At 37.7% G+C, this 129,904-nt stretch overlaps 2 protein-coding genes across 7 annotated transcripts; one reads left to right on the top strand and one right to left on the bottom strand.

Moving 5' to 3' along the window:
* Positions 1-1,397: 1,397 nt before the first annotated feature.
* LOC117665166 (solute carrier family 9 member C1-like) lies at positions 1,398-101,516 on the bottom strand. Of its 3 annotated transcripts, none has more exons than XM_034416750.3 (27): positions 100,989-101,516; positions 95,733-95,833; positions 91,847-91,972; positions 83,768-83,933; positions 81,384-81,500; positions 79,466-79,627; positions 79,270-79,369; positions 73,788-73,931; positions 72,397-72,574; positions 68,721-68,802; positions 65,200-65,366; positions 63,908-64,048; positions 61,382-61,479; positions 58,727-58,846; positions 57,353-57,419; positions 50,301-50,489; positions 46,815-46,964; positions 45,950-46,001; positions 42,547-42,695; positions 38,998-39,120; positions 33,781-33,879; positions 31,666-31,872; positions 27,037-27,174; positions 17,649-17,834; positions 17,197-17,314; positions 15,221-15,282; positions 1,398-1,734 (listed from the first exon to the last, which is right to left on the bottom strand). In XM_034416750.3, exons 1-27 carry the CDS (start codon positions 101,170-101,172, stop codon positions 1,699-1,701), a joined length of 3,462 nt encoding a protein of 1,153 aa, XP_034272641.1. In that variant the 5' UTR covers positions 101,173-101,516; the 3' UTR covers positions 1,398-1,698. The 3 variants fall into 3 exon arrangements, with proteins under 3 accessions (XP_034272641.1, XP_034272639.1, XP_034272642.1); XM_034416748.3 differs by having other exon boundaries at positions 57,224-57,419; XM_034416751.3 differs by lacking the exons at positions 1,398-1,734; positions 15,221-15,282; positions 17,197-17,314; positions 17,649-17,834 and adding an exon at positions 19,789-19,891 and having other exon boundaries at positions 57,224-57,419.
* Positions 101,517-110,425: 8,909 nt separating this feature from the next.
* GAL (galanin and GMAP prepropeptide) lies at positions 110,426-121,220 on the top strand. 4 transcript variants are annotated; one of them, XM_034416745.3, is made up of 7 exons: positions 110,426-112,573; positions 113,287-113,367; positions 114,093-114,147; positions 117,248-117,313; positions 118,022-118,102; positions 119,185-119,262; positions 120,837-121,220. In XM_034416745.3, exons 2-7 carry the CDS (start codon positions 113,287-113,289, stop codon positions 120,896-120,898), a joined length of 423 nt encoding a protein of 140 aa, XP_034272636.1. In that variant the 5' UTR covers positions 110,426-112,573; the 3' UTR covers positions 120,899-121,220. The 4 variants fall into 4 exon arrangements, with proteins under 4 accessions (XP_034272636.1, XP_034272635.1, XP_034272638.1 ...); XM_034416744.3 differs by lacking the exon at positions 110,426-112,573 and adding an exon at positions 112,644-112,732; XM_034416743.3 differs by lacking the exon at positions 110,426-112,573 and adding an exon at positions 112,676-113,017.
* The last annotated feature ends 8,684 nt before the right edge of the window (positions 121,221-129,904 follow it).

Genomic DNA, 129,904 nt, shown 5'->3' on the forward strand with positions numbered 1-129,904 from the left:
TTCTTCCATAATTACATGATTCTATTTAAAATTACAAGAATCCTAACCTCTTTTCAGAATGATCTGTGCTTGCAATTTGTAAAGGTAGAAATAGAAAGAAACACTGTTTCAGAACTGACTTTGCTACATTTGATGGCATGGTGAAGCTACATTGTTTTACAATCCCATGGATTTTTATGCTCATCTGCCATGCTTTTTTAGAAGCTTTTGGGGCTCAGGTATCTCAAGTTCACAAAAACCACTGACTACTACCGTATTGTTTGGACTATAAGACGCACTTTTTTGTCTCCCAAAAGGGGGTGAAAATGTCTGTGTGTCTTATAGACTGAATATTGCCGAAGCCCCGCCCACCTGCCGGCCCTTTTTTGGCCTCTGCACACCCATTTTTGGGCCTTTTCCAGGCCCATTTCCAGGGCTTTTTTCAGCCCATTTTTGAGGCTTTTTGGCCCATTTTTGAGTTTTTTTCAGCCCGTTTGTGAGGCTTTTTTTGGCCCATTTTTGAGGCTTTTTTTTTTGCCCCGTTTTCAAGACTTTTTGGCTCATTTTTGTTTTGTTTTTTCAGCCCGTTTGTGAGACTTTTTTCAGCCCATTCTTTGGCCCGTTTTTGAGGCTTTTTTCAGCCCATTTTTGAGGCTTTTTTCAGCCATTTTTTTTCTGGAAAAAATGGGCTGAAAAAAGCTGAAAAAATGGGCTGAAAAAAGCCTCAAAAATAGGCCGAAAAAGCCTAGAAAATGGGCCAAAAAAAGCCGTGAAAATGGGTCAAAAAAAGGCTGGAAAAGGCCTGAAAATGGGGCATGGGGAGGCCAAAAGCATTTTTTGTTGATTTCCTCTTCTAAATTTAGGTGCGTCTTATAGTCCAAAAAATATGGTACTTTAATCTTCACTATGTGTATTTGTCATGAAAGAAACAAAGCTTTACAGTTGGTTGTTGTGATGATGAAAGGTTCAAGCAATTGGATCTCTGTATGTTTTACCAAGAAAGATATCTTACTATGGATTTAAAGTATGTTTCCAATTTAACCAGATGAATTCTTGATCACCATTTTCATCTTGTCTTTTTTCATCCTCAAAACATGTATCATTCTGTCAGACAAAACCTTATGCTATATTAAATGTTGAAAGGTTATTTGCTGCAAACTTTTTTTTGCTATTTAAAATAGCCAGAATAAATTTCAATATGCAAAAACAATACAAATGGAAATTATTTTACCAATAAATGAGAATATTAGTAGCTTGGGGTTGAAATAAGGGATCCTTGATGCTCTCTGAGTTTGGTTGTTTTATTGCAGACATTTCATTTTGTTGCAGACTTTTCATTACTAGGTAACATCATCAGTGCTAGTAAAGAAATTGTTTAATATTGATAAAAATATTTCAAAAATCACAGAAGCATAAAATCAGTTCAAAAATTTATTACAGAAATTGTAACAACAGAATTGTTACATTGTAACAGAAATAACATCAAATATTTCAAAAGTCCTAAAACAATTTCAGTGGTCCTTTGGTGTTATTTTATTAGCCGCTTCATCTATATAACATTTTGTAAAAGATTAAAATGTGGAAACTTTTCATAGAAAGCAAATAAAAAAACGATTTCACCGAGGATTTGACAGCACTTCTTAGTATTTGGTTTCTATGTAAGATCTTGCATCCTTGCTCTTTGAGGCTGGAACATATTTGCTGTTCATTAAGTCTTTTTTAAGCTGGCGGTTGGGAGTGTCTAGAAGTGCTTTGCTGTATAAGGAAAAAAAATAACATCTTGATTGCATTTTTATGCCATAAAATGTAATTTTAACATCTGATACCTGCACAATTAGCACAGAAGCACTCCAAGGCTGTGTGCTCTCTCCACTTCTCTTCTCTCTATATACCAATGACTGCATCTCAAAAGAATTCTCTGTTAAAGTATGATACAATAATGATTGGTCTCATTCGAGACAACCATGAATCTGCATACCGACGGGACGTTGAACAACTAGCCTTGTGGTGCAACCAGAACAATCTTGAACTAAATAAACTCAAAATTGTAGAAATGGTGGTAGATTTTAGAATAAACCCTCCTATGTTACCACCTCTTACAACTCTAGACAACACAGTATCAACAGTAGAGTCCTTCAAGTTTCTAGGTTCTATCATATCTCAAGACTTAAAATGGATACCTAACATCAAAAACATCATCAAAAAAGCTCAACAAAGAATGTTCTTTCTGCGCCAACTCAGAAAGCTCAAACTGCCCAAAGAGCTGCTGATTCAGTTCTACAGAGGAATTATTGAGTCTGTCATCTGCACCTCTATAACTGGTTTGGTTCTGCAACCCAACAAGACAGACACAGACTTCAGAGGATAAGTAGAACTGCAGAAAAAATAATTGCTACCAACCTGCCTTCCACTGAAGACCTGTATATTGCACGAGTCAAAAAGAGGGCTGTGAAAATATCTACAGACCCCTCACATCCTGGACATAAACTGTTTCAACTTCTACCCTCAAAACGAAGCTATAGGGTTCTGCACAAGACACAAGGACAGTTTTTTCCCAAATGCCATCACTCTGCTAAACAACTAATTCCTACAAGACTGTCGAATTAACTACTAAGACTGTATTACTATTCTTCTCATCCTTACTAGTATCTATCTCTTCCCACTTATGGCTATATCCATGTTGCTTGTATCTTTACAACTTATATTGTTTTTATTGGTTTCTAGTTTGATTTGATTGCTTATTAGTATCTATGACTATCACTAAGTGTTATATCTTATGATTCTTGATGAATTTATTTTATTTTTTCTTTATGTACACTAAGAGTATACTGTATGCACAAAAGACAAATTCCTTGTGTGTCCAATCACACTTGGCCAATAAAGAATTCAATTCAATTCTATTCTATTCTATTCTATTATTTCATTAAAATATAATTATATATTTATTTTGAAATTAACCATTTAGTGGTAAAGTAAAAGTCACAAGACTTAAATAAATCTATAAGTTGCTTTCCTAAGAAGCATAAGGATAAAACAGAAAATATTGCATTTTGTAATATAACACTGAAAATCGTAATAATTGGACAGTGAACAAATGAAGAGAAATGATATATTTCTCCTTGTTCTGTGCAAGTGATGAAGAGTGGCCACTACTGGAATATAAATAGTACTGAAAGTCTAGAAGCAATGTAGAGGGAAAGAAATGGGCCAAAAACAGAGTAGAAAAGCAGAATTTCACTATCTGAAAATGCTAAAATAGTTTTAAAAAAAGATTTGGTGACAGAAACTTTGGAAGTTTACAAATGAGAAGAATTGTCTATCAAAGACAATGGACAGATCAAAAAACAGATTTGATAGTGAAATTTTTAGAGGGGATTAACAGGAAGAAGAAGAAAGATGTAAAGGAAGAGTTCAGAGAAGATTGTGCCAAATTTAACATTGAAGGAAGCATGAAGTGACATTAAGATTATTAGAGCTGGTGTGGTGTGGAGAAATGTATTAGAGTTTACATTATAGTAGCTTATATTATAGTAGATGAGAAAACAAATACTGTAAAACATGAACTGTAAAACAGGACATTAGCAAGCCCTGTTTTTTCTTCAGAGGTATATCTAAAAGAATGTTAACAGTTATCAACAGGGTCAGTCAGCTGAGTTTAGACTGAGAGGAAATCTAGTTTATTGGAAGAATGCACAAAATGTGTGAAAATGAAAAGTATTGATCAAAGGTAGTAATTGCAGAGTACAAAGAAGGCACCCATTAACAGGCATTACATCTGTTTTGTATGTCGCAGCACATGCCCTTCGGAGCGCTGTAGTATCCGAGATCGGACATTGTTTTACCTGAACATCCCTTTTCTGGGCGCTGCAACTACAATCCATGGATGGGTTGTTCTTCCTCATGTCTTGAAATAACTGAGTGTGATTTTTTTTCTTTCTTCGCCCTTTGACCACACCCCCTTATCTCCTGATATGTCAGTCTTTTGACACGAAGGCATGGCCAACCAAGGTCTATAAAGAAACTGGACACAAAAAAATACAGACAGCAAGGCCACCCCAGAGACCCGGAGCAGGAAACCGAGGGTATGGATTGTAGTCGCAGCGCCCAGAAAAGGGACGTTCAGGTAAGACAACGTCCATTTTCCAGTGCGCTGCTCCTATAATCCATGGATGGGATATACCCAAGCTTAAGACCCCTCCCCAGGCCCAGGGCCGAATGGACACTCTCTAATACCCTCCGGCCAAACAACACCTCGGCAGAGGCATGGCTGTCGATCTTATAATGACGTATAAAAGGCGAAATGGAGGACCAAGTGGCCGCCCGACAAATGTCAGAGACGGAAGCCTGGGTAGCCTAGGCCGCCATAGTAGCTGCGCTATGGGTGGAATGGGGCAAAATCCTGCCAGGGAGAGGCCTGGCCCTGAGTTCATACGCCATCAAGATACAAGCTTTTAGCCACCTGCCCACCATGGAAGTGGAGACTTTTTGTCCCATAGAGGATGTGTGAAAGGAGACCAGGAGAGCCTCAGTCCAGCAAAAGGAGGCCGTCCGCCGAATGTACCGACAGAGAGCCCGCTTCACATCTAAGGTGTGCCAGCATTCCTCCAGCTAATGTCTTGGAGCTGGACAGAAGTCAGGTAAGATGAGCTCCTGGGCCCGGTGAAACCAGGAGTTCACCTTGGGCAGGAATGAGGGATCCAATCTTAGGACCACTCTGTTGGAATGAAATATACAGAGGTCCTTCCTGATGGACAAGGCCGACAGTTCCGAAACCCTCCTGGCGGATGTGATTGCCAGGAGGAAGGCGACCTTGAAGGACAGAAACTTGAGGCCAATGGATCCCAATGGCTCAAACGGTGCAGATATGAGGGTTTGTAGAACCAGAGGAAGGTCCCAGGAAGAGTAGCGATGCACTACTGGCGGACGTAAATTTGTGGCCCCATGTAAGAAGCCCTGAATCCGAGGATGATGAGTCAGCGATTGGTAAGGAGCACAAGTGAGAACCGTGGATAAGGCCGCCACTTGTCGCCGTAAGGTAATTGGAGCCAGACCTTTATCCAAACCCACCCGCAGAAAGTCGAGAATGTCCGGAATGGATGCTGATGTTGGATCGACATGTTGCTTCAAACACCAGGAACAGAACGCCTTCCAGGAAGCCTCGTAAATATGGGCCGTTGACGGCCGTCTGGATGCTTGGATGGTCTGGATTACTCGTTCCAAAAGACGGTCCTTCCTCAGCAGGACCCTCTCAAGTGCCAGACAGTCAACTGGAACCACTGAGGCTCTGGGACTATGACCCCCTGGCAGAGAGAGATCCATTGCTGAGGGATTACCCATGCCTGCACGATGGAGAGAGCCACCAGGTCGGCAAACCATGGCCAGCGTGGCCAATGGGGAGCTACCCAGCAAAAGTTCCGCTTGCTTGTTGAGCATCTTTCGAATAACCTTCAGGATGAGGGAGGTGGGGGGAATGCGTAAAGCAGGCCGGGAGGCCAGCAGCACCGAAGAGCGTTGCAATCTTCCGCAGCGGGGCTCGGGAAGCGAGAAAAGAACCTTGGGAGCTGAGCGTTTTGTGGACTGGCGAACAAGTCTATCACTGGGGGACCGAACCTTTGCGATAGTTCCAGAAAAAGGCATGGGTGAAGTTGCCATTCCACCGGATCAATCCATTCCCTGCTCAGCCAGTCCGCCCGGACGTTGGAGGTGCCGGATATGTGGTCCGCATTGATTGATAGCGTGTGACGCTCCACCCAACTCATCAACTTCTCCACCTCGAGCATCAAGGGCCTGGATCGGGTGCCCCCTTCCTGGTTGACATGTGCTTTTGTGGACATGTTGTCCGTGAGAATTAGCACATGTTGCCCCTCCAGCATGGGCCAAAAATGATGAAGAGCCAGATGAACACCTCGCAACTCCAGCCAGTTTATGCTTGTCGCCCATTCTGCTGGGGACCATTGTCCCTGCGCCACCTGGTTGAGAAGATGCGCGCCCCAGCCGTAAAGGCTGGTCAGGGGATAAGAATACCTGCCCCTTTATCGAGTCGATCATCGCCCTGAGGTAAGGGAGGCGGGTGGTGGATATCAGCTGACTCTTGTCCATATTGATGGAAAAGCCGTGCTATCGAAATGCACTGATCACTAAGTCCATGTCGTGGACTGCCTGGGCCGGGGAGGATGACAGAATGAGGATGTTGTCCAAGTAACAGAGAATGCATACCGGGATTATCCTGAGCGTCGCTGCCACCGCCACCACCAACTTGGTAAAGGTCCGGAGGGCCTATGAGAGACCAAAGGACATGGCACAGTACTGAAAGTGACTGCCATCATACTCGAACCGCAGATATTTCTGATAAGGAGGATGAATTGGCACGTGCAAGTACGCCTCCCTGAGATCTACGGATTGTAAGAGGTCTCCCTCCCTTACGCCTCCGAGGATCGATCGGAGGGAGTGCATCTTGAACCTGCGGTAATGGACCAACGAGTTCAGCTGCTTGAGGTTTAGGATCCCTCTCCAGCCCCCCTGAACTCTTGGGCACCAGAAACAATATTGAGTAAAAGCTGGTCCTCTCCTGATCGCCGGGCACCAGTTCGATGGCTTTGATATCCAATAGGTGGCGAACTTCCTCATCCATCAGATGTTTCTTCACAGGAAGGGCAGGAACCGGGCAGCGAATAAAGTGATTGGGAGGGCTGGAGTGGAATTTGATGGTGACCCTGTGGGTCATGTTGCGGCATACCCATGTGTCTGATGTCGACAGTTCCCACTGACCGTAAAAGAGTTGGAGACGACCGCCAATGGGACCCGACAACTGGGAGTCACTTGCTCCTCCTGAAAGGTTTGTATTCAGATCCTCAAAACAGTCGTTTAGCCGAGAATTGAGATCTGCCGCGATCACGAAAGGACTGCCTGTCAGAGGGTCAGTCGCCGCCGTGAGAGAATGAGCGTTGAGAATAGGACCCCGGGCCTGGAGAAAGACCGAAAGGGCTGCCATTGTGAATATTAATTAATTGGCTTGGGACCTGGTTACTTACGGGACCGCCTACTACCATCAACAGCCTCCCACTGACCAGTACGCTCCCACAGAGAGGGGCTCCTCCAGGTGCCGTCGGCCAAACAATGTCGGCTGTCGGCCCCTAGGGGGAGAGCCTTCTCTGTGGGGGCACCGACGATCTGGAATGAGCTCCCCCCAGAGATACGGAGGATTCCGGATCTGCGCAACTTCCACCGCGAGTTGAAGACGCTTTTATTTCATCAAGCTGGCTTCGCCTAAATCTTCTCCCTTTTAAGTGTAAATTCTAAATTTTTAATGGATTTTAAAATATGGGTATTTTAAATTGGGTATTAATTCAGCCAAATTTATTTAATTCATTTTATTCGATTTTAAATTTTGTATATCTATGTGTTTTATTTCATGGCTGTGCACCGCCCTGAGTCCTTCGGGAGTAGGGCGGTATAGAAATTCAATAAATAAATAAATAAATAAATAAAATTAATTAATTTTATTTTATTAATTTTATTTCTATACCGCCCTTCTCCCGAAGGACTCAGGGTGGTGTACAGCCTAATTAAAAACACAAAGACAGACAAAATTTAAAAATAATTAAAATTATTAAAAATTATTAAATAATAGGCCCAATTTATAAAACCCAAAATTTAAAATGCCATTTAAATATGGCATATTTAAATTAAATATTTAAATATGGCGTGTACCTACACTCCGGTCTGCGATACGATGGGAGGACTTTGTGTTTGTCCTTATCCTTCACAAGGACAGGATCAAGGATGGCTCCAAACAAGTTGGGGCCTTATAAGGTGCCGACGCCAGCTTCCACTTGGCTTTCATGTCCGCTTTCCAATTGCGAAGCCAAAATAGCCTCCGCGAGGTGACTGTAGAAGCTAGGGCATAAGAGGCAAATTTGGCAGCATTCAAAAATGCATCTGCCGAATATTCGGTAGCAGCTACCAATTTGTTAATGTCCTGGTGTAATCTAGTCTCCTCCGGGGGAAACCTCTCTTGTAATTGGCGTAACCAAATTAGTGATGCCCTGTTGAAAAAGGAAGTATACATGGCGGCCTTAATCGCCCACGCCGCCGCTTGGTGCGTCTTTCTGAAGGTGAACTCAGCCTTCCTATCCTCAGATTTAAGGCCATCTATGGAGTTAGTAGAAATGACAGAGGAGGAAGAAAGACTCGCAACAGGAACATCGACAGAAGGTAATGTCAATAGCTCATCGAACTCAGGAGCTGAGCAATAGAGTTTCCTGTCTTGACTGTTTGGAGCTGTCAGGGAACTCGGCTGGCCCACGGCATTTGAACCACCTCAGAAAACAGCTGTGGATAATTTGAACAGCGAAGGCTGAAACAGGCCAGTAAACGCTGGAGAATCCGGCACCAGACTCTCATCATCCGAGAACTCAATGTCCTCAGGATAGGCATCTCCATGTGCTGAGTCCACTGAAGAAGCAGTATCTCGCTGAGAAGGAGAGCGAGGTCTGCTGGGCAACTGCCCCTGAATCAGGGGCTGTATAGGTAAGGCTTGCAATGGCATCTGAGTAGCCTGCTGAATACCAGCTGCTAGGATCTTAGACAAAGCATTGGAGAGCATATTTTGAAGATCCAACTGGCTCCCTGGTAAGTGTCCTTCCTCTCTGCAGAGCCCCGCAGCTGTCGGAATAAAGGTGGCTTCCGGCTGCTGCCTTTGAGGTACAGGAGGCATAACCAATCCCACAGCAGAAACATCTGGCATAGAAAGGGAAACCCCTTTTGAGAGCCCTAACGACTGAGGCGGATAATCACTACCCCCAGCTGAAGAAGAAGAAGGCACGCCACTTTGCAGATGAAGAGGCACTGCAGCCATACCCAACAGGTTGGGGGGATCCGGTTGTGAAGACTGCCTCCCCCCGGGACACAAATGTAGATTGTGCCTGTTTGGCCTTGTTAAATTGGTGTTCCAATGCCTTGGTGCGCCTCAGAGCATCTTTGTCCTGACCCGAAATGTCCTTTGACAGAGCCTGGCGAGGCTTGCGCCTAGTTGAGGCCCCAGATCTTTTGGTGGAAGCCAAGGCTTAGGCGCCCTTGGCGGGCTGGTCTCGTGTTCCAAGTCCGAGGATAAGGAGTCGGCCATTGGTGAGGACATTAGAGGTATAAAGTTTAAGCAAAATCTCAAGAAACGTGCAGGGCGTAGAAGTGGGACTAAGGACCCCCAAAATTACTACCACTTCTAGATCAATCCCCCTTTTGGCCACAGGCCAGGCCTAAAAGGAACTGACCAACCTGGCCATGTAGCATGAGAGCAGCCGCTCTCCCAGTGTGTAAGTTCACTCCACAAGAATGGCCACCAAGGCGCTGGCTCAAATACAAACCGTAACGTGCCGCTTCGCAAAGGTGTAGCAGGCAGGGAACTCCCCGACGTTCAGTGAAAACACCACCATGGCCCTGCTGCTGTCAAAATGGCATCCGCCAGCTCCCTCGGCACCAACAAAATGGTGGCCATGATGCCAAAATCAAAATGGCGGCCACTCTGATGAAAAACAAAATGGCGGCCGCTTCAGTGATGGTGGGTTCGGCAGGAAGTCTCAATGACCCAGCAGCGGCTTCGGTACAGATGAAATGTGGCGCAAGGCAGAAAAACCTTGTCAGCGCCACAAAGCGAATCCAGACTTCAGAGTTTGCCACAGAAACCGTGCAGTGACTCTGGAGCTGCCAACTAACTGAGAGCTCAATTGGTGGTGGCGTTGTGCCAGCAGACCAGGAAACCAGCACACACACCAGCGGCTAAATTGCTACTTATTTATTATTTATTTGTTTAAATTTCTATACCGCCCTTCTCCAATGTAGGACTCAGGGCGGTGAACAGCCAAAGTAAAAACAAGACATACATACAAAACATACAAAATCTAAAATCTGTTTAAGATAATTAAATAATTTTGGCCGTAATTAAAACATTCCAATTTAAAATCCGTTTAAAATTTGACTCAAGCCAGCCCAGCTAGTTGAAATAAATGGGTTTTTAGGGCCCGACGAAAAATCCGGAGGTCTGTTATTGTACGTAGCTCTGGGGGGAGGTTGTTCCAGAGGGTGGGCGCCGCCACAGAGAAGGCTCTCCCCCTGGGGGTCGCCAGCCGACATTGTCTGGCGGACGGCACCCTGAGGAGGCCCACTCTGTGGGAGCGTACTGGCCGGTGGGAGGCTATTGGTGGCAGAAGGCGGTCTCGTAAGTACCCCGGCCCTAAGCCATGGAGCGCTTTAAAGGTGGTCACCAACACCTTGAAGCGCACCCGGAAGACCACCGGGAGCCAGTGCAGCTCGCGCAGGAGAGGTGTCACGTGGGAGCGCCTCGTCGCCCCCAAAATCCCCCGCGCGGCCGTGTTCTGGACCAGCTGGAGCCTCCGGGTGCACCCCAGGGGGAGCCCCATGTAGAGAGTGTTGCAGTAGTCCAGGCGGGAAGTGACGAGTGCCTGAGTGACTGTGCGTAGGGAGTCCCGATCTAGAAAGGGGCGCAACTGGCGTATCAGGCGGACCTGATAAAAAGCCCCCCTGGCCACGGCCGCCAAATGATCTTCTAACGACAGCCGTGCGTCCAGGAGGACGCCCAAGTTACGAGCCCTCTCCGTGGGGGCGAGTGACTCGCCCCCAATAGCCAGCGATGGCGTCAGCTGGCTATATCGGGACGCCGGAAGCCACAGCCACTCGGTCTTGGAGGGGTTGAGTTGGAGCCTGTTTCTCCCCATCCAGGCCCGCACGGCCTCCAGGCACTGGGACATCACTTTAAGGGCATCATTGGGGTGGCCTGGGGTGGAGATGTACAGCTGGGTGTCATCAGCGTTCTGATGGAACTCCACCCCGAAGCCACGGATGATCTCACCCAGCGGCTTTACATAAATGTTGAACAGAAGGGGCGAGAGGACCGACCCTTGTGGCACCCCACAAGCAAGGTGCCTCGGGGTCGACCGCTGCCCCCCTGTCAACACAGATTGCGACCGGTCAGAGAGGTAGGAGGAGAACCACCGCAAAACGGTGCCTCCCACCTCCAACCCCGCCAACCGGTGCAACATGATACCATGGTCGATGGTATCAAAAGCCGCTGAGAGGTCTAACAGGACCAGGATAGAGGAGCAACCCCTATCCCGGGCCCTCCAGAGATCATCCACCAATGCGACCAATGCCGTTTCCGTGCTGTGCCCAGGCCGGTAGCCGGACTGGAGCGGGTCTAGATAGACAGCTTCATCCAGGTACCGGGGAAGCTGTTGCGCCACCACACTCTCAACAACCTTCGCAATGAAGCGAAGGTTGGAGACTGGACGATAGTTAGCCAAAACAGCCAGATCCAGAGAAGGCTTCTTGAGGAGGGGCCTCACCACCGCTTCTTTCAAAGCGGCCGGCAGGACTCCCTCACTCAAAGAAGCGTTAACAATCTTCTGGAGCCAGCCTCGTGTCACCTCCCGGGAAGCCAGTACCAACCAGGAGGGACACGGGTCCAATAAACATGTGGTCGCGTTCAGCCGTCCCAGGACCCTGTCCATGTCCTCGGGAGCCACAGGATCGAACTCCCCCCAGATAACACTCTCAAGACCTGCCTCAGTCATCCCATCTGGACATACCCAGTCAGAGGCCAGCCCTTCCCGAATCTGAGCGATTTTGTCATACAGATACTGCACAAAATCCTCAGCTCGACCCTGCAAGGGGTCATCCCGCACTTCCAGATGGAGGAGGGAGCGGGTCACCCTAAACAGGGCGGCCGGGCGATTATCTGATGACGCGATAAGAGCGGCAAAATAATTAGTTTTCGCCGCTTTTATCGCCACTAGGTAGGTCTTAATATGAGACCTCACCAGTGTTCGGTCAGGTTCGGAGCGGCTGGTCCTCCAACTACTCTCCAGGCGTCTTTTCCGGCGCTTCATCTCCCTAAGCTCCTCAGAAAACCAAGGAGCTAGGTGAGTTCGGTGCCGGGTCAGAGGCCGCAAAGGCACGACTCGGTCCAAGGCCCCGGCAGCCGCACTATCCCAGGCGGCCACCAGGTCTTCGGCCGAGTCATGAGCCAGAATCTCAGGAAATGGCCCAAGCTCCATCTGGAACCTATCAGGGTCCATCAGGCGCCTGGGGCGGAACCACCTGGTCGGTCCCGCCTCCCTGCGGCAGGGTGCAGCGGTTAGAAAGTCCAGTCGAAGGAGCGAGTGGTCAGACCATGACAAGGGTTCGATGGCTATATCCCCTATATCAAGGCCACTCAACCACTGACCAGAGACAAAAACTAAGTCCAGAGTGTGTCCTCCTGTGTGAGTGGGGTCATGAATTAACTGAGTAAGGTCCATGGCCGTCATGGAAGCCATGAACTCTCGAGCCACCTCAGACGTTTCACCGATAGATGGCAGGTTGAAATCCCCCATGATGGCAAGTCTGGGGGTGCCCACCGCCACCTCGGCTATAACGTTAAGGAGCTCGGGCAGGGCCGTTGCCACGTGGCAGGGAGCCAGGTACGTGACCAACAGGCCCATCTGTACTCCACGACCCCACTTCACAAAGAGGGACTCACATCCGGCTATCTGTGGAACAGTGGTCTCCCTTGGATCCAGACCTTCCTTTATAATAACCGCCACCCCCCCCGCCCCTGCCCTGAGCCCTCGGCTGATGAAATGCACGGAAGCCTGGTGGGCATATATCCACGAGGGGGACTCCCCCCTCCTGGCCCAACCAGGTCTCCGTAATGCCCGCCAGGTCCGCCTCCCCCTCCTGAATAAGATCGTGGATGAGGGGGGCTTTATTAACAACGGACCTGGCGTTGCACAACATCAGCCGGAGGCTCTGGCCCTGAGAATCTGAACAACCTGGGGAACAAGAAAAGCATTGGGGACCGGAATGCGCAATCGCTCTAAGATAGCGAGTGCGCATTCCCCGCACATGATATGGTCCCCAGCTTCCGCCATATCTGCCCCTCCCACTCACTGTGCTGATGGAACAGCCCTCTTCAAATCGAACTCCAACCCCCTCCCCGACCTCCGGTTCTACGTCCCTAATGTCGCAGCCCTTCGCTAAGGCTGGTCTTGAACCCGGTGGATTTCCCCCAGAACCCACCCTAATCCCCCCCGAACCCCTTAAAATTTTTGTTAAAAACTCACTAAAAAACCCACTTAAAAAACCCCTCAAACTCTTCTTAGCCGCATGCCATCTCTCGGGGCTCCAACGTCCGTCATCAAGATAGGCCCTCGATAACGAAGAGGGCCAGACCTGCGAGAGGGGGGAGTCTCGCAGGGCACGAAGGTCATTCACCGAGTACATCAAAGATCAAAGGGAGGTGATAGTCCATGGCCAATAACCAGGGGCCAATTTGATGTTATCACAGTCAGAAGGAGTGCAATGCAAGGCTTCAATAGAGTTCCAATGGAGCATGTGAGACCTCAGTGCCCTCTCACGGCAATGGCGGGAGTAAAATGCTGTTTCGGTCCGGCAGAGGGTGACCCAGCCCTCCTCTCACGGGGGCTGGTCAACCACGATCGTCCAAAAAGCCGGAGTTGAGACAGCAGCTATAGACCCACTCCACCAAGACTTGAATCCCCAGATGTAAACCTCCATTCAACGGAGGGGAATAATGGGGTCAGGTCAGTCCACATAGTCCAGACAGGCTCAGACAGCGGAGATCATAACCGTCATTACCTCCGGGGAGGTCAAGATGGCATCTAGACCCGGAGATGATTGTTCAGCAGGCATACACGGCATGGCATCACCACATTCAGGGGGATGGGGGTGAAAAAGGAGAGCAGAGGCAACAAATGCCATAGGGGGGAAAACCCCTCAGTCATAGTCCAGCTCTCCTACTCACGGAGCCGCCTCGGGGGGACAGAATCCGGACTCCTGCTTCACAGAAATTTCGGGGAGGCGCGGGACAGCCCGGAGCCCCAGGATCGTCGCACACACCTCAGCAGCTAGCAAGGACCCTCACAGCTCTCTCCGAAAAGGAAATAATCAAAATAAAGTAAAATTCTAAGCGAAAGACTAGAAATACAGCTTCAAGCCACAGAGCGAAAAAAGACAGCAGTCTTGTCAGCAACTGAGTGAAAAAGACTGACGTGTCAGGGGATAAGGAGGCGTGGTCAAAGGGCGAAGAAAGAAAAAAATCACACTCAGTTCTGTCAAGACATGAGGAAGAACAACCCATCCATGGATTGTATAAGCAGCGCACTGGAAAACAGGTTGGCCCTGACCCTGCTGCACTTTCAGAAAGCTCTTAAAACCTGCTATTTTCCTGGGCAGGGGAATCAGCCCAAGATGTGTCAGTTGATTGGCTATTGTTGGTTGTCTTTTGATGCTAATGTGTTGTTGTTTTTTTGTTTTGTTTTAGTTAATAGAATAATTTGTAATGAAGTTTTAAATTGTGTTACCACCCAGAGTCCCTCTTGCAAGATGGGTGAACAGCTAAATAGAAGTAAATGACTAAATGATTATGGAGAGGGAATTAAAGAGACAAAGAAAATTCTTTATAAAGAATAGATCAAACGTGTCCAAGGAAGCAAGAAGAATTTGTCCAGTACTGGAGGCCTCATTCTGTCTTAAAGAGCTGCACTCTTTGTCATGTGCACAGTTAACATATTTATAAAACAAGGTATTTTTGGAGTGTTTTCTGCACTGAACCAGAATATATTTGAAACAGACTGAACTACAGCAAAGTGAAATAATATTCTCAGTTGTTTGTTTTTACAGTATTCATTTTAACTAGAGCTATAAAAAAAGAACTTGCAGCTGGGAATCTAGTTTTTATTTACCTTCCCTAAATGATAGCCTAGTGACAAAGAGTTATTTACCATGTTTGCAACTGATGTGTAATTTATTGGCTACATAGTTCTGAAAAGTTAAGAATATTTAATTTTAAACCCTACCAGAGTTTTGTTTAGATCACCTGAAAATTTAATTCTCCAAAATAGTTATATATGTTTGAAGTTGAACTATAAAAGTTTCCAAGAACTTTTCTTCAGGCAAGATAATTAAAAAGGTGGAAGGAAGCAGTGGGAGGAACTGTGATGAAATATTAATTCTTTTAGAGAATAGGTAGTCCTAGAAAGGCTCTTATGGTTGGATTAGGAGATCTCCCAAATCATACTGGGAAGATGAAACAAGCAACTTTTCTTTTAATTTTGTAGCTAGTATAAATACTCTTCAGTCTTCACCTATCACCCAAAGCAGGCTGACATGATGACCTAGGAATCCTTATACATACATATTTCTGAATAAATGCAATAAGCATACTTACTGTATTGTCTATTAATGCGCTTTGGCTGCTATGTTCTGAAGCAAAAATGTGTTCCAAGGTTCCTATATATTGAAGAGAAGACAAAAACATTTCAAAGCCAACTGAATTTATTTTAAAATTTCCAACAGATAGCAGATTTATAAAATATTAAAACACAAAATTTCTCAATATTCATTCTCTTTAGTTATCTCTCTACATTTCCAAAATAATTTTAAAAAACTAAACAGAGATTTATATATGCTGTCCCTTTAACTCTTACTTTTGTGTTTATAAGCTACAAAAATACATATTGTTGTACTGATTGTTTTGTTTTTGGATACCTTAATATTGCATTGTTTAAATTTGTCTCAGAAAGCCAATTCGGTGTAGTGATTAAGACACAAGCTAGAAACTGGGAGTATGATTCTACTCCCACTTTAGACATGAAGCTAATTGGGTGACCTTGGACCAGTCAATCTCTCTCAGCCCTAGGAAGAATGCAAGGACAAACTACTTCCAAAAACTTGCCAAGAAGGTTTCATGGACTTGTTCAGGAAGTTGCTAGGAGTCCAGATTGGCTCAAAGGTACTACCAAAAAAAGAAAAAAAAAAGCTAACCTATGTCACAGATTCTTTCATGTGTTTGGAAGCCAAAAGTACAATTAAAATAACTATAAATTAAACTAACTTTAAGCATAAACTAGTTTTTGATATATTAGTAATTAGTTTAATAATTTCTTTGAATTGAAGGTGAAATTATTTCACCTATTTTTGAAATATTTTTCAAATAATTACCGTACTTCCCATCAACCACAGCTGAAAATGTGTGCCTTAGAAATAATTAATAAAGGTTGAAAGGCATAGGACCTAGTTATCTTCGAGACTGCCTGCTGCTACCGATGACCTCCCACCGACCTGTGCGCTCCCACAGAGAGGGCCTCCTCGGGGTGCCATCAGCCAAACAATGTAGGCTGGTGACCCCCAGGGGGAGGGCCTTCTCTGTGGGGGCACCTACCCTCTGGAATCAGCTGCCCCCAGAGATAAGGAGAATCCAAGATCTCGGTGCCTTCCGCCGTGCCCTTAAAACTTTCTTTTTTCAGCAAGCCGGGCTGGCTTAACATATTTTTTAACATATTTTTAATTTTTTAATTGGTTTGTTATCTTAAATTGGGGCCAAATTAATATATATCCTTTTAATTGTTTTTAATGTTTTTATCTGGCTGTACACTGCCCTGAGTCCTTCAGGAGAAGGTGCGGTATATAAATTTGAAATAAAATAAAATAAAATAAAATAAAGCATATTCTTTATTAAAATAATAACTTTTTTACTAAGAATCTTAGTTAAGGCTATAATTAAATGTACATTTGCTTGGGAATAAAGTCTAATAAACACAATAACTCTAACACAGGCCTTAATACTTATAATCTAAGCACATACTATGTCGATAAAATAATTTTGCCATAATTTTGCTATGAATAAATTTATAATTTCACTCTCAGAAGTCAAATAGCGGTAAATATAATACCTTGCTTAATTCTTTCTCAGGGGAAAAAAAATCAAAAACACTGAATCACTTTTTAAATTATGTGAGATGATAAGACTTTTCAGTTCTTCAATAATAAAAGTAACCTCAGTGAGTTTGATTTTTAATAAATCATAATAGAGATTATAGACAAGCTGTACTTGAATTACAAATATATAATTGATTTATTATGTGCCATCGAGTCAGTGTCAACTGTTAGTGACCGCATAGATAAGATTTTTGTCTGTCCCAACGTGATTCTTTCAGGTCTTCCAGTGGTGCACCCATCACTTCAATAATTGAGTCCATGAACTTTGCTAATAGTTGTCTTTTTATTTAAATCTTTCCTCCTACAGTATGAAAGGACCCAGCTCTCCTGAGAGGTTTATAATGCTGGGAAAGGTAGAAAGTAAGAGAAAAAAACTATAATTTCAATTAAATTCTCTGATACCAAGGATTTCAAGTTCCTCCTCACCAAATTTCTTTCTTGAGTGATATTGGCATATACTATTCGCTGTTCCTGTGCTCTTCCGCTCTCCTTTTTCTTCAGTTCGTATAATTAATAATTTTGTTGCAGCTGCAGTACCTTGTATCTGGAAGAATATCTTAATAAGTTATTGTGGAAATCACAAGAATTCATTCCTATAGAATCAATGCAGTGAGCCCTTCTTATAATGATTATTGGGCTGATTTGACTCTTTGGATGACCGTACAGTTTGCAAATAAATATTTAATCCTAACCAGCAAACTGTCATATTGATTTACTTCACTGGTCAGGTGCTGAAATTTAAAAATGAAAACAAAATATAAAAAGTATTCCATCCATTCTTTAATTTTATTTTCTCATGCTTTCAGATGTTTGCACCCCAATTCAGCTGATTGTTATAAATTACATAATTATTGGCTAACTATAAAACTATTTCTTACCTGATGGCAGGTTTTAGGTAACATGTATGGTGCCCAATAAGGCTCCCCAGACTGACAATCCTGCACAGTTCCATGTACAAGAATTACCTCATCCATAGCTTCATCATAAATATCACATTTAGTGTGATTTGGTACATCCACGACATACGTATTAGAAAACTGCATACACATTCTGTATGTCCAATTCTGTACACCAAGGACATATAAATTAGATGTACATTTATAAAAATTCTAGCTTGGCTATAATTCAAGATTTTTATGCAGGACAAAGTAGAATTTCCCTTGAATCAAGCTTAACTCTTTTTTTTTTTTTGACAATTTTATTTTTTAAACAAGTATAAAAAACAAATTAAAAAAACCTTCAATGTATGTTGACACAGTGTGTCGGTTGGTTACAAGTCTTTTGTGCATCTTCACTCTATTCTTATATATCCATATATTATTATCCTCATTAATCATATATTTAACTATGGCTGTTTCTTCCCTCATTTCATACAAAATAGTCTAAGATTTGAGTTAATTTTATTATGCCATTTATTCTCCTAAATCATTCCAATAACAGTACATCTTTATATTGTGTTTTATATAATTCTACATTTCTTGCACTAGAAAAATCTCAATATTTCATTTCCATGACTTTTATCTAACCATTGGTAAAATAAATCCCATATTTTATAATATTGTTTATCTTCTTATTCTCTAATTTCAAATGTCAATTTACTCATTTCTGCACATTCCATTATTTTCTTAATAACTTCGTCTTGCGATGGTGTTTTCTCGTTTTTCCAATTTTTAGCAAACACAATTCTAGCCGCTGTTAATACATTCACAATCAAATATCTCAATTCTCTATTATATATTTCAGGTACAATCCCCAATAAAAAAATCTCTGGTTTAAAGTCAATGTGTTTTTGTGTCATTTTTTCCACCCATGTCTGGATTTTAGTCGAATATCTTTTAGCTTCTGCACACGTCCACCACATACGGTAATATGAGCCCAGTATCTGATGACGTTTCCAACATTTTTCCGATTTATTCTTGAACATTCTAGCAATTCTTGTCAGGGGTAAGTGCCACCTGTAAAACATCTTATACAAATTTTCTTTATATGCAGTTGACATTGTCATTTTATAATTTTGCAACCACAATTTTTGCCATTTCTCTAAGTCAATTCCATGTCCAAAATTTTTCCCCCAAGCAATCATTGTTTCTTTAAGTTGTTCATCTTCCAATTTAACCTCTAATAGGTAGCCATACAATTTTTTAATTATGTTTTCATCAGTACCTGTTAAGATTTTATATAAACTAGTCAAATTATTATAAAAACTTTCTGTCTTATAGTCTTTATCATGTCTAGACTGTATTTGCGAATAAGAAAACCAATTCATCTTTATACCTTGTACTTCTAATTCTTGAAAAGATTTAAGTTCACTCTTTTCATTCAGTAATTCACTATATCTAACAATTTGTTCCTTTCTAAAAGTTATTGAATGTGAGAATGCTTCAACAGTTGATAACCAGACCGGAATTTTTAAATAATGTTGTTTTTTTTACCTTCTCCCAGTTTAATAGCAAAGCCTCTCGTATGAAATGTCTTCTAAAATACCCCTGTGTTTTTGTTTCCTTGTACCATAAAAAGGCATGCCAACCCAGTAACAAATCATGCCCTCCTAAAGTCAATAATCTGGCATTTCTTAACATTATCCATTCCTTAACCCACATCAAACTTGTTGCTTGATAATATAGTTCCCAATTAGGCAAGCCAAAACCTCCTTGTATTCTGGCATCTTGCAACAACTTTAGTTTTATCCTTGCTTTCTTACCCTGCCAAATATATTTCAGCACTATTTTATTCAAATCTTCAAAATAATCTTTCCCCAATCTGATTGGGATTGTCTGGAACAAGTATAGGATTCTAGGCAGAATATTCATCTTAATCGTTGATATTCTCCCTATCAATGATAGTTGTAGATTTTCCCACTTTGCCAAGTCAGTCTCTATCTGTTGCTTAAGTTTATTATAGTTATTCTCTTTGAGTGCACTGCATCTTGCTGTCAGATGTATCCCCAAGTACTTAACTTTATTTGCGACCTGCATCTTCGATGTTTCCGCCAATTCTTCTTTTTGTTTTATTAACATATTTTTTGTCAAGATCTTCGTTTTATCTTTATTTATTTTCAGACCAGCAACTTTTCCATATTCTCCTATTTTGTCTATCAGTTTAGTTGTTGATTCTAATGGATCTTCAAGAATAAAAACCAGGTCATCAGCAAATGCTTGCAATTCCTTTTGAATCTTCATTCCCTTTATATCTTTATCTTCTCTAATATTTCTATTTAGCACTTCTAATGTTAATACGAACAATAAAGGTGACAGAGGACAACCTTGTCTCGTACCTTTTTTTATTTCAAGAGACTGTGTGAATTCTCCATTTATTATTACTTTTGCTCTTTGCTTGTAGTATATGGCGTCTATGGCTTGAATAAATTTTCTACCAAAACCCATCTGTTCTAGCTGTAATAACATAAATCGCCAGTTCACATTATTTATTTTATTTTGCTTTAATTTATATGCCGCCCTTTTCCGGAGACTCAGGGTGGCTTACAACGCGTTAAGCAATAGCCTTCATACTTTTGTATATTTATACAAAGTCAGCTTATTGCCCCCACAATCTGGGTCCTCATTTCACCTACCTTTGAAAGGATGGAAGGCTGAGTCAACCTTGAGCCTGGTGAGATTTGAACTTGCAGTAATTGCAAGCAGCAGATTTTAATAACAGTGCTTTAGTCCACTGTACTACAGGCCGGTTATCAAAGGCTTTCTGAGCATCTAAAAATATCAAAGCCATTGCTTTTCAGGATGTGCCTCATAATATTCCAATGTATCCAGAATTATTCTCATATTGTCTTTAATCTGTCTTTTTGGCAGAAACCCATTTTGATCGGAGTATATGAAATTATTTAAATATCTTTTGAGTCTTTCTGCCAATATTGAAGCGAAGAGTTTATAGTCTGAATTTAGCAGGGAAATAGGCCTATAATTCTTAATTTGTTGTGGGTCAGTATCCTCCTTTGGAGCAAGTGTAATGTATGCTTCTAACCATGATTTGGGTAATTTCTTCTTAGACATATCTTCATTCATAACTTCTAACAATGGGAGATTCAGCGATTCCTGTAGTGTCTTATAATATTCTGCTGGTAACCCGTTCGGGCCCGGTGCCTTCCCATTCTTTTGTTTTTTAAGTGCTTCAGTCAATTCCATCATTGTTATATTTCCTTCTAACATCGCTTCAGTGTCTTTAGAAATCTGGGGTAGTTGCGCCTTTTCCAAATATTGTTTAACACTTTCCTCCTCTATGTTCTCTTGCTCATACACTTTTCTATAATAGTCTTGTATAATTTTTTTCTTCTCTTTATTTCTATATCTAATCTGTCCTTGGTCATCCATTAGTTGTATTATTTTTCTTGATTCTCTTTCTTTTTTCAGTTTATATGCTAACCATCTATCTGGTTTATTTGCATCTTCAAAACAGTTCTAATTTTTTGTGCTAAATGGTGGGGATCATTGAAGGATCCATTGGCAGGGAAGCCCCAAACGGATCCTTCCACCCCCACCCCCTTCCACCCAGCAGTGGCGGTTCTTGAGCTGCCAGAAGGAATGGCCCGGGGATTCAATCTCTTTCCCTGGACAGCCTGCTCCGGTGCAGACAGGGAAGCCCCAGACAACGGATCGTTCCCACCCCCACCCCCTTCCACCCGGCGGCGGCAGTTCTTGCGCTGCCAGAAGGAATGGCCCGGGGATTCAATCTCTTTCCCTGGACAGCCTGCTCCGGTGCAGACAGGGAAGCCCCAGACAACGGATCGTTCCCACCCCCACCCCCTTCGACCTGGCAGTGGCAGTTCTTGCGCTGCCAGAAGCAATGGCCCGGGGATTCAATCTCTTTCCCTGGACAGCCTGCTCCGGTGCAGACAGGGAAGCCCCAGACAACGGATCCTTTCCCCCCACCCCCTTCCACCCGGCGGCGGCTGTTCTTGCGCTGCCAGAAGCAATGGCCAGGGGATTCAATCTCTTTCCCTGGACAGCCTGCTCCGGTGCAGACAGGGAAGCCCCAGACAACGGATCCTTTCCCCCCACCCCCTTCGACCCGGCAGTGGCAGTTCTTGCGCTGCCAGAAGTAATGGCCCGGGGATTCAATCTCTTTCCCTGGACAGCCTGCTCGGGTGGGAAAACAAGGAAGCCCCGGACAGCGGATCCTTTCCCTCCACCCCCTTCCACCTGGCGGCGGCAGTTCTTGCGCTGCCAGAAGCAATGGCCCGGGGATTCAATCTCTTTCCCTTGACAGCCTGCTCCGGTGCAGACAGGGGAGCCTCGGACAGCGGATCCTATCCCCCCACCCCCTTCCACCCGGCGGCGGCAGTTCTTGCGCTGCCAGAAGCAATGGCCAGGGGATTCAATCTCTTTCCCTGGACAGCCTGCTACAGTGCCGACAGGGAAGCCCCAGACAACGGATCGTTCCCACCCCCACCCCCTTTGACCTGGCAGCGGCAGTTCTTGCGCTGCCAGAAGCAATGGCCCGGGGATTCAATCTCTTTCCCTGGACAGCCTGCTCGGGTGGGAAAACAAGGAAGCCCCGGACAGCGGATCCTCCCCACCCCCACCTCCTTCCACCCGGCCAGCTGATTGTCATGCACGCATGCGCACCAGTAACCCGCAGACTAGCTGGCTGGTGTGCATGCGTGCCCTAGAAACCCAGAAGAGGAATGCGTGATGCGACGCATGCCAGGCAATATGACTCTGCGTGCCACTTCCGGCACGCATGCCATAGGTTCGCCAACACGGGTCTATAATCAGGCCTCTAGCATAGGCTTTCATTGTATCCCAAAGGTTTTGCATTGATGTGTCTTCTTTTCTATTTTCTTTAAAGAAGAAGGCCAAGTCTTTCTCCATTTTCTGTGCAAAATCCTTTTCTTTTAATATTGTATTATTTAAAGTCCATCTGGATCTTCTCCTTTGTCCTTTCCATTTCATTGTCATTGGATTATGGTCTGTCCAGGTATTTGCTTCTATGTCAATTTCTTCTATATTAAAAGTCAATTCCCTTGTCATCCATATCATATCTATTCTGGACTATGATAAATGTCTATTTGAATAAAAAGTGTATTGTCTATTTTTTACATTTCTTTCTCTCCATATATCCTTTAGGTTTATTTCCTCTATCATTTTAAAAAAAGATTTCGGAAGTGTCTTTCTACTTTGCTTTATCGTCTTCTGTGTGTTGTAATCTAATTTCTCATTTACTATACCATTGAAGTCTCCCATCAAGCAAATATTATCATAGTCTAATTCAATTATTTTCATGTGTAATTTTCTATAGAAATCTTCTTGCTTATCATTAGGTGCATATATTGCTATTAAAAGTACTTTCATATTATTGTCTATTATTTCCACCATCAAAATTCTTCCATCTTCATCTGTATAAATTTGCTCCGCTGGGATTGTATCTCTAATGTATAAAACAACTCCTCTTTTCTTACATTGTGACAATGAGGTGAATATTTTCCCTAATTTTGGCTGCACCAATATTTGTTCATGTTGCTTTTTAATATGCACTTTTTGTAAACAAATTATATCAAACTTTAATTTCTCTAGTTTATGAAATATCTTTCTTCTTTTAGTAGCTAAATTGAGTCCATTTATGTTTATTGTAATCATTTTTTTCTCTTCCATGTTTATATTTTATAAGAAGGGTTTATTGCTCTAGTAGATCTCGGTTCACGTTGCTCTTTGTATTCCACCTTGCCACCCACTGCACCTTCTTCTTTTTCAATCGTTGCTAGGCATTCCTCTTGTAATTCAGTCAGTGATTTTTCTCTTCTTATCTCCCCTTCTTTTTCTCTAAAGTATTCTACATAAAAGGCTTTTGCTTTATCAATTGAATCTATTCTGTATTTTTGTTGTTGCCAAGTAAACACCAGGCCTTCTGGTATCAACCATCTGTAGTTCACACTTTTCTGAAGTAATATTTTGGTCAAAAAATGATATTCTCTTCTCATCTCCCTCACTCTTCTCGGTATTTGCTTCAGAACCACAATCTCCTTATCCTTATATTTCAATGTTTTCTCCCTAATAATCTGCAGTATTTGCGTTTTAATTGATTTCTTAGTGAATCTTATATGGACTTCTCTTGGTAGCTTATTCTTCATTGCATATCTTGTATAGACTCAAAATATCTCGTCTATACCATCCATCATTTTTTCTTTGGAAATTTCTAATGCTTCTGCTAAGTTTTCTATCATTATTTCTGCCAAGTTTTCACCCTTTTCTTCTTCTATATTTTGAAATCTGAGATAAAATTCTGATTTGTCCATCTCCCATCCTCTTTCACTCTTATCTTGTTCAACTTCGTCCAATCTAGTGTCAATATCTCTGATTTTTTTTATCCCTTTGTTCTTCCTTTTCTTCGATTTTTTGAAGTCTTTCTTCATATTTCTTCATCATTTGATGTATATTCTTCACTTTTTCATGTTTTTTTCCGTTCTTTGTTCAATTTTTTCCGATCTTTGTTCAATTTTTTCTGCTCTCTGCTCAATATTCTCTATTCTTGATTGTATGTTTTGAATTGCTTGCCAAATCATCTGCAACGTCGCTTCCTTTTCCTTCTCTTGTTCCTTCTCCTTTTCCTGTTGCAACGTCATCTGTATTGATCATTGTCCTCCAGATGGTGAAGAGGAAGGAGTTGATGTAGAAGAATCAATAGCTGTGCCTTTTTGCTCATTTCTGTGAAGTGGTTATGAAAAGTTCAACAAATAAAAAATCTTCAGGTTCTTCTATACCTTAATCCATTTATATATAGGACAAATATTATCCCAAGTGGCAATAAGAAAAGGAAAACCCAGATAAAACCACAAGCAATAGAGGAAAGAAAAAAAATCTTCAGGCACTTGTATGCCTTAATCCAATTAAACAGAGGGATATTAAATACCTTAACAATCTCTCCTCAAGGAAGGAGAAAAAGGAAAGGGGGAAAGAAAAGAAAAAGAAAAAAGTTCCAAAAAAGAAAAGGAGAAAAAATAAACACACAAAAAAAAATGTATGTATGTGTGAAAAGTTAAAAGTCTTCCAAAAAATCACAGTCCAGTTAAAAATAATTAGTGGAGAAGTAACATCAAAGAGAGGGAAAAAAAGAAAAATTATTTTTTCTGTCTGAAAGAAAAATCCACAACAGTATAATGCCCAACAATTCTTTTGTTACATCTCACATAATATTTACAGCTCTTTTTCCAAAGTCACTGTAATCTTCTTTTTTTCACAATCTCAGACTCTTGCCGTTAGAAGTTCCCCAGAAGAGCACCTGAATAAATAATCCTTCAAACAATATCTGATGCTCTTCCCACTATCTTTTCTATGAATAGGTTCAGAATCCTTGAAATGTAGCACAGTTGTTACTTTCCAGAAAGGAAAAAAAAAAAGAAAGATACAACACTAGATGGCAGTGTTACTTATTTTCTCCACTCCACTCTCCCTTCCCTCTGCATCCGATACCCAATAAAATTAAAATGGAGAGAAAAAAAATAAAAGAATAAGACCAAAAATAACTTGTGCTAAAAAGGCACCAACATTTAGTAATTAAATACATAAAACAGAAATCTCCAATCCAAACCAGTCCAGTCCAGATTAAATAATAAAATTGTCCATGAGCATCCACCAGTAAAAGTAAATTAAAAAAATAGGGAAAACTATCTTAAGCTCAAGCTTAATTCCTCCATTTAATTTCTTATGTTTTCAATTTTAATTATCTTTCACCACAGGGCGTTCTTTCAAATAGTCTGATTTAAAAGGTCTCTCACCAAGCTGACACACTTTCTCTCATTCTCTTCCGTTCCGGAGCTGTCCCAATTTCAGGAGCTTAATGGTTGCCTCTTCACCGCCAGTAAAAAGGACTTCTCCTGGATCAACCAGGGACTTTGAGGTGTCCCTGGGATCGACAGGACGTGCCCTCCACGATCACCGTCTCTACGGGACGGTGAGGTCCAAAAAGGACCGCCCAGCGGTGGAGATGTCGACGGTGATCTTGGAGCATCAAGATCGTCTGTCATACCATCGCGACGTCAGCCCCGCCTCTTAACTCTTATCAAGCTTAACTCTTGATAAATACATATCCATGTCCAAAATGTTTATTGTACTCTAGCGTATTTTGAAAGGTTGTATTGATTTGTTCTGCTCATTATTGTACACTTTGGATGAACCATCAAAATATCAGTAAATATTGTTGTGTATTTAGGTACTAGATTTATAGGCTGCCTATCTCATATACATTTACTTAAATTATTTCCTAGACTTGTACCCTAAATCATACCTTGACTATAAGCAGAATTTTCCTGTTAAGAGCCCTTGGATATTCTAGTACTCAAACTTTAGATATTTAACAAAAATATCTAAAAGTTTTGCACAATAATGTTAATCAACAAATGTAACACATATGCAAAGGCATATTTATTTAGTATATATTAGCTGAAACCACAATTAAAAATTATATCAATTCCATTCTGTACTCAGACATATATTTGTTCAGTAGGATTAAGACCTAAATATACAATATATACAAACCTAAATATTGTTATGACATCATTTAAATTCATACCTCATTTAAACAATAAGTTATTTTTTATAGTTCTTCAGCATTCTATAAATATGTCAATTTCCTAACCATATATGATTCAGACTTTTGTTTCAATCTTCCAAGTTCCTTTTCTTACATTTAGCATCCTGATTATAACAATAAGAAATTGTTTTTCCCCCTTTTCTTTTCTAAAAGGAAAATGCTGCTTATATCTCACTTTTATCAATCTAGGAATATGTTTTTTCCTGCTTTCTAATCTTCCACTAGAACAAGAAAGATTGCTTTAATATGGATTATTTCAATACAATGCTCCCTATAACTCAAGTATTGAGATATCTCTCACCATCACTCAACAGCATTTTTTTTTCTACGAAGGAACTATCACTGGCCAATCACAGCGTCTCTGTAATACTTAGCTTTTATTAAAACAGTAGATATCCAGAAGTATGCCAGCCATTCCCAAATTGTATCTAATTCAAAACTGTCGTTTATTGGCCTTTCTCCCCATCTTCTCAAAGCAGATAATCCATATACTTAAATAACAGAGATATAAAAATCTGCATGCAATACCATCTAGGAACCAGTGAATCCAGATATTTACATGTCACTATAAAAATATTGAGAAGGTTTGCTTGTTACACTTCTGAAAATTATTAAAATTTTCAGCTTCTTCACTGATAAGTCTATTTCAGTTGCAGCACTGTTTAAGCAACAGCATCAGCAAAACAACTTATACTAGAACCATAAAAAAGCTGCAGACATACTTACCAGATTTGGAAGACTTTCTTTAAAGGTTTTGAGAGCAACATCAAGAGCAATTTTTAACCATATTTTATATTCCAGGGAAGGTGGGTCCAAAAATGTATCAAAAGCTTCAAACAAATCATCAATAGAGATGAAACATGTCTGAGGGAGAAAAAAGAATAAAGTAAGGCCATGAGACAATTACAACTATCATTGTACATTGGGCAACTGTATTGACTTCAATTTCAACTTCTTCTTTGGCTGAACCTCACAAAATCTTGCCCTTTTCATACCCCCTGTGTGAAAAATGGAGCAAACATTGTGTGCCATCCTGTCATGAGATCTACTACACAATACATTGTACATTACAATAGCACATTGTAAGCCGCCCTGAGTCTCCGGAGAAGGGTGGCATATAAATCAAATTAAAAAAAAAAATACAAGCTGTATTTGTAATTGAGATAAACATGAGGTTCTCCACAAATGTGCATGCATGCACACAAACACACACAGACACATCGAGTATCTCAGAACAGAGTAGGAAGAAATTGAAATGGAATAAGGAGCTGGCAGGGGAAGCGCTGTTCTTGGACTAAGAAAAAATGAGAAGATGGCTAGCAAGGAAAGTTGGATTTATGTAGTTTCAGACTGCTGAAAATATGCAAGTTCCTGGATAATGGAAGATAATCAGAGGACATAAAGATCACCATGCAGGAAGAAAGACAGCATAACATTGGATGTCTACATGGCATAGATATCAGAGAGGAAGAAGAGGAGCCAAAAAGCAAAGTTCTGCCACTATGAGAGTTGCTTGCTGAATTTTAATTAAATTCTGGATTAATTCTCTAGGGAATTTGCATAACTGCTCACTTAACAAAAGCTTACTCAGGATGGCATTACTTTTTAGATCAAAAGTTGTGCAGAGCAAATAACAATATAAACAATTTGTCATATTCCACTTTATTTTGAAGTTAAAAATGGAGGAAGGGAAGGTGGAAAAGGATTTGCTTCTCTCAGCTTCAGGTTGGTTAGTCTCTATCTTTTTCAAAAGTTATACAAACATGTTTCTTCCCTTCCCCAAATAGTCTCTCTTCTTTTGTAAAACATGAAGTCAAAATGAATTGACAACCAAGTGGTTTGAATTAAATAGTCCTTCCAAGTAATCAAAGATTTTGTCTCTCACTGTCAGCAATCAAAATATACTCAGCTTCAATTTTTTCCTCCACTCTACAAGATTAGAGAATGGTGGGCGGGAGAGAAGGGGGCAAAAATGTCAAAGACAGAATTTAAAATGTTCATACAAACCCATCATCATCTGTTAGGGCACATATATAAATGTTTACAGATAAAGAACAAACAAAATAATGAGTGGTAAAATGGATGTAAATGTTTTAAAGAAATGTTTTAAAGAAACACATACAATAGAATAATGGGAAGAAATTATGGACTAAATCTATAAAATGAACACCAAGTTATAACTTAAAAGAAAGCTAGTACAGCTGGCATACAATTCCATTAATAATACCTAAGATAAACAAATCATACAGTAATAAATATTGGAAATGTCATAAAACATAAAGAATGTTTTATCACATGAGGCGGACATGTAAAAAAAGATTTAAGCCTCACATTGTAGAGTAAGATGGGCACAATATAATTTTAATAAAAATATAATATAAATAATGCAAAAATTTGAAATGGAACCACAACTTTTCTAACTATGTGTAATCTCAGAAAAAGTCAGCAAGAAGCATCATAATTTAATGGGATAAATGACATAATGAGCTGTGAGAATAAATTTTAGCCAAAACTGAAAGATACAATTTCAACAATATCTGATTGGGAACTTAAATTTGTAGAATATGCAGCAATGGCAAATCTAACTATTCATAACAGATGTTTAACCAAATTTAAGTAAGAAGGTGCCCCATACATAGAATACATTGTGCAGTATCACAAATATAATCACTTTCAGTCTAGTTTCTAAGAATAAAAAATTCTATTCTATTCTATTCTATTCTATTCTATTCTATTCTATTCTATTCTATTCTATTCTATTCTATTCTATTCTATTCTATGTGGGCCTAAACATCTATAAATATTGTATATTAGAAAATGTATAAAAAGAGGAAATTAGAAACCCAGTAGTTTGTATTCCTTTGGGGGAGGATTTTAATTGTTAAGTTTGCTTTGCTTATCTACTTTTTCCTTTTATTAACATGTAAAAAAATATGGTGGAGATCTTAGACCATAATTTTATTGTACAAAAATACTTTGATGCAATCTGAAGCAATTTTTTTGCCTAATGTTATTTTATTTATTTATTAAATTCATTTGCAATCCATCTTATCAGAGACCACTCTGGGCAGTTCAGAAATGTAAAATAACATTATATTCAATTCTGGATGAAAAATTGCTGGGCAATTAGGTGGTTGGTACACTACCAGCAGCTTTAGCTTCTTCCATACACAGGAACTCACATCCACTCATGTTCAGGGCACTGGTCCTTGCTACTGTGATCATTTCTCAAACTATAATGGTGCCCCTCTTCAATTTTTATGGCTATAGCAGTTGAAACTCAGCTGGAATTTTCCCAACAGGATTATATCCCTGTTGTTGTCCATCCAGGTCCCAGGGATACATGGAAGATCTGCATATCTTTCAAGAAAATATCATAAAGGGATGCAGACCTGGCTTTTAGCAACAGCAACTGGAGATCAAGGTGCTTGACAATTCAGCCGTTGGCTTAGGACAGGGACAAATGGCTTAGAAGAAGGGAGATGCAGCAGTATATGTCTCCTTTCTCCTGCAGTGGGCTTCCCAAACTACTCCATAAAACAAAGGAATTAACTTTCATCATACATTCTTTACAAGAAACAAAATACGTCTAGGGAAGGAACCACTCAATGGCAATGTCTCAGTTCTAGATGGAAAAAACAATTCCCTAGAAATATATGTTTCTTCTCTGGTCATTGCCAATGCTGATATAATTTGTGATTAGCAAAGACAGCAATCCCCAAATAGACAATATCTGAAAGTAATTATACATAGACTCTATATTATATACTTTTGACCAAAAATTTATATACTCCTTTTGTCTGGGATGGTCATTGACTTCCATTGAGCAAACGACTTTGGGAGGGACATACATGAAATGCTAAGGGACAAACACCAATGTAACCTCCCTGATCTTTTGGATCAATATCAGCAAACAACAGGGTGACAGATGTTGCAGCCAGTTTGCCCTTTCATCCATAGCTAAGTAGGAAGCATGGAAAATGGAGAATCAGTTGTTTTTCTAATCTAGTTATGACTGCCACTACAAAGGCCTCAGGTAATTTCCTCAGCCATAAATTCTGTAACAACATTTTTGTATTTTTAAGAACAGTTTATCTGGCAAATATTAAGTGAATTAATTTTGTGCAATGGACACAATAATTGGCTGCTTTCTATACTGTCCCACACTGATATAATTTTATCTTTTCAACTTTAGGGCATTGGAGAAAATAGAAATATTTATTTATTTATTTATTTATTTATTTATTTATTGTGATTTATATGCCGCCTTTCTCCCTAGGGACTCAAGGCGGCTTACAAAAAGACAACTTCAATACAAATCACAATACAATACCAAATTAAAATCAGTAACCCAATTAAAAACGATTTAAAATTATATCAGTGTACCCCCAAACGGATCAGTTTAATTGGCGGAAGAGCCACGTCTTCAGCTCGCGACGGAAGGAAAGAAGGTCGGGGGCTGTCCTGAGCTCAGTGGGCAATCCATTCCAGAGGGTCGGGGCTCCCACAGAGAACGCCCTCCCCCTGGGGGTCGTCAGCCGACATTGTTTGGCCGACGGCACCCTGAGGAGGCCGACTCTGTGAGAGCGCACAGGACGATGGGAGAACGGCTGGAGATGGTCCTGCAAGTACCCCGGGCCTAAGCCATGAAGGGCTTTATAGGTGAGCACCAGCACCTTGAAACGTATCCGGAGTGCCACCGGTAGCCAGTGCAGCTCACGCAGGAGAGGTGTTACACGGGAGTATCTAGACGCCCCCGTAACTACCCGCGCGGCTGCATTTTGGACTAACTGAAGCCTCCGGACACATCCCAAGGGCAGCCCCATGTAGAGGGTGTTACAGTAGTCCAACCTAGAGGTAACAAGGGCGTGAGTGACTGTGGCGAGGGCATCCCGGTCTAGGAACGGGCGCAACTGGCGCACAAGACGGACCTGTGCGAAGGCCCCCCTGGTTACGGCCGTCAGATGATCATCTAAAGACAGCCGAGAATCCAGGAGGACACCCAAGTTGCGGACCCTGTCGGAGGGAGCAAGGGTTTCACCTCCGATCATTAAGGATGGAACCTCCAGATCCCGGGATGCCGGCATCCACAGCCACTCAGTCTTTTTAATTTTAATACAAAGCAATTGGTTAATAATACAAAGCAATTGGTTAATTCAATATGCTTTGTTTAAAATTTGTTAAGATTTAAGTGATTTAATGTTAAGTATTTTAAATTCAGTTTTAAAACCTAAAATATGAACTACCATTATGAAACTTTTACATATTTTATATAATTACATATAATTTCTTATTAGTCAAAAACTTCAATTCTAATACTATGTAAAATCACTTTATAAAGTAGAATTCTCCAACCTGCACAGCAGTTTCACAAAAAATTCCATATTCCATTTCTTGCTTGGTTAAGCAATTGAGCTCTCCTATTACAGCTCCAGTCACAAAGTAATCTGTGTAGTGAGAGGTTACAGGTTTATGAATTCTTCTGTGAATACTTTTGTCACACTCTTTTTGATTATCTTTAGCTTCTGTAGAAACTCCATAAGAAGGGGCTTTACCAGAAACCTAGGTATAAAGAAACAGTAATAATTAAATTTAGGAAGATAATGAAATAATAATTTGCATGTACAAGTATAGGTTTTCACAGCTGGCATCGATGAAGTGATCAGCTTTTTAGGCTGGGTGTCGATGGTCTAGTTTTCTTTTGTTTTGCTGTTCCACCAGCCGCTGTGACTGACATCTTCAAAAGCAGAGTGGGCTGCTTTGTGGTGTATCTTTCATCAGTTAAAGAGAACTGAGCTAGGCTGACTGGGCTCTTATAAATGAACTTGGCAAGCTAATTTCTCATTGGTCCTTGTATAGGTGGACTTCTGATTAGATTATTTTGGACAATTCCAAGAGTTATGGTTCCTGATTGGACTGTTTTTGAGCCAGGATGCTGCTAGGTATTCTTTCTGGTAAGAGTCCCGCATAAAGAACCAATCAGCAGTCTGGCTCAAAGACAGGTTAATCAGGAACTGGTACTCTGGATTTCTTCAAATCAGACAAAGAACTAATGAACAACCAGCTTTCTTGTCTATCCATGATCAGAGATCAGCTTGCCAGGATGCCATCACTGCTTCAATAATTTGCATCTGTTTCATTTCACTATTAACCTTTCAAATATATATCTGAGAGATACACTGCAGTAAATGGAGAAAGACAATTATAAAGCAGACACTTTTAAAATTGCATACTTTTTCCCCAAAGCATGTACCAATGTACCTATGAGACCAAGGTAAAGGTAAAGGAGTCCCTGCGGATTTTCCTCCGCTAGTTGTTGCTGACTATATGTGATAGAAGTGCTTCCACAATTTGCCATATTATGATAGAACCTGCATATGCAGTACACCAGCCACTGAAAATATTTCTCATATTTTGTTCAACTGTCAATTATATGCTCCCATTAGGCTTAAATACTTATCATCCCTATGGGAAAGAACAGCCCACTGGGATCTAAACCACATATTGTCATATTTCTTCCTGGGCTCAAATGTACATATCGTACACGAAACTGCTAAATTTATAACTAAGGCAGTAGTCCTAAGAACCAGATACATTGAGCAAATTGGCGTACTCTGTAAGGGAGATCCATTTATCTGATTACTGATGCCTTATACTAACACATATGTATTTTATTACTCTATTTCCTCCTATCTGTCTTATTCCAGAATTAGACTATGTTCTGTATTTTATTTTTATTTTTTAATTGATTTTATTGATAAGGTTGCAAGATTTATCAAGTTATAAGCTACTACTACTATGTACCAAATATTAAGAATTAATATTTTGTTCTCTTGTTCTATTGTGACAACAAAGATACCAATTAAATCTTACATTTGAGGTCATGGAATTAATTCTGATAGATGTAGATATAGATCACTACTTTTATCAAAAAATAATTTTATAGATACAGTAATCAAGGTGACAAAAAGGGCGTTCTTCCATATAATAGCAAACAAATAATTATCATAATCAACAGTCCAATAAAAATAAAATAAGTCTTACTGTTAAGGAAAGAAAAACACCAAATCCTCAGTTGAATAGCATCAACCAAATCCTCATTTTATTAGAATAAATTAAAAGAACAAAATGAGCATACAATTTTTTAAATTCATCAGACAATTAACAGTAGACAGGGACATCCAGTGAAGGGAGAGAGAGTATGTCAATAAAATTAAGAAGGTGGTTACAATGCATGATCAAAACCCAGCCCCTTTTTCAAATGCAATACATATACCATTAATTATATCAAACAATAATAAAGAACAAAGAAATCTAAAACTTTGTCCCATACATTCAGTTTTCAAGTTAGGTTACAGACTAGTAGCAATTGAAAGTTACAAATTGTATACAATATTACTAACATTCTAAGTAATTAATTTCCTCATTCCCAGTTATATTCCTGGGTATTTGTTGATACCTATATCTTACCTTAACCATCCCTGATACAATTAAATGGATTCCTTGTGGCATATCGCCTTCTTCACATATGTAATCTCCATAATCATAATAAAGAATGCTTGCTTTTTTCTGAAAATAAAAATAAATAATATTGTAGAATATAGACTAAATACATTTCTAAGTGTACTGCCAGACATCCAGTAAGAAAAGTATTTTTTAGTGCTTTGAATATTTTAAGAGAGTAGCAACTGACAAATACATACAAAAGAATTTTAAAACTAGAAGCTAAAAATCAATGATAAATAAAATTTGTGTTAGTAAAATATATTAAGATATTAAAATTATGTAACTATTTAAATTTCCCATCCAGAAGATATCCACAATAAATTTGAGTACAAAATACTGGGGATTTTTGTTGGGGAAAAGATGAACTCCAAACTTTGCTCCCAGACATTGAATGATGGAATAACAGATGAATGTAAGAGTGGTCTGGGATTTGAAGGTGAAACCACTTGACCAGCTTGCACAACAATGGGGAAAAAACTCAACATATAACAGGTATCAAGTTTTTAAGATGACTGTTAAATGGGTAATGACTTCTTTCAAACTGAGACCATAGCCTCAGTTGTTAAAGGTGATCTACAAAGCATCTCCTTGGCATGGTCCTGTTGATATTTAACTTTTTAGAGTGTTTGCAATTACTGGTTGGCTGGAAGAACAGAAAACTGAGGCAAAACAAAACAAACAAACAAAAGCAAGCAAATGAAAATTGATGATGCCAAGGCATGCACCAAAATTACTATAACCAAATTCTCAAGGGGCAAAAAATCACTCTATTAGTCCTATTGAGAACTAATAGAGTAACACAGTACTGTTAGAAGGCTACGGTCCAGACCTTATAAAAAAATAAAATCTTGTATGTCAAAAATGTCTTACAGGCTGTCATAACAGAGATGCAAAAAGCTATTTCTTGATGGAACTGGAATATATATCTGATCTTGGTGGTGTAAAAACTCAAATGTATGAGTCATAAAACCAATCCCTACATTAGAAAATGATGAGTTCCCTGCAATGGGTTTGACATATAGATCTGAATGCTGTAAACCAGGGGTGTCAAACTTGGATGCATCACACAGTGGCCACACCCATGCCTGGTTTAGTGAAGGAGAAAAAGTCACAATATGTTAGGTGACAATGCTGTGACGACGCAAGTTTGACACCCCTGCTGTAGACCACAAATCCTATCTGTCACTAAAACTGCAACATTTCCCAAATGATGTGTGAAATGCCAAAGGGTGTCTTCCAGTCCTTTGTATTTTCATGCATTCAGGAAAGATCATCTGCCTATTTGTTAAAAGAAGGAATATAAGTGGTGATAAAGATGAATACAGGAAATACAAAGTTAGTGTCTTGTTTCCTGATTAATTTCCATGCAGTCTGTGAATGACTTAGATACACACCTGAATCAGGAAACAACCTCTTTGAACAATGATGGCAGGACTTGAAGGCTTATTTAATTGCCAGCTTCCCCCCTTGCCCCCATTTGTTTAATTCAAATGTGCTATATTTTCTGAAGTGGTATTTAAGTCATTAGTATGTGGGGGGTTTTCAAGGTGACAAAAAGGGCATTCTTCCATATAACAGCAAATATATATATCACAAATACTTTTCCAGAATTTTCATAATAGCATTGGCTGGAAGATAAGGGCCTGTTTTAGGATGTGAAAACCCTGCAGAGTCTCTATTCTTTTGGATTTAAGACTGGAGCGAATTGGAAATTCCTTCTTCCTGGAAAAAAGGAGGATGAAGCTCCTGTAATAATTAGCAATTTTAAAAGCAATTTGTATTCTTCATGCAATACCTACTGTCTCTCTGAAGAGGCAACTGGATGGTAACAAGTACTGTGAATTGACTGGACTGGGTTTTTTCCCTAATTTGGCAAGGCTCATCCTGAAGCTGAGATAATTAGCAAGTGTTTATATTTACATTCATTGGAGAAGGGATTATAGATATTCCTTGTTTAGTGATCACAACTGGGGCCAGCAACATGCTCCTAGTGGTGCAGTAGTTAAAGTGCAATATTGCAAGCAAACATCGCCTACAGCCTGGAATTTGATCCTGATAGGACTCAAAGTTGACTCAGCCTTCCATCCTTTCAAGATCTGTAAAATGAGGACCCAGATTATTGGGGGTGATATGCAAATAATGCTTCAGCATTATAAACTGTCCAGAAAATGCTGTAAAGTGTTATGGGGCAGTATATAAGTCTTAATGCTATTGGTCATTAAGCAAAGCAATCACTATGCAAACCCATGACTAGGCTTGCAATCTTAATTCAGCTTTCTTTTGCTTTACAGATCTGTGAAGTTGCAAATGCAAGGACTGGTTGCAAAGTTACTTCTTCATCACTATCATAACTGTAAACACTCACTAAACAAGATAGTCACTAAACAAAGTCTATCTGTTTAAGAGCAAGCAGGCACACAATGGGGAATGCACTGGCACCATATATGCTGCAAGTTGTTAGCAAAAAGGGGAGACAAAAAAGTCTTTACTGTGAAACTGACTAGTCTTATCAATTTGAGATTGCAGCTACACCCCAGCCAGAAGGTTCTAATTCACTAATTAAGGTCATAGAGCTGAGCTTGTTAATTTGCAATTAGCATTTTTCAGGGGTGTGCAAGGCTGGAGAGAAAAGCAGCTCAGGAAAAGTTAGTTTGTTTAGACCAGTGGTTCTCAACCTTCCTAATGCTGCGACCCTTTAATACAGTTCCTCATGTTGTGGTGACCCCCAACAATAAAATTATTCCTAACACCATTGAAAATATGTGTTTTCCAACGGTGTTAGGTGACCCCTGTGAAAGGGTCATTCGACCCCCAAAGGGGTCCCGACCCACAGGTTGAGAACCACTGGTTTAGACAATCTTGCCACTGTGGGAGGGTGAAGAGAGAAAAATAGGCCAGGCATAGGACAACAGGTACTGACTATAATGGCGAACACATGACTTGAGAGAGAGGCACTGCAAGTTATAAATGCAGGTTTTGGTTGCAAAATTATTTTTCATCATTATCATAACTTCAAATGGTCACTGTCCAAGACAGCCTCTAAATGATGACTACCTATACTAGTTTGCTTGATCAGAAGGAAATTATTTTAGTTGCATGTGACTAATTCAGAGCTAGGAAGATAGCATAGTATTATTTCTCACCATGAATTTTTCTGGAACACCAATCGGAATTTTGCAGTAAAATGAGCAGCTTGTTATTGACTAAGCCTGTAAGACAATGACCAGAGTTTTGAGCTGAGTCAAATATAAGGGAAGTATCTGTTTTGGTTGTTGTAATTCCTCATTATACTGCCAGAATTGATTGGGAGTGGTTTGCCATTTAAGCTTCTTTGGCTACTGTTGCAGTAATGAACTCTAGCAAATTTAGATGGCAGATCTACCACGGAGGGAAAGCCAAGAGAAGCAGTGTGTCTGAGATAAACAGCTGCTTAGATAATGTAGTCTGAAGTTCAAAGCATTGATTTTAGTCTAATCCAAAGGAATAGTGAAGAAGAGATGGTCATAAGTCATCCTGTCAGCCCTCATACTTGGTTTGTGACATGGGACCCTCAGAAAAGAATGAGTTGAAACCAAAAACAAAGGCAGACAGTCTGCAGATTATAGCTCTTCTCCAGCTGTCCTCCAGTTCTGCCTCCAAAAGACTACATCTTTGCCCAAGCAACCTCAGTTGCCTCTTTCTGTTCCTTGAAGGTTTAGATTCCAGCAGTTCATCAACTTTGTGTTCTTTTAAAGTATACTGTTTATCTCCAGCTTTACTCCCACAGTTGGCTTAGTCACCACTGACTCTTGCAAGTCTAAAGAGATATCAAATTCTCCTTATCCAAGGATTCATAGAGGCACACATAATATTCCTCTTATGAAAGAAACCTGAATTCATCATTTCCAGCAATATTGTTTTAGATCTTCTCCTAAACTTGCTATTATCAACTCATCGTGAGTAGATAGATATGACAAGACCCAAAAAGTGAATGGGATCAGTTGTGGAAATGCCCATTACTCATTAATACCAATATATATTACATTCCTGAAATCTATTTGCATATCAAATAGAAAGCTCCTTATGCATTCTGGCATTACTTCACCAATGAAGAAACTATGTAACAAAATTAAGGATTTATAATTGTATGATCTGAGAGTCAAAAGTCTATTTAAATAATATATTCAGTGTTTAGAGAATGACACACATAGGATCTTCAATTTGTAATTTGGGATTTCTACGGCTTTACCTCCTGAGTTTCAGCCAGCATAGCTAATGTTAAGTGATGTGGGAATTGTATCTGAAGAATATCAAGTTGTCTATATGATTTATTGTATATATGTGGGGCTAAAAAAGTTTCTTCTTTTTTCAGACACTTGAAAGAGTGATTTCCTTTATTTATATACCAGCTCATTCCACATCAAGTTATGAAAGTGCAAAAAACCCCAAAATAATTGTAACAGTAATAAAAAAGAATACAATTAAAACCACCAACTCATCTCTTTAATTACTGTCATTAAAATGATTGTAACACGCATTCTGATGACACAGTTAAGTAAAAGCGTTTTTGAGCAGCTCAGTTTTTAAGACATTTTCAAAGATCAAGAACAATGCAATCATCCAAATATCTGATAGAAAGCTATTTCATAGGGTTGGTGTCAATGTTAAAAATAGGATGATGTTGGTTTCCCCTAGATCACAGGTGTCAAACTTGCAGCATCACGTTGCCATCACATGATGTATTGTGCCGGGTTTTCTCCTTTGCGAAACTGGGGTGGGTGTGGCCTGCACATGATGCATCCAGCCTGTGGGCCATCAGTTTGACATCCCTATGGGTAGGTAGGAGTTAATTGATATAGATGGCCCTTAAGGGTCAAGTTTCATAAGGTTTTAAAGATCAGATAAGTACTGGAGTTTTGTGCTCTGGAGAAAGTAGCTTTCACAAGCAGGCTGCTGGATTTTGGACTAACCACACCTTCCAAGTCATTTTCAAAAACAGCCTCATATAGGTGCATTGTAGTAATTTAAGAAGGAAGTAACAAACACACAAACCTCAAGTGAACAAGGGAGAATCTGACTAATAGTCATTTCTTTCATTCTGACATCCTCTACTGCTTGGAGGTGAAGATTAGATCTAATGTGTGACCACTGATATGCATTGGGCCAGATATTACCTGTGTGAAGCATCCAAAGCATCATTACCTGAATGTATTCTATCTGTTTTTTATTACCCTGAAGCCACACAATATTGCATAGAAGGTCATGTGCAGTAGGCGGGGCAATTGTAGGAGCAATTCCAAGCTGTTGTTTTCTTAAAAGAATCGCCTAAAAAAGAAGACTATTGTTATAATATATATTACCTCTTAGTTCTTTAAATTCATATTATTAGCAACCACTATGAAATTATTTCTACATTCTTAGGTCTAAGACATTTTGAATGATATAATTCTAAGGAGGTAAAATGGCTCTAAATCACATAGTATACTTTTCTGATTAATGCAGAGATCTTTTTTACAATGTGCTAATCATATTATAATTTCAAAAATTCCCCACCCCAAAAAATCCTGAGCTGCTGTTTTTTATATAGAATGTATTTTATACTACTCTCCAAGAACACTAGTGAGAACTAAGGTGAGACACATTTACCTTTAACTGTCATTGTCTGAGAGTATATATTTATGATGATCAAGTATATTTGTTGATTGTGAATTTTTCCAAAACTGCAAAGTTTTGAGTAGAAATATACCCCCATAGATAACCTTGGGTTTAGTTCCTCCTATGCCCTCAATTTCAACAACTGATACAGTAAAGGAATTAGAAATGGATTATATGGAGGAAGCCATAACTGAAGCCTGTTCTTTTGATTGGAAAAGGCTTATCTGCTAATTGACAGCAGAAGCAAACTGTAAGTACAATCCACCCAGAAAAATTAAGCTAACTAGAAAGTGTCGCTCTAGATCAGTACAATCTAAGACAGTAGGCCAAAATCCATTATGCACCAAAGACTGCCAGTTCATAGATAGGTTTAACAAAAACAGATTCATCTACAAGTAGGTTCAATTAACTATTATAAAGCAAAAGAAGCTTGATATTAGGGCAGAACTATCAATAATGTATGCCCATCAAGAAAACTTACAGTACTTGAGGAATTGTATCACCTCAATGGGACTAGCTCACCCCATCCATGTCGGCAGAATAGGCATGCTGCAGGTCCTGTCGGTCAAGAAATTCTGGCTATTGGGGTTCAGGAGAAGAGCCTCTTCTGCCATGGCTCCTGCCCTTTGGAACATCTTATTTGCCACCCTCCCTGCCCTCCCAAGGTGAGATCTGCTCCCACATATCAGTCTAGCCAAATCAAAGAGCATCCCTAAATTGCAGACCTGCTGTTTTGGGGTATATGTGACACCCCCCTCCAAATGAAGTTACTGGACAAACAACCACCCAGTTGTGCTAGAGTTCAATCTCAATTTGTTTTATCCAGTTCAATCTAGAGCAGAGGTATCAAACTCAAGGCCGCGGACTAGATCCAGCCCGCAGAGTGCTTAGATCTGGCCCACAGGGCTGCCCTGGGAACAGTGAAGGACTGGCCCGTGGTGCCTCTGCCTCTGAAAACGGAGCTCGGGAGGGCCACACTTGGGCCACCACAGGTATCCCTGATACAAGTGACATTGAGCTGGCCGTACCCACCCTGGGCATGCCCATCCCAGCCCCCGCAAGGTCAAACACAACCCTGATGCAGCCCTCAATGAAATTGAGTTTTGACACTCCTGATCTAGAGTCTTAAAATCATCAGACATCTATTGTTTGGCTCCAAGTAAAATGTATAATTGGGCAACTTCAGTATGATGACATATCACCTAAACCAATGAAATTTTTCTACCAGTTTTATGTAGATGTTAAATAGTATTTAAAAATGTGGACTACAAAGCAGACAAGGCATTCCAAATAGAGATACAAATGACTGGAAAATGGATTAAAAGATAGAGAAGAGCCAAAAGAACAACCCTGATAACACCTTTATTGGATACAAAAAAGAAATTGGCTAAACACTGAAAATCAAGACAATGACCTGACAATGGTTTTCCATTGGACTCACAAAAGAGGTCTATTAAATCTTCAAAAAAGCCTTTGTGATAGGAAAAAGATAACATCTAATGAATTAAAGATTAAGAGTGTTAGAAATAAAAGGAATATAAAAATGATTTGTTTGATCAAGGTGAAAATAAGACATATTTTATAAACTGTTTCAACTCCTACCCTCAAAACGACGCTATAGAGCACTGTACACCAGAACAACTAGACACAAGAATAGTTTTTCCCGAACGCCATCACTCTGCTAAACAAATAATTTCAATACTGTCAAACTATTTACTAAGTCTGCACTTCTATTGATCTTCTCATCATTCCCACCACCCATCTTCTTCCACTTATGACTGTATGACTGTAACTTTGTTGCTTGTATCCTTATGATTTATATTGATATTGTTTCCTGATTGCTTATATATACCCTATGACTATCATTAAGTGTTGTACCTTATGATTCTTGATGAACGTATCTTTTCTTTTATGTACACTGAGAGCATATGCACCAAAACAAATTCCTTGTGTGTCCAATCACACTTGCCCAATAAAAAAAATCTATTCTATTCTATTCTAAAGCTTTAGTAGTTCTGTACAAACTTTTTGCTGACATCAAGATTGAAAAGTTGATGATTTATAGTTTGCATGCAGAAAGAATGGGTTAAGAAGAAATTTCCTTGTAACTTTTTAGGGGATTATGAGTTATTAGATATGTTTTTACTTGTTCTAATAAAGATTGTTAGTCACTTCTTTACATATTTCTTTTTTTTAATCCAGTTCTTTGCTTTTCTCTATTTTCCATTATTATTATTATTTTCTTTTTTTTGGCACTTTTATTCTTTCTTTCTCTTTCTTTTTTTCTGAGTTTCATTTGCTTTTCATTTGTTTTTATTATGTTACTTTATATATTTAATAAAAAATAAAATTGGGAAAAAAGAAACACATAGTAGAGAAACAAAATGTGTACTCAGTCCAATTCACCATACTGTGTACCTAGAAATCTTAATGATCCCAATATAATGCTTAAGATTTCTAGAGTTTATCTCATTGAAGTGTTTCCAGATCCGTTATCTAAGCTATTTACAATCCATCATGGCTGGAACAACTGGGAAGTTTAATTAACTCTCAGTTTCTTCTTCATACAACAAAATTTGATGATGGGGTATCATTATATCATAGTGTTCATTATGTGATAAATCTCTTCAGAGTGCACAATTAAAATCTTTTATGAAAGTAATATTAAAATAGGAAGCAGAAGCAGTGGTTACAGGCTATAATTAGGCACACATCAAAGAAAGGTGGAGAAATATCTTCAAGGAATTTTTAGGTCACAAAGAAGCTCAGAACTGAGCTCAGGTTCCAGATAACAGTAGGAGCAATTTATATTTGCCTGCAAAATTTTGGCAGAAATCTGTGTGAAAAGTAAATATGCAACCATTTAATGTTCTCAAAATTCTTTCAATGAAAATTTATCCATATGACGTTAATGAAAATATTGTTTACTTTTATCTCCAATGTTCTATTTTTAACATTGGAAATCCCAATATCCAAAATTTGTATATATAATTTAATTTGAATTTGAATTTGAATATTTGAATATATAATATAATTTGAATTTTTCTATATTAACAGAAATATCTTATGTTTCATATATAATTTTGCTTGAATTACCTTATGTAATTCATTTCCTTCATTTTTATCCACAATTCCTCCTGATATCATAAATTTAAGAGTTTCAAAAGCTGTATTTAGCACGGTTTGAACTGCTTGTCTAGTTTTCACAGCAATGACAATATCTGGATAGTCACGCTGCATTAATCCTAAAGTAAACAAAAATATTTTTTCATACAAGAAATGATAAATGCTATTCAAAGTGAAAGGAAACTGCTTAGGAGTAAATCCCCCCTCCCCAAGACTAGCAGCAACTGCAGCTATGGAGATATGCACAAATGGATCTGAGAAATCATGCCTATAAAGAATCTCAGTTCTAGAACATTCTGAACAAGGTTCTGAATAAGTGCAGAATACCATTCACATGATGTGCAGGATTACAAATATGTTAATACAGCAAAACTCATTAAATTACACTGAAGGACAGAGAACAAAAATATAAAGTATTATTTTTCGGAAACTTTCAGAAAATTCAGAAAATTCTTTGCAGGAGATCCTCATTGGATTAAAAAATAAAAACCAACTAAAAGGACTAGCACATATGCGCTAGTCATTCCCGACTCTAGGGGACAGTGCTCATCTCCATGGTCATGTGGCCAGCACGACTAAACGCCAAAGGCACATGGAATGCTGTTACCTTCCCACCAAAGGTGGTCCCTACTTTTCTACTTGCATTTTTTACATGCTTTCGAACTGCTAGGTTGGCAGAAACTGGGACAAGTAATGGGAGCTCACCCCGTTACGCGGCACTAGAGATTTGAATTAGAAGTAATCAAATAATTTACTCGGATCACTATCAATTTCTCCTGTATGAAACAAAAGTCTTAGGAAGAATAATGTTCTCCTTTAGAGAAAAAGCAAACATGCAATAAAAAAATGCACTTTTTTCCTGGGTTGAACATTTCATTATCATTAGGTATGTCTGTACAGTAAAATCCAAGGATACTTATAAAGAATCCAGACACTACAGCTGCCAAAAGTGGTATCCACAGATAAAAATACATCTATTTTATATTGCTTTGCAAATATATACAGGAAAGTTGAAGTGCTTCTTTATATAGGTAGTCCTCGACTTACAACAGTTCATTTAGTGATCGTTCGAAGTTACAATGGCACTGAAAAAAGTGACTTATGAATGTTTTCACATTTATGACTATTGCAACATCCCCATGGTCATGTGATCAAAATTCAGATGCTTGGCAGCTGGTTTGTATTTAAGATGGTTTCAGTGTCCTGGGATCATGTGATTCGCTTTTGCAAACTTCTGACCAGCAAAGTCAATGGAGAAGATTCACTTAACATTTGTGTTACTTGTACTAACTTAACAACTATCGTGATTCTCTTAATAACTATGGCAAGAAAAGTCATAAAGTGGGGCAAAACTCACATAACAAATGTTTCACTTAGCAACCAAAATTTGGGGCTCGATTGTAGGAATAAGTTGAGGAGTACCTGTATAAATCTTATCCATTCATGCACTGTCTCTACCCATAGTTGAAGAAAAAAAGTGTCTCTGCATAGAGAAAGCAAAAAACAATTTTACAGCTGAAAACTGGTAGAAAATGAGATTTAAGGGCAGTGATTGCCCACTCTAAACATCAGCATAATTTAGCCCCTCGGTGTTTTTTAAAATAAAACTTTGTATTGTTTTTTAAAAAATAGAAAAACAAAAAAATGTGCATTATCAAAAAAAATCACAAATATGTAAAAAATAGGTGAAAAATACAAAAAAATTAAAACGCAAGATAGAAAGTATGTGTCCTTATATATTTATACAAAGCTTTTTTAACCTACACTATTTTGTTATATTTTGTTTCTTATTTAGTTCCTCCCCTTTTTAATATTGCTGATGTGATTACATAATTAGAGCAATCTTATCATGGCTTTAATAGTTAAGTATTTGCTATCCAAAACAATATTTCAGTTATGTAGAATGTTAATAAGAATTAACTGTAAATATTAATCAGGGATATTTAATTGAATGTATTTCTGGTTCTTCTACAATGTATCAGCTGAGGGAACTCTCTGAGATAGATATTTATGCATCCCAAAATAAATGGTGATTTATGTATTCATCCAGTGTGCCAATAAAGACTATGGAATTTAAGACATTGATAACTGCTTCAGTCATGCAGATAAACTTTCTTTCCATTCCTTTTTCTTCTTTCATTTAGGAACTACTTAAAAAAATGCAAATGAACATTGCATTAATAATGGCAACCCAGGTAGTCCTGGTTGCTATTATAATTCCAAGACACAGAGGTCAGTAAGCAGAAAGTATCAAGGAAAGAAACATGTGGTTCTGCAGGGAGATGAGGGAGCTCCTGGTATGCTCAAAGCAGGTCACAAACAAGTTGGAGGAGGAGGTGCTGCAGGTACATGCATGCAAGCATAGGGAGGTCCCAAGAAAGAAGGACACAGGGCATAGGGAGGTGGGGAGGACAATACAGAGTGACTTGCCACCTTCCCTGCTGGCTTCCCTACTGACTGCTTGTGGGAAGTCAGCAGGGTAGGTCAGAAATGGCATCACATGACTGTGAGACACTGCAACCATTTAAGTATGAACTTGTTCCCAAGCACCCAAATTGAGTTCACATGATTCCAGGAGTGTGGCAACAGCCAGAACTTCAAGGACTGTTTGTAATTACCCCTCATTCAGTACTGTTACAACTAAACAATCCCTGAACAGGAAAGCTAAGTTACTTGCTTTCACTTAGCTGTGACTTGCACAGATAACAACTTGAAGCACTGCAATCAAAATAAGCAATGTTTTCTATACAGGTAGTCCTCAACTTACAACTATTCATTTAATGACTATTCTTAGTTACAATGGCAATGAAAAATGTGACTTAAGACAAGTTGTGTTTTGCACACAACTGTTGCAGCATCCCCATGGTTATGTAATCAAAATTTGGACTCTTGACAACTGGCTCATATTTATGACAGTTGCAGTGTCCTCGGTCCAAAAGGTGATCATCTTTTGCAACCTTCTGACAAGCAGTCAAGGGGGAAGCCAGATTCACTTAACAACTGTATTCTAACTTAACTGCTTAACTTTGGCAAGAAAAGTCATAAAATGGGGCAAAACTTACTTAACAACTGTCTTGCTTAACAAGGGAAATTTTGGGCTCAACAGTATTTGTAAATTGAGGACTACCTGTAGTTAATGTGCAGTTTCATCTGGGGCTGAGCAAGATATAAAGTTATTGAAGCCAGAGTAAATGCACAGGAAATCATGGAGCTTACTACTGTCTTTCTGATTGTCCTTGCTTTGTGTAGCTCGTTCATGTGCATAGAAAATGCTATTTCAGCTTTGTAAGAATTAACAGTATGGAAATTAAAGTTTCATTAATAATAATGAAAACAATATTAAGTCATAATGATAATCTCTTTACATTCATACCTAACTCTTTCATGGCTTCTTGTTTGTTCGTTTCCAAAATTTTGCTAATTGCCTGTTAAAAAGAAATATGTATTTTATATTAATGAAATTATACATGGCCAATCAAGATCATTTTCAATCGTAGCACTCTTCCCAAAAGGCTACAGAGCACAATGACTCAGCTCGGTTTCTCCCTCCCCCTTCTGTCTTTTTTACTCCCCATGATGTTTTTCATGTATGGTATTTTTTACATTGTTAGTGACTAAAATTATTTTTAAGATAAAGAATGCAATAGAGTATTTAAACAAATTGTCTACAATGATCTATATCTATTATTATTGCAAATTAACTTTAAAACAGACTTCTCCTAGAACACACACAATTTCTGCTAGAATAACACATACACGCACATACAACACAAACACTTGTGTGAATCACAATCAAGACTATGAGGGGAAATAGTGAAGAAATTCATGTATTAGTGCTTAGTTTCCACAATGGGTATGCCCGGTACTTATCATTTTAAAGAAATGAATATACTTATTCATTTCTTTAAAATGAATTAATTGGAAATAATTGGAAGATAAGCATTTTCTTGCCCTAAACAGGAACTTCAGACAGTACCTCTCTGATGGAAAACAGAATCAGTCTGTAGAGTTTATCAATAACATAAATGAAACCAAACTGCTTTTTAAAGGTTCAGTCCATGTTCTTGGTCATTTTAACTTTTGGCTTGTGTATTCATATATATTATGTTACAACAATGCATTATATAACAATGTTTTTGTGATCTGAACATATTTTCAAAATAATCCTTTATAGAACGTAAATAAAGAATGATATGACAAATACTTCTTCTCTTTAAATATATGGCTATTTTACTCACAACATAAACTTTCTCGTGGCCAGCAATCTGTCCAATTAAACATTTTACATCTTCTTCACCTTGAACATATCCTTTGGCAATATCGTACCGAAAAGTGAGCTGTTTATTTATTTGTTTATTCAACAAGAAAATTATTTTGGGTATCATTATCTGAAATAGATAACATACTAAAAATTGGTATTTTTTTTCTATACCCTTTTGTGTATCATCCTTTCCATCAAAGCTACTTCTTTGTCCATCTGCATACCTTATCTCACTCCACCATAAAAACTATATTTCTATTAATTTTCCATTTCACCTTCCCAACTTCCAACGTTACTTTATCTGCTTTCTTCACAGTAATACTAATTTACTCAGCTTGGCTGTTCTTTCCTGATTTCCCTATTGCTTTCTTCAGATTTTTCTAACTCCCCATAGTAGTGATGTTTGCTGCATCTCTTCATTTTTTTCAAAACTACCTTTCTTATTTCTATGCCTTTCTACTATTATATTTTTCAGTTGAGAAAAAAAAGGAAACAGAATACACAAATAAAAGATAATGCTATCTGAACATCATCAGTTAAATTTAATGAATGAGGCAAGGGAACTGTGCAATAAATGCCTTTTCTGGAAACACTGTTGGTATCAAATTACCGTATTTTTCGGAGTTTAAGATGCTTTGGAGTATAAGGCACACATTACTTTTTGGGGAGGAAAACAAGAAAGAAAAAATTCTGCCTCTGCCTACCACCACCCATCAGTATGCTAGTGTCTAGTGTCCTTGCAGCAAACAGCAAACAGCCTGGTCAGCTTCAGCACGTTATCGCAGCTGATTCAGCATGAGCAGCTGAATCAACTGTTCCAGGCTGCGGGGATCGCCACAGCCCATTGCCGCCTCCACACATCGCATTTTTGGCCTCTGCGCATCAGATTTTTGCTCTCCACATGTTGCATTTTCGCCCTCCATGCATCGCATTTTTGGCTTCCGCACACCCATTTTTGGCCTCTGCACATTGCATTTTCAGCCTGTTCCAGGCAGCGGAGATGCCGCCACTCTCGCCACCTCGAACGGGCCAAAAACACAACATTCAGGGGCCAAAAATGGGGTGTGCAGAGGCCGAAAACACGACACGCGGAGGCGGCGATGTGCTGTGGTGATCCCCACAGCCTGGAACGGGTCTAAAATGGAGAGTGCAGAGGCCAAAAGCAGCCGAAGGGTGGGGGCTGGCAGGTGGGCAGGTCTTCAGCAACATTAGCTGTATAAGATGCACAGACATTTTCACCCACTTTTTTGGGGGGGAAGTGTGATTTATACTCCAAAAAATACAGTACATTGGGCATTTTAAGTCATAATTATCACTTTGACTTATGCCTTGAATAACCATAAGTGAAGTTGATGAAATAAATGAAGCTGCATTTGGCTTGCACCCACTCAATATAATTTTTTATAAGGAATGCTGTTGAGTCTCATATGACTCATATGACTTTGATTTTGCATTTTCTTTTAACACCTGCTTGTTTTTAAGTCTGGGAGCTTGAGAATGTTTTGAAAGGGCTACAGAGTGATTGTAAGGAAGGGCATTGGTAAATAAAGTTATGGAGCAAATTGGTTTGTAGACTTCTGATGAATGACTATGAAGGAAAATATGTGTGCACACTTACATGAAGATGGAAAGAGCAGATTAGAAATTATTTAGATGAGAACTGAGAGTGAAATTGGGAATATTCAAAAGAGAGCCTCTGATAAATTTGCAGTATAGAATGGGTTTGCCAAAAATGAGTAGGTGCCCCTAAAAAAAAGATTTAAATACAAAGAAATGATTTAATGTAACAGAAACTGGATCCATTCTGCTTTGGGTTACTCAACCTGATAAGAATTATGCTATGAGAAATGTAATTCCATGGAATTCCTTGTAATCCAATGTATTTAATTAAAAGAAAAGCTTATAGAAAAATCTTGTCCTTTTTCAGTTTAGAAAAAAAAAAACCCAGCCTATGATTTTTCTTTTTCTAGATAATTCTCTTCAACTATTCTCTTTCACTATTTGGAACTATCATTAAGTACAATAAAATAAATAAATAAGTATTGGAGAGCAGACAGCTTTATGCAGCAGAACAAATGCATGGAGATATTCTAAAATAAGGATTAAACGTTTGTAAGATAGCATTCTTGAGACAGGTACTTGGATAAAAAAAAATATGAAATACACTTCTTCAGGAAATAACATGGACATAATTAAGTCTACTCATACCAAAAGCATACAGTATGCTTTTTTCCACTATGGACAAATAGGCATTCAGGTAAATATTGAAACACATAGATCAGTTTCAGATGACAAATAGAATTGAAGTAAGATAGAAAGGAATGAAGAAAACTCTAAAAATACTAATCTAACCAACAGGTCTTTGTATGTAGAGAAATGCAAACTAAAGTTTTTAGACAAGGGGATGAGAAAAATATGCAGAATCTCTGTAATTACCTCTACATTTATTGTTCCTATTAGTCAGTAAATTTATAGGAGGAGAAAAATAGTGCCGTTTTCCCCAAAATAAGACATCCCCTGATATTAAGCCCAATTGGGCTTTTGAGCGCATGGCAATAAGACCAAGTGCTTATTTCAGGGTTCAAAAAAATATAAGACAGGGTCTTATTTTCGGGGAAACACAGTACAGGCAATATTGAATTCTAATATTGTCTGCCCATAAGAAGAAAAACATTCAGCACATAAGTGCAAGAGAAAACAAACAAACAAAAAAATCCAGATGTGGGAAATATTCTCTTAAGGAGATTCCTAAAGTAAAAATGTAATATATGAATGTGGCTTTCAAAATATGATTGCACTTGATTTAAATCTATTTTTTTTCTCTTTTTTCCCTTACTAAGAGATGCAGACACATCTCATGAAATATCCATTTTTGCTTCTTTGCTTTCTAATGTATTAAACATTAGAAATCAAATATTAGTAGGAAAGTATAAAATGTCACTAACCAAACTAGCTGGCTATCACAAAATGAGTGATGACAATATTCTAATACTGTATAATATGCCTCCCAAAACCTAACACCCAACTGATAAACCAAAGCAGAAAACAAATGTCTTTATATCATTTCAGATTCAAACTCTCACAAATACTCAAGACATATGAACAGATGACACTATCCTTTTGTGGGCATTGTTTTCATGAAGCTTATAATAAAAGAAAGACAGAGACTGTTGAGAAGCATATTCAGTGCATCTTCATGTTCTGTGAATAAAATCTGGTAGTACATCGAGCCTTTCCAACCTATGGACTCCATAAGTGTTTGGTCTGTGCTCCGAAATTAGCAGAGAACACTTTAAAAGAATTTAATTGAACAGTCAAACAATCAAATGCTTACAGTCAATAAGCATAAATAAACAATAGACTAAATGGATTTAATATTTTAATATTTGTAATATTTATTTTTTAAAAAAATCTGAAACAAACGAAAACCTCAATTTTTCAACAATAACATCATTATGTTTACCTTTAAGAGACGCAGAACTCTTACAACACGAAGAAACCGTAATATCCTGATAGTATAAATAATAGCATATGTTGGGCTAATTGCTTTAATGACATTGATAATTACAACATCTATAATTCCAATGATTATGATTACTACATCAAACTGGTTCCAATGATGATGGAAATAGTTCCTCCCCACTGCAGACAACTGTTAAAAACAATACAATGATACTAAATAGATGGACATTAAATGTAAATATCATGAGACTCATTTTAAGTTATATATTTGTACTTGAAGTTACTGTACAATAAAAATTATCACATACCAGTAAATGCTATAACAGTAGGATTCCAAATGACAGAGCATTTGCAGTTTTCCATTTTGAAGAGTGGGCTCCTGCATCACTACATAACCCACACATTATCATTTATTAAATTTATGTGCTGCCTGACTTCCAGCAATTTTGGGAAGTTTACAAATGATTTAAAGCATGAGAACAGGGTAGGACTATCTTGGAGAAATCTTGTTCCAGAAACACATGTCCTTACTGGGTCCATGTCCACACAGAATGTGATGTTCAGTGAGATAACTCCAGGGTTTGTCCCAGGCACAATACTCTTCAACATTTTTATAAATCACTTACATAACATACAGAAGACACTCTCATAAAATATGCAGATGATACAACTTAAAGGGGATTGTTAACACTCCAGAAGACAGGCTCAAAATTCAAAAAGAATCTGATATACTTGAAGATTGACCCCTATTCCACAAAATGTTCAGAGGTGAAAAATGAGAGATTTTTTTTTTTAAAATTTGATTTATATGCCGCCCTGCTCTGGAGACTGAGGGCGGCTTACAATGCGTTAAGCAATAGCCTTCATACTTTTGTATATTTATATAAAGTCAGCTTATTGCCCCCACAAACTGGGTCCTCAATTTACCTATCTTAGAAAGGATGGAAGGCTGAGTCAACCTTGAGCCTGGTGAGATTCGAACTTACAGTAATTGCAGACAGCTGGTGTTAATCACAATGCTGAGCCACCAGGCCCTGTACAGTGCCCTTTTGCACTTAGATAGGAAAAAACAGCACACAACTACAAGATAACTATCTTAGCAGTATTACTTGTGAAACAATCTGGATATCTTAGTACATCACAGATTAAAAATGAGCCAGCAATGTACTGCAGCTGCCTAAAGAGCCAATGCATTTTTGGCTGCATCAATAGAGATGTAGTATCAAAATCACAGAAAGTGACACTACCAGTCTGTGCTGCATTGGACAGATTACATCTAGAATACTGTGGTCAGTTCTGGTCACAATTCAGAAAGGTCACTGAGGAACTGAAAAGAATACAGATAAGAGCGGCAAAGATGGGAAGGGCCTTGGAGGCTAAATCCTACAAAGAGCAATGAAAGGAAATTGCCATGTTTAGTCTAAAGAAAAGGCTAAGAGGAAACATTAACAGCAGCCCTCAAATACATGAATGGATATCTCAGGGATTCATTCTCCACAGCACTTGAATATAAGACAAGATCATTTGGGTGAAAATTTTATTGTGAAAAATTCAAATCTGAAATAAGAATAAATATCCTGTGAAAGCTATTAAGCAGTGGAGCATCCTACTCCTCAGGTGCTCCATCGCTAGAAGTTTTAAAGGAAAGATTGTACAGCCATTTCTTTGGGGTAGATGAGGTATCCTGCACCATGCAGAGGATTGGCATAGAAGAGCCCTCAAGTTCCTCTCAACCCTATGATTTTATGATTTTGTTACAGCAGACCTGATGTAAAATAGTATTTCCAATTCACATCTCAGACATTCAGAAGGGCATTGTGATCAACACATACTGAAAAATGTAAGAAAATAAAAAGTTATATTCCCCTTTCTCTTTTGGTAAAAGTCATGTCCCGGTGAAATGTATGTCTCAAAAAAGATAAAAATAAAGATTTCCCCTATCCATATCTGACTCTAGGGGGCAGTGCTTATCTCCGTTTCTTAACTGAGGGAGCCAGCATTGTCCGAAAAAGTTTCTGCGGTTATGTGGCCAGCATGACATCATACCGCAGAACAGAGCATGTGGTGAAACACATGCTGTTATCTTCCCACTGATATGGTATTTATTTATCTACTTGCATTTACATGCTTTAGAATTGCCATGAGCTGGGGCAAGAATAGCTCGCCCAATTGCATGACGCTTGCGTCTTGAACCTAGGCTGTCAGCTTTCCAGCTGACAAGCTCAGCTTCTTAACAGCTGAGCCATCATGACCCCTTATGTCTCAAAACAATGTCTAAAATTACAGTAAAATTGATTCAGAAAATAAATACCATTTGCAAATTTCTGTCCCTATCAACACTGATTAGGATCGGCCTTGGAGGAAGGAGGTGAACCAGCACAAAATTATGCCACTCACCCTCAACTCCCTAAGGATACCATGGTTGAGGGTATTGAAAGCCACTGAAAGATCAAGAAGAACAAGTATGGGTGCACCATCTTAATCCTCCTGTCAAAGATCATCCATAAATTGCAACCAATGCTATTTCTGTCCCATATCTAGGCCTCCTGAAAAGGGCAGATAATCCATTCCATCCAGGATCCTCTGAAATTGCATCACTATCAGCTTCTCAACCACCTTCCCTAAAAAGGGAAAACGAGAGACTAGACAAAAATTTGCCCAAACAGTATTTGGATCTTGAGGAGGTGGCATACTAGCGCTCTTTAAAACGTGCCAAAACATCCCCATTGTAGCCAGAATGTATTATCTTTCAATCTGCATTCCTGGTAGATTATCAGCAGGCTCTGAATATTCTATATGACAAGGTTAAAAATTGTTCTCTGTAACTGCACCTTCTCTGACCAAACTAAATAAATACAGTAATCTGCCTCTTTTCTAGGAAGTTTGGCCTAGGAAGCAAAGGGAATAGTATCCTAATGGCCTTTTCCATGGAACTCTGGTTGACAGAAACTGAACCTCTATTTTAGGAGGCTATTTTTTCAGGACAGGTGTCAGCAACGTGCGGCTCCAGAGCCACATGCAGCTCTTTTGTCCCCCTGCTGTGGCTCCCTGCCGGCCGGCTGGCTGTGCTCCTCACCCTCCCCTCCCAGTCACTTCTTGCATGGCCTGAGAAGGTAAGGGTGACAGCGGGGATGGAGACTCGCTCCATATTCCAGAGCAGGAGGAAAGCACCCCTGTACTTGCCTCTCATCTCGCAGGCACTTTCTCCAGCGCTCCTTGGTGCTGCACACACCTCGGTCGCTTGGGGAAATGCATGAGTTTCTCTCTGCCATGAGACACTGGCCCAGCTAATGCTCCGTGTTGTAATGGGCTCCAGGAGGAGGAGGGGACGCCATCTCCCCCATTGTGAAACGTGCTAAATTTAAGTGTGTTGCGCAAGGAGCTGCGAGCAGGCCATAGAGGTGGCAAGAGCAAGTTGCAAGTCTAGAACACTGGTCCAGCCCAGCTGCAGCTGATGCTGCTTCTCTCATCACCTCCATGACCTGCTCACTGTTCTTGCACCGCTTTGCGCAGCACACTTAAATTTAGCACGCTTCACAATGGGGGAGACGGCGTGCTCTCCTCCTCTTGGTGCCCATTACCACATAGAGCCTCGGCCGTAGCCAGGCTGGGCCAGTGTCTCGGGGCAGAGAGAAAGTCGAGTGTCTCCCTGAGCAACCAAGGTGCGCATAGCACCAAGAAGTGCCCACGAAATGAGAGGCAAGTACAGGGGTGCCTTCCTCCTGGAATATGGAGCGAGTCTCCATCCCCGCCGTCACTCTTACCTTCTCAGGCCATGTGAGGAGTGATGGGGAAGGTAAGGGCGGGGCCAGCCAGCTGACAGGAAGCCACAGCAGGGGACAAAAGCGCTTCATTTATCTGGGAATCTGAAATGACTCTTGATTTAAATCATATGGTAAAAAACACCCAAAGAAGAAGAAAGAACATCAGCAAAAATAAAAAACACCCAACCCTTGCCTGTTTTTGGAAATGGTTCAAGAGAGAACACACACACACACACACACACACACACACGAGAGAGAGGGGGGGAGAGAGGGAGGGAAAGAGAGGGGGGAAGAGAGAGAGGGAGGGAAAGAGAGATAGAAGAAAAAGGGAAAAAGAGAGAAATGAGAAAATGATGGAGGGAGAGAATGAGAAAGAGGAAAAAGAGAAACAAATGAGAGAGAGAAGGGAGAGAGACACAGAAATGAGAGAGCTGGAGGGAGAGAATGAGAGGGAAAAGAGGGAAATGAGAGAGAGAAGGGGAGAGAAAGACAGAAATGAAAGAAGAGGGAGGGAGCGAGAGGAAGAGGGAAAAGAGAAAAACAAGAGAGAGGAAGGGAGGGAGGGAGAGAGGGACCCAGTTCCCACAGAAAACACCCGAAGCTACAAAACTTGGGTAAGTGTGGCTGGGGATGGTGGTTATGTGACTGGGTGGGAGTGCCGTTGAGTTGGCCACGCCCACCCAGGTTTTGTGGCTGCCAGTGTTTTCTGTGGGAAATGGATCCAAATGGCTCTTTGACTGTTTAAGGTTGTAGACCAGGGATGAAATGCTCCCTGTTCAGAGAACCGGTAGCAAAAATCCCTGCGCGCCCCACCCCCTCACCATGCCCAGCTGAGCCGCACTATCGTCAGAGGCTTTTTTTTTTTTTTTACTTTTAAAAGCATTTTTTCTACAACTTCTTCTGCCGAAAAAATGCTTTTAAAAGTAAAAAATAGCCTCTGATGATCATGCGGCTCAGCTGGGATCTCAGAGGCTTTTCAAAGCATTTTTTTCTGCAACCTCTTCCGGGGAAGAGGTGGTTAAAAAAATGCTTTGAAAAGGCTCTGATGATCAGGCAACACAGCTGGGATTGTCAGAGCCTTTTCAAAGCATTTTTTTGCATTTGCAGAAAAAATGCTTTGAAAAGTTAAAAAAAAAAGTTGGCCATGCCCACCCAGTCACATTACCCCCCCCCACCAAGCCACGCCCACAGAACCAGTAGTAACAAATTTTACATTTCATCCCTGTTGCAGACCCCTGTTCTAGGAGATAAAGATTTTTTTCTAGCTTTTCAACTTAAAAACCAAACACCCTAATTTGTGATTAGAACAAGTGATTAGAAATTAGACATGAATTGACCAATGTCCTCTTCTGCTCAGCTTTGTGCCAGCTTAGTTCTAAGAAAGTTTCTGAGCCTTCCTTATGGTACTCTTGCTACCTATTTTAGAATGAAAGTAGGCCTATCCTCAATCTCTGTTAGAATTCACCTTGCACTGTTGAGGAACAAAAAATTAGAAAGCTTTCAAAAATCTCATCATTAAACTCTGTTAATTGTACAGAAAGTCTTTGAGTTTGAATTGTGATGGAACCTGCCCATCAGAGCCATAACTCAGGAAATTGTAAATTGGGTCACTCATATCACCGACCTGATTTTACAACTTTTTTTCAGCAGTCGTTAAGTGAATCACCATGGTCATTAAGCTAACATGATGGTAGTTAAGCAAACCAATGGTTCACTATGAATGAGATAGCTGTTGTAATCCCAAGATCATTGTGGGAAAAGGCAGAAATCCCAGGGAAAGAGTATGCAGATACCATGACTGGGAGGCAGGGAAGGTCTAAGAGTTCAGGTCACATGCAGCCAAGGGAGGCTGGGGGAGAAACTGAGCGGGGTTGGCCCATGCCACACTTGAACTACAGGTGGCTAGGGAAAGCCTGGGAGGGTCAGTGACAGCCTGCATGGGGGGTGGGGGAGCAGAGCAACTTGCAACCTTCCCTACTAGCTTCTTCATTGAGTTTGCTTGTGGGAAGCCGACAGAAAAGGTCACAAATGAACATCATCACATGTTCTCAATCATGACAACTCAAATCATGAGGTGGACACTCTGATAATGTTCACATGACCATATGGGGCCAGAATTTTACCAACTAAGCATATAGCCATTTTTCCAGTAATTTGAACAATTACCGGGCAAATGGACATAAGCCAAGGTCTCCCTTTACATCTGTTTACTTAGACCATGGCTTCCACTTATCTTTAAGGGAAATTTTTTACATGTCCAATTGAGAGAATCTGTGCTCCTGTAGTGCCAACCAAGTAGATGAGATTAATAATTACGTCCTCTACTGCCCTATCTAAGATAAAATCAAAAGGAAAATGCTGATGACAAACAAATCTATGGTGCAGGATACTAAACAACCAAATTACCTTCTCACAGGCACAATTCCAATTATTAACAATTAGGTCAACTACCTTTGCCATGCCTTCTTTTAAATTTAGAAATGAAACTTTAAACCCCCAATTGTAGTATTGGTTGATTCTTAATTCTCTTGTATGCTTTCTTTACTGTTGTTTACAATTTTATTGTTAATCTATTTTATTCTTCTTTTCTGATATATCATGTTGTTATGGCCTGTGGTCACAATAATAAATTATTGAACTATGTGAGTATTGGAGATGTACTGGTGACATGTGAACCTCAAGTCATAAAAAAGAAAATTATATTATTATAAATCTCAATAGAAATAGTTTAGCTTTCCATTATAGCTGATTTCATGATCTGGCCTTTCAATCTCTCTTAGCTGGTTAATGGTTCTTTCATATTTCCATCTTACCATTTTATTTTCCTTGTTCTTGAAACATATAGAAAAATATGGCTATATTATCACCTTGGTAAGATCACACATGATGCTTGAATTAAAGTTCAGCAAAAGGCAAAATATTAAGTTCAGCAAAGCAATTACTACAAAAACATGAAGAAGTGATAGCACTATATTTTATATTTATAAAAAACTCTAAGGCTTCAATTCATATTTTTGAATAACATATATTTACAACATTTCTAACTTGCTTTTCTATCACAAATAATCCAAAAATGCATATTCTGGTTATTGAGCATATAGTAGGCATGTTTATTTACATTATTAATAAGAAATATCTCATTAATTTATGTAGTTTGTACCTTCAATATAGCTTCCAGTATGTACAAAGTCAGAAAATAATAGTTGCACAATTTTAGTTGTGGAAAATATGGTGTATTGGTAGGAAGTATAAAGTAAAGAACAATTGGAAAACAGTTCAAAAGGGTTACCGTGCAACATATATATTCAAATTCCTCCATTATCACTAATTGGTAGCATATTCTCATAAACCTGTTTCTGTAAAGGGAAAAAAGGTCAACATGCAATTAATAACAGTCATTTAAACATCTATTACTTTTCATTTCTTAATATCATATATGGACAGCGATCAGCACTGTCCAGGAACCTTGCTCTCAAAGAGTAATTCAACAAGAATCCAATTCTGTGATTTTTATGGACAGTTAAAGATGCCAAATAGATACGTGAACTCAAATTACCATAACAAAAAAAGAATGGAATGTGCTTTGTCCACAAAAAGATAGAACTTCTGTCAAAGGAATTAAATCAACACGAGGTAAACTGTCCAAAATATTTTTGAAGGATGTTGAGGGATTATAAATATATGGAGGTATAAAGTGGCGATTCTAAGGAATATATGTTCTTTTCTGAAAGACACAGATCTTTCTCAGAAATAGATATTTCTAAAATGAAAGATTTATATAATCTGAACAGAAATCAAACATAGTATTTCAACAAACAAAGTGGAGTTATTATGATAACCTTTTTCAGATTATAGGTAGTCCTCAATTTACGACATATTTTTTATAAAAGACTGGAAAACTTTTATGAAAACTTTTTGCTGATAACATAAAAAAAAGTAAAAATGGTGATTTCTGAATTTGATTGTTGCAAAAGCACTGAATAAGGGGCTGAAGGGATTTTTATAATATTAAAGAGGAAGGATAATGACTTCATAACTGCTGTAAAGGTTGGAAGTTGTGTCTTTGATTATTATTTTTTTCATTAACTGTACTTTTCTCTGAGCTTTTTCTTTCTTTCTCTTAATATATCTCTGCATTTGTCTTTAAATTAAAAAAAAGATATTTAGCAGCCAAATTCTCTTGAGACTAAATAATCTTTTCTCCCAGTCTGCAAGTAAACTAAATGTTTCAATGGATCCATCCAAATGATAATTCATAAACAAACTTAGAACTGTCAACAGATCATGATTGTCACAATTTTCTGAACAACTTAACATTGAGAATTTTCCACATTCTTTCTCATAAATCTGCCTTAGAAACTGATTACTAGTCTCTACTAGCCTTTTTGATATCAAGTTTCCAATTTGGAACATAATTTGTTGCAGTTCCTTTTTTCTGCATTCAACAACATTGATTGCTATTTCAGGACTAGAACTTACTGAATTGGAATGAAAGCTAATTTCCAATAAATCTGGGTACTTGGGCTGAGTAATTCTTAATTACTAGTTATTCAGTATTCCAATTATTAAGGCTAGAATATAACAGTACATATATCACCTTCATTATATAAAATGTTAATATTTCCCATTATACATATTTTAAGATCTATTAATGTATACCAACCTTGATGGCTTAAAACTTTCCTCTTTCACAGAGTGAACCCATTCAGTTAGCCAGTTCTTAACTGTGACCAATATACCTTTGCTTTCCCAATAAGTTTTTACTTCATGAATGTTCATAAACCTGGAATAATTAAAAGCATATACTTTAAAACAGAAGGTAAAAAGTGAATACAAGATAATTCTCAATACTTTTGCCACAAATACAGATAATCCTCTAATTATGACCACTCATTTAACAACTATTCAAAGTTAACAACATTGTTGAAAAAAGTGATTTATGTGTGGTCTACACACTTACGACTGTTGTAACATCCCCAGTCACATGATCAAAATTCAGGTATTTGGCAACCAGTATGCATTTATGATCTTTGCAGGATCTTCCCAGAGGGCTTCCAAGAAAAGTCAATGGGTGAATCCAGATTGTTTAACAACTATAGTGACTAACTGAACAATTGTGGCAAAAATGGTTGTAAAATTGAATGACTGCATCGCTTAGCAACAAAAGTTCTGCTTCCAATTGTGATAGTAAACTGAGAACTACCTATATGTTGCTTTAGATTATTTTTCTCAATAAATAAATAAATGAACAAGTACAATATTTTTGACTTGTATAGTTGTTTTTTCTTAAATCTAGTTATAGGATCTGTGGAGAATAGATTACATTTCAGGTAATTTTTATGCAGAAGTACTGAATATGCAAAGAGTTAACAAAATTTTAACACCATTGTAGATGCACATAACAATGCAAAGGAAAAAAAGGAAAAAGGGAAAATAAAAAAAATAAGGAAAAAGGTAAAGAATAATCAGTAAAAAATACTTATTGGGGAAAATCACATAAGTTTAAATTCCTTCCTATTGTATGTGACTGATGTAACATAAATATATTCTATTTCTCAACACTGTTTCTAGTTATTGTCTTTGAATCAATTATTTCCCCCTTGAAAACTATATTGTTAGGTTTCTGAGTTTGCCTTATTATGTGAATAACTGTATATCAGAAACCATTCTCACTTAATATACCGGTATACTGTTAATTTTACTAGTGTTGCATATTCCATGAGTGTAGTTCCCCAATCTGATATTGTTGGCAATGTAGATAATATATTCATCCATCATCCAAGCGAGCCTGATTTTAAAAAATGTAAGTTTTAAATATTTCCACTTTCAAAATGTTTTTTGTAAACTTCTCTCCATAATCTGAGTTAATACTTTTGAAATTGCAAATTGAATTTGCTGCTGCATGTCAAATAGAATCCCAAATATTTGTTGGCTGGCAACCCAAATCTTCCTGCACAAAGCTTTCTTCTTCTTGAATTAACCCTATTATTTGCTTTTTGTATGTTAATTTTATATCCTGAGAAATTCATCAAAACTATTTTCATCAACTCCTTTATTGCATTTTGCAGTTGCATAATAGTTAGTACACTATCCACATACTATTTTAAGTTTTATTTCTCTCTTTGAGTCTTGATACCTGATATCTGGTTTAGTTTTGTTTTTTGAAAACTTATTTGCTAATACTTCTAAAGCAATCAAGAATAGTAAATGAAAAACAAAGCAGATATCCTTATCTGGTATCTTTATTGATTGTAATTTTTATAGATGTTTTATTAACTATTATCTTTGTTATTTGCCATTGATATATACCGGTACTTTTAGCCCATGTTTTAATTTCTTCTCCAGGATTTTGTTTAATGTAGTATTTGTAGTATTTCCTTTTGCTGATCTGTACATTTCATATGTGTTGTATTCAAATACTCTCTAATTTTCTCCAAAGTTGGTATATATTTTCCACTTTTAATAAATTTGATTTGCCATTTCTTTTGAATTTGAAACATGCTACTTTATGTCTTAAATTTATGTTCTTTTCTCAATTGATAGGCCAATAATTTATCTGAGTTATCTTCCTTGAATTTTGGCTTAACAAAAATCCATTTTCTTGTAAGTATCATCTCCTTCCAAAAGACTTAACTAGTTGCAAATTGCCCTCCCCATATCCAGGATTTGATCTTCTATTGATTCTATTTATTTCAAATCTTTGAATAAAATAGCTTTCTAGTTTTGTGCAGCTTGCTTTCTATTTACTGCCAAAGAGATAAATATTATAATCCTTTCATAAACACTTTGCTGAACTCCCAAGCTGTGAATAAAAAAATATCAGGAATTGAGTTCATTTGAAAACTCTTTACTTCATTGGCCTTTCAAGATTTGGCTTGGAAGCAGGTCTGTTTAGTATACGAATGGATTTCATCCAGATATTCTTAGATATGTTGCACTCTGCCCATCATGGTCATAACTAGTGACAGTCGTAACTCTTACTTCATTTCACTTTTATGGTATTTTACAGGTGTCAATATATTTTTTGTTACATGTAAGTTGCATTTTTTTTTAAAAAAATACATCTGCCAGGAGGATGAGAGTCACCGTTTTTTATATTGGGTTTTTATCTTTGTAAGCCACCCAGAGTGAATGAGTGAGTTGGGCAGCCATATAAATTTTATTAAATAAAATAAATACAATTGTAACATTTTATACATGTCAATAAAAGTAATTACAACAATAGCATCAACATATTATAGTATCTACTCTTCTCATTTGAAATACTGAATTACAATAGCTGCATGTGCATTATTTTTATTAATTGTTAAGCACTTACTTTCCTTTAATATCGACATAGCTTTCTGCCGCACCTATCAATATTTGTGCAGCATCTTGGTTCAGCATTCCACTGTTATATTGCTTCTGATAACTAGCCTATATTTTAAAAAAAGTCTGAATGAGTAGAATTCCAGAACTGTTGACTAATTAACCCATAAAGCACTTTTATACATATAAAAAGTATTCATGCTAATTGCTTGCCTGCATTTAGTCTTAGGACCCTATTAGTTTTACTAAATCTGCTTATGGACTCCACTGAGAAGCACTATCACATCTGATATGAAGCAGTTCTATATGGTTCTTAAGCTCTAATGTCATATTATTTTGATATGTGATAAGCTTAATCTTCAATTGAGTCTACCAACCATTATTAACTGATACTTATCTTGAACTTCAACCATTCTAATTCTGAGGGGAAAAACAGGGATTGCAGTCATTCTGCTGTTTAAATGGAAGTCAACTTGAATTATCTGTAATAACTATTGAGAATGTTTTTCAATCTTAAAACTAATTGCTTACTAGGGGGTCATATAACACCTGTGATTTTTCTTTATTATAGAAAATACCAAGTATTGGATGAAATAAAGTTGATTTCCTTTTGCTTCTCAGATCACTGTTTTCTCAGAACATAGAAAAACATAGTTCCATTCCCATGAAAATAGAAAAATGACTCCAGGCATTAAAGTGCCAGTAGGTAATATGCTTAAAGTTTTACCATTCAGAACTTTTTGAGCCCGACAAAGTTCATGTCCTAAAGACAAAACAAATCTACCATAATTTCAAGAGATAATCAAATACTTCAAATGAACCCCTAAACCTCAGGACCCAAAAGAGAATTATATAGTCTTCTATTAAGGAGGGCAAAATAATAATATTTGTGCAAAATATCCTGTTTGCATGGAGTATAGGTTCCAAGAATGCTAAATAGCATCTAAGTAATGGTGACATGCATTCATTCATTTCCAAACCATAGTCCCCATTACCAGAAAACACCATTTCAAAATAACAAAATGGAAATCAAAGCTAACAATCAGGGGTCTCAACTAATTTTGAAACCAGAATTTGTAACCAGTGAAAAATATATTTGGATCTGGCAAAGATATCTTTGGTGGAAAAGTTATTTGTGTATGCTCTTTCATGTAATATCACGTCACATCATGTAATATAATATAATTTCATGTTAGTATGAAACTAGCAGAAAGATGTATACTTGAAACTATTTGGAGGCAGGGTGTTTTGAGTCTGCAGTGCTGAATACAGATGGCCTTAGCCAGTACTGCAATCATCTTTCCTGAAACTCATCACTTTGTTCTTTATTGACTAGTTAAAAGCATTATTAAAATGGGGATGTGATATAGAAGAATGATTCTCCCCACACACTATTCTCTTAGCATAATTGGACTACATCCAGTCTGCTAAACAAGTTAATGAAATAACCTGAGATTTTCTTTAGGAAGGTGTGTGGATGTTTGAGGCAGGGGTAGATTCTACTTGCCTTTACTGCCGGTTCGCATCGTGCCCACGTGCGCGCACTTGCTTAACTCGCGCTCACGCTCGCTCTTCTGTGCATGCGCAGAAGCTTCTGTGTATACACAGATCACTTATGATAACGTCCAGGTCAGTGGGTGGAGCCTCCCACCGGTTTTACTACTGGTTCTATAGAACCGGTCCGAACTGGGGGCAATCCACTACTGGTTTGAGGGATAGTATACATATAACAGAGTATCTTACAGATCCAGAGAAGAACCTGATCATTACATAAAAGTATCCTTAGGTAAGTGATGTTGTGGCCCAAAGTTTGCTAACTTTAAAGCATCCGAATTATTTTGAAGCTACCACAACATTTTATTAGGCATGCAAACAATACACTGGCTCCCAACAAACCAACTTGTTGGCAACTTGTTGCAGCCCTGAGCAAAAGGAAAACCAGAGCTTATTTATCTTTAGGCCTACTACAATGCAACCCTTGACCTACTATACTGAAAAAGGCAAGACAAAGGAAAAAGCAAAAACAGTATAAATTACATGTTCTCACTGGAATGTTTTTGACAAACCCATTTGAGTGACCTTATTATTTATCCCTTCCTAGTAGGTCAGAGAATATAAATAACTTGGTTTACTAGGCCACTGGTCATTAACTGATTCATTTCCTTTTCGTCACTGAATGTCAGTTTAGCTTGTTCCAACTATTTTTAGAAGGGCTCTTTAAGTAGTTCACAGGTGGGGTACAGGTAGTGACATCTCAGATTTAGTAGTGAATGCAATTCACAAGTGTATGAATAGGTGGTACCTTTTATTACTATATTGTGTATATTTACTTACTTCAATTTATATAGCCACCCATTTCAAATATATGACTCTAGGTGGATAAATAATTTATTTAATAGTGGTGACCAAGGAATTATTGGGGAAGTAAGTGTAAGAAGATCCCAAAAGCTCTTACTAGTCCTGCTAAATACTTTTGCTCTCAGATTACATACATTAAATATATTTAGAACAAAAAAACAAAGGGAAAAATACTAACTATCTGTGCTGTTAAGAGACGTAACCTGGCTTCCTCAAACATTTCAGCAATTTGTTCAGGATCTCTCTCAAATGTAATATCTGCATTGCATTCTGGACATCTAAGTAATCTGACCAATTGATTAATTTCTTCTGCACTTAACTGCAGGAGGAAGAAAAGAACAGTAGCATAACTAAAAACAATGATAATGATGTTAAATTATTCAATCAGGGGAGGATTGTAAATATTTTTTTGATTTTATATTCTGTATTAATATCACTCTCTCCATCTAGTTCCTCCCTACTTCTTTCTCTCCACTTACAACTATACCCCTGGTGGCGAACCCATGGCATGCGTGCCAGAGGTGGCATGCAGAGCCCACTCTGTGGGCAAGCGCACCATCACCCCAGCACAGTATGCCATAGGGTGGGTGTCGGCAAGCCGTGGGCTCTTTTGTCCCTCCACTGCAGCACTCTCTCTGGTGATCCCACCACTGGCTGATCCCACCCCTCGCCTTCCCTCCTAGTCACCCCAAAGGAGTCTTTGAGGGCTGAACGCCAAGAGACACGATTTCCTCTGCCTTCTGCATTCCCACCCTGTGCTGAAGCAAACCAAACAGGCTGGGGTCTCCCTCCCTGCTAAGTGGCCTCACCGAGCCTGCATGCAAACTTCGCCGAGCGCAGCTCCAAATGTTCGGCTCACACATCCCTCCCGGCCAGCCCCAGCATGGCGGCAGCAGTGGGGAAGGTACACACCTTGCCTGCTCCACTCTCACTGGCCAGAGGTGGGGCTCTGCTCCACCTCTTCCCAGCTGAAGCACCACGTTTTGTTTGCTTGCTGGTCGCCTCCGAGGAGGGAGCTGTACTAAGGCCACCAGGGCCACTACCAAGTGGGGGGGGGAGGGAGAAGGAAGGTAGTGGTATCTCCCTGAAAGGTTCCAGGTTGGAGTTGCCTTATTTTGCAACTGCAACCCTTGGCTTTGCCAACTCCTCCAATGTTTGGCTTTGCCAACTCCTCTAACACTTGGCTTTTGCCTGCCAGCCTCCACTCTCCCTCCACAGCCCAAGTGGTTGGATTTACATAACATGTGAAGCACGGATAGATAGATAGATATAGATGGATGAATGGATAGATATATGAGAGACAGAGATAGAAAGAGAGAGGGAGAGAGGGAAAGAGAGAGAGAGGGAAGAAAGAGAGAGGGCTGGGGGAAGAGAGAAGGAGGGAAAGAGAAATATTACAAAAGTTTTTCTTTTTCATTGTTGCTAAACGTAATATTTCAAATATTTTTATTTAACATTTGTATTACTTACTCTATAAGGATAATCTATTTTGATTGCTTTTTCTGCCATTGCCCAGTTTGCATCAGCCAAAAATCTATCAAGTTTTAGCATTGCAAAAGTGTTGGCCTCCATTTTTCTAATACGTTGAATAGCATTAAACATTGCCATACGCTTTGGAAGAGTAATATTACAAAGCCCTGTAATAAGAGAAAAATAGTTGGTTATTGTGAAATGTGTATGAAATATGTAAGCATCAATGATAGTCTATAAATTATAATCTATAAATAATCATGTGACTCCCACCACTCGGAAATTATTGAAGATCTGGTTGTTCTCTTAGGTCTTGGGGACAGGATGACTACAGAGCCAAGGTTTTGTTTTGGTTTCAATCTGCTTTGGTTTATTTTTGTATTTTGCTCTTCTAGGTGAATTGCATTTTTAATCCGTAGGATTTTTTAAATTATAAATTGTTTGGCAGTTGGGTAGCCTATAAAATAAAATTTTAAAATAAAATAGCTCAATTTGAAAGAAACTTTATATTCAATTTTAAGAGAAGCATTGACTTCAATTGCTAACTCTATTTCCACCCATTAACCTCTGCCACATTTCCCACTTTTTTTCCTGTTTCTATCTTTGCCTTTACATTGCTTCTCAGTTCGTATCACTTACTCTCTGTATTCAATGTCTTACTTCTTTTCTTGAAGTTTCCCTACAATTTCTCCCCGTTATGTACAATCTCTTTATTATCATCACTTACGCTTCCTAAAGGATTTTTTCCCTCCCCACCATGCTTTCTTTCAGTTCCTCCTGCTATTTTCTTAGCTCCCTGCCCTATTCTACTTCTTTCCTAAAATTTTCCTTCCTTTGGCACCATACTCTCCTCTTTGCTGACTTTGGCCAATTTGTGTGTCCTGTAAAGTAAGCTATTACTCCAACTACAAGTTATTTTAATACTCAATTTTAAATGTTAGTGAGTTTCAATTCACTTTTGTATCTGTTCAGAAGTTCAATGGGAGAAACCCAAAGTTAGTTTGTAGGGAATTGCCATCTTGTTATATTTCAAATAAATTAAACATATAAAGATGTATTGATATTTGGACTGTGAATTATAATTTAGAATATGAAGATATTACGTACCATCAGTGGTGGGATTCTGCCGGTTCTAGGTGATTTGGCCAAACCGTTTGTAAAATTGCTGGCTTGCCCCGCCCCTCCGCACCACTGGGCGAGGGGTGGGCGAGCCAGCAATTTAACAAACGGTTCGGTGTTTTTTTTGTAATTTTATTGGCCTCGGAGCTGCCGCGGGGCTTCAAAGGGCCGCCCTACCGCTGATCAATGTTAAAAGAAAACAAATGAGTAGACCGATTCCTGCAAAAATAAATGGGTAGACCCAGTGGTGGGATTCTACTTCGGAAGAACCAGTTGTTAAGTAGTTAAGCCAGTGGTTGCCAAAGTGGGCGGTACCACCCCCTGGGGCCATGCCTTAGGGGATGGTAAGAGGCAACGGGGGCGGCAGGGGGGGCTAAGTGGCCCCACCCTTTGGCCTGTGCCTCGCAGCACTTACCTCGTTGGAAGCAAACAGCAAGAAAAAACAGCAGCTTCAGCATTGGTTAATTAGCACAAGTTGATTAGATCCGCCTCCCGATTCTCAGCTGATTTGCTCTCAGCTGTTTTGCCAGGGCTATGTTGCTATCTACAAAGAGTGCTGGAGCAGATTTATTTTCCCCTAGCTATGCTGAAAAAGCAAAACTGAAAGTAAAGCAGGGTCTTTGCTGCAACGTGACAAAATGAGGCAGAGAGAGATTTCTTTTTCCTCACCAAAAAAGGTAGGTGCAAAACTCCAAACAATGGGAAATTTGGGGCAAAAGAGGAGAGTTCAAGATTTTAAAACACAAAAGAAAAAAAGCTCTATTTAACTAGGGAACTGTAATAATTGAGATACTACTAATTGTATATTGTGTTGAAAGCAGAAATGGTTAAATTGTGGTTTGGAGGAATATATGGGGGAAATTATTTGGTTTATTATTATTGGTAAATATAATTAATTGATTTGTAAGAAATTGGATTGCATGGAAATAATTGGAATATTCATGTTCATATTAATTAATATACAAAAAGATATAAAAAGATATAACTAATTGATTTATATTAAAATGTTGAATTTATATTAAACAACTGTAATATTACATAATTAACCAATGTGAGGATGGATATAAAAATAGATGACAATGGGAAGGTGTATAATATAGAATAGAAGGGAAAAATTGAATTTGATTAAGATTAGAGATGAGGATGAAGGGTAATATTGGTTTTTTTAAAAAACAGATGAGGAATAAATATGGCAAAAAAGAAATATTGAAATTGTAAATTTAATTGAAATGACTAAACACTGTTTAAATTTGTGAACCGGCCAAATACTCTGTTCAAAGAAAATACATTGTATGTTTGTATGTGTATTTCAAATTATTGCAATTTATTCATATTTGTTCTCTTTTATTCTTTAAAAGTTTAACAATTCATTCTTTATCTTAATATCTTTATATTTGTTTGGGGTTGGCTTTCTTCCCTTTCATCTTTTTTATTGTACAGCAATCTTTCTCCTCAAACCTACCACCTCTCTCTTTTCTTTCCTTCTTACTTTCTCTCCCCCCCACCTCTTCTTCTCCTCCCTACTTCCTCTTTGTTGATTGGCGCAGAGAAAAGAAGACGCGACTCAGCAGAGGTCCTTTCAGCACTTTATTCATCTAATACGGAACTGCCAGCTGAGCTGCCGAGCCCTCTTTATATACAGCTCCGGCAAGCTAGCCAGCCAATGACATCCATTTAAATTTCCCGCCGGTGGATTAGCCAACCACCGGCGGATGCCCATATAAGGACACAACACTCTTCCTTTCTCCTTCTCCTCCTCTCTTCCTCCCTCTCTTACCCTCACTCCTACTCTAATTTCCCTTCCCTTCCTTCATCCTTCTCTATTGCTGTATCCTATTATGCATATGGACTACCCAACTAAGCCACGCCCACAGAACCGGTTGTTAAAAAAATTGAATTCCACCACTGCGTACCATACATCATTTAAAGAATGTTTTGGATTTGACAGAATATAAAAATTGAATATGATTAAAATAGATATAATATAAATTTATAGCATACTTATATGTGCATTCATATGTAGAAATGTGTTTGTGTATGCAGCTCCAGTTAAATTCTGTGTACATATGAAGTTAAATTCTTATCCAGATAATGTTATACTAACTTTATTAAAGGATTCCAATTCAAATTACTGGAAAGTAGATGCATTTTATATATAATTTTCTTATTTAATTAAAAATTGACTAGATTGACAAGTTTATCAAATTAAATTTTCAGCAAATTTGCATTTGCAGAATATAATATGCCAGTATTCAATACATTAATAGCATAATCCCAGACATACTAAGACATGTCCAACTGCATTCAGTAGGAAATATTTCCAGGAAAATGTACACAGTCTACCTGTTAGAAACTGAATAGAAAAACAAATATTTTTTAAAATGGTATGTTTAAGATGTCACCTAAGGTTATAACCAGCGTCTTCACTGTGGTTGAATTAATAATCAAGGTTAACAGTGATGCTGTTCCAGAATGCATTAATATCTGAAACACAAAAAGTTATTATAATTAGCAACCTCATAAAATGTTTATACATTTATGATACCACATCTTAAGGGAGCAAGGCAAAGTAGAAAGAAACTACATATATAGTACAATTTCACCTAATAAGCTGGCAAAACAAAATTAAACATAACCAACTATGGTAGTATAGTCCTGGATTCTGAATTTTGTTTTATCCCCATAAAAAAAGGAGCTGAAAAAGAAAAGGAGTTAATTTAGGTTCTCCACCTACCCCTTCACTGCCATTAATTGTTTACATCAATATTTTAACAAAAAACATTACAATTAACACTAATTTACTCTAAGAACTGAATTTGAAGAAGTAGAAAGGGAGTTGAGACTAGGATGTATTTGTCTCCAGATCTATTGTACTTGAAATTATAATGAGAGAATTAGAAAATAATTGCAATAAAAGCTTTGGGTTTAAGCACTAAAATTCTAGGAAGAAACGCAATGACATAAAAATTAAAGAAGATTGTATAATTATCCTTTTTTAATGCTGAACATCTTGCTCTTAACCAAATACCTAAATATTTCACTTTTTTTACAGTTTGAAGTCCCATTCTTTCCTCGAGTTCTCCTTTCTGTTTTTCTGTTAAATTTTAACTAACATTTTAGTTTTTGAATAAAAGGTATCTTCAAATTATTTGTTTAGAGATATTAACCAACAGTACTGTGAACTCCAAAGCAATCGATCCATCAGTTCTATAGCACAAGAGACCGATTACTATCTTGAGGCAATGATCTTGAAGCAGAACCTCATTAGTTTCATTCTAATTATATCTGAATATTAATATTCAGGAAAATAGTTAAAATACTGTTTTTCCCTGAACTTCCAGAATTTTATTTTATTATGTTTTGGATAAAATAGCTAGCACCTATAAGAAAATATTTGCTTGTTTGTTTGTTTATAATATTTCTTAACCTCACATCTCCCTCAGAGATCATGCTTTGCCATTATTCCATCTTTATATTATAACTAAAATTGTTAACCCTCCTTATCATACATTGTTTGACTGGATCTTCTGTTTCAAATTTTAACAAAAGTTTATATATTTTAGCAATTATATGTCCATTTAAAGATGTGATTCTATTTCACTCAGACTTAGTCTTACAATGTTCAAAACCATAAATTTTGTCTACTTTAAACTTTTCTAAATATTGTAAATTTATTTTATTTTATTTTTTATTTTTATTTATTTTTATATGCCGCCCTTCTCTGGAGACTCAGGGCGGCTTACAATGCGTTAAACAATAGCCTTCATACTTTTGTATATTTTATACAAAGTCAGCTTATTGCCCCCACAAACCGGGTCCTCATTTTACCCACCTTAGAAAGGATGGAAGGCTGAGTCGACCTTGAGCCTGGTGAGAATTGAACTCGCAGTAATTGCAGGCAGCAGGATGTTAAATGCTGCCTTAGTAGGAGGCATTAGCCTCCTATGCCACTCAGGCTCCTAAATATGTAAATATGACAACCATTGACATATCCCTCTGCCATTAGTTCCTCTCTTGATTTTATTTTTCATTTCTCTTGACAAAATTCTAGTATATTGTAGGAAGCTCCTCTCTCCTAGAGAATGAAATATTTTGGAGAATATTAAAAGAGGCAGAATATTATATTTCCCTAAAGGAGAAATGGAGAAAAATCTTAACAAAGGCAGAAAGCAGTCCTAACAGCTTCCAGCAGATGCCTCAAGTCTTTAGAGATGGATATTTTGTGCCCATTAAGAAATCTGGACTAATCTATTCATAAACAAAACAGCTTCAGCTCCAGTTGATGGGATTAAGAAGGACAGGACATGACCTTTAGGACATAATAGGATTAACCCACCATCAATCAAATAATAAAAGAACACAAAGCAAACCTCAAAATTACGAAGTACTGTAAATTGTATAAAAATCCTTGAACTCATCAAGCTAATTTGTCAGCTGTTCCAGAACAGCATGCTGTTGTTGGTCCGGCTCATCAATAAACTTTCTTTCTTAACCCTCTTATTCCCGGCTTGGAACTCCACCTGATTTTTCTTCCCACAATATCATTATAAGTTAGCCATGTGTTTTTTGGCTATTACTTCTTGTCTACAAAATGTATCTTGTGCAGAAAGTAACAAAGGTGTTTTTGGGTAAAACCTGGATTTATATAAATTCAATATTCTCAATACAGTACATCTAACATAATGATTTTTGAAATCCACATTAACCTTGATTTTATTATAACACAAATATCCATGCCACTTAAATCTCAGATCATGTCCTTCTAACTCCAAAAGCTTTTTATTTCTCAACAGCTCCCATTCTTTCATCCAAACCAAATAGCAAGCTGCAGAATTAAATTTCAAACAACTGATTTTTTTTGTATTATATGGTATTAAGCCACTAGAATCAATAGGCTGAGTAACATAAGAGAGTCACCTTGACTGAGATGGTGGCATACAAATTTGATAAATAAATAAAAATAAATGTCTGTGTACATCAGTAATCAAAACAATTAGGTGTTGGTAATCACCTTTAAAGCCCTTCATGGCATGGGTCCAGGTTACTTAAGGGACTGTCTCATCCCACTTACGTCTTCTCTGGAGGGCATTCCCTGCCATTATGTCTACCCTGTGTAGCATCTTGCTCCCCAAAGTGAGATCTGCTCTAACCCTCCTGTCATTCCACAAGAGCCTAGAGACCTGGTTCTGCCAGTTGGCTTGGGGCTCCAAAGGAAGGCCTTCATGTTGGGGGTGATTGATAAATTAATATCTAATCCCACCTCTTCATTCTACTCCCTCCCCCCATCATTTAGCTATTGTATTTTGTAGTATTATATTTCTGTAGTATTTTATTTACATAGTTTAACTTTTTAATATTGTAATTTACCCAGAGTTACCATGTGGTAAGATGGGTGACTAATAAAATTGATAAATAAAATAAAAAATAAGATACTCTTTGATCATGTTAACATCCCTTTAACACAAAATAATTTACAAATAATCCTTAATTTACAATCATTTGTTTAGTGACTGCTCAAAATTTGGCCTGGAAAATTTGTTGTTAAGCAAATAGTGATTACACACTATTTTATTAACTTTTTGCTGTGATCATTAAGTGAATCATCACAGTTGTTAAGTGAGTCATCACATGATTGTGACTTGAGACTTTCCTTGCCCACTTCCCCATTGACTTTGCTTGTTGGAAGCTAGCTGGAAAGGTCACAAATGATATTCACATGGCCGGAGGACACTGCACATACCATAAATACATGATGGTTGCCAAGTGCCTGAATCACAATTACAACCACAGGAATGCTGCAATAGTCATAAGTTCAAATTGTCACTAAATGAATAGTCATAAATCAAGAGCTACCTTTATACCTATTTTATATTTTTAATATAAATTAAATCTCACATTTTTTACAAGTCAAACTGAACTATATTTTTATTACAATGTCCAATATGCTGGTATGCCTTCACTTCAAGGCTTTAAAAAGCAGATCCAGAGGACATTTTGCTAAAAAGATTTGCATAGGTTTAATTTCTAATATAAATTTATCAGAAATGTTGATTTTTCAAGATACTAATTAATTTTTACCTGGTTCTTAATGCTAGCCTCAGCTGGAGTCTCACTCTCTGTCTGGCTAATTTGAAGAGCCATATTCAAAGTAAAAGTGCCTCTCATTCCACTCCAAACAATAATAGCTCCCCAACGCCAATTAAATCCATAGCCCAGTCGATTCAAAAAAGGACTCAATGTCAAAATAACTAAAAACCTACATAAATAAAATATAAAAATTAGCAAAATTATATTTAAAATATTAGTGATATTTTATATCATAATCAAAAATTAAAATAATTTATTAAACAAATAATTCATCGTTATCATCTATAAGATAAAAGACTGCATTTATCAATCAATATAAAAGTTTGTTATTAAACAAAAATATATCATGTTATTGTTTCTTTCATATAAACACTGTCTTTCTCTAGAAACCCTAAACAACATACATGGGAGTTTTCCCTTATTTTATATGCATAATCCTGTGAAGTTTATTAATCTGAGAAAAAATAATTGGCAGAATTACAGAGAAAAAGTTATGCAGTGAACTCCACTATAAATGAATACTTAGTTGTGTATCTAATGGGAAGACCCTGAGTTTATCTACCTCAAATTAAACAATTTAACTATTATGCTACACTGGATTTCCAATGTATTATTCAAATACTCTCTATATAACTTTTTTCCAAAACAGAGCAGGTGTTACAAAATCTTAATACTCCCATGTTGATTAAGATCATTATGATTAGTTTTAAGTTATATTGTAATTTACTGAGTTCTAACATAGTTTACAATGTCCAGACCAAGGATGACTCTGACTGGCAGGGTTTTTTTTAAATTCACACACACACACACACACACACACACACACGTCAAAAATGTGAAAGTTTTGGAGTATTCCAGAAAGCTTTTCCCCTCATGGGCATGGCATATGCAGCCCCTAAAACACTGGCATAATTCATTTCAACCATTATGAAAGAAGAAGGGAAATACTTCCTACATTCAACAGCAAAAATTTAATGGAAAACAGTTCTTCTATAGCTTGATTACAATGCAACTCATTAGGAAATAATGAGAATAAGCTATATACATTCATGTTCAATGACAGAGGTATTACAGAGTTATTCAACCAAACAGAGCACTTTACACCAATGCTAAAATAAACTACAATGCATGGATCAAAGATTTTTGACAGCTTGTTTATCACATTTATATGCCACTCATCTCACGGTTCAAAGTGACAGTAACTGTAGCACTAAGAATTTTAATATTCTGTGCGTGTGCGTGCGTACGTGCATGCATGCATGCTTGACTGTGGCTTACTTCCAGCTAAATGTTTAGAAGACAGCAATTTAAGAATATCACTTAACTGATATAAACTGATAGGCAATGTTAGTCAATTTCCACAAACGTAAAAAAGTATTTACCTTACAAGATTCAGTGAAAGATAGACTGTTACAATGTAAAAAAAAGCACGAGAATTTATATTTGGAAATGTTTTTTGAGCTATCACAATTCCTATTATAAGATATATATTAATGTGAGCCAAAAATGTCAGCATGGCCCAAAACCTGTTTAAGAAAAAGCAGATTAAGAGAGATATTAAAACATGCCAATGAGAAAACAAATATAGCAATTATTTATCATTTACCAGTATAACATAAGCTAAATTATATTCCTCACTATTTTACAAACGTAAATCTATCATAAACATTTCTATTTTATACATAATAAAATGCATTTTATTATATCACTGTATTGTTTAGTTAGTAATAAATGTTAACCCACTTGAGATTATATTTTAAACTGGAAATATTTTTTAAAAATATTTTTAAAAAAGGAAACCAAGCCATCAAAGAATACGGTGACTGGACACTATCAAACCTGACACCAGCCAGAGCATAGAAAAACTCGAAGAAATAGGGCAAGATCAGAAGATGTGGAAAGAGCTGGCCATTGAATCATCAAGAGTCAAACTCAACTGAATAGATAACATCATCATCATTTTTAAAAAGTAAAATTAGATGAGCAAAATTTAACCAATTTCAATGTTTTTATTTAGACTATGTAGACAATCATTGACACTACCAATTCAATCATTTTAATATCATTTCAAGATTTCAAAACATATTAACTAATGTGATAAGGGGATTATTTATTGATATGATTTTTATCCCACTTTTATAATTGTTTATAAATAGCTCAAGGTGGACCCAGATCAACAGCCCTGTAGGGTGGGTTGGGCTGAGATAGAGTAACTGACTCAAAATCACCCAGCCAGTTTTTCATGCCTAAAGTGGGACTAGAACTGGTTTCCTGGTTCCTAGGCCAGCACCTTAACTACTAGACCAAACTTAATATAAGAGTATAAATTGTTCCTTTCCTCTCTGAAATTAAATCAAAACACATTTATAATTCCATAGCACTTCAATCAGGGGTAGGTTCTAAATTTTTTTACTACCGGCTCTGTGGGCGTGGCTTATTTTGTGGGCATGGCTTGATGGTCATGTGACTGGGTAGGTGTGGCCAACTCAATGTTACTTACGTCAAGGGGTGCCTCGCCTGTTCCCTCCCCTCCCAGGCATTCCTTGTCACACCCAGCCTCAACATATCTATAGTTCCGTAAAAATGTTGTTCACCTTTTTTCAACTTTATTATCTACATACTATTAAATGCATTTTCATGGACCACTGAAAGGAGGAAATGGCTCACATGCTTTGCCCAAGAATGTGATAGGCAACAGGCTTTTAAGGGGCTGCCAGAAAGAGAGGGGGGGCAATGTATTTTCCAAAACACCAGAAAGCAAAACAAAAAGCAATGGATGGAAACTGAACAAAGAGAGAAGCAACCTAAAACTAAGGAGAAACTTCCTGACAGTGTGAACCAATAAAGGTGCAGAAATATTTCAGCCATAATTTCACATATAAAATAGCCATTCGTGTAATACAACCTGCATATTGTTCAGAACAATCATTAGTATTATGGCTGATGTTTGACAGCAAGCCTAAAAGTCAAAGATTACAAGACTGCTTCTTTCTCTGTATGTATACAAAACATCACATACCAGGAATAGCATATTAAGATGGACTTATGTAGTGGTGGGTTTCAAAATTTTTTACTACTGGTTCTGTGGGTGTGGCTTGGTGGGCATGACAGGGGAAGGATACTGCAAAATCCCCATTCCCTCCCCACCCCACTAGCCTGCTCTGGGAAGGAATCAAACTCTCCCCTCTTCATTTCCCCAAATAAAATATTACTCATAAGAAAAGGCTCCCAGAAAAGCAAGGAAAAATCAAGCTGCTAACAAGGAACCTGCCTGATACTCATTCCACATTCCTGCCAGCTGCATAAAGGAAACTTTGTAAGAAGAAAACAGCTACAGGTGCTTAGAGATAATAGAAAGTGCAAGCCAGAAGTTCAGCTCCATTTACAAGCAGGCAGAAAACTCATTCAAGACAGGATATTTCACAATGGAAATCACCCAAACCTTTTTAGAAACACAAAGCCCATGTTGCACAAACCCCAAAACTTCAAAAACATAGAACCATATAAGAATCCCTCCTCTTATCCAATTTGTTGTTCAGCTGCCGAGAAACAAACTGCTGAATGTCACTTCTGCAAGCAAAAATCTCCTTCCAGCAGCTGCTTCTTGGCTTGTCAATTTAAAGCGACGGTGTTCCCCCCCCCCTTCTTCTTTGCCAAGTGATCTCCTGGCTGAGAAGCGAGTCCTGATTTTTTCCTTCTAGCCGATCAGTTGGGAGGCTTCTTGGCTTCTCAATTTAAAGCGACGGTGTCTTGTTTTTTTTTCCTCGTCTTTGTCAGGTGAGCCCTGATTTTTTCCTTCTAGCCGATCAGCTGGGAGTTGGGAGGCAGCAAATAGACTGGGGGCAGGGCCAGGCAGAGTTGGTATTTACCGGTTCTCCAAACTACTCAAAATTTTCATTACCAGTTCATAAGAACCGGGGAGAACCGGTAGCAACTCACCACTGACTTCAATACAGAAATGATGGCCACATAACACAATATTTGAAATATTTTCTGTTCATTGCAGTTCTTGAAAAAACTATAGATTTTATAATATGGGGGCTTATAAAGAAACAGATTGCTTACCTGTAACTTTGTCTTCTCTCAGTGATTGTATTTATATATAAGTCTCTGCATCTGCACAGAGTAAACTTTGAAATATTCTACAACTGATTTTTTTTAGGAAGTCTCATATTTATCCTGTGATACTTGTTCTTGGGCACTAACACTGCATTTTCATTTTCTTCATTAATAGCAATGTTTCAGAATACAGTGGCTATGTACCTACATTAGGGTTTAGCAAACTACATCCTGTAGGCCAAGTTGGCCCATCACCATTTATATGGCTCATGAGCTAAGAATGGACAGGCTGGTTGTTGGCAGATTGCCATGTCCAAGCTTCAGGCAAGATCCCAGGATGAGAGATGGGGGCAAAGCCTGGGTAACCTGTGCAATAGGCTATCAGTGACCTCCCTGCTAGAGGATTGGTCTTTGATGTACCAGCCATGACTGTGGAAGCAGAGGAAGGGTGGAATCTGGTCCCAAAAAAGTGTCCTGACCTTCAATCCAAATAAAGTCACCAAAGTTGGGTGAATGCATAGATGATTAGCCAATAAACCAGAGTTATAAATAAACAACATATCCCTCACTGAAATCATTGTATGTCACAAACATGCATGATTACTAAGTTATACTTACTGATGATATGGCAGATTCATCATAACAAGAGATAGAACCACAGCACAGCTAAATGCAATGTCTGCACAGACTCCAAAAATGTTAGGGGACTGAAGGCTAATTCCAGGATCCAGAATATTTGTTAATATATGATTTATACCATTTGCTCCTCTTATAGGCCAGGTCCTAGTCTTCCATATGTCAATACCGATTTAGACCATAGATATTAACTTCTGCTACCATGATCACAGAAAATTGGAGCAGGATGGCTAATGAGAATTCAATGGTCTACCCATAAACCCAATACAGGATTTTCAAACATTCAAAAATTAGAGGGAAAAATAATATTTTTTGTGAAACTTTTTTCATCAACTATAAGAGAGTAAGCACGTAAGCAAACTGGAGAGGCAGAACTGGGTGTGGTCAGCTAGATTATTGGATCTGCCACAAGAATAGCTATACATATCAACTCAGTAATGAGAGATTATCAGAAGACTGTGTAGAATTATTGCCAGATACTAAGCAAAATGATTGAAGTCTATGAGTCCACTGATGTCAAATCCAATTCATCATCATCTCTGGGTGAGGATAGATTAGTCAAGTGAATTCGTATCTCAGGGAAGAAGAAAGAATTTATAAACCCTTCAAAACAAAACAGACAGTTGACTAGCAACAAGGATGATTTCAGGTGTAGTTAATATGGTCTCCAATGTAAAGTCTAGATTGTTATAAGTGACATAATGAGGGTAACAAGGACTTGTACATAGCAGAAATAAGTGAAAGTACTGCTATAGTGGGCTTATTAAACCATTAAAGAAAAATTTAGAAGAACTAAAGAAATACAACTTTTTTTACAAATGAACAAGAAACATCCAAGAAAGGATTCAGTCACCTATGCTGGCAGAAGTCCACTTCTATCATCAGGAATTTATTATACTTAGCAGCTTGGACAGATATATATTGGAACTATAAAACGTAGTATTAATTCATCTAAAAGAACATGAAAAATATTGTCGGCTAGAAAAATTTGAAAAATCCACAGTAGTTGAACACTTACTGCTACATAATGGGCATAAAATTCAGTTTAAAGACACATAACTACTACCAATCATGTCAAATTATCATGCACAGTTCCACAGAGAAACTATTGAGATTTATAAACACGGTAACTTTTACAAGAAAAGAAGACAGTCTTAAGGTTAACAAAGCCTGATTCCAACTTTATATCACACCAAAATAAAAAAGCCCTTAATTGACACTTAAAATCTTCAGCAATCTCACCTGACAAATAATAAACAACAATGTATTTCAAAGACCAATCAAAAAATTTGCTCCTCTGGAACTTCTTCAAATTGGACCAAGTATAATTTCATCCGGATGAAGAATCAGCTAGCTTTCCAGAATTCCAATGGCATGGTCCAATTAAAAATTAGTTCATTTGCAAATACAAAAACTCAAATCAATTCCTGCTCAGTAGTCTGTGAGCTCCCAAGAAGTGTACCACAGAGCAGACCAATTGCATCTCTGAAGTTGCCAATCACAGTTGCTAGTGAAACCTCTAGATACCAAATAATTACAATGCAGCCTATTAGTCTGGAAATTCATCACCATTGAACCGAGATCATTCTTTACTAGGAAGCATTCTAATTACAATTGTGGCAGTATTTCAACTTCCTCTACTTTCAGACCACTCACCTAGCATCTAGGTAAAAAGACCAGATTACAGCTGATGTTGCATGGCCAATATCAGGAAAAGAGTACACTGAGATCGCCCTATGATTTTCGTTGGAGCATGCTATCCAAACTGAGTAATTCAAAACAGCCTCAAGATTTATACCTCCACCATTGTGCCTGAGACCACTTCAATCAGCTTGGCCACAGCAGTCAATGAGCAGCAGTTTAGATGGCATACAAATAATTTTCTTCTGTCTCTCTGACTTCTCACTCAAGCCCATTTTCATGAGATTTCTTGTGAGCAAAACATAAATTCTATAGACTGAAATTATAATAATTTTAGTTTATCAATATTCATATTTACCATTTCTTTTATAAAAACCTGGTATACAATTACAACTATAAATAAAGAATTTGCAAAATGGAAATTCATTCTACCATTCTACAGCCATTTTAATGGCACTAATTTATATTATATTATATGTAAATGAAAGAAAGTAAATATTTACTTAAGGTAAAGAGATAAACTCTTACTTGTAAAGAAAAATATCCATTCCTGGACTAAAGGATACCGAATCTAAAAGAAGGCCCAGAATAGCAAGAGCTATAACTCCAGACATGCCAAGCCATTCAGCTGAAGATAGAAAGGGAAAAAAAGTCATTATTATACAAAAATAAGCAAGTCTACTTTAAAATTAAGCATTTGATAAAGATTATATCGTGAACTTACCAATAAAAAAAATTATGTATGCCATGGAGAAGCTTAAAACTACTTCAATTATTCCATCATTGAAAATATGTTGCAACCAATAAAGAACTAGCCTTGAACTCAAAAATCCAAATGCAGCACTTGCAAAAAATTTTAAAAACAGTTTTATAAAAATCTCTTGAACTATAAAAGGAAAAAATAATTACAATTTGATTGTTTTTATTAAATTACTTTTAATATTGCATATCTAACTATCATAATTTTAACAATTCCGTTTTATATCATATACTGCCTAGATTAAAGTTATATTCTTGCCTTAGTCAAATCAAAGTAATATTATTTAAAACACTAAAAGTCTTACAGTGAAACAAAATTATAGACTTAAACTCATTGATTCAAATGGGACTAAAACATGACTAATGTAATTGGATATTGGAACCATAGAATTGGAACCATTCTACCAGTAATGATTTTACTGCGAGGACAATATGCATACAGTAATCTAAAATATGTGGGCACATTTTAGTAGGCAACAAAAATATATAAATCTTTGAATAGCTTTAGGAGTGTATCATTCAATTGTGACTCTCTTAAAGAAATTACAGCAACGCTTATCATTCAAGACAATTATGTCTAATACCTATTTTAAAAGTGCATGACGATGCACTTCTCCAGTTAAATTTGGTGAACAATCTGAGGATGTACTGGACTCACTGGGAATTTTTTGGCATATCTCACTATGTGCATGTAACATTGTTGCTCCATGAGCTGAACTGGCTCTCAGTAGGCTTCCAGATATAATTCAAGATACTGATTATTGCTTACAAAGACCTCCATGGCACATCACCAGGCTACTTGTGTAACCATCTTTCTCCTATTATTTCTGCCTACCCCACCAGATCTGATAAAGAGAATATGTTTTGGGTTTCCTCTATTAAAGAATGTCATGGTATGGGACCAGTCATGCTTTCTCAATAGTAGTACCTGATCTGTGGACCAGGCAGCATCATTCCCAACATATGAATGGCCTCAAACCTGTTAGCCTTTCACGAGGCACTGAAGACCTGGCCATTTCTGGAAATTTTGCCAGGAGGCAGATGAGTTTTCTTTCTATTGATGGTAAGTGGGATTAACAGTGCATTCTTGGGTACCAGAGGAGTATGTTTGGGGTTTGTTTGTTTTAATCTTGTGAACCATCAAGAGTCACTTGTCTGGGATTGGTAGCTATATACATATAATATAAATAAACAAACTAATTTTTCTTCCAGGTCTTCCATTACGGTGGATGAGGCCTCCTCAGTGGATGAATTTCTGTAAATGTTGTATTGAATTGTCAGATGCTGTCTTGTTATCTACATGACACTGCCTTTAGTCTTTTTTTTTTTTTTGGAGGTGCTCAGACCCATTTTGAAGTCAGGCAACATCTAAATCCAATAAAATGAAATGCCCATTTCACAACCCATAGTTTCTGCAAACTACATATAACTAAGATTTTATAGAGCAGCGGTCTCCAACTGTTTTGGTTCCACGGACCGGTGGTGCTGGGAGGTGGCTTTGGCGATTTCAGTAGCAGGGGAATGGTTTCACACACACAATCTAAATCCTATGAATGCTCAAATGAAGCTTTGTCCATTCACCCACCCTTCAGCAGCCCAGTTCCCAATGGACCACAACCCAGTAATGAGCCATGGCCCAGGGGTTGGGGACCCCTGCTATACAGCAATTATTTCTCAGAGTGTACAAATAGAGTGAAATAATAAAGTAATTATCATTACTCACTGTATTAGGCAGCATGACAACAATGATTAATACATACCGGTACTAAATATTGTAATTCGAATGGCCTTGCAAACATATAATTAAAAATTATCTGTTGAGAATCACGGTATTACTATATATTATTCTATGCAAGAAAAAGTTACATAAAAATAGAACATACCTACTTCCTGGTGGCTCTGATTTATAAGGTCCTTATACAATTCAAAAACAATTACTGTAGTTGCATCATTAAACAAAGATTCACCTTTAATTAAGTTGATAACTATTTTTGAAAGGCCTAAGAAAAAAATATGAAAATTAATGTAATCCAGTCATTTATTTATTTAAGAAAATTTATATGACTGCCCAACTCACTCTCAGTGACTCTGGGCAGTTTACAAAAATAAAAACAAAAAAAAATACAATAAAAAAGCCATAACTCCCCCCCTCAAAAGACAACTATTTAAGTGAATTAAGATTCACTTTTATTGTTAACAAGTAAAGAAATCTAATGGGAGGGGGCATTACCACACTTAATTTTTTATCTAAAAAGCAATGATGAAATAACAGCATCATGAGTTTCTCAATATAAATCCCATTACCAGTTTACATTATGCATGCTCATAATGTCTCAAAGTTAATTGCTGTGATTGACCATGCTCAGAATGAGGTGAAATTGGCAAAGGATGCTAGACTTCTTCAATTATATTCAAAGTAAAACAATCATTATGTCAGGGTTCCAAGTAACACCCCCAATGAAAGAAGACCCCAAAACTAGAAGTTCCTCAAAGTTTCATTTTAATAGAGATGTCATATTGGCACATCTGGGAAAACCCGAATCTGAAAGCTTCCAGGTTTTCCCCACCCAAAAGAAAGCCCTGCACCCACATGTCCATCACACGGTCCATTCAATGCACCCTCCCAACTGGAGATGTCTCCCAGTCACGCCATTCCAGGTGCAGGCAGAATGTCCTTGACTCTTAGAGAAAAGAATGTTATTATGGCTAGATATCTCCACAACTCCATACAATCCCCCTTCCCAGTTTCCCACAGCACTAAGTGTGGCAGCCCTGAAGATCCAAAGTAAAAGAGGGCTGATTGATGAGGTAGGGGATGATCAGGACTGAGAGGTCATAGGGAAGATATTGTTGTGACTCCGACCCCCGAGCCCATCTTATCAGAGGGAGAAGACTCCGAAAGTGAAGGAGAGGAGTTGGCAAGGCCTCCCTCTCCAGGACCCTCCTCTCTGGCAATGCCTCAGGTGTCCTCCGGAGGCCAAGAGATAGGCCAGGAGCCAGGCACTTCCAAGCAGCCGCAGTTAGACAGCGATGGAAATGAGTCTTGGCTGGATCCCCGACAGCGTCGGAAAGACAAGCACGTGCAGCAGAGAAGGAGGCGTGCCAGAGATTAAGCTGAGTCATTGGACCACACCCCACAGGGGATAAAAGGGGGTGTGATGGCCATTCAGGCCTTGTGACGGACAAAACTGAAAAGCTAGCAAATCATACTGTTTCTGGAACTTCATTATATGCCCTCCTTGGATTTATTATGGACTGGACTAGACAATTCTTTGACTTCGTGGACTTATTTTGGTTTATCGGACGGAGGAGAAAAACCTCCCTTTGTAAGTAAAGTTTTTTGCAGGCAGCTACTGGGTTGCTGCCAATTCTGTTATCTCAAAGAAATTCCTGACTGCTGGTTTTATTAACTCCTGGCTGACTGTTTGTGTGCATGTGTGAGACGGGGACAGAACAGATATGATACTACAGTATCTGAAATAATATTGCCCAGAATATCAATTATCCAAGGAGTTAGTAGGTTTCCTTTCAGTGGATGTTCTAAGAGGATGAATATTCTTCTGTAAAAGTACTTTAATCTGTACTTCAGCAATGAACAGAAGTTTGGATTCATGATTAAATGGCCCCTTCAGGTCTATGACTCTATGACTTTATGAAATTGAAATCAATCCTAATGTTCTCTCTATCAAATCTATGAATTCTGTAGCCATTAATTACTTTTTCAAATGTGATTTGGACCTATTTGTTTTAGCAGCCCCCCTTGCCCCTTGCAACCATACCTCACTGTAGTGGTGGTGAGTGAACAGTATAAGGCTATTATACTGACCAACATAGCTCTGGCCTATGGAAAGACCTACTCCAGTGTTCCCCGCCAAAAAACTTTACGGATCAACTCAAAAATGTAGAAATATGGTACCAGTGTATCCCCCTGGCTGGGAGGTACCAATAAAGCTATAGTGGAAGAAGAAAGACACTATCATGGTAGCAGGAGTATCTATGACATGGATGGGGTAAATCCTAATGGTCCCTCCAGCCATTGACACAGCTCCTAGTAAAAAGAGAGATCTCTGCTGTTCGAAGACCTTCAAATTAAGAACATGTAACATCAAAATGAATAGGCTCAACATTGATATACTAGGCATCAGTGAAGTTCATTAAACTGGCTGTAGCTTCTTCAACTCTTATGATCATATCATGTACTACTCTGGCAATGATACCATCAGAAAAAAAGAAGTAGGTTTCATACTGCATAAGAAAGTTAACTCACCAAGGTTTCTTACAGAGGCCACAGAAAGGATAGGATCTGTTGTACTAAGAATTATGCCAAACAACATGCTATCATCCCAAGACCAATTATATTTATTAATTTTATAAGTTATCCATCCAAGGAAAGCACAATTCATCAAAAATCCAGGAACTGACAGAATTACCACCTGTAAAAAACAATGTATCCATATATTTTTGGAATTCAAATGGCTAGAATTCATTTATATTATTTCAAAATCATTTGCTAAATACAATGCAATAAATACAATAAATAAAGGTTGTAAATATGATTTTCTCAAATTAACTAAAATGTAAATTGCATAAAGGTAGTCCTTGCTTAACGACCATTCGTTCAACAACTGTTCAAAGTTGATAGAGCTGAATAAATGGTTGTCGCAACCAGTTCTCAAAGTTATACCGTTGCAGCGCCCCAGTCATGTGATCAAAGTTCAGCACTTGGCAGCCCACCTACAATTATGACCACAGCATGTATTTCAATTCCTTCTACCTGCCATTCTGCCCTTTTGACCACCCAGCCCTTTGCCGCATCTATTCCCGCAGCCCCACACTCCATCTTCTTCCTTCCACTGCTAGCAAAGTACAGCTGGCCAAGGCAGCTGCTGGTCCTTTTCAAAGTGAAGTGCAGGCAAGCAGGGTGGAATAGGTGAAGCTTCCGATGACCGTGCAGTCCTTGCCTTACGATTGCAATGGGAAGTGACATCACTAAGTGGTGCAGTCATGTGGCATTTTGCCTAACAACAATTTCATTTAGCAATGGAAAGTCTGATCCCAATTAAGGTCATTAAGTGAGGACTGCTTATACTTACACCAATTAGTGATACATTTAGAAAAGTTATAAACACAGACTATTCACATTTCACACACTTTTGTTCATATTTGATACAAAAGATATCATAATATATAAAATACTTGTACATATTTGGTTCATCACAGCTGCGTGTATGAAATATAATCAACAGGAGGATAATATATGGAAAAACAACAGTACTGTGGAGAATTATGATTAACCTAATGCATCTGACAGAAAGAGAAATAATGGTGATATTATATATGAAGATATGGAGATGTGCACTTCAGATATCTCTGTCCAATTAGCTAGAATTGGCTGGACAATCTCAAATAACAGGACAATCTGTACTATTCCTTTTACAATATATTCATGGATAATATTTCCAATACTAATAGAAAGGAGAGAAAAAAATTAAACTGGAAATATGATCCCCAGATTATTTTTATCTTGACTGCAAGATCTGCTTCAGTAACAGTGGAAGGATCTTCATCAGCTTATTTTTTTTCTTACCTGCATCCACACTGTTTGAACTAAGCCACTTTGAAACCAATTTGGTAAGGAACTTTACAGTTAATTTAAAACCATGTTATTCATTCAGCCAGTGTGTTATATACATCAGCCTTTTCTTAGCGGACTGTTATTCAAATGATGTATTGCAGTCATAAACATCAAGACAGTTTCAAATAGCCAAGATATTATTCCCTTTTCTACTATCCTGTTTGTAACTTGTTAAAGACAATACTTACACAAAGTAAGCGAATATGCAATGCTCATATACAAAATTCAAGATTTTAGATAAACCAGACAGAATTGAGATCCAAAAGGAAGGTTAGTACAAAGGTTTTAATTGACTAGTCATTCAGCAGTTATTATAGGCCCAAACCTTACCAAAACACCAACATTTCCTTAACCCTCTCCTATTAATCCATACCCCAAGCCCAGCTCTCACATTAGTTTTCATTCTATCCTCAGAACCTAATAACAATTCATTCTTCCTATCACTCTTTCAGTTTTTTCTCCCTAACAGCATTGTATAAACCAATGTTCAGAACAAAACCAGTTTCCACCAATAATATCTCCCCAGACCATCCTCTTAATCAATGACCACCTATCAGATAACAGTTCGCATTGCATTGTTACAAAACTTTCAAGTTGTCAACCCAAATGGCAAGTTGTTTTGAGAGACATGCCCAGACCCAGCAGTTTCAAGGCTTAGATATATGTGAAAGAAAACTATGCAAAAATCCAACTCCACACCCACAGCCTAAACCCACGTGCTGTATTATTCTGTTGTGGAATAATACAGCACGGACTAACAGACCAGCTTTGGACACTCTTCTCAGATTTCTTCCTTGGTTCTCCTCCTCTAGTACCAGCACTTATCAGCCTCTCTTGATAAGGCTCCATGTACCACAGCCTGATTCAGCTTCATTTCCTCTTATCACATGCACTTTGTGTGCTTTTGTCTCAGTAACACTATCCTAATTCTTCATGCTGCAACCTTACTGTGCAAACTATATTTTTCCTGCAAGACAGTTAAAAATTCCGCTTTTGCTCTTGCTTTCTTCTCTGCTATCTTAATAATTCCATCACTGGTCATCTCATTTCAAAGCAACTCTGTGTAGCTTATAATATTAAAAGCAATAAAACTATAAAAGATAAATATTTCTAAAAACAATAAAAATAGAACTACAATCCAAAGTAAAGATAAAATTTATGACACAAAGACCTTTTAACTCCCAAATCCACTAGATAATATCTGAACTATAATCCCAACTCATTTTCACTTACCTTCACTTTTAATAAGTGTCACCAATTAATTCAACTACCTCCACTTTATTCATATAGCCTCAGAAATTTAACAGAAAAAGGATATTCTCTGACCATGATTCTATCAATCTCAATTGGCTATCTTTTTTTCTTTTCTAACTTTTCATAGTTACTTTGAACAAATATATTGGGGGGTGGATATCAGCTACCCAATTGACAAGTTGGGTATCTATGTTGAGAACCTCTGAGGGCTGTTTTTGAAACCCACAAGAAAATCTGAGAAAGCCTTACTGAAACAAGACCTGAAGAGATTACTTCCTGCTTAGTAGTTAACTCTTCTCTGATGAATGTGACTGAAAGACTGTGTAGCAGAACTTTTGTTGTCTTCTTCTATGGCTGAGTAGTTTAAGAGAATAACTTACCCAGAAGATGAAATTTTTGCTCACCTTATTTGTGAAGGTGCTTTTTCAAAGTGGAACCACAAGGTGGCACTAATGTCAAAGGAGAAAAAGTAAATTCCCTTTTTTAAAAAATCCCAAAATGATGGGAACTAGTTTACGTTTTATTTTATCTGCAAAGCCGGACAATAAGGTCTCTGGATCTAAACCAACGGTGAAATCCAGCAGGTTCTGACAGGTTCTGGAGAACTGGTAGTGGAAATTTTGAGCAATTCGGAGAACCGGTAGTGGAAATTTTGAGTAGTTTGGAGAACCGGCAAATACCACCTCTGGCTGGTCCCAGAGTGGGGTGGGAATGGAGATTTTGCAATATTCTTCCCCTGGAGTGGGGTGGAAATGGAGATTTTGCAGTATCCTTCCCCAACCTTGCCCATCAAGCCACACCATGCGCACCAAGCCATGCCCACAGAACCGATGGTAAAAATATTTGAATTTCACCACTGATCTAAGCTAATAGAGGCACATGGGCATTGAAAGAAAGCTCAGTCAGGAATACCGTATTTTCCGGCGTATAAGACGACTTTTTAACACATGAAAATCTTCTCAAAAGTCGGGTGTCGTCTTATACGCCGGGTGTCGTTCTCCTGTAACCAGGCAGACCAGCCCGAAAGGCTCTGACGAGCCTTAAATGGCTCTGGCGATCCAAGCTCTGATGATCTGCTAATCAGGCAACGCAGCTGGATGCCAGAGCCATGGAGAAGGAAAAAACTTTTCTCCTTTCACATGGCTCTGGCGATCCAAGCTCTGACAATCTGCTAATCAGGCAACTCAGCTGGGATCGCCAGAGCCATGGAGAAGGAAAAAAGTTCCCCCCCCCCAGCTTGCTTACCTTAGCTGCTTGCCTTGCTTCGCTTGCCTGAATCCATTCCATCAGCAAGCAACTCCCTGCCTGCAATCAAGCAGGCAGGGAGTTGTGGACTTCAACTCCCAGAATTCCTCAGCCAGCAAAACAAAGCTGGCTGAGGAATTCTGGGAGTTGAAGTCTACAAGTCTTAAAGTTGCCAAGGTTGGAGACCCCTGTTCTATTGGGTAAGTTTTTTTCCCCTTTGGGATCTTTAAAATAAAAAATAGTTAATTGGGGTTTTTTTTAGTTGTTCTTTTTTAGACCTAGCCATTTAAAGTTTAGGAAGTTTTAAATTTAGCTTTCATATAAAAATAAAAAATAAAAATAAAATAAAATAAAATAATATTTGTGCAGCTTTCTGAGATTTAATGTGTTTCTGTAGTGTTTCACTCTAACTACACAAACACACAAAATCTCACAAAGCTGTATGTGGAATTTTGTGTGTGTAAAGTGTGAAAGTTGGGTTTTTGGGCTTTTTGTGGCTGTGTGAGGTTCCTGCTTGTTGCAGGGGCCATTTTGGGTCTAGCACAGCTGCTTTTACATTGTGGGTGAGCCAGTTGTGTTGTGTTGTGTGTGTGTAAAGTGTGAAAGTTGTTTTTGGGGGGGCTTTTTGTGGCTGTGTGAGGTTCCTGCTTGTTGCAGGGGCCATTTTGGGTCTAGCACAGCTGCTTTTACATTGTGGGTGAGCCAGTTGATGTTTTTTAATTTTTATTTGGTGTGCGTTAGAAGAGGGGTAGTCTTACATGGTGAGTATAGCCCAAACCCTATATTTTAACAGGAAAATTCAGGGGTCGTCTTATATGCCCAGTCGTCTTATACGCCAGAAAATACGTACTTCTAGATCCAAATATAGAAGTAGGTGAAATAATGTCCCAATTATCACATAAAATAGACTTAAGCAGTCTTTTATAACTCTTCCCCAAACAAAAGTTTTTGATGGAGGTGAGTAGTTTAGAAGAAAAATGGAAAGATCTTGCCAAAGGAGCGAGGGAACTGCCTTCCATTCTGACTAAAAGAAAAGTGCCATCAACCTCTGTAAACTTTTAATTTTAAAATTAGGAAGTAGAATTAGAAAAGTACAGCATGCCAGTAATTAATGCAAATCATATGGAAATTGGCAACTATTATGCTTATAGTTGTTTTAGATTGGAACCTTGAGTAGAATAAGTCATTTTTTTGTCTAGCAGTTTAACTACTTATCAACTGAGGCTTGGGAGGAAAAGAGATTGCAATGGAATGCAATGCAATGAACTGCTTGCCAGGTGAAGCTAAGAAAATGTAACAGCTTCTCACTTTGATATGCTTCAGTGGTGGGTTGCTCCCAGTTCAGCCTGGTTCAGGCGAGCCAGTAGTGGTAATGGTATGACGTCAGCGAACCAGTTCTCTATGATTGTGAGCTGGGCTCACCCGCCCCCGCGTTATAACTACCTTTGTCGTTTTTTAGCCAAGCTGATAGGCACGGCACACCTCAGCTGGGCAGAAATCTAATGCGCTTGCGCGGAGTGCAAGTTCGGCGTGCATGCAAGCGAAGCGAGAATGTGTGCGGTGATCATATGCAAAGCGTGTGCGCGAAGAGAACTCCAAAGATGGCACCAAACGTATTAAGATGGCTTAGGACCAGGGTACTTACAGGACCGCCTTCTGCCACCAGTAGCCTCTCACCAGCCAGTACGCTCACATAGAGAGGGGCTCCTCAGGGTGCCGTTGGCCAAGGTGTCAACTGGCGGCCCCCGGGGGAGAGCCTTCTCTGTGGGAGCACCTGCTATCTGGAACGAGCTCCCCCTGGAGATACGGAGGATCCCGGATCTACGCACCTTCCGCCGCACCCTCAAGATCTTTCTATTTCAACAGGCTGGCCTGGCTTAACTTTCCCTTTTTAAATTGTAAATTTTTAAATTGGTTTTAAAACATTAGGGGTGTTTTAAATTGTTTTGGGCCAAATTATTTAATGGGTTTTTATATTGTCTTTTAAATTTTATAGTTTGTGTGTTTTATTTTTCTGGCTGTTCACCGCCCTGAGTCCTTCGGGAGTAGGGCGGTATATAAATCTAATAAAATGAAAAAAAAGAAAAGATGTAGAAACCCAGTTAAAAAGGTAGGAAAAGATTGGATTCTTTTCTCCTAAAGCCCCCTATTTACATTTCAAAATCTGATCCATAGGGTTGAGAAATTCTAAGCAGATATTTATGAGGTATGGGAGAGTGCTCCTAGTGTTTGAGCTGAATGTCATTTTTGAAATTTTGTATTTCAATCTCAATGGAACATATTTAGTCAGAGTTGTTCATTTTTGCAGCTCCTGAGATTTGGATGCAAGTATTTACATTTCCTCATTCAATGATTCTGTCAGTAGACTTTATCTCTTCAGTCAATAGCTCTTGAATTAAACTCACTCCAATACCATTCATACTGATAGAAATGAAATAAATCCAAGAAGCTAATCCAAAGGAACATACTGTACAGACTTCCACTCTGCGTCTCCCTGTGAGTAACAGAATGATACTAAATAACTTGATTTAAGCTAGTCAAGAACTGATAACAAGCTGAAATTTATAAAAAAAATTTAACATAAAAATTAATTTCCAGACTATGAATAAACAGAAGAGCAATGCATGATAAAGTGATAACTATTATAACAGTTTGCAACATTCAGCCAACATTTCCTGCTCACAGAATTACAGGCCCGTTTTTTATTTTTTCTTTAGGCCTATTTATAACTTTAAACCAGCAAGTGGGTAACTATTTGTTGAGGGATCCTTGGTGCTTTCTGAGCTTGCTTGTTTTCTTGCAGACGTTTCATTACCTTTAACTTGGTAACATCATCAATGCTAGTGAGAAATGCTGTTTGCTATCAGTTTATATTCTGGTGACTTGTCTGCCTGTGTGGGTGGAGATTCTTTGGTTGGTCTGTTTACTGATGGCTCTTTGACAGTTTCTTGATTGGGGTATTTCTTACTTAATTGTTAGTCTGAAGTTGACCTTGGAGTTAATCTGTGCTGATCTGAGTGCTGATTACTGGTGGAGAGGTTTTGGACTCTTTTTCTCTTTTGGGCTGGTTAATTTATTTATTTTATTTATTTGTCAAGAACATATTAGGTAATAAGTATAAGTATGAATTGAATACATAAAATAGATACAAATAGAGGAAACATTAGGACAGGGATGGTAGGCACGCTGGTGCTCTTATGCACACCTCTTACAGACCTCTTAGGAATAGGGTGAGGTCAACAGTAGACAGTCTTAGGTTAAAATTTGGCGGGTTTTGGGATGAAACCACAGAGTCAGGTAGCGTATTCCAGGCATTGACCATTCTGTTGCTGAAGTCATATTTTCTGCAATTGAGAAAAATTGTCTCTTTTGTATAGTCTATGAATGTTGTTAACGTCTATGTGTCTATTAATGGCTGATTTGTCAGAGTGCCAGGCTTCCAGAAATTCCCTGCATTTTTGGACTTAGCCTGGTCTAGGATTGTCACATTTTCCCAATTGAAACTATGGTCAATTATTTGTTGAGATAATAGCACTAGGGCTGAAAAAGTGCAAAAGAATTGCAATACTTTTGTGCATGCATACCAATACAATTGTAAGTTGTTCTTAGAACTGCAATGAAAACTGCAAGAATGTAGGCTAAGACCTGGTGAAAAGCCAAAGTTAAAACATATCAGTTTTTATACTCAAAGAATTCTTACGACTAGGCTGCCGCAGCACTAATCTCTTGCTGAATTCATCCTAACAAAGAGGAGTCTTACCTTCCCCCTTCTTTTGATGTAACTTGCTTTTCAGTCTCCACTTCAATTCCTTTTCCTCACAAATGTTGAAGCATCATTGGACATTACCCTGGACTCTTCTCTAACCTCTTCTCTTCTCCATATCTTTTCAGAATTCTGGAAGGAGCCATAACTACCTTGAAATTTGCCTCTTTTTGTAATCAATAATGCTGTTTTCCTCACAAAAACTCTGGCCTCATCTGTTACTCCTATTGAGGTAAGATGTTTCCATCATCCAAATTAGAGGTGAAGAATCTGCAGCTCCTCATTAATGAACTGTCTTATACTCTGACTAGAAAGAAAAGGCTCAAGACACCTAAAACCATATAAATCCCAGGAAGGATTTGAGAAAATTTGAGGAAAAGAAATAGCAAATGGTTGAGTCACTGATTATCATGTTTCTAAAGAAAAAAGTAAAAACATATTGGACTTACCTGCCAAAATGATTTTCGAAATATATATAAATCCATCTCAAATGCAGCTGTAAATATTATGATTGGTGTAAATAAATGAAGAAAAAGTATCGGATCTATATTTGCGATAACTTTCACAAAAGGCAACTGACAATAAAATGAGTAAAAGATATTGTAAGAATACTATATAATGTAAGATTATTTTATATACTAGCTTCAAATATTGAATGAATGAATAATCTGCATATTGATTCATTAATAGTAACTTTGTGCTATAAATATTGGAGGATAAAGTTTGATAATGAAAAATGTGCCTTGGCAGAGCATGGAGTTGGGCTCAGGAAACCACACTATTTTCAATTAAAGAAAGAAGTATTTTTTCAAACTCAGTCCTAAAGCTAAACTATAGCATATTTCTAATGTCATTAAAAACATGATAGGATCCTGGTGCTGCCCAATAATTCTTCCCATTTGGAAGCATACTTTTACTACTGTTGAGAACTCAAATTATGTTCAAAGTATTTCAGATGGTCACCTATATGCCAGGCAGACTGCAGATATTCTGAATAAAATTTCACTATTAGACATAGAATTTACATCTTCACAATGAATAATGGCATGCTCTGTGTCATGTTTTATTATGTTTTAAGCTGCTCAATCACCTCAAATATAGCATATAAATTTAATAAAATAAATATTGTGCTTATCTCTTATGGAATTGTTTTATCTTATCAAGATATTGCGGGGAGGGGTTTAAGAAAGGTAGTTACAGAGTTTATTTTTTGTTATTCTTTGTCATTTTCTTCCTTTTAATTTGCCAGAAAGGCAAATATAATTTGTGGAATCCACTTCTTTCTCAAATGCTGGGTTAGAGGAAACTCAAGATGAGGTGCCACCCTGGAAGATAAGTTGGTGATAACAGTAACTTCAAACTATTATACCAATCAGGAGGCAGATTTGTAAAGTGTATTGAACCAGGCAATATTTGGGACAGGAGGTTTAAGACCACCCACCTTTCACTACCTATATATACTACATCATTATCATTGTCATTCTAAATCCTATGTATCTGCTGTTAATAAAAAAGAATTTACTTTACACAAGAGGCCTCACCAGCCCAGATGACTGCTCTTTCTTTTGGTGTCTTCAGTGTCACAATGTTACAACACATATATCACCCAAGTGCAAGAAATGCTGAGACATACTATTTTAAAAGTAACAGTCAGAGTGAGGTGCCATGAAAAAAAAAAATTCCCATGATTTCTGCTAGAGTGGGAATACTTTGCAGTGTTTAGCCATGGCTAAAAGCACAAATTCCACTTACTTTCAAGCCAGATAAGGATTTTGGAAAGCATTGTGGCTCATTTTTATTACATGTAAACCAGGGGTGAAATCCAGCAGGTTCGGACAGGTTCTGGAGATCCGGTAGTGGAAATTTTGGATAGTTCTGAGAACTGGCAAATACCACTTCTGAGTGGCCTCAGAGTGAGGTGGGAATGGAGATTTTGCAATATTCTTGCAGGAGTGAGGAGGGAATCGGGATTTTGCAGTATCCTTCCCCTGCTACGCCCAGCAAGCCACACCAAGCCCACCAAGCCATGCCCACAGAACCGGTAGTAAAAAATTTGAATTTCACCACTGATGTAAACAGTAAGATTATAAATAAGGGGTGTGTGTGATATGGGTAGTGCAGACTTTTTAACAAAAGGAATCTGGTATCCTAACCCATATTTATAGATGTTTTATTTATTGTTGAATTTAGATGTTGTAGTATACATTAAATAATCTATGAAATTGATAAGTGGAAAAAAGAAGAAAATAGAAGATGAAATGTTTTGCAGAATTAAAATATTTACTAGAATAATATTTCATTAAAAAAATCAAACTGAAATAACTTAAGATGATTTCCCTCTCTCTCCCTCAGGAGTGGAAATATGCCATTTGAATAGAGCATAACAGGTATGTTCTTTTCTCACAGAAATTGTTTTCTTGCAAACCATTCTTTTAGCAGTATTTTGGACAGCATCTATTTGACTTGTGTCCATCCCAACAAGAATTTAGTATTATCTGATCACTGCTCGAATTGGCAAATTAAAAATGATACACCCATCCTGTAATTTTTGGGCTCAAAAGATCCAGAGTAGGTTTTAATTTATCCAGTGCTGATTCCTGGGCATTTCTGTTTAGACTCCAAAGGAGGACTGGGAGGGAGGGACCTTATTAGTGGAGAAGTGAAACTGTTATAGGGTTAAAGTCTGCTTGCACTGACTCCTCTAGTCTAGATGATTTAATAAACCTTGTTCTGTTTTGTCCACCATACTAGCCCTGTGATTACTGCTAAAGCCAAAATATATACATCTTACATATAAGTAATTTTTTTATTCATATTTGATTATCATTTTACTGACTCATATATTTAGAAATAATGATAATACCTCACTACATATTATTCCATAAACCATATCACATAAATAGCTGCATTATATATTAATTCAGAGTCGATAACTAGTACATAGGAAACTGGATAAATAGAAAGGGTTTCAACAGTACTGACCTTTAAGTTGGGGGAGGTACCCTTATTTATCAATCACTAAAGCCTCCTCCCCCATCAACACACATATTTCCTAATATATTCATGTAAACTTTTGCAATTAATATTACTAAGACTGAAGAACATGTGTTACGAATTCTAAGGCAAGTATATTAGTGTAGGAGAGGGTAACCAAACACTCACTTCACCGTAGCTTCCTATATTCTTTTGGAAGTTGGGAAAGTTACCATGCCAACATCAGGAAAACAAATTTTCTCCAAAGATCAACAGGAATAAGTGACAGATCAGATGATAAAAATATACTAGCCATTCTAAGTCCTTATATTTTTTTAATAAATCCTATTATCCCAGGGTATATTTTTTCATCAGATAGGAAATAATTTTTCCCAGTTATTCAAATATAATCAATAATTTAAATCTAAAGTTCCTATAATAAATGAAATTCAATAAACTTAACCAATCCTACAGCACTTGGTTTCTTTAAATCAATTTCATTAACACAGTGTTGAGACTATGTCTTAAATCCATTGAACCCATAAAGATTCTAGAATAGGGGTGTCAAACTTGATTTCATTGAGGGCCGCATCAGGGTTATGTTTAACCTCAGGGGGCCGGGGTGGGCATGGTCACCTCAACGTCACTCGTGTTGGGGTCATCAGTGGTGGCCAAGTGCTAAGGCAGTACTTCCCTCAGACCCTTCCTCCCTCTCATTATAATCTCCTCCCTTCCCTTCTTTTTCCTTCTCTCTTCTCCTTTCTTCTTCCTTTCCCTCTTTACTTATTTTTCTTTCCTTGCTCTCTTCCCATCTTCCCTTCTTTTTCTTTAACTTTCCTCTTTCTCTTTCTTCTTTCCTGTCCCTTCTTGGATGCTCAAATGCAAAGGGGGAAACATTTCTTTTTGTTGTTTTGCTAGCCCTCTGCCAGCGAAAGCCAAGTGGGGGGGGGGGACCGTGTGCGCTCCCAGGCCTGTTTTCAGCCATGGTGGCCTCCTGCAGCACTCTGTCAGCAAAAATGGAGCTTGAGGAACCGAGCTCCATTTTGGCTGGCAGAGGCATCGCGGGCTGGTCCTTTGCTATTTCCAGGGCAGCCCCGCGGGCCAGATCTAAACATCCCATGGGCTGGATCTGGCCCCCGGGCCTTGAGTTTGATACCCCTGTTCTAGAACAATGGATTCACAGAAATAGTTTCCAATATCTTCTGGGAGTAGGAACCCAATGGATTTCTTAGAAGAGGAGACCAAATTTCCTTTATCCTTTTGCCATCCCAGCCTAATATAGATTAATCTACAATGCCTATTTATAAACTGCAATAAGATATATTCCCTAGTTCTCTATATACTACTATTTTAATACTTTACCTTTTGTGAAAAATGGGCTACTATTCCAAGGATAAGTCCAACCAGGAATATAATTACAAGAATAGGGATTTTTGTTTCCTTCAAAATAGTTCGTAATAAGGCTGAAAGAAAATATTACCATTAAATTTGTAATTTTGTGCTGAATCTTAAAGCAGTATATGTTTTAAATGAGAATAGCATTTTTGAATCAGCAATAATTTATATGCAACATTCAAATAAATTTTAACCTTTCTGAGCTATTTGAAGTAACAAACATGTAATTACTGCAGTTAATTAAATGATATCAAAGAAGCATTAATCTAGTCTAAGCTACAATGAAATAAAATAAGAACAAAAGCAACAGTTTGGAAAAGTTTTTGCTTTGTGCCCAATGAATCAGAAAGTCTTGTACAATAAAGATGCTATCACCAAGATAAACTCTTGAGTGTTTACCCATTTCACCTCACATGGCAATGGAAACTAATCTGATGATAATCTGAATAGCATATAAAAAATCAGTTACTTGGTTCCTGAATCAGGAAACATTTTAAAGCTCTCTGAAATAGATCCAAAAAGAAACAGGGTGTATTGCAGTTGATTAGCACAGGTATAACACCACAGATGAATTTTATCTTCAGAAATATTACTACACTTCAGTCACAGAATCAAAGTATAAGTTATATCTCTTATTTTTCTGTTTATAAAATCTCTATTTTTTAAAAAAAAAACTAATTCATTTCTTTTTCTTATAGAATCATGATACAAGATATGAGATGAAGAAAAAATCTTTTTCATGTTGTAAGCAAACTGTATTTCTACTTAGAAAGCTAAACTACTGCTCTTATTTTATGTTTGTGAATAAATAACTATATTTGATATACTAAAACATAACTAGTAAGCCTAGAAGTAAAACAATCAAGAATTCTGAATTCTGTTTATGGCAAATAAAGAAAAAGGCTAATATGAATATATGGTATGTATTAACATTTTTCAGAAGTTTCTCAATACAGCAATAGCTGACAAGCAAAAATTTAAATTGACTTTTTGAAAAATAAATATGAAAAGAATATTTTTTCATATTTTGCCAAATTTTCCCCTATGGCCATATTATTCTAATACAAGTAGTCTAATTATTATTATAACAAGTAGTCTTTAACTTATGACCTTAATGGAGTCTGCCCATTATAGTCACATGTTGCGACAGCCATTGTGAAGCATCTCACTTAACAACCTCCCCAATCCTACTTTCCCCAATGCAATCATTAAATGAAAGTGCAGGTCATTAATTGGAGCAAAGGATGTCTCAGGTGGAAGAGGCCTTTGGAGGCACAGGCAGCACAGGCCCATGCTGCATGCATGCCTGCCCTGGGCTTCCCAAGGCTTCTCCTACCGAAGGCACCCAGTGCTCCTCTCCCTTTCCCTCAGGGTCATTCCAGGTCTTGGCCTGCTCTCAAGTCAACTACTCAGCCATGCAAGGGAGCCTATAGCTGATCAGCAGAAGTTTTAACTTTAAAACGGGTCGTATGTTCATTTGGCAGGGGTGGTGGTGTTCCATCATAATTTCAAATAGTCGCTAAGAAACCTATTGTAAATCGTGGACTACAGGAACCTGTTGAGTCTTTCTCTTTAAATGAGCCATTAAAAATCCATTGTTAGCATATTTGGTGTGCCATTATAGAACAAAGTCATGGTATAATTACTGTACATCAAACAGGCTCTCCACATATGGAAGCACCCTGCCTATTATAAGGCTGGTTCACATACTGCATTACATCATAAATTATAATTCATTCAGCATGCTAAAAGATAATTAAAGGGGTTATCTTCACAGAATGTATTTACACATTACATTAAGCAATGGATTAAATAGTTTGCTGCATAAAGCACAAGAGATTCACTATACACATTATTTAACATATTATTTAACAACCCATAAGGGCTGAATTCACACAATGAATCGTGAAATCCTGAAAGATCAGGTTAGGGACCAATCGTCATGGAAAATAATTTATCCTTCTGGTCACAAAGAGTCAACATTGTTCTGATGGTACATAATCACTCTATCAACTGTGCTGAAAGTCTATTTTTAAAAAGTTTGCCTAGAAAATGAAGACATCTGCTACATTAATTTTTAAAATAGCATGCTTATACACTGTAGCTGCAATCATTAGTAAACTATGTTCTATATTTTTTATTAATTTTGCTGAAATGTGGAAATACTGCAATTCTTCATGGAGAAAGTTGCATTTTATTACTCTACAAATCAGGTTGTTTTACACTTTGCATGCTGTCAAATTGAGTGATTGCAATTACACAGTGACTGTACTAACACTCTACAAATATTATCCTAATTACATCTGAAGCTCCAAACCCCCGTTTCATTGGTATAATGTACTACAAATAGAGATTTTTGAAAAACTGACATCTGAAAGGCCAGACCACTCTAATACTAAGTTTCAGTGTTCTAAGAAGTGCTTTGTAAAATCATAATTTACAAAATTTTAACATCAATTTTAATAGAAAGGCAATATAATTTGGTTGACAGTTGTGAATAGATTCATGTATCAGAAGAGCAAAATGTACATTAAACTGTTCCACTAAAGCAATAAATTGCTATGTTAACCACAGCATTTATACTCCATCTTTCTTTCAGGTAATAAAAGACAGCACATGTGGTTCTCCCTACCTCTCTTTTGGTCATCCAAAGAGGTGGTGAAGGGAAGCTAATGATAAAATATGCATTATGACATTGTGCAATTACACCAGGACACAAATAGAGATGGCATCATATGATTGTCACCTTGTGTAAAGTGTTATTTAATTACAATTTTCTGCACAATTTACTAGCCCCTACATTTATCATCACTAATGCTAATGTATGCTAATGAATAATGACAGTGACTAATCCAAGACCCTATAGAGGGCATAATAGTTTATGATGGCAAAAAACAACAACATGATAGTAACATTTTTCAATTAGCAAATCTTATTAAAAGACATATGAGAGTAACACAATTCAGCCAGAGATTGTTGAACTTACTTACATATCAAAAGCTACAGGCAATCATAAATGATCTTAATAAACACATTGGGTTTTAACATATTACAATTATTAATTCATAAATAATGTGTCTGACATGCAACCTGCATCTCCATAACCCACCATTTAAATCCTACATAAATTCAGGCACTCTGTACATCTAATGAAATGAGCTGCAGTCCACAAAAATATATCCTTTTAATAAAATGTTTTAGTTGGAAAAGATGCTATAGACAACTGATATTTCAACTGATCCAAGTGTGAACATGGATCTCCCCCATTCCTAACACAATTTTTACCTTATTATTGACATTTAGGCAAAAAATATGAGGCAGGAGCAAAACAAGGAAGGAAAACCATTTTTTTCTTCATTTTAAATTGTTAACAATCTGTATAACACAATATGGTAGTCACTGTTTGAAAATAAGAAATAAATCCACATATTTATGAAGTAGATTATAAAATTGAAGAAGGCAATTCAAGGTATTTAAGCAGGAATGCAAAACTAATAAGTCTATTACGCTAACATCAGGAAAAATATATGCATTCAAGAACACTTCCTTCAAAGGATTTGCACAGCCTTGATTAACAGTCACAAAAGCTGCAGAGAAACAGGAATGGGGGGGGGTTATTACCCATCTTTTTCCTATAAATTATGCAGCAGCATGATTTGTCTTCATATCAAAACAAGTTCTAAATCCAGACTGAAGGGAATCAAGATAATGCATTTCATCTGAGAAGTACTGAAGTTGTAACATCAGAGTATTTGCCCACTAGCTTGACCAAACATGGAATTTAAAGAACAAAGTACAGCTTTCTATGGAAGAGACTACCGGTATGTCCTAAATGTGGTCTGAAACCAGATTTTTTTAATGGGATTAAATTGCAATGTTTAACTGACAACTGCATTATATAGCCATATCTTTACTTTAATTCAGTGCAGGTAGTCTGACTCATCACCATTCATTTTGTGACTGTTCAACGTTACAGTGGCAGTCAAAAAAGTGATAACTGTCACAGCAGTCACATGATCATGCAATCAAAATTTGAGCACTTGGCAACCAGCATGTATTTAAGACAGTTGCAATATCCTGGAGTCATGTGATCATCATTTGCTACCCTCCTAGCTGGCTTCTGACAAGCAATCATGGGGGAAAGCCAGATTCACTTAACTGCAGTGATTTGCTTAACAACCATGGCAAAAAAGATTGTAAAATTGGGCATAACTTCTTAACAACCCCCTTGCTTAGTAATCAAAATTCTCAATTGTGTTTATAACTCAAAGACTACCTATATAGCCTACTCTAAGTGGCAGAAAATTCCACCTTCAAAAGAGAAGCATTAATATCCAGGTACTCACAAGGTTATATAAGTCCATCCAATGTGGATAATTTGCTTCTGTGTATCACAAGAATCCAGAAAATCAGATTAAATAAATCACATGAATATGCTTTGCAAACTACATACTTTCATCAGCTTTAACATTTGATTATCTAACATTTCCCCAACAAAACTCATCTCCTGCTGAATTTGAAATTTTTGTTATCAGGTGAAAACTTTACAATTAATCCATTTAGGATATTTTAATTATTTTGTTTTCTTTGTTAATTCATTACATATATATTTTATATGTGTTATTGTAATTTGGATATACTGCTATTTTATTTGTTCAATGTTTAGTAAGCTCTTCAGTCACCTCAAACCACTAGATGAGCAGCCTATAAATTTGAGTTATTTGCAAGCTGCTCTAAGAGCTTTTTGCATTTTAGAAAAAACAGTCTAAAATAGATGGATGTACAACACAGCTGTCAATTACACATTGTGATGTAATACTATTTTTAAACAATCTTTCTGGTTTCAGACTGCATTTAGGGCCACACACATCTACATCAGAAATCTAAAATAGAACACCCATCCACTAGAAGACTGAATTGGCATACTATCCCATTAAGCCTTAATTTGGCTCATTTGATTTTGCCTAATGCTTTGTTCAATCCCTGAGTGTTGCAATTTCTAAATATCTGAAGACATTTTGTGTGACTATTACTGTGTTTTATCCAGTGACCATTCATTAATGTGGATTGTCCACTAACCATAAGTAACCCATATTGTAACAATGTACATCCAAGCCAAAGATTCAGTTATTGCTTTTTAGGATCCGGAACGCCCAAGGGCATGTTTAAAGGATATTTCTGGGCGCTTAGTCAAAAGCCAAGAGAAGACCTCCGACTTCCTACCTCCCAAGGCGCAGCTCACACACATTACCAACAGAATTATCGGTCTGTCCTTATGGATGATGTGAAATTTGCCATGAAACCGATTTTCCGCGTCGTTGCCATCACCATGCTGATTTTCATAGCGCGGAGAAATAACGTCGGCAAAGGCGCCGGTGACAGCAAGGCTCAAGTTTAAGGAATTCATGCTACCATATACTGCATACGTCACTTCACACCCTCAAGAAAGCGGGAGATTCATACGACGCCAGAGTTTGCATTTCCCGCCAAATAACGACTTCAGAAACCCGTAAACTTCCCTATCACGCAGACGCTACCCACTCCCTTTCTCTCTTCCCCCCCACCCTTAGGTATCGCTTTTCAAGAGCTTCTTTCCAGCGGGAGAACCGTTGAAGTGACGCGAGCGGGGGGATGGGGGGGCTTTTCAAAACCGCGCGCCACGCCATGCCACGCCAATGGGCGAGTCTCAGCGTCTCCGTAGAGCAAGCACGCGACCGGCCGTTGGCATTCCAATTCGTCTAGTCTGCACCAGCACGTGGCTCGTCAACCGCGAAGAGCCGGAAGGCGGGAGAAATGTCTTACTCTAAAAGATTGATTTGTGAATTGCGTCCGGCTTAACAAGGCACAAAACATATTTTGTAATTTAGAAATACATCTGTCAGCTCCACTTTTGGTATTTCGACGCTTTATAATAAACAGTGGACATCAATTAGTTTTCCAAGGAGTAGCGCTGTAACAAATATATTTACTTTGCAAAAGATGGAAACTCTCACTTAGATATTAAAAGTAGTTTCAAAGTGTTGATATTTCTATTTAGAGAAAATGTATTCTATAGAGATCCAGCTCAATGGAATGCATCATTACATGTGTTGAAACAAGTTACAACTAAATAGCAAAACATTACAATTTGTATAATTATACAAATATTTTATATTATCAACTTTGTGCCAAATAAACCCTTGGTTGGTATACAAACTACCTTATATACAAAATTAAGGTCTAGATTACACTGTGTTGGGTGACAAACTCAACACATTATAAATATTGATCACTTTACAACTTTTTTCCTTAGAAGCCTGCAGTTTCAGTGGTGAATCCCTGGAGAAAACTTAAGAGGAAAGATTCATTTGACTAGAAGTCAATGTCTTGTATTTAAGGGAAATAATTGAATACAATACAGTACACACAAAAAAGCAGAGGGATAATTACCAATTGTGAAGCTCTCCAGCCCTGAAGCCCATCCACTCCTTAAGGCTTTCTAATTAATATTAACTGAATTTTGAATAGTTTCAAATTGTCTTTAGTTTTTTCAGATATATGCTGATATTTAAAATGCCAAAATCATAAATATGTCTAAATGTTTACAATCAATAGTGAACAATACTGTATCTGCCAGAGTTAATTATGTCAAAGAAACCCATATAAATTGGATTGCAGGAAACCAGGATTTGTAACAAAGTTTATTGCAGACTGTAAATCTTGGATTCTGGAAAGACAAAATTATGGGCATAGGTGGTTTTGATAATACAGATCATAAATGTTGGTTAAAGTGTAACACACAAGTGAAAATGGCTAAATCAGAGGTGGGCTTCAGCAGGTTCTGACCAGTTCTGGAGAACCGGTAGCGGAAATTTTGAGTAGCTCGGAGAACCGGTAGTAAAAATGCTGACTCGCCCCACCCCCATCTATTCTCTATCTGCCAAATCCCAGCTGATTGGGAGGAAATGGGGATTTTGCAGTAACCTTCCCCTGGAGTGGGGTGGGAATGGAGATTTTACAGTATCCTTCCCCTGCCATGGCCACCAGGCCACACCCAAGCCACACCACTCCCACCAAGCCACGCCCACAGAACCGGTAGTAAAAAAATTTGAAACCCATCACTGGGCTAAATGTTAGCATATGAACACATATTAACCATGTACAATATACAACATAATCCCAAACTTTCCATGACCTCGTATAGAAACAATCTGGATAAAAAGACCTTTAGTTTAGAGTTTGAGGTGTTGGTATAAAGAAAGGCAATATATTAGTGTCATGGAATTTATTATATTGTCTTTTTATTCTGATTAAATTCTAACTTAAAATTAAAATGGTCTTCATAATTCTAGTCCTTTCCTATATATATATATGTATGTATGTGCAGGTTAACTATGTCACTTTTGAAAGATTAGTATCGAGATTTAACTTTATTTTCAGAGTAGAATACAATTTAGGAATGTATGATGCAGAAAGATTCCATTCACCAATTTAAAATTGCAGAAATAAAAAAATAGTCTGTCATATAAATGCAAAGTTCTAATTCAGTAATAGGATCCTATTATAGTCTGAAGCATGAATAAAATTTAAGAGCTTTCTATGCAGCAGTGGTCATTTCAATTGAGTTATGATGATGCTTTTAAACATAATATACATAATAAACACAAAAGACCAGCTTAGATTTTAGCACTAAAATCCATAGCTGAAACTTTTAAAGCAGTTTATCTTCTGATTGTTTAACATATAAATTCATAGTGCCTCATATTAGCAAAATACTATTAGTATCGTGGGAAGAAAAATAACTAAAGATGATCTGTGCATACATTTCTACACTTCTCCCAGCATGTTTCAAGCCCACTTCCTTTACAGTATTTCTATCTGAGTGCCCTACTTATTGGATTAATATTACAGACTCCCATCTCTAAAGTACAACCTTATTTTCTAGACTTAGGACTGTACTACAGGTAGTTCTTGACTTACAACCATTTGTTTAATGACTATGTGAAATTACAACAGTACTGAAAAAAGTGACTTATAACCGTTGCATGGTCATGTGATTCAAATTTGGATGCTTGGCAACTGGCTTGTATTTATGACAGTTGTAGTATGATCATCTTTTGCAACCTTCTGACAGTCAATGGAAAAGGCAGATTCACTTAATAACCCTGTTATTAACAACTATGGCAAGAAGGGTCATAAAATGGGGCAAAATTCACCAGTCTTGCTTCACAACAAAAATTTTGGACTCGGTTGTGGTCATAAATCGAGGACTACCTGTTTTTTTTATCATGCTTCTCTCGCAATCAAACTGCAGCTTGTTTCTTAGAGACTAGTTTCATTCATCAGATTTTCCTAATGGTTTATGACCTAGATAACGTATGCCTAAAACCATTATGGTTTAAGCCTTACTGCAGTGTGTTATATAAATCCAATTGAAAATTATTCAGTAAACCATAGTTAAAGAAATACTGGCTTAGAGCAGTGTTTGAACTAAATCAAAGATGGGAACATTAGAATATATTGGGAAATCAAGTGATCCAAAATAGCAAGTAGTCTTAAGTACAGAAGCTATATCCATAGTGATTCATAATAGGCAATCATTATGATGAATTATTCTTTTTAGGATATTTTCAGGCCTGCCACAAAAAAACATCCACAGTCGAACCCAAAACTATTTACAGTAACTTTGCTTTAGAATTCCAATATTGAATAAGGAATTGGAATAATATGTTCTCTCTATTAATGTGTCCTTTTCACTTTTTAGTCCATAGTTGTGGGACATAAAGATGAATTCAGTATTGGAGGGTTCGGAATTGAGTCACTGTTAAGACCTTTCACAGGTATCATTGTCCATTTGAAGCATTTTACCAGTGATGAAACTGAACAGGGTACAACAAAGATGTATTGTTAAATTATTGACACAGAACAAACTATTTTTATAGTAGCCGAAATCAGACACGTAAGTAGGAAAACAGACACTTCAATAAGTATTTTAATATTTACCTCAGTTTGACTCACTGTGAGGTAAAAAGTAAATTATTCAGTTCTGAGGCTACTCATGTCCTCTTCCCACTCCATTAGACAGAATTGGATAATGAGAAAACGATAGCAGAGGCTTTGGAAATACTAGGAAAATGAGTGTTCTGTTATTACCATCCATTTTCATGTTTTTCCATCACCTTTTTCTGTTCTTGGTTGATTAAAAAGATTTCAATTGTTCTCACAAATGTGACAAAATGAACAAAGATAAAAGCAGCCTCTGTAATTATGGAATATATATGGAATAAATACTATATAATAAAAAATAAAATATATCCAGGACATTAGAAGACTGCAGATGACAGGGCCACAGCATCTTAGCATCATGTCTTATCCCCAAAATACCTTGACTAAAATCCCTAAATGGATACACAATAATGAGCTGAAATAAAAGTGCCAGGAAATCTCAGTAATATGACTGAAGGAGCTTCAAAGACTTTCAGAGAACAACAAAAATTTACAATGCCTATTACATCATTATGTTTCAGCATATAAGTGCTTGAGTAATCAAGATTTTTTGATCTTTAGGACTTCCCCCAGGTTTTTGAACATTCACACTAATGTTTCCAGAATAATTTCTTCAATTATCCTGGTATTTGTATCTAACTACATCTCTATATCCATATGGCTATTTTTCTGAGAGTATTGCTGAATGGAGTTCTATTTTTAATACTGAAAAATGCAACATGTCCTCTTCGCAAATCTAAAAGGTGTAGAAAATGTCTCAGTCTCAGAATAAGGAATTATAAAACAATAAAAACAAACTCCAGATAGCAGCAAACAAAAAGTTCAAATAAGTTCCTGTAATATTATTAAACGAAAATCTAAAACTGGAGACAAAGGCAAGGAATTATTTTCTTTACAAAGTGGCATAATTGTTATTTCTTTATTGAAACTATGGTGATTTCAATGCAGTAATACTGGATTTGGATATAGTATTACAAATCTAGGTTCAAATCCACACGAAAATGAAGTTCTGATCCTAACTTACAATTTAAAGTTAGAAAATGGCTTTGAACTTCTTGGATAAAAGTGTGGTTGGATAAAATTATAGCAAAGTAGTCTGTGATATATTCAAATTAAATTTTATACAATATAATTCTATTGTATTCTGATTTTTGTTAAATAATCACTTTCTTACTATAATTTTGCCCAGCTATTATAGCCCTACAGTATTCATATTGGAAAGAGACAGGGAATTTGTCTAGAATCCCTACATAAGCACAAGGCAAGTCCAGCCCCCCACCCCCACTCCACCCTGTATGCTGTTGAACTTTATCTAGTCTGGCCCAGGTGCAAACTACCAGTCTGAGAAGATTCATTTATTCTAGGCATGAACAATAAAGTAGTTAATTGAACTCTTCATATGTGCAGCTGATTGTTCACATCTGACAATTCAGCAGGTTCTCTCCAAGTTTGCTATTACTTAATAATTGTCTTGGCATTTGTGCAAGGCCAGGAAATGTACATGGCCCTAAATTTGATTTATGATCAAGGACCTAATGAGTACTTTTTAGTTTGGTTTTAATCTAGTGTATAGTATAATATCTCTAGTTTTTTGCTTTAAAATTACTTTGAATTTAATGTCATCCTTGTCTCTTGTTTGGTTAGCCTGGGAATTTCTGCAACTGAAGATTAGCATTTCTATTAATATTTCAGAACTGAACATAGCTAGAGCAGATAAAAAGCTTGACTCTATTTATTATTATATTAAGGAGATGGCACATAAAGTAGCCCCCATAAAACGTGCCAGTATTTGAGATGGAATTAGTTTCTTTGCGTCTTTCTTATAAGAAAGCAGTAAACACATAGAACAAAACAAAAATGCAGGAGGCATTTTATGACAAATTTTTGACGTACAAGAGCTCATTGTGAAAATACACATCAACATTTCCCTAGGGAAGTGTTCACAGTTGCAATGCCCGGGGGTGGGGGTGGGGGGCAGAAAATTATATCCTATTTTTCCATTAGAAACTAACATAGAAATTCAAAACAAATGATTTTAAAAGTCTCACTGTTTTCAGGATGATTACACTCTTAGATGTAGATACTGGGAGTAATTTCACTGACTTCAATATTTTTTATTTCAAAACTTGTAAAAACACTGAATTTTAACATAAGAATTGTAAACACTTAATAAATTATTAGAAGCACATCAAATGAAAGAGGCAATTTCTTTTTATTTTCTGACTTTATATTGGAGCCAGCAAAGTTTGGGAAAGTTACTGAAGATACTAGAAAAGTTGAGATATCAATCAATTTATCAATCTATCGACCTATCTATATAGGCATCTGGACATGGGCAATACCACCTTCTTCCAATGGATTTTGCCTGCCCATTAGATCTTTCAGGCAGAAACTACTTGCTGTCTTTTTTGAGAGATGGGGGAGGACTTTAACTTAGAAAGCACTGTTTCTCTATAGTAGCACCAGTACATTGCAGTAGCCTCTCAGAAATCATGCTCCTTTTTGGTCTTCAGGAAAAATATTTCCTCACCACCTTCTTTCAGCAAGAAGTATCCACTTGATCCTACTTAAATGGAAAAAGTCCTTCATTCAGAGTCGACCTATTCTCCAAAGCACCTGAAGGCAGGACAAGAAGCAATGCATGGAAACTAATCAAGGAGAAAATTAACCTAGAACTAAAGAGAAATTTCCTGACAGTTAGGACAATTAATCAGTGGAACAACTTGCCTCCAGAAATTGTGGATGGTCCAACACTGGAGATTTTTAAGAAGAGATTGGATAACAATTTGTCTGAAATGGTACAGGGTTTCCTGCTTGAGCAGGAGGTTGGACTAGATACAGTGATGGCTAACCCTTTCTGGACTGAGTGCCCAAAGCGCATGTGTGCGTGTGTGAATGCGTGCACGCCTGAACCCCCAAAATGCAATGCGTGCACGGGCCTCATGCATGCATCCCTCCCCCCGTGCATGCGTGAATGCCCCCCGCATGCCCCCGCCACCCGTGCATGCGCAACAGAGACCTGAAGACCAGTTGGCTGGCGGGAGGCGCATTGGCTGGCCTAATTTTCCCCCTCTTTTATAAAAGATTTTTAAAATTTTAAATATTTTAAATATTTTTTAGTATTTATATATTCAATTTTAAATTGGTTTTAAAAGTTTGGGGTTTTAAATTTGTCGGGGCCAAAATTGTTTAATTTGATTTTATTCTATTTTTTAAATTTTGTATTGTATGTGTTTTTATTGTTTGGCTGTGCACCGCCCTGAGTCCTTCGGGAGTAGGGCGGTATAGAAATCTAATAAATAATAATAATAATAATAATAATAACTGGGGCGACGGCTCACATATGCCATAGATTCACCATCATGGGACTAGATCTCCAAGGTCCCTTCCAACTCTTTTATTCTGTTATTTCATTCAGAATCAGCCAAAGTTTGGAGATGAAGGAAAGGAAACATAGACGATTGTCCAGAGCAGTCAGAAAGATTACTTTCCAAAGGACAGAGGTCAAAGTTGGGGCATTCTATCATGCATTCCTACACAAGTTTTAACTGAAAGATGAATCAACTCCTGTGATGTGATTTTAGGATAAGTTTAAAAACCTCAAGTTATTTTTCATGCTGAGGAATAGTAAGAAGTAAATGTATTAGAGAGTCAACCCACAATATTATACTGTAATTTGATTTGGACAATGGACTCATTTGAATGCTAACATAAAAGTGCAGCCATAATACTCACTATGAATTATCCTGCCTGCACAACTAGACATGTCAGTACTGAAAAATAAAAAAGGATTAATAATATTCTTGACAAACAGAACTGAAAGAACAATGTGCATCTGAGTAGAGAAGAAAATGATTTAACTCTGCCTGACAATCTAGTTGAGATAAAAGGAGAAAAGAGGAGAGTCAAAATAATTAAGTAGAAAACTGCTGGGCTGAATCTTTAATAATAAAAAAGGTTTCACTGTCTACTCACCTGATAAACTCGTTATTTTACCAAAGATTTGAAAAATAAATGCATAAATCATCCAAGTTCAAACTATTGGTTTAAAAGCACTGTACCACCCTGTAGTTAGAATAAATAAAATTACCATGTTTCCCCAAAAATAAGACTGTTTTATATATTTTTTTAACCCTGAAATAAGCGCTTGGCCTTATTGCCATGAGCTCAAAAGCCCGACTGGGCTTATTATCAGGGGATGTCTTATTTTGGGGGAAACAGGGTACTCCAATGAGTAATGACGACAAATATTATGATACTTCATTTGTAATGTTCTTGACCCTTCAATGACCCCATCCTTTCCCACTTAACAAAATAGGTTTCATTAACTAACAATTACCTTAAAAATTAGTATTGAAGTTTGCAAAAATAATATATATGTACTTTTAGTTTCCTAACCAGGTCTATGGACTCCTTATTTCTAAATAATTGTGCCCATTGCATTTATTACTAACAGTGTTTTTGTTATGTATTGATATAAAATTCTTCTATTACATGTAGATATTAACATAAATGTCATCACATCTTTAAAAAATGTAAACACCAGTTCTTGACCAATCTTGGACACTCTACTGTGGCCTCAGCTTTTAAACTCCAGCTGTTTATATACAGCTCCAAATATACACAACTAAAAAGACCCAGCCACCAAAACGCTTCCTCTTTTGTGTGATGTCATGCTCTTACCTCTGCAGTATTGAATGGCAAATATATTTGTCATTTGATAATTTAAACTGAATAATTTACTGGGTAAATCACTGTGAAAATGTTGCTGTGTAAACTACTGTGAATGTGCAATTACAGGTGAAACTCGAAAAATTAGAATATCGTGCAAAAGTTCATTTATTTCAGTAATGCAACTTAAAAGGTGAAACTAATATATGAGATAGACTCATTACATACAAAGTGAGATAGTTCAAGCCTTGATTTGTCATAATTTTGATGATTATGGCTTACAGCTCATGAAAACCCCAAATTCACAATCTCAGAAAATTAGAATATTACATGAAATCAATAAAACAGGGATTGTACATAAAACAATATCGGACCTTTGAAAAGTATAAGCATCCATATGTACTCAGTAGTTGGTTTGGGCCCCTTTTGCATCAATTACTACCTCAATGCGGCGTGGCATGGATGCTATCAGCCTGTGGCACTGCTGAGGTGTTATGGAAGACCAGGATGCTTCAATAGCAGCCTTCAGCTCTTCTGCATTGTTCATGTCTCTCATCTTTCTCTTGGCAATGCCCCATAGATTCTCTATGGGGTTCAGGTCAGGCGAGTTTACTGGCCAATCAAGCACAGTAATCCCATGGTCATTGAACCAGGTTTTGGTACTTTTGGCAGTGTGGGCAGGTGCCAAGTCCTGCTGGAAAATGAAGTCAGCATCTCCATAAAGCTCGTCTGTGGAAGGAAGCACAAAGTGCTCCAAAATCTCCTGGTAGACAGCTGCATTGACCCTGGACTTAATGAAGCACAGTGGACCAACACCAGCAGATGACATGGCTCCCCAAATCAACAGAGACTGTGGAAACTTCACCCTGGACGTCAAGCATCTTGCAGTGTGTGCCTCTCCATTCTTCCTCCAGACCCTGGGTCCTTGGTTTCCAAATGAGATGCAAAAGTTGCTCTCATCAGAAAAGATGACTTTGGACCATTGAGCAACAGACCAGTTTCTTTTTTCTTTAGCTCAGGTAAGACGCTTCTGATGTTGTTTGTTGTTCAGGAGCGGCTTGACAAGAGGAATACAACATTTGAAGCCCATGTCCAGGATCCGTCTGTTGTGGTGGCTCTTGATGCACTGACTCCAGCCTCAGTCCACTCCTTGTGAAAGTCCCCAACACTTTTGAATGGCCTTTTCCTGACAATCCTCTCCAGGCTGCTGCCATCTCTGCTGCTTGTGCACCTTTTTCTTCCACACTTTTCTCTTCCACATAACTTTCTATTAATGTGCTTTGATACAACACTTTGGGAACATCCAACTTCTTTTGCAATTACCTTTCCCTCCTTATGGAGGGTGTCAATGATGGTTTTCTGCACAACTGTCAGGTCAGCAGTCTTTCCCATGATTGTGATTCTTACTGAACCAGGCTGAGACCATTTAAAGGCTCAGGAACCCTTTGCAGGTGTTATGGCTTAATTAGCTGATTAGAGTGGGAGACTTTGAGCCTAGAATATGGAACCTTTTCACAATATTCTAATTTTCTGAGATTGTGAATTTGGGGTTTTCATGAGCTGTAAGCCATAATCATCAAAATTATGACAAATCAAGGCTTGAACTATCTCGCTTTGCATGTAATGAGTCTATCTCATATATTAGTTTCACCTTTTAAGTTGCATTACTGAAATAAATGAACTTTTTCACGATATTCTAATTTTTTGAGTTTCACCTGTATGTGTTGCATGTAGTGTCAATACGATAAGATTTTTAGAACTTTACAACTCCATCTGCCAGGGTAGAAGTTACATATACTGTTTGCCTACTATAGAACAATGCCCAATAAAACAATGCAAATGATGTTATCCCAGAAGAAAGTCATTCCAAATTCACTCACATTTTCAGTGCAATTTCAGCCAGGAATTCATTCCAGTGTGTTAAATGTTGTTGCTTGTGTACAAGTAGTCCTCAACTTAGGACAATTGAGCCCAAAATCTCTATTGCTAAGTGAGATAGTTGTTAGGTGATTTTTAATCCATTTTACAATCTTTCTTGCTACAATTAATGAGCGATTACAGTTGTTAAATTAGTACCAGAGTTATTAAGTGAATCTGGCTTCCCCATTGACTTTGCTTGTCGGGTCAACCATAAATATGAGTCAGTTGCAACGCATCTGAATTTTGATCACATGACCAAGGGAAAGCTTGGACCAAGGAATAGTTGTGAGAAAAAGGTCATAAGTCACTTTTTTCAGTGCCATTGTAACTTTGAACAGTCACTAAATGAACTGTTGTAAGATGAGGACTGCCTTTATTTAAAATGCCATCTGCATTTCAATCTACTGTATCTTCATTCTGAAGCTCTTGAAAATGCAGATCTCATAGCTTAACCTAGCTTTTCGATTTAAGCATTTCTTGGCTCTTCCATGCTTGCCTGATTAAAACTCATGATAAACCTTTTGAGCCATTCAGTCCGGTAGATTTTGGATTTTGAAACAGGAAAAGAAGTCCTTCATTGCAGTACTATTGCTCCAGAGAAAATGATTCTAGAAGCATGGCCTGCCCTACCATTAGGGAGACCAACATTAAGCGGGACTGTTGTAGAAGGGCAAGGAATCCTTCACTATTGAATGCATCGTTGTATTTTTACCATGGATAGGGCGGGAGTGCTTGAGGATTTTCTGCCTCAGAAGTCAAAATAACTTGGCTAATTGTGGGAGCTTAACTCAAATGGCTGGGCTCTTATTTGTTGTATCACTTTTACCTCCACAACAGCCTCTCTTGGGTGCACCAGCAAGGAAGTTATGGGGACAAAGCAAGCTTTATCTAAAGAACAGAAAACCGGTAGGCAGAAACCAGGTTGAATCAGAAAAAAGGAATTCCATAGGTAAAACTTGTTTCCTCGCTAGGACGGGGAGAGATGAGAAAAAGGCCAGGAAACCTGTAATTGGAAGACCTGTGAATCTGATGGCGTATAATAATAGCCATAATGGAAATACAAAGACCTCCTCCCCCCTCGAATTTCACTGTCGGCTCCCCGACAAGGCAGAGCTATTCCCTCCTTCGCGAACAGCAACAAAGAACTTCTGAAGTTGAATAGGAAGAAGCATCGAGGCGCGTCTGCAGCCGCGGCCTTCTCGTCGAGGGGACCAGCCCGAGCGTAATGAAAGGTAATTGGCCGAGCTGCGCGCCATCTGCAGGCTCCAAACGCCTCTAATTAAGTTGCCGTCTCTCTCTCTCTCTCTTTTTTTTTTTTTTGCCCTTCCTAATGCACTGCCTTGCCGCGGGGAAACGGCCATGGAGTGTGGGCGTCTCCTGATCCCCCCGAGGCGAGTGACGAGGCGCGCCAGTAATGATGTTGAACCGCAGCTCATAAATAGCTGAGGAGAAGCAGGCTTGATCTCCGCTGCGATCTCCTTGGCTGGCGCTACCCGTGGCGTCCATCCGCAGAGCTCATCTCTGGGCTGGCACCCGAGCCATGCAGTGACTGAGGAGATCCGGTAGAGAGATCGGCCCAAGGATCCCTTCCCCTTGGCCTCCTTTCTCCCAGCTGCGACGGGGCGAGTCCAGCAGGTTGCTTCAACAGGCAAGGGCACCCTTAGCTCCGGGGCAAGGTACTTTCCTTCAAGTTCCCCATCTTGTCCGCCCTCCCGCTTCTCTTCATCGTGTACTCTCACTTTAGGCTAGGAACACTCGCTAATTTCTAAGATCAGGAGTTCCTTTAAAACATCCATAAAACCTCAGGATTCTGGTGGACGGGCTATTTCCACGAAGGGTCTTCGTCTGTCTCTGGAAAGGGAGACCTTCTTTGGGTCCCGAGTTGGGGAGTGCGAATCGGGAAGGGCGGGAAAGAAATTATTTCGGTCTCTCTCTTTTTTTTTAGATGCAGCGGCATCCCGGGCTCCTGTTTGTCGGCTTGATCTTTTGTGCTGCTCTCTCAGAGACGTTTGGGCTGGTTTTATCCGTAAGTAACTTAAGCAAGCGAATGTAGTTCTCGGCTGCTCGCCCATCTTTCAGCGGACTACAAGAGACCCGTAACACGTGCTCCGACTCGACCTCCTGAGTCGCTTTACAAACACAGAGCGTCATTGCAAGCAGGAGTCGTGGCTGTCTCTTAAAATTACAAACACGGGGATGGCTGTCTCTTAAATGAGTGTGTGGCAGTGTCGGGAGAAAAATCACTGGCAAAGATTTGATAGGTCCAATTGGGCAGAAACAAGCAATTTGTTTAAAAAGACCAGAGGGGCTGAAATAAAAAGGAGGCAGATCTTTTGGCAAAATTCAGGAGCAGACCTAAGATTAAATCCTTGCTACTGAGATGCATATGTTAACTCTAACTCCTAAGCACTTTTATCCCAAGGAAAGTCATTAATTCCTTATAAAGTCTGTGGAGCTTACTTCTGAGTTCTCTGAAATCCTAAATAACTTTGAAACTAATTCTTATACACAGTTGATTTACTCTTATAATGTACAGCTTGTTTTAAAAAGAATCCTGTGTAAATTCTGGTAAATCTGTGTAACTACTATAACTTGTGATTAATTGCATTTCCCCCCAAATAAATAGATGTTATATTAATGAAAATGACATCCATTTAAGTGGGTAATTTTATTTTCCAGGTTGGTATTTTTGTTTTGAAAGAAATATTGGGTAATACGTACAAAATTAATCATGCATTTTCCTTCTGTAAGGCTAAAGAGAAAAGGGGATGGACTATGAATAGTGCTGGCTATCTGCTTGGCCCACGTGAGTTAAAATATTTAATATACATTTAAAACAATGTGGAAGAATGTTAATTTCTACATCTATTTGCATATGAATTGAAATGAAGAGAAATGAGAAATATATATGTTTTATATTAGTTTTCACTCCCTGCTCTTGATGGGAGAGGTTATGAAATTTTTCAGTTACAGTTTTCCCTGGCTTGGTTTAAACTATTTCCAACTGAGTACTTTGAAGGAACAAGTCCTCCATTACCTCACTTAAGAGCAAACCAATTTGATCTGAGCTCCATTTTCACTTCCAGACCATATCAATGCATTAATCTGAACACATTACCAGTGTTCCCTGGATATACTGATCAACTTTCTGGTTCCATTCCATTTCATAAATAGAAAGAATATAATTATTGAAAATGTTTTTCGTTATTTTCAAGCTCCTTCTTTCTGTTTGCCTTCTTTTCTGCAACTGTCTAGCAAGAGCCATATATTTTAGATTGCCTGCAAATATTTGAGACAGTGGTAGGGCCGTTGTATTCCAAGTAACAGGATAAGCAGTCAGGTAATACACAGGGCTACATTACAGGTTTGAAGGAAAGCAATACATAATACTTGGTAGGACTGAGGAAGGGATTTCAGTCAAATGATTTAAGTGACTATTATGGGCTGTCAGAAGATATTTATGTGGCTTTGCCCTTGGTTATTGCTAAGTACATGACAAATACTTTTGTCAGCCATGACTGGGCCAATTTACATTTTGGTAGAACAGTAAGCAAAAATTATACACTTACACTTACAAAGCCTTTCTCATAGGTGTCAACATCATATGCTTATCTATATATTCTTAAAAATTCAAATGACATCCTGTTATAGAAGTAAACAGCTATGTGCATAGATGAATGTTTATACATCTGTTCCCATAAACTGATCATCAAAATTAGTGGTAACCATTCAAAACCTTTGGAGGGCACCATATTGGGACAGAGTTTAAACAGCTGTTGCAGTTTTTGGCAAGTTTCAACATAATTAGGTCTGCATGATTTTAAGAAAAACACAATAATTTTTAAATTTATTTAGAAATTTTATATTGCAGCCTATTTACGCATGGTGACTCAATGCATCTTACACGAATATAAAAACAGCATATATAAAAAATAAAGCTAATAGAAGAAAATAAATTAAGAAAATAATATAATGGCCCTCCACCCCCAGCCCTGGCAACAAAACACCACACAAGCGATTTAATTACCACCCCCTTCAGTTCAAACCATTTCACTGAAATTGAGAAAATCTTTTCAACTTATCAGCCCTGTAAAAACATAGGCTTTTTTCAGCCTAAAAAAAAAGATGGTGTGGAAATTCTCCCAAAGAGTTTACAGCAGTGTTGAAGAAAAGTGATTTTTCCATTCAGTGCTGCAGCTGAGAGGATGGCTGTTTGCTAGAAAAGCTATGAAGTTCCACATTAACAGGAACTTGGATAAGATTTCCCTAACACACACACACCAAAAAAATGTTTTGACAAAAATGGTACAATACATAGAAGCTACTTATTATTAATTCACGTGAAATCAGGCTATATAACATCAGCCTGTCCACTTTCTCTCCAGTTTTGTGTGATCAGGTGGAAGGATTTATTTGTTTTCCCAATAAATTTCCCTAACTTCCCAATAATCATATATTTGTTTTAGAAAATTAATCCGATATGGATTGAAAAATAAAGGGAAGGGGGAATATTCCCTTTAGTCCAAGAACCTGCCATTTTAATAGGTGCAAAAACAAAAGAAACCCTGTTCTTGAGAGGCAATTCCAAGTGGGGGACAGAATAATTGAACAGGATATCTCAGCAATTTTGTTTTTATTATTTTTTAAAACAACCTCTGTTGTTTATGATACCAATAAATAAACACAATACATTTTTAAAATGGTACTTATAGGTTAGAGAAGTGGGCTGAACATTACAGTTTGAAATTGAATGGAGATAAATGTAAGGTTCTTCACTTAAGAAAAAATAAAATAAAATGCAAGGCAAAGAATGACCAATAGACAGTATCAATCTACTTTGGTTACAATATGCATGAAAAAAAATCTTGTCACGTAATTGATCACGCTGAATATGAGTCAGCACTGTTCATTGTGGCTAAAAAGGCAACTGTGATTTTAGGTGACATCAATCAAAGTATAGTCTCCAAATCACAGGAACTAATGAACCTGCATTAGTTACCTTCCCAGTGTAACGAATGTGTCCTGAGAAGTGCAGGAAACAACAAGGAGGAGGTTTGGAGACTGGAAATAAAGTTGTATGAGAAGAGATTGAGAAAATTGGGTGTGATTATCCTTGACAAGGAATAAGGGATAATGGCAACATGATAACACAGCATTTTTAAAATATCTGGCAAGACATCACATAACAGTCATTTTTTCTGTTATCATTTAAATGGCAGGAGACATAATAATTGTGAAAGGTTTCACAATTTCACAACCAGATTCTGGTTGAACCCTAGTTTAACCCAGCAGTTTGACAGTAAAATCACTTATCAGGGAAAATTATGAATGTCTGGCATTGAATATGTTCAAGAAGAAGCTGGATAGCCTTCTGTTGGAGGCTCTTTTAGTTAATTCCTATACTGAGTAGGGTTTGGATGTAACAGTCCAATTAGCCCTTTTGAATTCTATGATTCTGTCTCAATATGTATCCTTTGCTAGTCAGCAGCTGGATCAATTGAAGCTAATTCAGGGTGCGGTACACAAATATATGTAATACATTAATTAAAATTATTTCAGGAGAGCAAACACCTTACAGATGTACTTTGCTACTTGATGTGTACATTAGACACACTGAGATTATTCAATGTTTTGATTACATTATCATGAATGGACACTACTTTAAAACCATATAATGGTATATGGGCACCAATTACTTACAAAAAGAAAGGCAGGATTAATACATTCTCTAAGAGAACAGAAGTCAAATATTTTTTTCTTGGAATATTTTATTCTGTTTATGTTGGGTTCGAATGAATGGTGGCAAAATGGATGAAAGATGGCCAAATCTCCATGCCTTACAAAGGAAATCTACTTTTCAAGTTCAATTTTCTCTAAGGATGGGTAATAGCCATCATCTGTTTCAGGTCGTATTGAACAGCTCCTCAAGGAAATGCCCAGTGCAAGGGGGAGAGAAGAGCCACCTGGGGAATGTAAGATGGCTTTTGGAGGTTATTTGTGTAAACTAACTGCAGTTTACTGTTAAAATAAATCTAATATGTTTCTTAAAATCAAAGGAAGCAATCACTGTGCTACATGTTCTCAAGTAAACAGACTGAACCCAAGGCAGCACATTATGTGCACTCAAATATGTCCACCTTTGTCAACCAGAGCAAACAAATGGCTATAAAGTGGCTATTGTACCAGAGATTATTTTCTTTAATTTAGTGGCAATGGCTTAATCCCATATTTGGCTGAATCAAAACATTTGCATTATGCCAGAGATGAGCAAGTTGTGACTTTCCAGATGCCATTGAACTTCCATTCTTAGCTGCTCAAGCCAAAAATGGTGAAGAATGAGAAATGTTAGCTGTGCAGTCCAACAGCACTTGGAAGGCAACTCCTTGCTTGTCTTTTCATTATATCAACGGCTGCATGATTACACCCAAAATGTGACATTGTGCTGAATTTTGCTGGTGTTGTATGCCAATGTTGCAAGAGGCCTTTGCTATTACAAATAGCAAAGATATTTTGCTTTACAGTTAGTGAAATGTTTTCCCCCCACTCATTCAATGTGCATCATTCCATCAAAAATATATGTTACATTTTTGTTCAGAATCGTTTTACCTAGTGGGGAGATCTCTCACACTGGTGAATGTTAGAGTAATAAAACCTGATCTCACCTCTTGTTTTATTTACAGATGCAATAGAAAGAATTTTTAGTGTCAAGCATGGTTTAGCTGGTAAACGTGACATAAACCTCGAAGAAAATGTAAAAGCAGGTAACTTTTCTTCTTCTACTACCTTTCTGCTATGTACTTCCAAGCATGTCTTAAAAACTGCTCCTGATTCCTTCTTTCCTAAATCATGATGCACAAATTTTCTGCTTGAAGATCTGCCCTTTTATGTGGGTGTTGTTTTAATGAAACATGATGAAGTCTATTTAAATGGATAATTTTATTTTTCCATGGTGATATTTCTGTTTTAAAAGCAATATTGGGTAATATCTGCAAAATTAATCATACATTTTCCTTAGGTTTAAGCTGGGCAGCTATATCCCTGACAGTAGTAGTTAGGAGTAGAATGAAATCCAAGTTAGATTTTCATTGTATTTAATTAAAATTAAAATTAAATAGATAATATGATTGTTGTCATTGTGAGACTTGACTAACTTGCCTAGTGAGTCTCTCATGGTTCCTTTCTCCCTCCTCTGATCACCTTGAATGCCCTCCAAATCTGCATGAAAAAAAACCCTGGAGTGTGGATAGGAAATCTACTCTCTATTGCCTATACCAGTGTTTCTCAACCATGGCAACTTTAAGATGTGTGAACTTCAACTCCCACATCTTAAAAGTTGCCAGAGTTGAGAAATCTTAGTCTATGCAATGCATTTTTCAGGCAGCAAAAATCTGTATATATAACCAATAAAATGTACCCTGTTTCCCCCAAAATAAGACATCCCCTGATAATAAGCCCAATCGGGCTTTTGAGCGCATGGCAATAAGGCCAGGCACTTATTTCAGAGTTCAAAAAAATATAAGACAGGGTCTTATTTTCGGGAAAACACTGTAGAAACATAAAATAAAAATAATTCCACCCACAGAACAGTTTACATTTTAAAATAACATGTAGATAAAAGTGTTAAAGCTAACCAAAACTTTTCATTAATGATTATAAATTCCTGAGGACACCCCCCTCCCCAGTTTTCTTATAGTTCATCAACTTTTAATTCCAAGAAGCAACCCCTACATTTGCTTCAAGATTAAAACTTTGTTCATACAGATTTATCCTAAATTAACCCTTTTATCTAGCCTTCTCACCTTCATTCTCTCTTGTAATCAGTAATACTTGATTTTTCCCCCAGATACTTCCACAAGACTGCTGACATATAACAATATTATGCGTACAATAATTGAATTCTTGGCCTATCTACATCTTAAAGGTTAGTAGTTTCTCCCATACAAAGTGAATAGTTATGCTACTTTAATATAGGGACATACAAAATTGCATGTACAAGTTACTATTGCTCAGAACTCAAGTTATCTAGTCATGAGGGGCCCTAAGAAGAAAATAACAGCTTAGTATCCATATAGTGATATATACCAACTTCCCATTCCAGCTAATAGTCAGTACACTATTATTTGAGAAGCCATTGTAATGCTTCACTAGTCAATAGGAAAGCCAGTCCAGGATTATACAGGATCTACAAATGAAAATGAATGAAATTATTAGCTCTTAGCTTATGTTGTATAGGGTCACATTAATTTTCAAGAATGGACTTTCCAATTCAGAAAATCTAATCTGGTGGCCCCTGGGATTTGGATTGTCTTTCCTCAGTTTAGGTTGGTGCCCCAATCCAATGCTAAGACCAGATGTTGGTCTTCCTTAGCTGGAAAAAATCTAATCTTGATTAGCTGTTGTCTACAAAGCTCTCAATTGTTCAGAATTAGGCATGGGTAAGATTGACTGGGATGGGATGTGGGATGAATGTTTTTGAATATGAGTCTCTGACCCCTGAATCTGATGCTCCCAAGAATGATGAGGTTGGCTTCCTTGCTATTTCCTTTTAGCATCTACCTAATTCTTTTTCTGAAATAATTATCTCTCTTTTTAAACTTTGGTGTGCTGTTCTTCCTCTGCCCTTATGCTCCATGTTTTGTTCTGTATTCTACTAGATTTCAGATATGGCAAGTAGGACTTCTTTTGAGGGTCCAAATAGAAAGAATCAATCATCAAAAATCAATTGATAATTAAAATTGTCAGTATTAATATTGATAGTTTACTAATAGCAAAAAAGATTGATTATAAAATGGTGTTGGCATTTCAGCTCTGACATAAGTAAGCATCTCTTCTGTTTTAATATGTTTTTGAGATATTTGGGTATAAAAGTGAGAGAGAAATGCAGTATCAAATGGAGAGAAAAGTATATGGAATTGCGGGTTTTCAATGACAAATGATTCGGTGATAAATAACCTTCCAGGGGCATTATGTTGAAATATTTGGGGTGGGTGTATCTATGAATCCCAAAGCTACTTTCATTTGCTTAAGCCATGTAATCTTTTTTCCTACCGTTTTTCTAAGCTGGAAAATTATTTGTAAGAAGAAAAAATAATAACAGGAAGATGAAAGGCTAAGGCTGTAATTTCAAGTGTGATAAAAGCACTGTTATCAATAAAGCAATGATCTCTGAGTCAAAGCCAGCCAATTTTGCTCACGGTATTTTCCAGTAGGGCCCGTAGGTTACTTTCGATGGATCAAAGGCTCTTTGCTGGCTTCAGGTGAATATTGGTGAAATTACAACTGAAGAAGTAAAGATGCAATATGTGCTTCCCTACTGCAACAATCTATTTCTCAAGATCAAATTAATAGCATTAGGGATGTCTTAATTTTTCTGAGAACAAAACTGTGCAAAAGTCTTGTCAACGTTATCTGTAAAAATACAACCACTGTTACTGAGTGCTCTTTCCCTGTCTTGTAATGCAGACATGTTTTTTACTTTTTCATTTCTTGATGCAGAAGCCGGGGCTCTTGACAACATAGTTACAACAGTTTCTTCAGAAGAAAGAGATCAGTCCTGAAAGAGACAGCATTTATACTCTGAATTGCTCTCATCTGAACCCTGAACAAAATAAGATGTTATTTATTGTTTACAATGACCTTACACTTTGGCTGATTGTCAAGTTCTTTTCTCCTCAGTGATGTTATAAGATTTATCCTTAATAAAAACAATTGCTTTGGATAAATGAAAATAATAAAAAAAATAGCAGCTACTTCTTGGGCTACTTTTCCTAGGGAAATGGGGCTTCTGTTCTTCTTTTAAATCTCTCATTTCAGAGGAAGTGGAGAAATCTCATTTTACTTTAAACCAAAAAAGGCACACAATAAACAATTTAATTTGGTCTTTGACTGTGAATTCATTTAAAAATGAACAGATATCTATTTCAAATAATAGAAATCTTCCCTGGGTCTCTTTCCAAGAATTAATAGCAACTCAACTGAAACAATATCAAATTATAAAGTCATCCTTCATAGCACAGAACGTTTCCTATGTGTACAAACTCTGTTAAATCTCTTCATATGCAATTTATATCAAGTGAGAGGCGGTGCTGAATCCATCCATTAGCAAAGTGCATCCATTCTTTAAAAAAAAACATAATGTACCACTGCAGTGAGAGATTGCTTGTTCTTTTACAGAGACCATACAAAACAGCTGTCAGAATGTTAAAGATATATTGCATTATCCTCCATTATATGATGACTTGAATGATGAACTGGGGAGAGAACTGTAAATTTGTAGAGCAAACAACAACGATCCAACTGATACACCATTTTCTTTAGAAAACCCGTCAGGAGGGAAGAAGTGAAGAGCTGGTTTTGAACGTACAGCTTTTGAAACGCAAAAACAAGTAGTAAAAGGATGAATTATCTCTTTGAAGAGTCTTTATTTGACTCTTCAAAAGATAAAAAAGCCTCCCAACCTGAAAAGGGCTACAGATAGTCCTTGAGATATGACAGGTCACTTAAACTTCCAAGTTTCAACAGGCAGCCCCAAATTACATTTGACCCTGTTTCAAAGTTAATGACAGCTGCAATGCCCCTGCAGTCATTGCTCTTATGCTCCCCGCCTGTCTCCATCCTACTCCACCAGGACCTGCAGTGCTTGGACCTCCTCCATATGTCCCTCACCTATCACACCTTTTGAAGCTTTCCAGACCTCTTATTGGGGAATGAGGACAGGCCATGTGTCTCAGGGCTGCACAAAGGCGACCCAAATGTGGCCGCCATTTTCTCCCACCTGCTTGTGTGCTGGGGCAAAATGGCAGTTGCCAGACAAACCGCTTCATTTTGCTGCCTTAACAGAGTCTTCACAGTGCTGCAGAAATGTGCAGAAGAGTTTGGTTAATGAAATGCATTGGATTTCTAGATGCTCCTATAGTCCCTTTATTTCCTAGCTTTCTCAGGCTTAAAAAAATTGAATGGATATAAGCATTTTCTCCTCATAACATTCCCTGAGGAATTAGGCTAATACAAATATGGAAATTGGAAGATTTAACTAATTTGTGTTTAGATATTTGTAGAGCAGTATTGGGACATCTCATGACTCTGCCCTGTATTGGGATATTCAAATTAAAAAAAAGTTAATAAAACTGAAAATGTGAAAGTGCTACTTACATGCAGTTATAAATATTGTGTTTATTATATCTCAGCTTTTGGTCACCAGCCTGGATGAACAGAATAAAAGATGGGTTGAACACTTCCATGAAACTCCTAACCAGCAAAACCCATTCACTATGTACAACTTTAATGCACAGTGTGTCCAACAAGAGCTTCAGATGAATACTGGCTAAATTACAATTGAAGAAGTAAAGATGGCAATTATAAGCTTTAAAAACAACAAGGCAGCTGGTTTAGATGAGATCCTAAAATATGGAGGCCAGACTGTGGTGAAAGAACTGACAACATTGTTTAATAAATGTTGGCAAAATAGTGTAGTTCCAGAGGACTAGTGAAGAGGGGATATTATTAAAATCCCCAAGAAAAGTAACATCTCAGAATGTACCAATCCTCCTCTCGGTGCCCGGAAAGACCTTTTGCATAATTCTCTTTAAGAGATAGGTAGTTCTGGACTTTTGACTGTAATCGAGCCTGCCCATTACGGTCGTAAAGTGGGTCACCACATGACCAGACTCATTTTTATGATCTATACGGCAGTCATTAAGCAAACACATTATTTGCTATAGTCCATTTTTGCTGAAAATGGGAAGAAAATTGTAATTTTCTGCAAAAACATAGTTAATTGCAATTATATGACCATAAGATGCTGCAAATGGCTGTAAAGGCAAGCTGGCTCCTAAACACCCAAATGCAGTCACATGACGGGGCGGGGGAGAGACTTCTTAACTTCAGAACTGGATAATAAGTACCTTTTGGGTGGTCTGTCATGACTTTGATCACTAAGTGACAGATCATAAATCAAGGACTACCCATATTAGACATAAAAATGGGGAAAAAATAATCTATCAAAAGGTAAGTTCATAAGTTATAGTTCATTTTGGAGCACAGCAGGTCAGATAGAAGCAAAGGGACAGTAGTCTAAGTAGATTGTCAATATAATACATAAAATTATTTCATTTCCTCTAACTACATATACAGCTGGGAATGAAAAAGAGGCAATAACAGGATAGGCCAAGAGCCACTTCATTGTGAATAATGAGTGAAATTAACTGTTACCAAAAAAGCCAAGTTGCTCATCTATTGAATTCCACATTGTATAGAAGGCTAAGGAAGGATAAACAACAGTATCATTTATATTGATTGCTCTCTAAGGAATGAAATAGGGAATCTTCAGAACTTACAAAAGTCTGATTGCTTAGGTTTTATCTTTAGCAATTTACTTAAGCAAAATTTCAAACCACAGTGGACACTTCAGAACCTTGGCAGAAAATCTGCTCATTCATGAAGTGCCTTTATGAGTAACCACTTCAGTCTTTATACAATCATCCACTGCAATTTAACAATGTGGTTAATTTTGTATGATATCTACTAAAACTCCATATCAAGATTTAGTACCAATTTCTGTTAATATTTTAAAATCCATGAAAGTGGGGCCTACATTCCTGCTGCAAGCTCAGCTGCCTTTTTATCTGACCATTACCTTGGTTATCTCTTTGTCTTTTTGTCCTGCCTCCAAAAGTCAGCCCCACATATCGTTACAGAACTGATTCTGAAGACCATATACAAGGGCAGGAGGGCTGTCGTTTCCCTCTTAATGTTTGCAATGTCAATTTAAGGCTCCTCAAATCTGTCCATAATAGCTCTTCTCTGGAAGATGCAAATATCCTTTAATCTTCCATTTTCTGTCCTTTCTCAGTGCCTGATATTCATAATCCCATATCAGCACATTTTATCTGTCTAATCACCCATTTAGTGCATTTTATCCTGTTTCTTAGATATACTCTCACATATATAGCATTCATGATTAGTTTAACAAATCTTAAGAAATCTGATATGACCAAATGTGAGCACAAAATTATTTTTCTTCAAAGATTTATTTGATATCATGAATAAAAGGAAAACAATAATTTGATTTCTTTTAAAATTTAATTTGAATTTGAAAGAATAGTATTCTGGTAGGAATAATATTCTTTGGCTCTTGTAGCAAAATAAATAAATAATTATGTTTTATATTATACATATAAATGGGGTGGAATTTGGATTGTCTGGAAAACTTTTTCTCCCATTTTAAAAAGCTATCATAATTTAGGATATGTGTAATTCAATTGTCAGATTTAATGGTGCACAAAGAGAAATCACTTTGTTTATTCAATCAGTTACTAAGTTGACAAAGCAATTTGTCACAAGTAAGTAATTCATATTAGAAAATGCATTGCAGGTTGTACAATCCAGCTAAGATGGATGAATATAAAACAAAAGAGAGCACATCAGTAAGGGGAATAATTCCCCTTGATCCTGTTATAATGAATAAAATAAAAACAAATTAAATTAAATTGTAGCAAATATAACATAGAAGCAAGTTGATATTGAATGACTTGTTATAATCAAGTATGGTCCTTAGGACAGAAAAAAAAATGAATGGCAGATCTTAAGATTCAAGACTCAGAACATATTGTCTGAAAAATTTTAGAACAAATATTTCAGTCCTCCCAAACATAGATGTAATCACATATGGATACATACTTCCATAGCTACAAGAAGAGAAATAGGAGGCTAGCTTTGGGCCCTGCATTTACTTATGATATGACATGTATTGATGAACTATGGGTGACATGATAGCAGTCTTCCAATAATTGAGAGGCTGTCACAAAGAAGAGAGGGTCCACCTATTCTTCAAAGCACCTGAGAGCAAGACAAGAAATAACAGATGGACAGAGGAGAGATTCAATCTAGAATTAAGGAACAACTTGTCTTCAGAAGTTGTGAGTGCTCCAACACTGGAGGTTTTTAAGAAGAGATTAGACAGCCATTTGTCTGGAATGGTATAGGGTCTCTTGCTTAGGCAGGGGATTGGACAAAAACTCAAAGGTCCCTTCCAACTCCGCCATTCTGTATTCTGATTTGTTTGAGCACAATATAGTCATACGGTATATGAAGGCACTCGCAACACAATGTACATATATAAGCATCCTACTTGTGATGATCCAATGGTGAACCAGTAGAAGTGGATATAGCTTCACACAACCAATAACTTATTTTTCTTATGAGTCACAACCAATGACTTTTATTTTTCTGTGCTTTTCTCTTCCATCTTTTTTCTGACAGCTCAAGGCAGCTTACATGAGGAACTCCCTTAATTTTTTCCCATCACCGTTACAAACCTCTGAGAGGGACTGAGCTGAAGGCCCTCAACGACCTCCATGATTGAATAAGAAATAGATTCCTCCTTTCAACTTCAACACTGTGGAGTCAAAACACAGGACCCAAACCAAATAATTAAGGCTCATTGCAATGTTTATTATGTAAACAGTACATACTGGAGATGACCCCACGAAAAGGTTGGTGAGTTATCCCAGCAAACAAAAGATATTATTCTATTCTATTCAGATATCCACTGATATTTATACATTAAATACATTATATATTTCAGAAAGGAGGGGAAATGATGCAGATATATATATTCATAAATAATAATAATGTAGTAGATCTTAGGTTACTGCCTTTCTATTGCCCCAAAGACAACAATTGTCTTAGTGAGAAGAAACAGATCAAAAGAAGGGGATAGCTCAGAGTGCCAAGAGTTACCTTAGGGATGTTCTGATAAAATATACAACAGGCTGAAGCTCCGAGGCTATGGCACATTCCTTATTTTTCAACGTAGTCATTTTATGTTTCCATTTGTCTTACACAGTCCCATTCATTTGAAAATTCACTTTTCTTACATGTTAATCAACACATTATACTGAACATCACACATAGAGTCAATAAAAAATGGAGAAACATCATAATAAGTGGAGACTTCATAATAACTTGGCCAAGACTGCAGAATCCAAAAACATATTTAATAGCATTGCTGACAGTTTTATTTTCCAAAAAGTTGAGGAAGAGACAAAGTGTTCAGTTTTTTAGTGCTTATCCTAACCAAGAGAGAAAAGCTGGTTGAAGAGATAAATGTAGTGTGTCAAGATGCTACCAAAAGAAAAATCGGAACATAGTCGTATAAACACAGCAGATTTCAGGAGAGCCAGTTTCAACAAGCTTATAAAAATCCTAGTCAGGATCCCGTTGATAAAAATTCCCAAGACAAAGAGACAGCAGTAGTGCTGAAGCCTTCTAATAAATAAGAAAATTGAAGTACAATTGCATACCATTCCAAGACAGGGGGGGAAACGGGGGTGAGGGGAAGAGTTTAGGAACCCCTTAGGGTTGCACAGGGAGCTTTTGACTAAGCTAAAAGGGACATGATTAGGAAATGGAAGACAAATGTAATCACAAAAGGGGAAAAGAGACCTCCTCAAACCTTTTGTCTCTTCTGAACTGATTAACTGGAACCGGAATTCAGGATTTTAATTTGTCTAAGTAGATTTGTTAGCTCAGCTTGTAAATTAGTTTTTATTAGTTTTTAGAGGATTTGCTGGCAGATTGTCCTGATATGCAGAACAGGACAGTCCTCCTAGCTTATCATTATTTCTCTTAAAACCGGTTGCCATACAGCACTGATGAAAGGCATTTGTTCAGTTCAGTTTTCTCATCTGTATTTGTAGCAGCAGTCCGCAGTAATCTATGTTGAATAGATCCATTGTGTGACCAAAAATTAAATTGTCAATAACAAAAAAACCACCCTGAAAGCAAAACAACTGAACCCAAATCTGATAGTTTATTCTTAATTTTAAAAAGCCTTGTTATTATCATCAGTGTGCTAAAAAAAAAAAATAAGACCATTTAACTATGTGAATGGTCCCTAATATCTCATTATCTAATAGAGTTGAATGAGATTTTGTAAAATTCTTTTTATCAGAAACTCATTTTTTGGAGGAAAAAATCCCACCAATCATAAAAGCTGTACTTTGGAGAAAAGAAATCTTTTATGGCAAAAAGGTGTTGATTTAGTGAAAAAGGAGGGTTTGGTTAGTACATCACCTGCTCGCATTATTTGCCTTTTGTGCGTGAACAAAGACTTTTTATTTAAGAATATGGGGTGGGGGGGGGATGCTGTACTTTCTTTTTCAAATATTATAATACAGCATTTCTTCCTTATACATACTTAAATAAAAGGTCTTTGTCCATGGATTGCAATTGTTCATATTAATAATTGTTCTTCGGCTAGACTTAGAAAGTGAGCTATTTAAATTCAGAAAGATCCTTTAGCACTTTCCTTGATAACTTTTTCCAACACACAGGTGAAGCATAAATGAAGTATTTGGTGCTTTACTCCATTTCGAAAAGCAGGATTTCCCGGAGAGCAGTTGAATGGCCCAATGGCCATGCTGCAGCATGCAAGAAGAAAGGCTAAGGGACTTCCTCCTTGCAGCTCATCTCTCTACCAGCTCCAAGCTAAGACCTCTTTGCTGCTAGCTCAGCAGAACCATTCAGAAGGACCTTGTGTAAGGTGACCAGATTTTAACATTGGTAAAGAGGGACATTGTGGACGTGGCTTATTTTGTGGGCGTGGCTAGCTGGTCATGTGACTGGGTGGGCGTGGCTAGCTGGTCATGTGACCAGGTGGCCATGGCTATGTGTATAGGGTAAGGTGAACAGATTTTAACATTGGTAAGAGGGACGCCATTGTGGACGTGGCTTATTGTGTGGGCGTGGCTTGGAGGCCATGTGACTGGGTGGGCATGGCTAGCTGGTCATGTGACCGGGTGGCCATGGCTATGTGTATAGGGACTACTCAGAGGGCTGGAAAGTCATTTCTGACAGGTCCTCACACTTTTGACTGGTCCTCACACTTATGACCATCCTCACATTTATGCCCGTGCAGCATTCTTAACAACCATGTCACTCATTTCACAACTGCTTCTCTTCACCAAGATAGGGCAAAAATGTAAAATGTGAGGACAGTCGTAAGTTCGAGGACTGGTCAAAAGTGCGAGGACCAGTCAAAAATAACTTTTTCAGCCCTCTGAGTAGTCCATATGCATAAAAGGATACAGTAATTGAGAGGGATGAAGGAAGGGAAGGGAAATTAGAGTAGGAGTGACGGTTAAGAGAGGGAGGAAGAGAGGAGGAGAAGGAGAAAGGAAGAGGAAGTAGGGAGGAGAAGAAGAGGGGGGAAGAGAAAGTAAGAAGGAAAGAAAAGAGAGAGGTGGTAGGTTTGAGGAGAAAGATTGCTGTACAATAAAAAAGATGAAAGGGAAGAAAGCCAACCCCAAACAAATATAAAGATATTAAGATAAAGAATGAATTGTTAAACTTTAAAGAATAAAAGAGAACAAATATGAATAAATAGCAATAATTAGAAACACACATACATACAATGTATTTTCTTTGAACAGAATATTTGGCTGGTTCACAAATTTAAACAGTGTTTAGTCATTTCAATTAAATTTACAATTTCTATATTTCCTTTTTGCCATATTTATTCCTCATCTATTTTTTGAAAAAAACAATATTACCCTTCATCCTCATCTCTAATCTTAATCAAATTCAATTTTTCCCTTCTATTCTATTTTATACCCCTTCCCATTGTCATCTATTTTTATATCCATCCTCACATTGGTTAATTATGTAATTATGTAATACAGTTGTTTAATACAAATTCAACATTTTAATATAAACCAATTAGTTATATAACTATCTTTTTTGTATATTAATCAATATGAACATGAATATTCCAATTATTTCCATGCAATCCAATTTCTTACAAATCAATTAATTATACTTACCAATAATAATAAACCAAATAATTTCCCCCATATATTCCTCCAAACCACAACTTAACCATTTCTGCTTTCAACACAGTATACAATTAATAATATCTCAATTATTACAATTCCCTAGTTAAAAAGAGCTTTTTTTTCTTTTGTGTTTTAAAATCTTGAACTCTCCTCTTTTGCCCTAAATAATTTTCCATTGTTTGCACTTACCTTTTTTGGTGAGGAAAAGGAAAATAAATCTGCTGCCTAATTTTCCAACGTTGCAAGCAAACCGCAAAGCCAACAGCCTGTTTTACTTCCAGTTTCGTTTTGAGCTTGGTTTGCACAAAGAGGAAAAAAAAACTGAGCAATTTAGCAAGAGCAGAGCCCTGTGCAAATCAGCTGAGAGGGGGAAGCCGAGCTAATTAACGTAGGGCGGCCCTTTGAAGCCCCGCGGCAAGAGTTTAAACAGGTTTTTTCCCTCTAGCCATCAGCGGGGATTCAGGAGGCAGCCGGGAACCAGGAGGCAGAATGAAAAATCGGGACTTTTTTAAAACGCCGCGGGACGCGGGACAAATTGCTCAAAAGTGGGACTGTCCCGCCAAAAGCGGGACGTCTGGTCACCTTAACCTTGTGGTGTTTGGCTTCTTGTGCCTAGAAGACTCACTCCATGCTGACCTGGGCAAGTAGTGCCTTTGCTTCCCATGGGAATATGTCAGCCCTTCCTCACTTAGCTTCTCACTATGGGCTTCTAAGTGCAAAGGAGTTGTT

Source organism: Pantherophis guttatus, chromosome 1 (assembly GCF_059756535.1).
Source record: "Pantherophis guttatus breed Tessera chromosome 1, ASM5975653v1, whole genome shotgun sequence".
Lineage (NCBI taxonomy): Eukaryota > Metazoa > Chordata > Lepidosauria > Squamata > Colubridae > Pantherophis > Pantherophis guttatus.

What these genes read in the sequence shown, in the direction of transcription:
- LOC117665166 (XM_034416748.3), bottom strand. Translation starts at nt 101,172, where the DNA reads ATGAATTCCTTAAACTTGAGCCTTGCTGTCACCGGCGCCTTTGCCGAC. An exon ending in GGCCTCTGTAAGAAACCTTG is followed by an intron (nt 81,501 to 83,767) that starts GTGAGTTAACTT and finishes TTTTTTTCTTAG; the next exon opens with GCCTTTCAAAAATAGTTATC. An exon ending in AGGCTAGCATTAAGAACCAG is followed by an intron (nt 68,803 to 72,396) that starts GTAAAAATTAAT and finishes TTTGTGTTTCAG; the next exon opens with ATATTAATGCATTCTGGAAC.
- GAL (XM_034416745.3), top strand. Translation starts at nt 113,287, where the DNA reads ATGCAGCGGCATCCCGGGCTCCTGTTTGTCGGCTTGATCTTTTGTGCT. An exon ending in TGGCTATCTGCTTGGCCCAC is followed by an intron (nt 114,148 to 117,247) that starts GTGAGTTAAAAT and finishes CATCTGTTTCAG; the next exon opens with GTCGTATTGAACAGCTCCTC. An exon ending in CGAAGAAAATGTAAAAGCAG is followed by an intron (nt 118,103 to 119,184) that starts GTAACTTTTCTT and finishes TTTTTCCCCCAG; the next exon opens with ATACTTCCACAAGACTGCTG.